A 122786-nucleotide genomic window follows, 5' to 3' on the forward strand; every position below is an offset into this window, starting at 1 on the left:
ATTATGTTTCATTAGAGTGGAAAATCTAGAAATTAGCCTTACCAATTTGGTAGTTAGTAACTCGTAATTTTCTGAATGTCCTGTCATAATTGCATGCCTAAATTATGTTAGCTGTATTTGGTAAAGTTGTCAAGCAAGTTGATTATTATTTTTTTAATTTGTTGTCTTTTGGGGTTGATGGGTAGGTAAAATATATGTACAGAGACATGAATGACTAATACAAAAATTTCATTTAAAAAATCCATAATACAAAATTTGTATTATTATTATTTTAGAGAGACAGAAAGAGAGAGAGAGAGAGAGAGAGAGAGAGAATGTGCATGTGTAAGTAGGGGAGGGGCTGAAAGAAAAGGAGAGAGAATCTTAAGCAGGCCTCATGCTTAGCATAGAGCCCACCTGGGGTTTGATCCCACGACCTTGGGATCATGACCTGAGTTGAAATCAAGGGTTGGACGCTTAACCAACTGAGCCACTCAGGCACCCCTGAATTTTATGTTACTTAAAGCCCATTTATATTTATGGAAAATCCAACATCTTATCAATGTTGCAGTTCAAGCTGGGAATGAACAACTTGGGTGCGGATAAACGATCTAGAGCATTCATTAATTTCTAAGAATCACCTTGAGTCATTGAGGCCAAAGGGAAAAATAGGCAGCAAACTACACTTAAGAACCCAATAAAAATTGAGCACCTGAGTGGCTCAGTCAGTTAAGCCTCTGACCCTTGATTGTGGCTTAGGTCGTGGGCTTGTGAGTTTGAGCCCCACATAAGGCTTCATGCTGAGAGTGAGGACCCTCCTTGAGATTCTCTCTTTCTCTCTCTCTGCCCCTCCCCACTCTCTCTCTGAATAAATAAACTTTTTTTTTTTTTTTTTTTTTTTTAAGAATCCGATAAAAATCTTGAAGAATCCCATCATCTGTGTAATTTAAGAGTTTAACTATGACATGAATTTACTTCTGGCCCTTGGGTGAAATATTTGCCCTTCTGTAATTTCACAAATTATTACTAACAAATGTATAGATTTTTATAATGGCAAGGGACACAGCATCAGGATCATTTTGCTGATATTCCTCTGAGGCAGGAATCTGTCTACCACTTACCTGTGCGTTTGAAACACCTTCAATTGTGGAGCAATCACTACCCCCCAAGCATTTGTGCTTTATATTTCACAGAAACCGTCCTCCTGGTAATTTTGCCCTGTTACTGCTGCCTTCTGCTCTCTGTAGTTAGAATACAGTTAAACATTTTCCATATGATAGCTCTTCAGTTATGTCCACCCAAATCCTCATCCTTCTGGAATTTTCTCTCTGTGTCTCTGTTTTTCTCATTCACATCTAGGTTTCTCATGGGAGAGGAGATTTTGTCCCATTCCTCATCTCCTTGCCTTTTTCTGCCCTTAGGGTCTCCTAAGATCTGATTTAGGAGGCTGTGCACTCCCCCGGGGAAAGGCAAGAACACTATGAATTCTTCCTATTGTACTTAGCCATGTAGCAGGGAATCAAGGTTTACTTTATTTCTGGACAGTTATATCCACCAGACACAACCTTTGTCCCCAAACACCGCCTTCACTTTGCACAAACTTGTTGACCTCACACCTAAGTCAGCTTTTCTTGAACCCTCATTTGAACAAACAAACATTCATTCTGATCTGCGGATATCCTGTGCGGCGTCAGGAAGGGCCGGCTTGGGCAGTGCAAGCTCAGTTAGCCTGCCACCACGCTGGAGATTTGGTTTCCTTTTTTCCTCCGGAGTTTACGAAGTGAGACAAAAAAGCAATTCCTGCTAACCTCTTAGACAATGCATGGGGCTCTTGACTCTATTCCAGGAAGTCGGTTTCATCAAGGTAACAGATCACCGAGACCAGAAAGGAGGCTGGGGACGCCGACAGGGACGTGGCATTCAGGTAACCCCCCAGGGTGCGGGTGGGGAGCCGGGTCGGACGAGGAATGCGCAGTGCACACGAAGAGGAATGGCCAGCGGCCCTGCGCCCCGGCGTGGACGAGCGCGGGAGTTCAGGCTAGGGGAGGGTGTGTGTGTGTCACCACGTGCTAGAGAGGAGGGGACAGGGCCCGCCTCTTATCTGTCTGTAAAGGGCGCAGGGCCGATCTCGGAGTTTCAGAGCTGACTAGCCAGAGACAGTGTTGAGAGAGAAAGAGAGAAAGAAAGAGACTGAGACTCACGTGGACACACACAGAGACGCAGATACAGAAACAGACAGGCGAGGTGAGAGGTTAGCAGGCTAGTTTGCCAAGCCCAGAGAAGAGATCTGGGAGAGGGAGGGTCCCGTTTAGACGCAAAGCCCAGGACTTCGAAGGGGCTGTTTCCTGCAGCTCCTTGGGGACTGCCCGTCTCACCCCTTCCAAGTTTCCTCTACGGGAATTTAGCAGCAAGACAGGAAGAGGAGGTGGGGTTCTACCGTGCGAGTGGTTTTAGTTCTTCCTAAGCAATTGCTTGGTTTGGGGCTTTATATCCGGGAGGAGCGTGTCACCACACTATGCAAATCCTGGGACATTTGCAAACCCGGCTCCGGGGCAGTTGGCCCCACGCCCGGCCGGGCCTTCGAGGGCTCGGGCCACGCAGTGCTCCCGGGGCTGGCCGGCGGTGGCCCGCTGGCCTTTATCTCTGTCCCCCTTTGTCCTCTTTATCTTAGGCTCTCCAGGAGGCCCGGGGGCCCGCTGTGCCTATCGCTCCCCGCCCCCCGGCTGCACCGCCACTTCAATGCCCCGCAGGTCGCGGGCTGCGGCTCTTCCCAAGGCGGCGGAGGACCAGAGGCGCCCGCGCCACGGCTGACTCGGACCCGCGCCGACAACTGAACCGCGCGCGGGCTCTTGGGCACCCGCGCAGGTGCGCCCAGCGCGTCCCCGTGCGCTCCAGCCCGTTTCAGGCCCTCGAAAGGCAGCCCCGGCCAGGATGGCCCCGGGCCGGGCGGTGGCTGGGCTCCTGCTGCTGGCGGCCGCGGGCATCGGAGGGACGGCGGCGGGGCCCGGGCTCGCCTTCAGCGAGGATGTACTGAGCCTGTTCGGCGCGAATCGCAGCCTGTCGGCGGCGCAGCTCGCGCGCCTGCTGGAGCAGCTGGGAGCCGCCCCCGCGGAAGGTGTCGCGGAGCCCGGGCAGCTGCACTTCAATCAGGTACGGCCCTTCCAGTGTCCGCGGACACCCATGGATTTCCATTTGTGTAGGAACGCTATTTATTTGGGAAGAGCGAGGGAGGAAGACTTTCGGGGCATTTTTCAAGTGCGGGGCGGTATCTGATTGGCGGCACTTATTTTTCACCCCACTGGGCTTCTCGAACCAGGGTTAAAGGGCTGGTGTTGTTGAGGGAGCCAGAAATTGCAGTTTTACGCCTGATGAGCTGCGAGGTGAGACGCTTGTGGTCATAACATTTTATAGAAAAGTTTATGAAGTAGTCGAGGGCGGGAAGCACCTTTATGAGATGCTTTTTAGATTGGAACGGCGTACTTAAGTCTTCCCAGCAAAGATAGTGGCTCACCTGGCACCCTCATTAACAGTTGCTTGGTGCACCCTCATCTAACAGCTAAGAACTGCTGACGAGATACTTTGTAGTTGTCTTTCCTATGTAGGTTTCATGAGGCCTCCAGAGCTGACGGGTCTGTTGTACAGAGATAGGGAAACCAATGAGGGCTTGACCAAGATCGTATACCCAGTTGGTGCCGGAACCGGATTGAGTCTTAGTTTTCAGTCATTTGTCAGGTCAAGCGTTTGATTCTAATATTCGTTCAAAATAAAAAATATATATATTTCTTAGTACATATACAGTATTAGCTAGGTGTTTGGTAATGTCTTCGGTTTAAGGACAGCTATGAGCTACCTAGGAGAATTTTAAGATCATACCTATTAGTAAATTTCAAAAAGGATGCTGTTGTAGATTCCTAGTCGCTTCCATGATAAATATTCTATGATTATTTCTTAAAACCGTGAGGTAGGCAAAGGGTGCTTTTAGCATCCTCCCCAAACTCCTCCCCACTTCTAAAAATTCAGTTAACTCAGTGCCTTGATTTTTTCCCCTTCTGCTCTTGTTCCACTAACAACTGAGGATGAATAGCAGTGTGCAGTATTTTGCATAGTGTTTGTCACTTATGGGCAGTGTTAGTTTGTGTTACAAAAAGTTTTTGTGTTCTGAGATGTTTAGGAGATACTGCATACTATGTATTCTCCACTCTTGGGAGCTTAGCATTTTCCAATGTATCTAATCTTGGATGTCAGATAGGGAAACTTAAATCAAGTAAAATCCTTGCTAATACCACTATAGGTAGGTTTGCATTCTTTTTTATTAGATATATCTTTCCTCAATTAAAACATACAATATTCAAGAAGTAGAACTTTCTGGTGCCATGGGGTATCAGAGGGCGGCCTGCCTTTGACCATGAAGCGTTTTGTGGTCCGCTTACCTATGTTCTTTAGTAAACTGTATATAGTTCCATTTCTGGCATGACATTACATTTGGTTTGGTGTCTGAGACCTTACATGTTGGAGAAAACTGAAATGCCTCCATAGTATATAGATATTTCAGAAAATAAAGCAAACACCTTCCTCAGTACTTTTTGTCTAGTTGCAGTCTCTTCTTTTCAATTAGGGGAAACAGCTGACTAAAGTATTTCTAGGTAGGAGTAGGAGTGGTGGGTCATATGCTTAGAAAGAAGCTTCAGGATTTCACTTGCAGCTGCATATCTGTGGCCCACACATTGTTTTGATTTAAATTATCTCCTTATCTTGTAGTGTCTGGAGGTGTAGATGAATTATAAAGTGGCAAAAGACCCCTGAGCCATCTGTTGGCAAAGACACTGGAAAATATGCCTAGATTACTTAGGAAAATCAGTTAACTTTATTAGCAGTATGATCCCAGTTTATGAGTAAGTCGGATGCCTCAATAAGTAAATTATATGTATATTGACACCTTGTTTCTTGTTTCCATGTTTGCATATTTAACTACCTTCATTATGGCCTTCGTGGGCATCAAAAAGAGACATGAAGAAGCCCGTAATTACTTTGGAAACGAAGGGAAGCTGAGGAAGGTTTATCATGTAGTCAGGCCTAACACACATCAACTTGATGTTCTAAAAAGTCCTAAAGAAAACAATAGTCATCCGTTGAATGGTGACAGATGAAATGCCATTCCTGAGAATCTGTTAATCTGCTGGCATTCATATCCATTCTAGCAGGACACCATCCAGTCTGGAACAAAAGTTAGAGCCATTAATATCTCTGTCTTAAAGAATGTATCTTCAGTTTCCTCACCTACAATGAAGTAGAATAAATAATACATGAACCTGTTGTGAGAAGCTTGACTTTCTGACTTTGAAAAAGGCTGAGAAAATAGAATTTATTTTGATGAGCCAGGGATTTATTCAGTCTTCTAAGAGATTTATTTACAAATGGCATTGCTCTTGCGATGGGGGCTGTGATGTTTCTTAGGTAGGCTTTTCTCAAGTCATAGACTACTGTATGCTGGAGGTTGGTTAGACAATTTTGGAAGGTTTTCTGATATTTTTTCCCACATCCTTAAGTACTATTAAATTAAGTTGTTGCTTTGGGAGACCAAAGTGATCTGAGTTTACACTGGAGACAGTGGAACAATTGAGTTTCTCCTTCTGCTGCTTATGGTTACTGGGGGTATAAAGAGCAGGTGAAATAGGCAACCCAGACAGTGAGGGGAGGGACCTGGGACATGAATGAGTCTCTGGGGCTCCATGACTGGGTGTAAGTCTGATCTTTCTCGGGGAGTTCCTACAATAAACAAGGGCACCCCAAGGGGCGCCTGGGTGGTTTAGTCGGTTAAGTGTCCGACTCTTGATTTCGGTTCAGGTCATGATCTCACAGTTGGTGAGATCCAGCCCCATATCTGGCTCCATGCGGGGTGTGGAGCCTGCTTGGGATTTTCTCTCTCTTCTCTCTCTCTCTCTCTTCCTCTCCCTTCTACCCCTCCTCCACTCTCTCTCACTTTCTCTCTCAAAAAAAAAAAATACACAAAACTATCCCCCCCCAAAAAAGCAGGGGCACCCCAACTGAATGAATATCCTGGGTGATTTGATTTAGGGGATTTAAGAATGGCCTTAGTGGGACCTTTTCTTTGTTTCAGTGTTGACTCTCATTCTCCAGATGTTCTTTTCTTTTAATTTTCTCTTCAAAAAAACCTCACCTTCTAGATCTTAGCTGTAGATACTACCTAAACAGCATGATAAAAAGGAAGACTCTCATCCTCCAAATGATAACACTAAGCTTCAGGAAATGACTCTTTTCAGATAAATCAGTTACCCAGGGAGGGATAGTAGGAGTGTTGGAAACGAGGGAGTGGGTGTGGGACTTTGGCATGTGAGGTGAACTTGTTTCATCCATCACTCAACCTTATGTTTTACTTCTCTCTCTTAACTTTTTGTTTTTTTTCTCACAGAAAACTCCCACTTTTATTTTTCCTTTCACATTCCTACACCTAGTTGCCTGAACCTTGTTTGTTTTTGTATTTAAAAAAATATTTTTTAATGTTTTATTTATTTTTGAGGAAGAGAGAGAGACAGAGTACGAGCAGGGGAGGAGCAGAGAGAGAGGGAGACACAGAATCTGAAGCAGGCTGCAGGCTCCGAGCTGTTAGCACAGAGCCCCATGCGGGGCTCGAATTCATGAACTACGAGATCATAACCAGAGTGGAAATCAGACGCTTAACAGACTGAGCCATCCAGAAGCCCCTTGTTTTTTATTTTAGATGTTTATTTATTTATTTTGAGAGAGAGAGGGTGAGCTCCAGCATGCAAGTGGGGGTGGGGTGGGGGGGACAGAGAGTGAGGGGGAGAGAATCCCAAGCAGGCTTCATTCCTAGCAGTGGTTAGATTCTGCAAACTTCGAGATCATGACCTGAGATGAAATCAAGAGTCAGATGCTTAACCCACTGAACCACCCAGATTCACCCCCTGAACTTTGTTTTTAAACCTCTTCCAATTCGTATACAATCTTCTTAATGAAACACTTGGAGTATGCATCTCTCCTTTCAAAACTCAGCCATGAGCCTTCTCTTTGCTGGTGAAGTTTAAATCCTGAGCCTGGCATTCAAGGCCCTGTGCCTCTAGGTTGACCCTGAGATGTCATCCTACCTCTCCAGACCTGGCACTCACTTAACTAGTCACTCTTCCGTGAATTCACCTGAAACTTTTGCACCGCCACTTCCTAGATAATTATCTTCCTTGTACCCTTCCTGTTTCCAACTAGGAAGTCCTTCTTTTCCTTGAATTACCCTATCAAAATCATATGTTCTTAAAAGCCTAGCTGAACTCCTCCATAAAACCTCTCTGGGGCATCACAGCCAGCACTGATTCACTGATTTCTCTCTTTTTTGAATTCCTGAAATAGTTTTTTTTAATGCTAATTACATTTAACTCTTCATGTGTTTAACAGATGTCTTGAATGACTACTCTAATTAGGGTGGTCATTTTTAAAGTAGAAATCTGATCATATCACTCATCTTACTAAAACAATTAAATTCCTTCAAGATAAACTTCAAACACTTTAATGTGGCTCAAGCCCTTTTATGATCTGGTCCCTGTGTATTTCTTAAGGCTTGTGCTTTGCTGCTATTCTCATCTTAATGGATCTCCCTTAGTTCCTCGCTCTCCCTATATATCTGCTGATGCTTCAGGTATCGGTGTAGACGTTACTGCTTCTGAGAAGCCTTTCTTGATCTGCTCAAGCATTTAGTAGGAACCTTTCTATGATCCTATGTTAATCGGTGCCTATGCAATCATAATATATTCTATGTTGCAATTATATTATAATATGTAAATAACATCATGAGTTACAATACACACATGATTGTAAACAAATTGAAGGGAAGGACCTGACTCATCTCTAGGGGCTAGTGTAGTGCTTGGTACGTAACACATACGTATCACCTATTTTTTGAGTGAATGAGTGAAGATTGTTTAATATAGGTAAAATAGTTTGGGCTTTCCCATGACGTTACAGTTTATTGAGGGAGGTATGACATATGCATACATAACCACAATGCACCGCAGCATGACATGTGTAATTAAAGAATTGCAAACAAAAGTGTAACAGGATCAGCCTTGTGTTTTCAGAAAATCCTTCCGCATGAGAGTGTGGAATGTGTTGGGTCGGGCCAAGACAGAATAAAGGAGGAGACTGTGGTGGTTTGCAAGAGATGTAATGACTGTGTGGGCCTGGAGACAGTCGGGAGGTAGCATAAAGACCCTACGTCTTGCAGAAAAGCAGACGATAAAAGTGCCCCCAAATAAATATCTTCTACTTCAATCTTTTGCTTGTTGTGTCATTTAACTATTGTTAAATCTTTTCCTTCATTAGTTTCTGGCCTAATGATGCCAGAGGGAGAAGCAGTGAGGTAACTGTAGGCCTTTTATTTCAGTGGATGGCCTGGCTAGTGGTGTGTGGTGTGTGGTGTGTGTGTGTGTGTGTGTGTGTGTGTGTGTGTGTTCATGACATATGTATTGTATGCATAGTTTGTTCTATTGTACTTTTTCCTGGGGTGGGGGTCATGGTAGGTTAGATGAGGGAGGTTGTGGGAACCACTGACATGAATGGAGGAGAGAAAGAGCATCTGTTCTTTTGGCTTTTGTGTTCTGAGAAATGGCTGGGGTAAGTCTTCTAGGAATGCCTTCCAGCCTGTTCGTTCAGGTGAGAAATGAAGGGCGGGACAGAGGGCGAGGTTGCATTTAGGTCTCTGGTTGCTTTTCCTTTAAGACAATGTACCTATTCTGATCTATTACATCACTCTCATTTAAGTTGACAGAGTACAGTTAAATCATTGTTTCCTAGAGGTTTTGGGAAAACGAAGGACACTCGTAATTCATTTGACTGTGATGTCAAGAATTTAGTTTGCTTCTTTGCCAGGTATGATTGGAATCTGTCCAGGAAAATGCCCTTCATTCTTTCCATATTTAACTACTCTAAGAGTCACACGAACCCTTTTGTACAAAACATAAATAATTGTGTCTAGGAATTTATTTGTCTTGTACTATGTGCCATAACTCTTAGCCAGTTTATTTGTATTTTCACATTTCATACTCCCAACCCTACGATAATGGCACCACTATCTTCATTTTCCACGTGAGACAAACGTGGTACAGAAAGATTAAGTAACTCACCTGGTGTCACATGGGAAGTGGTAGAACCTCAGGCAATCCTCAACACTATGGGATAGTGGATTTTTTGAATTATGGTCTTGGAAATCATACTCTCTCTACCCTGGGCCACTATTACCTCAGATTTTGAATTGTGAGTAGAAGTTACTCATCATTGATCACTTATCAGCTTATCCATTGCTTAGTCACTTGAAGGGAACTGTGCCAAGAGTATAGAAACTACAGTGGTGATAATGAGTCCTTTTCCTCAGAGAGCTTATAATCTAAATAAAGAAGATGTGAAAGGTATACAAGGCAAACTGCGTAGTTAAGTAATCGCTAAGGCAAATATGGTGAGAGACATCACTAGGCTGTCTGTGGTTAACTGTCATATGAAGAGTGGTGATAGCATGTGCTACTAGTTTATTTTTCTTATTTTTAATTTTTGAGAGAGAGAGAGAGAGAGAGAGAGAGAATGGGCGGGGCAGGGGCAGAGAGAGAGGTGAGAGGGAATCTTAAGCAGGCCCCATGCCCCGTGTGAAGCCTGATGCAGGGCTCAATCCCACTATGTGAGATCACGACTTAAACTGAAATCAAGAGCCGGGTGCTTAGGTGACTGAGCCACCCAGGTGCCCCAGCATGTGCTACTAGTTTCAAAGGGTGAAGGGGGTGCCTGGGTGGCTCAGTTGGTTGAGTGACCGACTTTGGCTCAGGTCATGATCTCACCGTTGGTGAATTCAAGCCCTGCATTGGGCTCTGTGCTGACAGCTCAGAGCCTGGAGCCTGCTTCGGATTCTGTGTCTCCCTCCCTGTCTGCCCCTCCCCTGCTCACGCACTGTCTCTCAAAGAATAAACAATAACAAAAATTTAAAAAAAAAGAAAGGGTAAAGGATCATTTTGGGAAACGTTTCAGGGAGGAGTTACAAATCAGTAAATTCTCCTTTTGGATAAGTTTGCATATCTGGTTCAGTTTCTAAAATATTTGTTGATTGAACATCTGCTTGTATCAAATGTGTCTCGTACTATTAACCACAGGATGGACTTCCCTGTGGGCAACATGAATTCTTTTATAGAATGAAATTGTCCTTGATTCTTTATTATATGATGAATTTTTCTCAGAGAAAATATTTTGGCAGCAATAGTTTTCCTAATTCTGAGTTTTAAGTCTTCCCTCTGAAAGGCATATTAATCAACTTGTGTTTTCCTGTAGGGATAGACTCCGAGTAGCAGAGAAACACCTATGCCTCCTGTTAAAACTTTCAGTGCTGTTTTCACTTTTACTCTAGAAGGATTCTGGCAATGAATTTACTCTCTCTTCTGGCAGTTGAGAGGGTAGATCCTCCTTTAGGTGACTGTGAAGCAACTGCCTTGCTGGCTGCACAGCGCTGCAGAAAGTGGTTTGTGCCAAGGTGCTAGGAAGGAGTTGAAGCAATGAGGGAAGAGTAGGTGAGCAGAATGATTAACTCTGGCTGTAGGCAGGTCAATGCTGCAGTTAGCAGGAGAGGGCAGAGGTAAACTTTTTTCCTTACTGGGGATAGATCTTTATTCCTTGCTCACAGTAGAGTAGCTGGGTGGGGAGATTTGCAGTTTTTATGCTTCCCAGGATTCATGCCATATCCTGCTTCCTGATCATACCTATCTTGGGATATGCTGAGGTGCAGGGACTTCATTTCCCTGTCATAAAAACCCATTGCTGGGGCGCCTGGGTGGCTCAGTCAGTTAAGCATCTGACTTCAGCTCAGGTCATGATCTCACGGTTCCTGGGTTCGAACCCTGCATCTGGCTCTGTGCTGACAGCTCAGAGTCTGGAGCCTGCTTCAGATTCTGTGTCTCCCTCTGTCTCTGCCCCTCCCTCGCTCGTGTACTCTCTTTCTCTCTCAAAAATAAATAAACATAAAAAAAAACATTGTTTTTCAACTATGACTGTTTTAAGTTTTCTAAACTTAAGGGTTTTAAATTTAATGTACACTAAATTTCATGTACAGTTGAGTCCTCTATGTGATCAGTTTCTTGTGGTTGTAGTAGTAGAGATTGGGGGAGAAAAATAGGAATATAAATAGGAATGGAAAATAAGGCCTGAGGTTGAGAGGGATTGATATTCCTCAGGGAAAAGAGAAGCAGCCCTATATAAAGGCAGCTTATTGAGGTTGGTAATAAGAGTTTGTAAGTCACTTATATTCAGAGTGGCATTTCCTCAAGGGACTATCCATATTGCTAAGGGCAAACAGTTAATATTGGGGTCATTTACAATGCAATTTATTTAAAAAAAGAATGTTACTAAACTGTAGACCACCGAAGAAACTATAGTTTTCAGAAAGTTTTCCCATTCCCAACTCTAGATAACAGTAGGTTCCTGCTTGTAATTGAAGCTAATTAATTTATTCTCAAACTATTCCCAGTTGTCTATTTCAGGGGCAAATGAGTTTGCCGAGTCTTGAGATTTATAAAGAAATGAAACTATCATTGAATTACCTTTGTGATGGAGGGATTTGGGAGCATAGAAAATCTCCAGAATGGAGCCTTGTTTCAATTGGTTTCTGTCTCCTTCCAAAGATCCTCTGTTGTTTTTCTTGGCCTGGAGTTTAAGGAGAACAAAAACAAAAATCTGTGAATCTAGATCAAAGGTGTTAACCTGAAAAGTAGTATTATGCCTTGCAAGTCCAAGTATTTAATACCTTGACTTTTTTTATGACTAACTGAATGGCTAGAGAACAAAAAACAGGTGTGCCTTGATAAGGCCTCTAAGGCTTTAGTTCTATGAACCTAGCTCAAAAATAATCCAGAGTTGTCATCGATTTATTTGGTGAGCTTCTTAGATCTCTAACTATAGTAGAGAATACAACATAATGGTTAACAATTTGGCCTCTGGAATCAAACAGAACTGGGCTGAAATTCTAATTTGTCACTTATTACCTGGGGAATCACAGGAAAGTCCTTAACCTCCTTAATCCTTAGTTTTTACATCTGTGAACTGAAAAAAAAAAAAAATGAACTGTACTCACAGGATGGTTGTTTGAACTAAAATATAAAAACAATAATAACATTTATTGAGCAATTACTATATTTTAGGCACTTCTATCTTCAGCGCATTATATGTAGTAACTCAAATAAAATTCTTTTCCCATTACCTATGTTACTCCAAATAATGAATAACAAATAAAGAAATACATGTAGAACATTTAGCATCATGCTTGGCTCGAACATATGCTCAATGCATACTTTATAATACTGTGTTACTTGATATAGTGATAACCGTTCTTAACAAAATTGTCTTTCGCTGGAGGCCTGACCTAGTGTCGGTCAACTTACAGAGCAAAGCACTGCTATAAAAAGACAGTAAGGATTAATGAAATGAAAAGTTCAATGAGAAATACGCCAGTCCTAAAAGCTCAGTAGGAAGTATGTCAGTCCATTGACTTTGGTTTCAGTGTTAGTTTTCCATGACAGCTCTTACCTTGAGAAAGTCTTTGACTGTTTGCTTCTGCTTCCCTTTTATCAAACACTAGGGATAAATTCCAAAAAATGTAAGCCTTTGGTGTATAGGCTAAAGAAATAATATTGAGTGTTTCAATGTGTGTTGAAGTTATGAATATTTCTTCTCCAGAGTTCTGCTGAAGCTGTGTTGTATTGTTTTTATCCAGCATTTACATCATACTGAAATGTGAATGGTTGGGAGTGCATGGTGTATTTCTAGAAATTTGTCTAATTGTGGTTTTAAGTGTAGATTTACTTCAGGATCTCTGCATGGGTTTTATAAGCAGACAGAATCCAGGGTCCTTCACGTCTAGCTGGCCTTGTTAGTTGGAAAGCAGGTAAGAGAACAGGGGCTACTTTGGTCTCCCTGGGATAAGTTTGGCACGAGAGTTAGCTCAAACTTCGTATGAAAGGGAATGATAAAAAAGTAGGCTGATTCTGAGTTGGGTCACAGATCCTGCTTCATGCGGTTGTTGAACACGTGTGCTAGAAAACACACAGCCTCTTTTGTTAAAAAATGCATGCTATTGATGATACCAGGCAATTGAATTTATATATCAAATCATGATGCTCTACCATTTTCTTTAGGAGCAGAGATCTCAGAATTTAGGGATAGTCTTTGCTTACTTCACCTACACACCTTAATAAGAAAAGCTACACATTGGCTCTATTTAAAAAAAAAAATTTTTTTTAACGTTTATTTGTTATTGAGAGACAGAGACAGCGCACAAGCATGGGAGGGGCAGAGAGAGGAGGAGACACAGAATCTGAAACAGGCTCCAGACTCTGAGCTGTCAGCACAGAGCCCGACACGGGGCTTGAAGTCACAAACTGCGATATCATGACCTGAGCTGAAGTAGGACGCCCAACCGACTGAGCCACCCAGGCGCTCCGGCTCTATTCTTAATCGTGGGATGAATGCCAGTTAAAGAAATATTCTGGGTAGGACCTTCACTCTAGGAGAGGAAGTAGGTTGTGTTCTAATAGGAATGAGGTTAACATTTATGGAGTACTTATCATGTGCCAGGCACTGTGCTCGGTACTTCCTTATACGTCATCCCATTAACCCTCCTAATCTCACAGGATAAGAGTTCTAGGTATTCCCATGAGGAAAGCCAGTCTTAGCTAGGATAAATACGTCACTCAGAGTCAGAGCTCAGAAGTGGCAGAGTGAGGATTCTATTCCAGAGGCACTGGACTTCAAAACCTATGCTCTTTCCATTTTGTTCCTCGTGCTGAAGAATATCATCCCACGGACGAGCTGCTTGATTTTCCGAAATGTCAAGTGTCCCCTACTTTCATCTAGGTGCCTGGATGTCAAGGTAGAATTGATGCGAGCTTCTTGAAGTCACTGGGAACTGTACAATCGTTTGAAGCAGGAAGGTGTTCTCTGCTGATATTACTCTTGTTCAGAAAACAAGAAAAAAGTTATTATTATTTTTCCCCGCTGAAGTTGTCTCTGCAACAGTCAGGGCTAGCTCTAAAACCTGATGTTAATTCCTTCACAGCTATTTTTCAACCTTGCAATGTTATTTTCTGATTATTGGCATTTGACACTCAAAACAGTATTGGGGGAGAATTAAGACATACCAGTTTGCCCAGAAACTGAGACACAAATAAGTCATTTGGCAAAAGTCACCAAGTATCCAGATTTGTCTTGGAGAACAGACATTCCAAGTCTGAATGCCTGTTTCTCCTCCACTGTGCTGGTTTTGGGCAGATGCTATGTTACTGGGGCCCCTGTGCTGTGAATTCCCTGAATATCTCACGGTGTTTATGCACTGCTTTCTGTATATAATGGGCCAGTGGAAATATTTGAATTGCCATTCCGTTTTCTCACCTTCCAGTCACTCCACAGCACACTGTGGGCTCTGTCCCTAATGCTTTCATGAAATTACCCTGCAGGACATCACCCAGAACCTTCTTACTGCTAAATACAATGGGCGCTTCCCAGGTGAAACACACCCTTTCCTTGCCCGTGACTATGTGTGCTTTGATTTTCTCACCTCTCTTTCTGCTTCTTTTCAATTTCAGTGTTCTTTGCTCGTCTTTTAAGTATTGATGTTCCTCAGGGTTCTACCTCAAGTCCTCTTCCTTTTGATTTTACATACTCCCTCCACATAATGTCCATCTGTCCTCCGACTGAAGTTTTCACCTGTTCGTAGATGCTCCCTAAGGGGGTTGGCTGGGTCCAGATTTCTCTCTTGAGGTTTGGCCTGGCACATCCTGTTGCCGATTGATGTGCAGTCCTCTCCCGTCCCCAGCTCAGCAGGTCTAAACCTAATCCAGATGGAGCTCATCAACTCTATCCTTTCTCCATCACAGCCTCCTGGTAATTCCATTCTGCCAGTCTCAGTGATCAGCATCGCCGTCTGCTTGGTTGGTTGACTACGTTGAAAAATTGGATGTTATTCTTGAAACCCCTCCCCCCTTATTGCAAATGCACATAAGTCCTGTCACAGTAAGGTCAACATGGTTCTGACTCAATCTTTCTAAACTCCAGGGTTCTCTTTAGTCTGATAGGGATAATTTTACCTATTTTATGGGATTGTTGTGGAGATTAAATGAGTTATTGTATCTTGCCATTCTGTCATGTGCCTGGCATGCTGTAAGTGCTCAATACATGTCTGCCCTGTTTCTCTTGCTGCCACTGCATCCAGTCCTGCCCCGTGTCCCTTCCTATGCTCCACATTCCTGCCAGATTTCATCTCTAATATGCAAATTTGATCATTGCACCCTCCTTAAATGGCTTCTCATTACTGTTAGAATAAAATCTAATTCACCTGATATTCAAGACCCTGCAGTATATATTCCTACCCCTGTATTTCTCCAACCTTATTTCTCCTTTTTCCTTCACATCTCAACTTAGATAATTGCTTTCTCTTGGAAGCCTCTGACAATCCCAATACTTTCAGGTGGGTTAATTATCCTTTCTCCACACCCTAACACTTACCAGGCCATACTATAGTTATTTATATTTATATCTAAGCCCTGCAATAGTCTGTAAGACCTCGGAGTTTAGGGATCGGGTTCATTTCAATCACTTTCTCTCTTTCTGTAACTAGCATAGTATCCGGCATTTGGTAGGTATTCAGAAAATATTTGTTGAATGAATGAATAGCTCCAACATTTTAACACCAAATTTTATACTAACATACTAAAATAACTTTTTAAAAAAATTGTTATGTTTTATTTATTCTTGAGAGAGAGAGAGAGAGAGAGAGAGAGAGAGAGACTATGAGTGGGGGAGCAGCAGAGCAAGAGAGGGACACAGAATATGCTGCAGGCTCCAGGCTCTGAGCTGTCAGCACAGAGCCTGACGCGGGGCTCGAACTCACAGACCGTGAGATCATGACCTGAGCTGAAGTCTGATGCCCAACCAACTGAGCCACCAGGCGCCCCTAAAATAACTTCTTAAATCAACCTAAATGTCTCATTTGATTCGAGGCAAACTAGCAATTCCTTTATTTGGTGCAGACAAATTTTTAAAATAGTATAAAAGAAATAGTATGTTAAAGTGTAACCTGTATATCATCAGAGAAGGAAATAATAAAGCTTTATTTCTTCTAATTTCTGAATTTTGTCAAAAAAATTTTTTTTTCTCATTTAGACTTGGATTTTCTCCATGGCTTATAGTTATAGTTCTTAGGGCAAGTTGGAAAAGTTGGTGTTAGTATAGCTTATTTGTAGTATCAGGGCCACACTGAACTGATTCCGGAAAAGTTTCATGGCATAGCAGAGAAACTTGTGATTGGAAAATTTGGCTCTTTAGAGGTGAATAACTGGTAAATGACTTTCAGGTTATTGAGTTATATTTCTCAGAATTATACTCAGATACTATGTGCGAGTAGTTTCCAATGTTTTTCATCCATCCTCCCTTTCTTTAATCTGTCAAATATGTGATTGTTATAAATTGAGTGTCCAAAGCCTTATTAGGGGTTGAAGAAGATATAAAAGGACTACATCTATCCTTTCGAGATCTTCATGTGATCTTACTAAAGAGATATCCATTTTCATGAACAGATGATAATACAAAGAAGCACACTGTAAGTGCTAACCAAAAAATACCACGGGCATTAAGAGTCTGGTGAGCATGCAGTATTCATCAGCGGAGGTGGGGGCCAAAGGTCAGGACAGATAGGAGTTGGATACTTTGAAAGGATATGTATCAGAATTCTAGGTAGGGATCATGGGGCATGCAAAGTCCCAATACAAGTCTTGTTAAAACTTTTTATTTAGAATAAAGAGTTCGGGGCACCTGAGTGGCTCAGTCAGTTAAGTGTCTGCCTCCGGCTCAGGTCATGATTTCACGGTTTGTGGGTTCAAGCCCTGCATCAGACTCTGTGCTGACAGCTCGGAGCCCCTTGGGATCCTCTGTCTCCCTCTCTCTCTGCCCCTCCCCTGCTCATGCGCTCTCTCTCTTTCTCCTTCTCAAGAAATAAATAAAAACGTTAAAAAATAATAAAAATAAAATAAAATAAATCAGAATAGAGAGTTCCAGTATGCTTTTGGAGGATGGTAAAGGCAGTAGGAAGGTTGGAGACAGGTAATTGAAGTTCTTCCGTGTTAGGGCTTTAGATGCTTGGCAGAAGGAAAGTTTTTTATTTTTGTGTGGGGAGCTGTTTGAGTAGAAGAGTGACAGTGGCAGTGTTTCAATAGAAGCAATCTTATGGGGATGTAGGATAAATAGGGTGAGAGGTATATTAGGTAAGATCAATTAGAAGCTCCCAACTTGTCAATTAAGTGGTATCTGGAGGCCTATGTGTCAGTCTTATGTGCCAGACTCAAGTTTGTACTCTTTTGTACTCTTAAAAATTATTGAGAACACCAAAGACCTTCAGTATATGTGGTTTATATCTATTGATATATACCATTATAGAAATTAATGTTGAGAAGAATTTTAAATATTTAATATATTAAAAATAACATTAATAAGCCCATACTATATTAGCAGTTTTTAATGAAAACATAATTGTGTTTTTCATGACAAAAAATTAGTGAGAAGAATGGCATTGTTTTACATTTTTGTAAATCTCTTTAACATGTGGCTTAGAAGACAGGTATATTCTGATATATGCTCCTGTATTCAATTTGTTGTGACATATGTCACATAGCTTCTGGAATAGCCATTGTTCACTCATAAAAAAAATGAAAATGCAGTCTTGATATTATTATAAAAATAAGTTTTACCTTACACATTCTCTGAAAGGGTTTTGGTAATCTGTAGGGGTGCCTGGATGACGTCTGGAGACCTACTGTCCTAAAGATTTTTCATAATATTGGGGCTGGGGTGGATTAAGTCATTCCTTGTATGCAGAGGTGAGATGACTTTGAAGGATGAGCTCACCCTTGTGACATTTGCCCCAGTCCTGACTGGAGAGCAGTCATATCTTCTACACCTTATCTCTGAAGGGGCCAAATGGAAGGCCCTTGGTGAGCAGCAAGACCCAAAGACCTTTTGATCCTGGCAGCAAATGGGAGAAGGCTGTCCTCACAGGTGACGGAAAGTAGGGGGGTTCCTGCTAGCTGGAGGCAGGTCAGGGTCAGAAAGTCAAGAATCCACACTGAGTGTCTGTGCTCTGATACCATGCCAGCTTTCAGGGGCAAGGACGCCTTGAGAAACTGAATGTGGATGGGACAGGTCTGAGACATGTGTCAACAGCTATGGTAAAATCAGAAAAGTCTTTAAACCTCTTTTAAAAAGTGTATCGTAGCTTTTAAAGTTTCTTTTTCTCTAGTAAAATAAAAACATTCCAGCTTGTCTTAATTGTGTTTGGAGGAACCTAGAAAAAGAGATTGAAGAAACTCCCCATGATTTAACTTTATTTTTCTAATTGGAACAGGAATACACATACATTGTCTAAAACTTGGCAAATATAGAGAAGCAGAGAGGAAAAAATAAAAATCACCCATAATTTCATCACCGAGAGAGAAACACTGTTAATATTTTGAAGCATACATTTCCAGATTGGATTGAACCTTATTTATAGAATGATGTCATTCGATACATACCGTTTCACGATAATATTATTTCCCCGAACAATGTATCACAAAGCAAGCTATTTTCTTTAAATAATATACCTAAGGCCCTTTATGTCTCTTCTTTAGGAGCAGTTTTGAGTGAATGTGAACGCGTGTGCGCACATGTGTTTGTGTGTGTGTGTATGTGTGAATTCTGCGTGGAAATGCATCAGCACTCTAGTGGCTTCAGTTAGAGGTATGAGAAGAGTTGAGGGAACGATGGAAAAATGAATCGGGAAAACAGAGCTGGGATCGCTCAATTAGCCACCTTTTGAACCTAGAGATCACGTGTCTAGAATGTTCTTTGCGCAAACCTTAGAAAAAATCCCTTTTATCTTGGTAAAATTGTATTGAGAAGACGTTGAAGAGGAAATGAAGAGGGAAAAAGTTCAAGAGAATGTTGCTTAGTGTGACTCAGTGCCATATATATATTGAGCAATACCAAGGGGGTTTGGAAGAGGTACTCAACGCTCCTTGTGACTAAGGCTTGGTAGTTCCATTATTGCATCAGCAGCAACTCTGGAAGTGGTGTTTTCAGTCACTCTGACTTTGAACATGCCTGCTGCCAGGGTGGAGCATCGAAATCCCTGGTTCCATGACATTGTGCAGTTACCCCTGAAAGGATGAACAGGTACTGTTCACTTGTTTCATGGTCAGAAAGGGCCTCCCAGTTGTTAAACTCAAACCACCTTTTCAACATTTCAGTATTTAAGTTGTTCTTTTGGGAGCTTTGGCTAGTCGCCACTTGGAACCACTCTAATGTATACCGCACTTTCTGGGCTTGTTTGTTTTTTCATGATTTTCTTTAGGTTACTACTGTGAATTTAAAATGTTTTGCAGTTGTCTTTTTAAAAATACTGTGAAGACAAGTGAGGGGTTCGTGTATTCATTTACTCATCCATTCATTCCACAAGTTATTTACTGAGCCCTACTGTGTGCCAGGTGCACAATGTTTTTTATATATATATATATATAAAATAGCAAAATTGTTAGTTATATATATATATATATATATATATATATATATATATATATAATAGTAAAATTGTTAGTATTAGCATTCGTAAATACTGTGGTAAATGTGATCTCAAGGATTCCAGAGGTTTTGTTCCCATTAAATAATTATTTTGGATCTTCACCTTTTCCTCCTCTCAATACATTCCTAACAATCTATGGCCAGTCGTGCTGGTCTCACAGTCATATGGTTATGTGATGGTAGCTCAGGTGGATGAACCAACCTGGTGACTCCTCTGCTTGAGCTGCAAAAACATGGAATTGAAAATAGTGACACGGATGCAAAGCATTCAAAATGGCACACATCCAGGTGTTCCAGATTTGATGATCCTGTTACAAGAGTAGCTCATGGCAATGTAGCAACCATGGATATGTGGCTGAGGATATTGTACCAGGTTCTGGGCTGTCTGCTGTGTGAGTGTGCCCAACATTCTTGTTTGGGTGACCGGTAGAAGGGCTATTTGAGGGGCAAAGAATCACAGCCATCTTGCATTTCCTCCTTAATTCTCACCGTGGTGAGAAAACCTGGTTGATGTTTGATTGTTCGCGAGGTTTCTCCTTGGGTAGAACGCTAAATATGATCTAAGAGTAATTTAACTCTATGACTCATGTCACTTTAGGGGCAACAAATATACTCCTTGCCAGGGTCTAAATGGTTCTCTCTTTCATTATTTGTGTTCTTCTCATTCTCAGTGTTCAGCCAAAAAAATATAGGGTTATTGCAGCGAGAGTGTTGGCTTAGAAGTCAGAAAATGTAAGAAGACATTGGTTTGAATTCTGTCTTTAACATTTATGAGTTGTTTCATCTTGGACGGCTTACTTTTCTAAGATACCATTCTTTATCCCAGATTTCGCCTATAGCCTACTTTAGTAATTCATCTGGGAATTAAAAGAAATGGTATAGATTGAGCATATACCTTTCATGTGCTTCTCAGTACTCCTATAATAACTATTGCTTATAAAAATTCATTTGCCAACTAATCACATACTTACTTGTGTTACTGATTTCTGCCGATGGAAGTTTTTGTGGCTCATATCTTATCTCTCCAGCCAACAAACGCACTGACTTAGCACTTCAGACTCAGCACATGTATCTAGTCTTCCAAGAAGCCTTCCCAGACCTCTTTCCTCATAATACCTTGCATATATCTTTACTATTCCCCTTCCCAGGTTGTACTATAGCTATATCATTTGTATATATATGTTTTATCTACTGAATGATGAGCTTATTGAAGATGGAACCATGTCTTTTTCTCAGCATCCATCAGAACACCTGGCCCAGAGAAAATGTTATCGACCTGTATTTGGTGAATGAATATTCACCAGTGGCAGTGAGGGAAAAGTAGGATTGGCCTTGACGAGAGTAGAAGTGATGAAGATTTTGGATGGATTCTTATTCAGACTCTTACCTGTCACATCTCTTCCAAGAATGGGAGATGAGTCATTCACTTGGGGTTAAGGGAAGGAGGAGTTGTTTGGTCTTCATCTCAGCTACATACACGGCAAATTCCAGAAGGTAGCCGTAGAGAAGTAGAGGTAGAGGGTAGAGGGTACAGAAGTCACTAAAAGAAAAAGAGGTAGACAGGGTTCTTTTTCAGACTTGGATTCTTTTTTTTTTTTTTTTTTTAATTTTATTTTAGGAAGGGAGAGAGAGTGAGTGTGCATGCATGTGAGTTGGGAAGAGGGGCAGAGGGCGAGAGGGAGAGAGAGAATCCCAAGCAGGCTTTATGTTCAATGCAGAGCCTGATGCAGGGGCTCGATCCCACAACTCTGGGTCAAGACCTGAGCCAAAATCAATAGTTGGACGCTCAACTGACTGAGCCACACAGGCTCCTCAGACTTGGATTCTAATCCCCGTTCTACCTCGGGCTCCCTTGGGGCTTGGTAATGAAATTTAAAGTTTGTGTGGCTCAGTTACTTGACATCCTAAAAAACTGACTGGACTAGATGTTTCATTCTAACTTGGACTGTCATTGAGTCTAAATGAATCACAAAGTGCTCCCTCTTCCTACGTTTACCTTCATAAGAGAAAACATGGCACAACTAGCAGTGTCCTGATTGGGTTCGTGAACCGTTCAGCTTCCACAGAAGCACAGTTCATGGAAAAGCAGAATCTGAAATAATCTTTGGGGTGACTTTTGAATAGAATGATATTTCACTTTCAGTGTGGTGTGAAAGCCTTGGCATAGTGGGCACAGGATCAGATGTTCCTATTGTTCTTTATTGTTTAATCTGTGCCATTTGACGAGACAGCCAAGTAGAGAGAGCTGCCTATGTGTTGAGAAAAGGAAGAATGGAGATGGTTTAAGGAGTGGAAAAGCTTATCGTTTTGTTTTCCCATAGGTTCTGGACATAGCTTATTTCCTAGCTTTTTTTAATTTTATTTTTATTCTTTTCCTTTTTTTTTTCTTTTTTTTTTTTTAACGTTTATTTTATTTTTGAGACAGAGAGAGACAGAGCATGAACGGGGGAGGGCCAGAGAGAGAGGGAGACACAGAATCTGAAACAGGCTTCAGGCTCCGAGCTGTCAGCAGAGAGCCCGATGCGGGGCTGGAACTCACGGACCTCGAGATCATGACCTGAGCCGAAGTCGGACGCTTAACTGACTGAGCCACCCAGGTGCCCCTTCATTTCCTAGCTTTAAAAATGTCTTTTAGAATGATTACTTTATAGATCAATCAGTAGTCTTTCATTTGTAAGTGAAAAAAACCTTAATTTTAATTAGCTTAAGTCACAAAGGGAATTCATTGTCTCAGGTCACTGAAGAGTCAAGGGGCAGAACCAGCTTTAGGCACAGCTCTAACCAGGGATTAGCAACTGTGTTGGAAACTTGTCATCTCTATGCATTAGTTCACCTTCTTTCACATGCTGGAAACGTGGCCTAAGGGAACCCCGGGCTCATAGCAATCCTAGTCAAAAAAGATTTTTTTCAATAGCTCTACGAGACAGTGGACTGGTCTGGGTCACGTGTTCTCTGATCAGCCCCAACTACATCACATAGAAGGAGGCTCCCATGGCAGGGATTACTGCCATGGCAGGAGTTACTGGATGATGTGGATCTCAGGCAGGCAAAAACAACAGGCATTCACTACATTTTACTGGCCTAGAGGACTTCTTATGTTTTGGGCTTTTCTCGCTCTTTTTTGTTCTCTGGTTTCTCCTGCTGCTTTTGCACAAATTATATATGTGTTCCTAAACTCCAAAGCTTTTCTCTTCTTTCTGAACTCTGTCGATCCCCCCCCCCCCCACCCGTGCTCTTATCTCCTCACGGAAGACAGTCACGTCCTTATCTCTGGCCTCTACCTTTCTTGGAAAAAGCTCACTCATCATTTCCATCTGGTATTTCACAGGCCTTATAACTTAAAATGTCTCAAACCAAACTGGCCACCACCCTCCCAAATGTATTTCTTTTCCTACGTCCCCCAGTCACATCCGTGGCAACAGCCGCTGTCTACTTTCTCAAAGGCCTAACCTCAGAGTTGTTTTTGACTATTTCCTCTGCCTATCATTTCTCCCTTACGGGAACATTCCTAGCTCTTTATCATTGTGTCTCATGAATTTATCACTTTTTCTCAGGTTTTATAAACATTGGTGTGTGATTTATTTCTGCCACAATTATTAGATTTCTTAATGGAGGGTGTTAGGACTTACCTTTGTGTTATTTCTTTCTTGGTTGTCAAACTTCAACTTCCCCCACCTTCCTCTTCTCCCATCGGTATTATACCCAGACTTCTATGATTCTAGAAATTTTGTTAAATGAAGAAAATAATTTATGCAACATGTAGTACAATTACATGGTTATTATACTTGTAATATAGGACAACAGTAGTTGAAGCTATAAAAACAGATTGTATTCAAGAACTGTTGCAATAGGGGAGAAGGGACCTCAGTGTAGAACTGGGCTCATTTCCAAATACATCATGGACAAGTGGTGATTTATAACCAAGGAGCAAGGTGGGGTCAAGGAATGGAAAATTACTAAGAGGAAACATCAGGGATTTGGGGAGGAGAAGGATCCTACTTAATAGGATCCTTACTGAAGGCAGGCAGGAGTGATCAGATCCCAAGGATTTTAGCAGGATTCTTGCTAAAATGGGACAATGCAGACCCTGTGAGAATGGATGCAAGGCAGAGGCCTCAAAGGATTAGAGGAGCCTGACCAAAGTTTAGCCAAGTACAGGGCCTGTGTCATTATCTATGCTGTGTGATTTCAAATCTTGCCTAAGTCGTTGGCATTTATTATTAGCAAGTTTTAACTGTACAAAATGTTGGGGAGGAAGTGCCCTAATCATTCAACCCTGTCCCTGTCCCTCCCTGAATCAGCATTTCCACAAAGATGTGTCCTGCAAAAGATAAAAAAACAAAACAAAACAAAACAAAGAAACGAACAACCCCCCACCCGCCAAAAAAAAAAAAAAAAAAAAAACCCACAAAAAACACACCAACAAAAAGAAACCAAACCCAAAAATTTCTGTCTAGCCAGAATTGGTGAGGAAGAAGGAGTAGGGGAAATAGAAGAAGAAATGCATGGAACTATTTGGTTAAATGATTCTGGATATAATTTGAGATCTCGTTTATGATATGCATCTAAACCCCTTTACCTCTACATCTTCCTTACTTGGGTGCTTCATCTGAATAAGACCCGTTTGAGATCGCCTTCATGTGGCCAAGAGACCAAAGGAGTTAAAAAAAAATTGGAGAAAATGCTTTGAGAAAACAAGTCAACCCACTGAACATTAGGGTGGCAGGTGGTTGGAGTTTGCCTCTGATAGCACAAAGCTCAAAGGGCCGGCGAGCTTCCGGTGCTCCCCTTGACAATAGCGGTGTTGTAAAAACAAATAGATGCCAAGGAGGAAAGCTCAGTGCATAAATGTAAAGCAAGATGGCAAAAAAGCTCAGGAAGTTTTATCAAGACGGGTACTATTCAGGCTCATCATCCTGGATTGTTCTATGAAGAGCCCTGGTGCCTCCTGCTGCTTTCATAATTTATTCATTGTTTGTTTTGGAGGTGAAGGGGTGTGTTTGAGAGGATGTTTGACCTTCCTTAACGGTTCAACCAGTTCTGTTGTCACCTCACTGCTCTGGCATTGGGCTCTCATCCTGTTTATCCCTGCTCTGGGAAACACCGCCCTTTCTTAGACAACTGCTTTCTTTGTTTCAGGTTCAACTTTGTTAAATCAAAGCATTATGGAAATCTAGATTGTAAAGCCAAATAGGCGGTTGTGTAAAGTTATTTGCATCCCACTTGCCGGTAGATAGCTATTTTAAATAAATCCGGCCTGCCATTAATTCAGTTTTGCCACACTGCTAGGCTTCTGCTAGTACTCTGTCCTCGTTCTCATTATAAGGCAAGGCCTAGAGTTGTGTTTTTTTTTTTTTTTATTTAAGTTTTTCTTTAAATTTCCGTTAGTTAACATACAGTGTGAGATTAGTTTCAGGTTTACAATTTAGTGATTCAACCCTTCCATGCAACACTCAGTACTCATCACAACAGGTCCACTCCTTAATCCCCATCGCCCATTTCACCCCCCCCCCCCCCCCCCCCCCCCCCCGCCACCCCTCTGGTAACTATCAGCGTGTTGTCTCTAGTGAAGAGTGGTTCTTGGTTAGGCAAGTCCTAGAGTTTTGTTATCTCTCCACCTCCTCGTTTTTTCGGGGATTGAGTAGTTGCTACTGTCAAAGTGTGATTATCCGTGACCACCTGCCCCCCCCCCCCAAATTTCTACACAGACACTGCACAGACCAGCAAGACTTTAAGCTGTCTTACACTATTGTAGTCCTTCGGCTGCGCTATTGTTTTCTACCTGTATGTAGGAGAGTGTCTTTAATGATGCACGGTGGGCAATTAACGCATTTTTGAGGGTAGTGATTTTCAAACTGTTAACTGTCATTTACTGTAAAAAAGTGAATGCGACATTGTGATCCAGTGTATATATACATGGTTTGTATAATGTGTAACTGAAGCAAAAGTGTCACTAAATAATATCTTGTTATGAGTGATACACTCCATGGTTTCTATTATAGTTTTTGCCTGCTTACAAAATGCTGACTGTGACCTTGTAAGTGGATTTTCTGACCCACTAATGAGTCACAATTTGAGCCTGAAAAGAACTGCCTAATAGTCATCAATTTTTAGGAAGTCTAGGATGCTAATTCTGAGAAGACTTTGGAAATTATCTATGGGCGGCTTCCCTTTTCATCTTATTTCATACTTAGAGGAACTTGAAGTCCAAGTCGGTGAAGACTTCTTGTAGGAAAACAGTGCTGTCTTAGCTGCTATTTATGCTATTACCCACATTTAGTCCTGGAATCATGCAGTTTAACCACATGAAATCTAATTTTTGAGGCTAGGAACTTTACTCCTGGGTGGTTTCATGGTAACGAACAAAATATTCCCACTTTCCTTCCTCCTATGGAGCTATTTTCTCCCTCCATTAGTTTATTACCCCCCTAATCTCTGCCTAAGGGAAGACTGCTAACAGAACGTTGCATTGGTACCCCCTGTTCTAGGGATGGCACACAGCTATCATTGTCATGAAGCCAAACCCATTGTCATGGGTTGAACAAGGAACAGACTTAGGCACGTACTTAGGCAGTAAAAAAACAAAACAGAAGTCTGAATGTGCATTTTCTTTAAGGCAATTGCAGTTTTAGTTTTGACAGCTGCATACATCTTGGTATATTTGATGTTTTTTCATCATTTCTTAATACTTAGTAGTGATATCCTTATACTCACATCTTACATTTTTAGTGGCATTATTTCTATTGTGAAGGAAAGGGCTTCATGGTCAAACAATTCACATGAACTTTTGAGTTCTCAAATACCATTCATAGAGTGTTGATCAGTTTGGGCTGCCATAACAGACTACCATAAACTGGATAGTTTGAACAATAGAAGTTAGTTTTCTGGGGCTCTGGGTGGCTCAGTTGGTTAAGTGTCCGACTTTGGCTCAGGTCATGATCCCACTGTTTGTGGGTTCGAGCCCCACATCGGGTTCTGTGCTGACAGCTCAGAGCCTGGAGCCTGCTTCGGATTCTGTGTCTCTTTCTCTCTCTGACCTTCCCCCACTCGCACTCTGTGTGTCTTTCTTTCTCTCAAAAACAAATAAACATTAAAAAAATTAAAGAAAAAAAGAAGTTAGTTTTCTTACAGTTCTGGAGAGACGGCAAGTCCAAAACTGAGGTGTCAGAAGGGCCTCTGTCTGGTAAGGGCTCTGTCTTTGGATTGCAAATGGCTGCCTTCTGGCTGTCTACTCACATGGTGGAGAGAGGGCAAGCAAGTTCTCTGCTGTCTTTAAGACCACTAATCTAGCTGGACTAAGACACCACGCTCATGACCTCATCTAACCTTAATTATCTCCCAAAGGCCCCAACTTTCTTTCTTTCTTTCTTTCTTTCTTTCTTTCTTTCTTTCTTTCTTCCTTTTTTCTTTTCTTTTTCTTTCTTTCTTTCTTTCTTTTCTTTCTTTCTTTCTTTCTTTCTTTCTTTCTCTTTCTTTCTTTCTTTCTTTCTTTCTTTCTTTCTTTTTCTTTCTTTTTTCTTCCTTTCTTTTTTCTTTTTTCTTTCTTTCTTTCTTTCTTTCTTTCTTTCTTTCTTTCTTTCAAGTTTATTTATTTTTGAGAGACAGAGAGAGACACATTGTGAGCAGGGAAGGGGCAGAGAGAGAGAGAGAGAGAGAGAGAATCCAAAGCAGGCTCCAGGCTCTGAGCTGTCAGCACAGAGCCCAATGTGGGGCTCAAAAGCCCCAACTTTAAATATTATATTAAGAGTTAGGGCTTCAATATGTGAATTTTGGGAGAACAGAGTCTAGACTATAGTACAAAGCTAAGATCTTAGTTTGAATATTGGCTAAAGCATGTAAAGAACTTTTCTCAATTGTACTTATTAAAGATAGACTCTTCTGTTTGAGTGAATGGATATTTTTCACACTCTATAATTCTTACAACAATTATTAACAATAGTAACACATTTACTTTCTTTTATATTCCTGGTAATGCAAGTATGTGGACTATAGTTTACAATTAAAATATGCTCAAGAGTAAAGAGTAAGTAAAATGATACCTTTAAAAAGTTATTTTCATAAAGAATTTTTTTCCTAATGCAGATTTTATTCCTCATTGATAGTTAATGAATTTCTATGCAGCCTAGCACTATTTTTAAAACTTTATGTAGTATAGAACAGCTACCCACTATCAGTGAGAACAATACATATTTTAGCAAACTACCATATGCACTAAAGATATGCTTAAAACAACTTTTGTGTATTGCAATTATTATTGCTGTCTAGGAGCATGGATGAGTTTCTTAACTAAGAAACTGTAAAGGAGCCAGGTGTTTGTCTACAAGAAATGTTGCAGAGAGCTACCCCAGTCGCCTACACAAAATATCCATTCTATCTAAAGAAAAACAGAGAGGGGAGATTGAGAATATAGAATAGTTTTAAAGCTTTTCATTTGAAACCTGTTGGTCCACTTTTAATATTTTTGAAGTCCTTGGAAATTCCTAAACTAGTTCTTACCTTTTTGGCTGCTATAGGTAGACAAGAAGAGTTTCCCCCCCCCCCCCCCCCCCCTTGTTTTGCTATCTTTTTCTTGTTTCTAGGTTTAAAGAGTTGTGGGCTGTTTTAAAATTATAGGGCTTCTGTGTAAAGTTTGGGCTGTGTATCTAGATAAAATATCCTGGGTCTCCTTAGAGTATCTTTGCTTGCATGCTTTTACTATGCTAACACATATGTTTACTTTGTTTCTCCTGTTTCAGTGTCTATCAGCTGAAGAGATCTTTTCCCTTCATGGCTTTTCAAATACTACCCAGATAAGCAGCTCCAACTTCTCTGTCATCTGTCCAGCAGTCTTACAACAACTGAACTTTCATCCTTGTGAGGATCGGCCCAAACACAAAACAAAACCAAATATTTCGGAAGGTATGTTGGAAGTTTTTTTTTTTTTTTTCTTTCTTCTCCTGTTTGTTTGAAAAGCCTATAGGCTAGTTTGAAATTAAATCAACATGCTTCTTTCTCTGCTTTATTGCTTTTATTTAATCTACCTAGAAGCTGTTGGTAAAATGCTTATATTCTGAAAGTGTTTAGAATAAGAATAATTAGAACTCATTTAAGCTTCATAAGTTGTGCTCTTCTATTTGTGGAGTCAAAGTTATATTTGGTACCAATTAAAAACTTTATAAAACATTTGTGGAGTCAGAGTTATACTTGGTACCACTTAAAAACTTTGTAAAACTCAATTCTTGATTTTAAACAATAGATGCCTTATACTGTACTTGTTGGATTGTATGTTAACTGTTTGGCTCATAACTGATAAGGTGATTTCCCTTACCTTGTGCTTATCTTATTATTTAAAAGCTCATCAATTTATCTGTAATTTTCAGTAAAGGGATAAAGGAATATCCCATTTAGATTCAATATTAAGGTTACGAGTTATGACTGTTTTAATTTTCATTAACAAAAGAAAATGCCAGTGACTCTTCTTTAAGTGCCTATAATAGTATTGCCATATGTACTGCATTTCAAAGGAACAACCTGCTGCAAAGAAATTCTAAAATCCGAGAAAACAAGTGCATGCTTACTTTACAGTTCACCTACTTAACCATGTAGAAGAATTCTTTTCCAAATAAAATAAACTATTTCTTCCACGGGTCTGTTTTCCAGCTATGTGCAATTTCTTGGTACCCTCAAATCATTAACCTGACCCACATGGATATTTTAATTCTCATTTTTTTTTACATTGTTCATTCAATAAATGTTTTTATTTTAATTTTTTAATGTTTATTTATTTTTGAGAGACAGAGGGCGCGAGTGGGGTAGGGGCAGAGGCAGAGAGAGAGGGAGACACAGAATCCAAAGCAGGCTCCAGGTTCCGAGCTGTCAGCACAGAGCCCGATATGAGGCCCAAACCCACAAACTGTGAGATCATGGCCTGAGCTGAAGTCGGACACTTAACTGACTGAGCCACCCAGGTGCCCCAATAAATGTTTTTTGAGTGACATGCCAAGTGCTGTTCTGGGCATTGAGGATTCAGTAGCAAAGAAGAAAAATTTCCTGCCCTCTCAGGGCTTACAGTATAATGGAGAAGAGAAATAATAAACATTTATACAAACAAGCAAATAAGTAATGTAATTTCAGAGTGCTACATGCCATGAAGAAATTAAGTAGGTAAGGGATAGAAGGAGATAGTGAGTGAGTGTGATTTTCAATACATCAGAGAAGGCCTTTCTGATGAGATTACATTTGAGCAGGGTCCTGACTGAAGGTAATGAGAGGACCACGGCAAGATGTTCTCTGGGAAAAGAACATTCTTGGTCAAGGGAACAGTCCCCATAAGCTTGACAATGAGCTTGGCGTATGTAAGGAACTGCAAGAAAGCCTGTGTGTCTGGAGCATAGGAAGCAAGAGGGAGACTGGAAGGAAATGATGCCCTGGGCCGTGTAGAATGCAGTAAATTGACTGGGTTTTGCTTTGAATGTGGTATGAAGACACTCTAGGGTTATAAATGGGGGAGTGACATGATTTTGTTTGGATTTGTACAAAATTATCCTACCTGCGGTTTGAAGAATAAATTGTAATGTGGTATGAGTGGATGCAAGGGAATTAGTCAGGAGGCAGTTTCCCAGGGTTGGTGCTAAGGATGAAGGGGACTTGGGCTGAGATGGGAGAGGTAGAAGGGAGCAGTGATCAGATCCACGATGGATTTTGGAAACTGTGCTAAAATGGATTTGCTTCTGGATTAGATCGTGGGGGTTGGGAAAGATGAGTCAAGATTTGAACCACAGAAGCTGGAGAGATGTTTGTGCCATTTCCTAGGGTAGAGAAAACTGGGAGCAGCAGTTTCTTATGGAGGAAGCAAGTGGTGAGGATTGGGTATAATTTTTCACATGATCAGTGTGAGACACTGATGTAGACCATCAAGGAAAGTTGTACAGTAGTCAGTGACATGCACACATTGGGTGTTCAGACAACAGGTCAAGGCTAGAAATTTGTCACCTTAGAGGTGGCATTTGAAGCCACTGGTCTGAGTGAGCACATCTAACTTGAGTATAAAAGAATATAAAGAGAGAGAAGATAGAGAAGAAAAGGGACACCTCAACAAAGGAAGTACTGATTCCACTGATTTATTCCTTTGTGAATATGTATGTACTTTGATCTCTCTCTATCTTAGTAACAAGAGTGGTAACAATGGCAAAAATAATGATAATAGTCGACGGTTACGCAGTATTTACTATGTGGGTGAGTACTGTTCCAAATACTTGACCTATGTTAACTCATTTAATCTTCATTCAACTATACGATGTGGGAACTACTGCTCCCATTTTATAGCCAAGGAAACGTATGTGTGGAGAGTATAAAGTCATTTGCTCAAGAGTACACAACTTGCACGTGATAGAGCCTTTTTCAAACCCAGCTGTCTCAGCTTCATGATCCATGTTCTCTTTTATATTCTGTATTTACATTCATGTAAAGGCCCCAAATATACTTTATGAATATAATTAGCAATTTTGTGAATAACAATAATTTCACAGCGAATTGTTTAAGCAAATATTTTTTCTAGATTATATACTAAATAGGAATATGTTTGTATTTCTACAAGTTTGTCTGATATAATTTGCATTTTGTATTCAAAAGCAAATTCAGGAATGCTTTGTATATTAACTTTTAATAATAGCGTAACATAATAAAAACATAGATTCTGAAGCCAGTCCACCTGTACTCAAATCCCAGCTCTGTAACTTTCCAGCTATTTTGGGCACATGACTATGCCTTTCTGCCTCAGTTTTCTTATCTAAAACAGTACCTTTCTTATAGTGTTGCTATAAAGATTAAATAATATTTGTAAAGCACGTAGAATATAATATAGCATTTGCTTAGGCACTATATATATATATATATATATATATATATATATATATGTCTGTTAAATAAAATATATCCACCATGTACATAATTCTGGGTATAGGAGATGAAACTTCAGAAAAAGCAAGTCCTCTACTCTGCATGTTAGTGACTGCATTCAAAAGTGTTTTTAACCCTAATTCCCAGGTTTCCTCTATCTTAGGAACCAGGAGGTAGGAACAGGGAATTGGGAAGCAGGAAGTGAGGGGATTCCAGGGTCAACACTACAAAGTCATAAAATGGAAAATCAATAGTTCTAAGTTACAAGATTAGGCAGGCACCAAATATTTGGACAGAGGCCCAAGAAAGACAGAACTGGCTCTTAGGGTATACATAATCTTAGGAATTGAAATGGGGCTGGAGTGGGTGGGATGGGGTGGGAGAAGATAGAGAAAAATTTCTGGAGAATTAGGGTAACTGGTAGAGTACTCTAAGATGTTTAATTTGACACTATATTGCCTTTATTTGGTGCACTGTCTTGTTTTATTTTAGTGCAACTATGTGTGCTTCTGTGTTGAGCAATTTATTTAATATCTCTGTGCCTCAGACATCTCATCTATAAAATGGAAATAATTATACTACCTTCCTTCTAGAATTGTTGGGGGTATCAAATGAGTTAATATATGCAAGTGCCTAGAACAGTGCCTGGCACAGAGAAGGAAGTCTGTATTCATTCCTCGTATAAATTTGTTCATAGGTTCACTCCATTCCGTGCTCCTTGTGTAAGCCTATTCTTTTAAGTAACGAAATGCACTTGATTCTTGATGTAACTGTTTACTAATGTAGAGTCAATTCTGAGCTCATTCAAAAAATGAAAAACCAAAATAAAACTAATCCAAAGGAGTCGTGATATAAGGATTTTATACACATGTTTACACTGATGTTTCAGTGGGCAGATAAAATATTCTCATTTATCAGAGACCTCATATTTTGTGATTTTGAAATTGCCTTTCAGGTGCTTTTCTAAGCTCTTATTGATGAATACCATAAACTGATAGTAAATCAAATTCTTGAGGAGATAGATTAATTGTTTTAACAATAATTTAATGATCCAAAATTGGTGCATTTTTTTTATGGGGTCACAGGATGCTGTTTAATGCAAATAATAAGTAAGAACAATAGAATTTTACTTGCACATCCCTGGAGATCACATTGTCCAATTCTGTAGTAGAATCGGTAACATAAGTTAAGCTCCAGAAATGTTGAATGGCTTCCTCCAGGTAGGATATCTGAGCAAGGATGAGAGCACAGGGCTCCTCACTCCTAGTTCTTTATATAACAATGAGCTAAATGAACTGAAATTTATATGGTGGTCTACTAACTAATTTATCATTTTTTAAATTATAAGGACATGTACTGGAGGCTTACTATATATACTAGGGACAACATTAACTGGCTTATTTTATTTTTGTAAAAATTCTATGAAATAGGAGAATTAAATGAGTTAGAGTAGATGCAATTTTTAGAAGAATCTTAACAAATAGTGGTCTTTCAATAAATGTTAGCTATTGTTACTAATTTTCCTTGGAAATTTATCAAAATCTTTCAGAGTTCACTAAGAAGAGAGAGAAAGGATCCTCTTTGAATCAGATCATTAGAGGGAGTCCTTTGTATATATGGAGAGGTCCAAGTAATTTTCTTATAGTAATTTATTCTTTGGTGCCCCAGTTGAGTGGATGAATGGAATTTTTTTCTTCAATAATGTCCTGACAATACAAGAAGAGGAAGTTATGTAGTATGCTTAGAAGATGATGATTCATACTCCCCAACTTCCCCAAGTAATTCTGATAAATATATACAATAGTAACTAAGGTTGGAAAGATTAAATAGGCAAATTTTTTTTTTTTTTTTTTTTTTTTGGCAAGAGTTCTGGGCTGTATGTGAATGAATGTCATGAAATATGTATGTCATGAAATATGACATTCACTAGTTCATTCATTAAAGAATGTGTGCTGTTTTCTGGGCAATACTTTAGGCACTAAGGATGAAAAAACATAGCTCATCTCCTTGAAAATGTCTTCATTTGTATCGTGTAGACAAATATAAAAGTGATAAACTACTTTAGCACACAAGATATGGTATATGGCCCAATTATCTTTAATCAAAGAGCCATGGGGACAGCTGCCTGGAGGAGCTAGGAAAGTTTCATAGAAGAGGTTTTGCAGTTGGCTTAGAGAAACTTGTGTGAGTTTCTTAGGCAATGAAAGATAGAAGGATGTTTTCAGGTAAACAACCACAAGTAGAGGTAATTCCTTACTTGGAAAGCATTGTGTTAGCATAAAGGCCATGTTGAGAAGCATGTAAATAACACTGGAGAAGTTGTGGGGGAGTCAGTTTATGAACAGCAGTTTTGAATAGGGGCATGAGATGACCAGTTGTGTTTTAGGATGTAAGTCTGGAGGCCATGTCAAGTAGGGGGAGGAAGACCAGACAGAAGACTCATAATGCATCAGAAGAGGAAGTAAGAGAGGCTGAGGGCCTCAACTCAAGGCACTGGCAACGAGGATGGAGAAGCTGGAGTGAGAGAGGCCTCAAGAAAAATTGATGGAGTTTGGTCGCCAATCATCTATGAAATGGACTGGTTGGGGTGAGAAATTGAAATTGATCCTAACATTTGTGCTATCTGTGGAAATCACAGATTTCTTAGGGGAAGGTGATGTGTTTAGTATGTGTATGTGGTTTTTGCCTTAGTTTGGTACTCAAAAACTGTGCATTTTTATTTTAGTTTCAGCATGTGTCTTTCCTGTTTACCCAATGAGATTATAAATGTTTGTTGAATGAATGCATGCATACAGGCTTGTGAAAGGTAGAAGGCTATTTGTATTAAGGGGAACCACACATCAATATACCACGGCGGGAGATATGGGACGGAGAGCTTTCTCCACGTGGAAAGTCTAAGGAGAGTAGGTAGCTTGTGTTAGGTGATAAGGTAGTAAATGGGAATGAGGTGGGCCTTTGTAGTTCCGATGAGATGACTTTGCAGGGCCTGGTCAGGGGTCTGGAACCGATAGGAAAGCATCTGGAGAAGATAAAGTCATGGTCAGTGCTGTGATGAGTCTTGTGGTAACAGTAACATTTATTTTCTGTTCATTTCATTTGGTATGCCGAACAAACTAACTTGTATTGCTTTGTGTGTGTCTGTGCCTACACCATTTCCCAGTTCCACAAGCAGAAGATCCATGTTCCTTGTTGGCAGGAACCATGGTTTTGTCTATATCCTAGGCTCCATAAACATTTGCGAAGATTGTTTGTAGGTAGAATCGCTTGAACTAGAATAATGGTGAGCAATCTTGTATTTATGCAGCACAATGTAAAATTTTTACAGTTTTGTTCAGTTCCTTGGTCTTTTAAAAATTAGAATACCTTCACAGGAGTAAGGAAGCATATTGCTAAAATATGTTTCTGGTCCTGGGGCCAGACTCCCTGGGCTCAAAATTTGGCTTGCCATCTGCATGACTCAGGCAGCTCATTTGAACTCCATATGGTTTGGTTTCCTCAACTGTTTGAAGGAGGTAATAGGAGTACTTACCTCACAGGGTTTTGTGAGGATTAAATTAATTAATACCTGTCAAGTTTCTTGGCTTAGTACCTGGCAATGGTGAACACTCATAAGCATTAGGTGTTACTATGGTACTCTACTGAGGGTGTCGGTGAGAAAAGAGGTGTAACATTTAAAAATGCTTTCTCCGCATTTTATTTAAAAAAAATTTTTTTTTCAACGTTTATTTATTTTTGGGACAGAGAGAGACAGAGCATGAATGGGGGAGGGACAGAGAGAGAGGGAGACACAGAATCGGAAACAGGCTCCAGGCTCTGAGCCATCAGCCCAGAGCCCGACGCGGGGCTCGAACTCACGGACCGCGAGATCGTGACCTGGCTGAAGTCGGACGCTTAACCGACTGCGCCACCCAGGCGCCCCGTCTCCACATTTTAAAGAAGTGGCAATGCAGAGGCAGCTTTCTAACCTTTCATGTTGTCCTTTGTGCACAGCGTGTGAGGCATAGGCAAAGCCACGTGTCGCACAGTTCCAGGGGCCCATTTGTATGTCAGCCTACACTGCCATCCGTGACTGTCCTGGGGTCACACAGCGCTCTTCACCTGCACTGAGTGTGTCCTGAAACCAACCCCTCTAGGATAATCCGGAGGAAATTGAGGTCACATATGCCATTAGCTGATCACATTCGTTCATTTCATCGTAAGCAACATTTATTAAGCACCTACTGGGTACCAGGCCTTAGAGATAGAGGTCAAAGACGCGTCATCTCCTTCTGTCACCAGAGTCTTCACTTTATAAGATATTTTCACCTTACCCTGAGGTTGGCAGGGCCAGTTGTGCAATGCAGCTTCTCTCTGGCTCCCATGTGCTGCCCTCCTGAGTGCTCACTGCACTTGGCTGGAGGCCCCAGCTGGAGAGCCCAGGTGCTGTCTTTCCAAGGAGGTGCTCTCCACAGGCACCTGCAGACAAGTGATTATGACAAGCTCAGTGTCAGCAACTATGGTCACTTTGAAGCTAACCCATACCCACCCATTTCCACCCCTACCTTCCACCTATCACCTTGAACCTTTTCCCTGAAAGTCACACTGCCTCTATATTCCTCTGAAAGACTCCATTTTATTTTATTTTATTTTATTTTATTTTTTTAAAGATTCAATAGTTTTATTTATTTATTTATTGAGAGAGAGAGGGTGCAAGTGAGTCAGGGGCAGAGAGAGAGAGAGAGAGAGAGGGAGGGAGGGAGAATCCCATGAGGGGCAGAGAGAGAAAAGGAGAGGGAGAGAGAGAGAGAGAGGCAGGGGTCACCTATGGGGTGCTCACCCAATGCAGGGCTTGTGCTCACCTAAAGCAGGGCTTGAACTCAGGAACTGTGAGATCATGACCTGAGCTGAAGTCAGATGCTTAACTGACTGAGCCACCCAGGTGCTCTGAAAGGGTGAATTTTAAACCAGGCTTCAAGCTACAGATGAAAGTAGGTGACTTGGAGCCTGTGGGCCTCACACGGTTTGTCGTTATTCTAGATGTTGTCCTTGTCCAGATCCCACCGCCCCCCCCCCCCCCGCCCCTGCAAGCTATAACGTTCTTTGAGCCCATAAGGGTGCTTTAGGGCTGATGAAGGCTTAAGCACTGTAACTATGAATATTTATTATTCTATAGTAATGTTGACAGCTTTCTGTATAATTTTCATTGAGAAGATCTTGTTTTAAAGAAGATATCTGATTCGAGCTTTTGAAGAAACAAGTTGTTTCAAACTTAATGTACAGTAAGACTTCATTTTTGGCCCCTTTGCTTTGATTAATTGCTACTCTTTTCCTCTCATCTACAGTTTGGGGATATGGATTCCTGTCAGTGACCATTATTAATCTGGCATCTCTCCTCGGATTGGTTTTGACTCCATTGATAAAGAAATCTTATTTCCCTAAGATTTTGACATTTTTTGTGGGTCTGGCTATTGGGACTCTATTTTCAAATGCCATTTTCCAGCTTATTCCAGAGGTAAGGATGTTGGCTCTTTGTGAATAATTGTTTCTTTTAAATGTTTCAGCACTTTGTACATTTTAAGGCTCCATAATTCTCACGGCATTTTATGGTCTGGTTGATAGTGTTGGATGAGACAAAGCTGAATCACAGCAGAAGAAAAAGCTTGTCTCAAGCTACAGGAGATGTCAGTGTTGGAGATAAAATTAATATTCTAGGAGGCTAGCCACCAGGACGTGCCCAGACAGCATTGGGACACCTCTGAGGGCCTTAAAAAATTTTTTGTCTTGCATTTGGCAGCTTTAATTTTTCCACATACTTTTATTATTTATTGATTTTTCTAAAGAGCATGCAATGTCAAACTTACTGAAGATATACCACAAAATGTCCTTATATATTTACTATAACTTTTACTTAAGTTTGTGTTTCTCGTCTGTTAGGAACACCTCGATTCTTTATAGTTTGAAACTCCAGCTCTTGCCCTGTGTCCTTTAGACAGTGGATTATTTCATTCTCGTGTGTGTGTGTGTGTGTGTGTGTGTGTGTGTGTGTGTGAAAATCTTTCTTGGGCTCAGCCCTTGAGTTCTTTATCTCTTTAGGACCTACCAGGACCCTCTAGGTTTAAAAAGGTCTCTCTTGGGAAAACAGTAATCCAAGTGGCTTTGCCATGTTTGCTTTAAAAATTTGAGTCTGGATATGATGGACAAATACATTACTTTTAAGAGAAAATGGATTATCAATGTCTCATTTTTTTATTACCCAGATCTAATATTATCTATAAAGTTGAGAATCAGTGCTTCTTCTTTACTACTAAAAATTCCTCTCTCCAGGCAAATATTTCTGAAGGATATAGCCAAGAAACTAGAAGATATTCTGGGTCTTTAATTAACAGAACTTTGGTTATAAGACCACTGTGTGATCTCTTACAGTTTGGTTACTTAAATTTCAGAGTTTTTGTTTTGTAATTTTTGTGGGTATTTCCCAATATTACCTCATCTGAAGATGGACTTAGAACTTTGGTAAAAATTGTATACTGAAAAATTTTGGTATTATTTTCTAAAAATCAAGTTAAAGTACTTGGTTTTACCTGAACTTTTTTCTCTCTTAGGCTTTTGGATTCAATCCCAAAAGTGACAACTATGTTGAGAAGGCGGTTGCTGTGTTTGGTGGCTTTTACGTACTTTTCTTTTTTGAAAGAGTGCTTAAGATGTTATTAAAGGCATATGGTCAGGTAAATGGACTTTATTTAAAATATATGATGTTTGACCCCCTACATCTACTTATTAGCTGTATAGGCATATAAAGGCAGGAATTTTATCCTTATAATTCTATGAACTACTCAGTTTTTAGGCTGGTGAATGTGAGGAGAAAGAAAAGAGTCCATATATTAATAAGGGTAAGAGAAACACTTGATTCATACTGTGGAATTTGGAATGAGTACCAACAATTAAATGTCAAAAAATGTGCACAATTTGTATTCATTCATGTTTATCAAAATAAGGAGGCTGTACCCTAACATGAACAAACAGAAAAAACAAAATCTAATAAATGAAGATACATTTATAAATCTAAAAAGATTACATATTGAATAGTCATACAGATTTTCTCTTACAAATAAAAAGCACTAGACTCCCTGCTTTCTTGGATGTGTGAGGTACCATGTTTCCTTCTTATAACCTCTTCTTCCTTTAAAAATTGTTTCATGTAGAATGATCATACCCACTTTTCAAATGATGATTTTGGTCCTTCTCGTGAGAAAACTCATCAACCTAAAACGTTACCTGCAATCAATGGTGTCACATGTTATGCAAATCCAGCTGTCACAGAACCTAACGGACACATCCATTTTGATAATGTCAGTGTGGTATCTCTCCAGGTATGGCGTTTTCACTTTACTATATTGCATCCTTTATACAATGTGAAGACTTCTGTGAATGCAGCCAAGTCAATATTTAGACACTGAAGTGCGTCTCACTTACTCTTGTATATGTGGAAGTAAGTGGAATGTGAGTCTGTATTCTTTTTCCGATTTTCCTCCCTATATTTACTCTAAACAAGTGAGTTAAGCAAGAAATTGTGGGTTACTGGATCTGAGACTTCACTATTCCCTAAGATCATTTAACTGTATGTATGAGTAACTTGGATTTAGTGCTATGTAGCAAACTTAATCAGAGCATTTCTCTTATTTTGCAATTCTTTCAAGATCCAAAACCAAAGAATCCCTTTGAGTAATTTTGAAACTGCAAGAAACAAAATTTGTAAGCTATTAAAGTCATGTTCATTAATTAATTGATTTAGGATTTGTATCTCCATCTTCTAAATAATGTTAATAGGAATCATTTCTTGAGTGAGTATTATGTGCCAGGTAATATGCTAGGCACTTAATTGTTTTGTCTCATTTACTTTTTATAGCAATTATTCAAAGTAGGGTTTATTTTCTACGTATTAGAACTGTTTCAGTTTCAAATGATGGGAATCAAACACAAATTATGCATGCAGAAAGGAGAGTTTATTGGAAAGACAGTGGGCTGTCTAATGGAACAGCCAGGCTATAGGAAGAGTGAGAACCTAGGAACCATTAGGACTGTTAGAACTCCTTTGCCCTCTCCTCCTTCCTGTATCTTAGAGCCATTCTTTCACTGTGCGGTGACTCCTTCCATAGGTGGGAAACACAACCATCAGCAACTCCTGAGATTTATGTCTTATAATTTCAGCCACTAGAAGGAAATTTAACCTGACTCTTTCAGTTCTAAATACAAAATTCCTGGCAAGTGTCTCCTTGGTCCGGCTTGCATTAGATGTCCACTTCTAGACTAATAGAGTTGGACCCCTTGTATGACTGCCAGGGCGTATGGATGGAGTAGAGGAGTGTTTAGGAAAAAGGGGTGCTCGGGTAACAGTGTCATTTGTGTTCATAATAATTCTCATTTGACAGATGAAGAAAATGGGACTTTAGATGTTGAATAACTTCTGCAGGGTCACTCAGCTAGTAAATAGTAGATCCAGAAGCTACAAAGTTAAACATAATGTAGAAAAGAAACATTGAATCAAGGAAAGTCTGCTAGGAAAAAATTAAGTAGAAAAAAGATATCTGGAAGAGGTTATTATGGCAAATGACCTGAGTTTCCTTCTGGAAAGAAAACATGATCCATCATATACTTTGCCCCACCTGATTAAGGAAAATCTCAAGTGTGTTTGAAGAGGCAGTTTTGTGTTAGCACTAAACTAAGAGAGGAAATTATTTCATGCAATGTAATGAATGATGTTTTCAGCCAAGATTTTGCAAAGAATATGAAATGTTCAAGTAGATAATTTCTCACAATAATTATAGCTAACTTTTATTAATGCTCAGGGACTCTGCCTAGAATTTTAAGTGAATGGCCTCCTTGGACCCTCATCATAGTCTAGGAGATAGGAAGTGTCATAATTCAGAGATTGTAGCTTAGAAAGGTTAAATAACCACCCCAAGGACACACAGTTCCTGCGTGGCAAAGCCTGGATCAGGATTGAGGCCATCTGATGTTGAAGCCTGCACTTTTGCTGGATTGCCTTCCTCAGGTCACAAATTCTCTACTAGAATCAAGATGATGACATTAACTCTTGACTTGATAAATATTAATTTTCTTAGAGGAAGAAGATAATTTGACCCTAGGCTGTTGCTTTCTGAGGGCAAATAAATTGAACTGCTCGAAAGTTTGATTTTAGTTTTAAAGTTTTTGGGATCCTGATTTATGATTTACTATGGTCAGAAGACATGTTTGTATAAATATTAGCACCCTGACAAAAATGGGATCCTACACATGATCCTGTTTCACATAATTTAGAAATATCAGTTGAAAAGTTATTCTTACTCTATTTCTGGTAGTGCTAGTACACAGGCTTTCATTCATTTACTCAATAAACATTTATTGAGTACCTGCTCACTGTCCTGGGCCCTGGGGACTCAGAAGCAAATGAATTCTTGTGAAGCCATAGTTTATTTAGTAGACAATATAGAAAAGAGTAGAACAAGAAAATTTCATGTAGCAATACTTTGGTGAAAATATAATATGGTGATGTGGGGTGACACGTGGGGGCTTCTTTGATCAACAAAGGTCCCTCCACAGATCAGCAGAGAATTGGATAATGAGAAAGAAGAACCAGCTATGCCAATATCTGAGAAAAAACTGTTCTAAAATCTTTGAGAGTGATCAAATGGGTTATATACAAGGGAACTGGAATTGAAATGGTATTGGACTTCTGATACCAATTCTGGAGACCAGTGGCACGATTCCTTTAGTATTCTGAACAGAAACAACTGTGGAATTGTAAACCAAGGTAAACTACCAATCTAGTGAGAGGGTGTAATGAAGCTAGGATTCTGGAAATATACTTCCAGGAATTAGAAGCCCAACTCCAGTCAGAGAAGATGTGTTCCAGGATGACAGCCATGCACCAGGCTTTGAGATGAGCCATACAAATAGTCCTGACACTAATTTCTTATGGGGACTATTTTCTGGCCATCTGGTTGAAGGTATAGTCTTAAATGAAGATAGACTTAAGTACTGAGTAATGTCTATTATTTTCAATTTTCTTTTTTAAAAATGTTTATTTATTTATTTTGAGAGAGAGAGAGAGAGTGCCAGCATGGGTAGAGGCAGAGAGAGGTGGGGGAGGAGAGAGAGAATCCCAGGCAGACTCTGCACTGACAGCTCAATTCCATGAACCATGAGATCCTGACCTGAGCCGAAATCAAGAGTCAGTCGCTTAACCGCTTGAGCCACCTAGGAGCCCCATTATTTTCAGTTTTCTTTTTATATTGCATTAAAAAAAATCCCGTAGGGGAAAACCAGTAGCAACCTCTTTGACCTCAGCCACAGCACTTTCTTACTAGACATGTCTCCGGAGGAAAGGGAACAAAAGCAAAAATGAGTTATTGGGACTTTATCAAGATTAAAATCTTCTGCACAGGGAAGGAAACAATCAACAAAATTAAAAGGCAACTGACAGAATGGGAGAAGGTATTTGCAAGTGACATGTTGGATAAAGTGTTACTATCCAAAATCTATGGAGAACTTATCAAACTCAACACTCAAAAAACAAATAATCCAGTGAAGAAATGGGCAGAACACATGAACAGACACTTTTCCAAAGAAGTCATAGAGATGGCTAACAGACACATGAAAAGATATTCAGCATCACTCAGCATCAGGGAAATATAAATCAAACCACAATGAGATACCACCTCATACCTGTCAGAATGGCTAAAACTAACAAGTCAGGAAACAACAGATGCTGGCAAAGATGTGGAGAAAGGTCAATACTTTTACATTGTTGGTGGGAATGCAAACTGGTGCAGCCACTCTGGAAAACAGTCTGGAGGTTCCTCAAAAAATTAAAAATAGAACCAGCAATTGCGCTACTAGGTATTTATCCAAAGGATACAAAAATGGTGATTTGAAGGGGCACATGCACTCCAGTCTTTGGCAGCACTATCAACAATAGCCAAATTATAGAAAGACCCTAAATGCCCATCAACTGATGAATGGATAAAGAAGAAGTGTGTGTGTGTGTGTGTGTGTTTGTGTGTGTGTGTGTATGCGTGTATGTAAACGGAATATTACTTGGTGATCAAAAAGAATGCAATCTTGCCATTTGTGACAACATGGATAGAACTAGAGTGTATTATGCTAGTGAAATAGGTCAGTCAGAGAAAGACAAATATCTTATGATTTCATTCATATGTGGAATTTAAGAAACAGAACAGATGAACATAGGGAAAGAGAAGGAAAAATAAGATAAAGACGGAGAAGTAGGTAAATCATAAGAGACTCTTTTACATAGAGAACAAACTGAGGGTTGCTGGAGGGGAGGTGAGTGGGGAGATGGGCTAGATGGGTGATGGGCATTCAGGAGGGCACTTGTGATGACCACTGGGTGCCATATGTAAGTGATGAATCACTAAATTCTGTTCTTGAAACCAATACTACACTATATGTTAAGTAACTTGGATTTAAATAAATAAAAATAAAATAAAATTGCTTTTAAAACACACACACAACAGGTGCCTGGGTGGCTCAGTCGGTTAAGTGTCTGACTTTGACTCAAGTCATGGTCTCGTGGTTCACGAATTCAAGCCCCGCATCGAGCTCTGTGCTGACAGTTCAGAGCCTGGAACCTGCTTTGGAGTCTGTGTCTCTTTCTCTCTCTGCCCCTCCCTGGCTGGTGCTCTCTCTCTCTCTCTCCTTCTAAAATAAATAAAAACATTAAAAAAATAAAATAAATAAAACACACACACACAAAATTGAAAGCAGTAGAATTTTAGAAATACCCAAAGAGCTAAGATATTGCTTTAAGAGATAATAGAGTAATATATATGATAGTGATTTTAATAATAAAATTAAAATATTTTCTAATTTGGGGCACCTGGGTGGCTCAATCAGTTAAGCAGCCGACTTCAGCTCAGGTCACGATGTCACGGTTCATGGGTTTGAGCCCCACGTCAAGCTCTGTGCTGACACCTCAGAGCCTGAAGCCTGCTTTCGATCCTGTGTCTCCCTCTCTCTCTGCCCTTCCCCCACTCACCCTTTGTTTCTGTCTCTCTCTTAAAAATAAACAAACGTTAAAAACATTTTTTTAAACATTTTCTAACTTTTTAAAATGTTTATTTATTTTTGAGAGAGAGGAAGTGGGGAAGGGGCAGAGACGAGAGAGAAAATCCAAGCAGGCTCTCAGCACAGAGCCTGATGCAGGGCTGGATCCTACGATGGTGAGATCAGGACCCGAGCTGATATCAAGAGTTGGATGCTTAACCAACTGAGCCACCCAGGTGCCCCTCTAATTTTTATATGATAAAAAGGATTTAACCTATACGACCCCATTGGAATAACAGGACATGGAAAATTCATGGTTCATTTCTGAGTCCAAGTATTTATTGCCTTAAGAATTTTGTTGATGATTCTTGTTGCTATTGCGTCAATGAAGTTTTTTTTTTTTCCAAATTGAAAATAATAAGAAACTAAGAGTGAGTTAAGAAAGGTAGTCTAATTTGACATTCTATCAATAGAAAGTAAATTATATGAGAATCTAGATAATAGTGTGATTCTAGATTTTGCTAGAATATAGGAAGACAAAAGCATTGTTACAGAATAATTAAAATGCATGTCTTAGAGACGTCTTTATAAATATCCATCCCAACAATTCTGGTCCATCATAGAATACTCAGCTATGCAATTTAGTTGCCTTTGGTATTTTGTCTGTGTTCAGTCATATAAAAACCAGAGCTTTACACATTAAAAAAAAATGTATTGGCATGAAAGTATATTTATTACAGTAAGAGGATACAGTTTATTAGCTTGATTATAACTTTATCTTTAAAATTTTTTAACATTTATTCATTTTTGAGAGGCAGAGAGAGACAGAGTGTGAGTGGGGGAGGGGCAGAGAGAGAGAGGGAGACACAGAATCTGAGGCAGGCTCCAGTCTCTGAGCTGTCAGCACAGAGTCCGACGCGGGGCTCGACCCCAGGAACCGTGAGATCATGACCTGAACTGAAGTTGGACGCTTAACCGACTGAGCCACCCCGGCTCCCCAGTAACTTTTAAATATTTAGACAAATTAGTAAGACTTCCTTAGTACCCTTGCTTCAGATCCTGTAAATGTTAGGCACCATAATCCATGTAATGCACAGGTGTATGTGTGTGTGCCTTATTCAGTTATTGCCACTAGGTGATGTTTCACAGCTCTCCCAGTGACACTTGCTGCTTTCTTCTTTTCTCTTTCTATTATATAACCCTGTGAAATCATGTAAGTATCTGTACAGCCAGATGAGTCTTTTCCCTGGGAATCTATAGCTTTAGAAGGACTGTATTTGTTAGGTGTTGACTTCCTAGAAATGTCAGGTGCTCTGGAGAGTGTTAGCTTTTTCTGGGCCACTAGAGGGACCATGTGACTTATTTCTCCTGTAGTCTGTAATCAGTCTTTTTCCTAAAGGAAACCTTTTGTGCTTTCATTGGGGAATTGATGCCAATAAAGACAAAGGGATGAGTCACCTTTTTTTCCCCTAATAAAAGAACAATTATTATCAGCCATTTTTAGAAGTTAACTATGGTGAATTTTATGTTTAAAATTGAGGTGCAAAAGGGGTACCTGGGTGGCTCAGTCGGTTAAGCATCTGACTCTTGATTTCAGCTCAGGTCATGATTCGTGAGTGTGAGCCCCACATTGGGCTCTGTGCTGGTAGTGCAGAGCCTGCTTGGGATTCTCTCTCCCTCTCTCTGTTCCTCTCCACTTACACTGTCTCTGTCACTCTCTTTCTGTAAATAAATAAATAAATAAATAAATAAATAAATAAATAAATACTTTAAAAAACTGAGGTGCAATGAAGTAGAATTTAGCTGCAAAATGTGGTGATGTTAGAGGCACTTACTTTGTCAATAACTGACATGAAGCGATAATCTCCAAATTGAGAGATTACATTTTTGAGGTGCTTGGGTCTTCCTGTGAGTCCAGTAGATGTTAAATACACTTAATTCATTCATCAAGTATTTACTGAGTGCCTAATATGTGCTTGGCACTATTCTAAGTACTGAGTATACATCAATAGGATAGAATAAACTTTCTGCCCTTTCATAACCTAACTGAAATATACCAGAATGTGGAAAGCATTCTTCTTTTTAAAAGTAAACTCCAGGGGCGCCTGGGTGGCTCAGTCGGTTGAGCGTCCGACTTCAGCTCAGGTCACGATCTCACGGTTCGTGAGTTCGAGCCCCGCGTCAGGCTCTGGGCTGACAGCTGAGAGCCTGGAGCCTGCTTCTGATTCTGTGTCTCCCTCTCTCTCTGCCCCTCCCCCATTCATGCTCTGTCTCTCTGTGTCTCAAAAATAAATAAAGATTAAAAAAAAAAGTAAACTCCACACTGTACGTGGGGCTCGAACTCACAACCCCAAGATCAAGAGTTGTGTGCTCTACTGACTGAGCCAGCCAGCACCCCTACATTCTTTTTTTTAAAGTATGAGATAGAAAAAAAAAAAAAACTGATGAGAAGCCCTGTGTATATGTGTGGGGCTTATATAGGTCTTTTCTCTTGGGTGCTTGGTTTTTCCCCATTCCTGCCCAGAGGTGGGAAGGCAGGTGTGCATTCCTGGCTGTCCATGTTGGGAGTCGTGTGGGAACTGAAGGGGACTGGGCACAGGGCCTGACTTCATACCCCTGTCTTCAGCACCACACTTCATTTCAGCTTTCAGTTTTCTTTGGGTCCTTAAAGGAAAGGTCTCTCTGCTTCAATTTTCTCAAAGTCTGAGTCTCTAGTCATCATTTGGGGTGGTTGCCTTGATGCATGGTCTTGGGAGCAAAGATCTGGGGTTCTGATTGCTCCCTTAATAAACTTACAGTGAATTCTCTTCTTTTCCCTTTTAATGTTTATTTATTTGAGAGACAGAAAGAGAGAGAGAGTATCCCAAGCAGGTTCTATGCTGTCAGCACAGAGCCTGGCTCAGGGCTCTATCCCATGAACCGTGAGATCATGACCTGAGCTGAAATTCAGAGCTGGGCGCTTAACCAACTTAACCACCCAGGTGCCCCTGAATTCTCTTATTTTTAGTTCCACTCTTCTTCCATCACCTTGAGAAGTACTTGGTGCCTCCATTCCCTAAAGTTCTCTGAGATTCTTGGCCCCACATCACCTTGTTTTTTGTTGACTCTTTTCTTGTATGAAGTCAGTTAGAATGATCCTCCACTTTTCATCTTCCAAAAGAAATATCTCAATGTTGTCATATCATCTGCCATGCTTTCTGTCCTGTGACATTATGACCCTTTTGTTTCTTTATTTTAAGGAGTCTCAGGAGGGACTACAGATAAATATATATATATCCATTCTGCTATATTTCACTCAAAGCCTACTGATTGTTTAAAATCACAATATTTGAAGTCATACAGAGAAATATAGGTACCATATGTTTTCACTCTTATGTGGATCCTCAGAAACTTAACAGAAGACCATGGGGGACGGGAAGGAATTAAAAAAAAAGTTAGAGAGAGAGGGAGCCAAACCATAAGAGACTCTTAAAAACTGAGAACAAACTGAGGGCTGATGGGGGGTGGGAGGGAGGGGAAAGTGGGTGATGGGCATTGAGGAGGGCACCTGTTGGGATGAGCACTGGGTGTTGTATGGAAATCAATTTGACAATAAATTTCATATTAAAAATATAAAATCACAATATTTGGAAAACAGAAAACGGTTTCTTTCCTATATGTGGTTATATCAGGCACTAGCTAAAACTGAAAACTGTGTAAGTAATAAGATTATGTAAGAAGTTATTTTCATATTTCTTGATTGACTGGTATTTATGGAAAAGCAGATGATGTCCCTGGACAGTAGTGAAGAGGAGTTCTGGGTAGGGATCCAACATCAGGAAAATTTGCTCTCACTGGATCTCAACACTTCCTTGCCCTGCAGGCCATTTTATCGGGCTCTAGTCTTTGGGCTAGAAAGTCACAAAACTTGATACCTGATTCCTCTCTGAATTTAGCCCACTTCTCTAATACTAACTACATTTTTATTCATTTCTAGTGAACCTTTTCAAATTTTTAAGAATATCTGTTCTAAAATCTTCTCATTACTCTGCAAAATACCCACTCCTACCTTTGCTTCTTTAGTGAGATGGAGATCGTTATTTGGAATCTGTGAACTTGGCTGTCTCATGTCATCTCTTATGTCCTGAAAACTGCTCTGTCTCCTTATCTGCTCTCCACCTTCATATTTGTGTCAGGACTTGTATCCTTTCTCTGTCTTTTTTTTTTTTTTCTTTAAGTTTTTTTTTTTTTAAGTTTATTTTGAGAGAGAGAGGGAGGGAGAGAGAGAATTCCAAGCAGGCTCTGGGCTGTCAGCACAGAGCCTGACATGGGGCTCAGTCTCACGAACCATGAGATCATGACCTGAGCCGAAATCAAGAGTCAGATGTGGACGCTTAACCGACCAGGCCACCCACCCAGACATCCCTCCTTTCTCTTTTTTAAAGCAAGTTCCTCCAAATGTGATCATCTTTCCCATGGCTTTTTCCTGTTTCCATTTATCTTTCCTGAATCTCTACTTCTCCCCATGTCTACAAACATGGGTTCAGGTCTTTTTACCTTATTCTTTCTTCCTGACTCTGCTACTCCCCAAGTTTTCAACCCTCCCTCTTCCTACACTGTCCAGCCTCTTGAAAAACTAATACTGAAGACTCTGTGTCAGATACTTTCTTAAGTACTTTACGTATATTAATTCATTTATTCCTTATAGAAACAACCCTATGAGGTCCGTACAATTATTATCTCCATGTTAACAATGTGGGAACTGATGTACAGAGACGTTAAGTAACTTAACCTAAGTCACACAGGTATTAGGTTAGGATTAAACCCAGACACCCTGATCATAGGCCCATCTGTTAACCCTTACCCTGTGCTACTCTGCCCATTATTTTCACTTGCTAACTAGTCTTTATGTGTGCCTTCCTCTTTTTAATCATTTCCTCAAATATTTAATCATGTCTGATTTAAAAAAAATTACTACCTGTTCTCTGAAATTTCTTATTGGGTGATACAAGTGATTTCTCTAAGTGGCACACTATATTCTTTTTTTTATAAATGTTTATTTTTAGGGAGAGAGAGAGAGAGCGAGAGCAGGGGTGGTGCAGAGAGAGGGAGAGAGAGAGAGAATTCCAAGCAGGCTCCTCTCTGTCAGCGCAGAGCTTGATGCGGGGCTCGAACTCATGAACTGTGAGATCATGACCTGAGCCGAAATCCAGAGTTAAACGCTTGACCGACTAAGCCACTCGGGGGACCCCACACGCCATATTCTTAACATGTATTCTCATTCTTTTTGAGACATACCTGTAGTTTAGCACATACTTGAGTACTTCTTGTTGGCTGGATGCTAGGAATATAAAGGCAGGTTCTTCACCGAAAGCCGTTCCTTCCCTCTTGGAATTGCTTCTTAGGTGGCTTCTGTGATGCTGTAATAACCTTCACCTGTCACGTTAGCTACTACTTCCCTGGTGTTGTCTCTGAATCTCCTTTCCCTTGCAGGGCAACTGGATGTGGAGGAGGAAGCAAGGGTTGTGGCGTTACACAGGGCCTATGTTCACGTCTCAGCAGTAAAATGTTAGTTGTATGATTTGGGGAAAATCAATTAATGTCTCAGAGCCTTTGTTTGCTCTTCTGTTAAATGATGAGCAAAAATCCTTAAGCTAATGATTTTTTTTTTTTTTTTTTTTGCAAAATTAAATAATTTGTTGCGGGTTACTTATGTAATGGTGTGTCTGATACATTGTATGCATATGATAAATACATATTTCTCTTCTTCCATTTGCCAGTTTTTATCTTTCTTTAGTTTTTAATCATAGCGATCTCATCAAATCCTATCAACTGAATCTTCATTCCTCCGGGAATAACTTCTAAATCTATATGCTTAATTATTTACACAACATCCTTTACAAGAGGGCTTTTTGTACTAAGCCACAAAGGCTTTTGAATCTCTTTGTATTTTTCCACTGGGAAATGCAGTAAAACAGAGAGTAACACATTGAGAGGATAAAATACAAAATTTCACGGTTTCTTATCTCCTTTATTTACCTTTTCTACAATTTGAGTACTTTTCCTAAAAACTAAAGTTTGATTTTTAAAACTTGAAGGCCATCTGGTAATAAAGACAACCTTCCGAATGTAAATGCTTGCGAGTCTGACATTGACTTTCTGTTAAATAGACTAAAAGAATTTGAAACATTTACTCTGACTTAATGAAACAAAACTTTAAAGTCTAATTTAATTTTCCATTTGAATGATATTATCAGTTTTTGTGCCCCAGATTCTCTATCAGAGTTGTTCAGCTATGCATTTCTAAGTGCATTTCTGTCACACTCTGACACATTCAGTTCAGTTGAAAGGACATTCCTAAAGATGTTCCTAAGGGAAATCCTTAAGGAGGGACTTAGGGTTATCTGCTATGACTCCTTAAATTAACCAATCATTTGGGCAACTAGGACGTCCCTGACTTCATGCAGGGAGGCTGGCGTTACCACTGACGCATTATATCTTAACGAAAGAACTTTGGTACTACCAACTACTAGACAGCTGGGAGAATCCAATAGTTAATGTATATGAAAGTGCTTTTCAAGGTAGTCAAATCTGTACTACTCTGTCTATTTGCTTAAGGACAGACAGTTGCTTAAGGCTTTCAGTCAGGGACTGCTACGATATCCAAATGAAAAGGGAAGATATTAGCTAATCTCCTGATAAACATTATATGGTTACTATTTTTGTGGCGTTTAAAATTTTAATCAATTGATATATACTATCAGGTCCATGCAAACACAATTAAAGTTTTATGAAATTTGACTCTTGTGTATAACTTGTAGACTTTTAGGGCATTCTTTCCCCTCTGTATATATGTACATACACATCCTATTTAATTTCTGTTGAACGAATAAATATCTGAGAGTAAAAAAGAAAAGAGAAAAGATATTCAAAGACAAGACTTACCATGAAAAATCTTTTCAGTCTCCCTAGAAATTGACATAGATATGTTGACTAATTCCTATCCTATTATTCCTATCCAAAGAATCTTTTAAAATATCCTCAAAGGATCCTACTCAGAGTAGACAGAAGCTTTTTATGAGTTATCAGGATAAGATGCCAAAAATGTTTTGGTTTTGAACTTGATTTATAAAACGCAGAGTAAGATAAAAAACAATTCTGGGGGCGCCTGGGTGGCGCAGTCGGTTAAGCGTCCGACTTCAGCCAGGTCACGATCTCGCGGTCCGGGAGTTCGAGCCCCGCGTCAGGCTCTGGGCTGATGGCTCAGAGCCTGGAGCCTGTTTCCGATTCTGTGTCTCCCTCTCTCTCTGCCCCTACCCCGTTCATGCTCTGTCTCTCTCTGTCCCAAAAATAAATAAACATTGAAAAAAAAAACAAAACAAAACAAAAAAAAACCAATTCTGTTTGATGTTGGTGGGGAAGAGGGAAAGACAAATATGATAAAAGTTCCAGTAGTATTGGTCAGTCTTGGCAAGAATTGGGTTTTCTAGGCTTGAAAGACCAAAAATGAGCATATGAGCCATCTGAAGGAAACTGCCCCTATGAGCTCTAATGTCATGTAGGAGTTTTTCATAGAGTATGTAATCTTTTGTATCTGGCTTCTTTTGCTCAATAGCATTTTTGTGAAGTTCATTTATATTGTTGCTTGAATAGTGGTTCATTCGTTTTCACTGCTTTATAGTATTCTATCATATGCATACATGAATTGTATCAGTATCATCATGAATTTAACCTTACCATATCTATTCATGCTCTTATATTTTTATTATGTATCTATATATCCACAAGTAATGTATTTCTCATTTTTAAAACTGAGAAAAATAGTATTTTGGACATTTCATTGTGCAACTTCCTTTTTTTTGCCCAGATTTTAGTACTTCTATTTCTACTTCATTCATTTTAACTGCGTGATGTTACCTCTCCTTGTTGATCCATTTCCTCTAACGTTGCCTTTTTCTCTTTTAGCTTTTTGCTATAACAACAATGCTGCAATGTACATTCTTATCCATGTCTCATTGTGCCTGGGTGTAGAGTTTGTCTAGGGCTGAGGTGCATGCTAGTGGCATTTTGTGTAGAACAATTCTTTGTGTTAAAGCACCCTGTGCATTGAAGGATATTAAACATTTAAGGCTTTCGGGGTGCTATTTGTCAGACATAGCACTCTAGTCCTTAATGACAACAGAAAAATAGTCCCCATTACCTTCACACTTCTAAATGCCCTTGGATGACATTCTGATTCAGAGTCATTGACCAGGAGCTTTCTTCAACTGCAACTTTGTGAGACAAGAAAATGATTTAAAAATGACTATTTTCTCTCATCTTTTGAGGATGGTACAGAGTATCATTCTACATACACAGAAGAGAAAATAATTTATTAGGCATGATGGATACCTTAAGGCATTAAGACTTGATTGTTTTGCAGAACCTCTGTGAGAAAGATTGGGGTATATAGCTAAACTCAGAAGAAATGGGTCATAGGGTATGCTCACAGATAATTTTACTGAATAGCAATAAATTGCTCGCCAAACTATTATGCTTTTTACATTCTTGTCAACAGCAGAAGAGAGTTCACATTTTCTTTAGCAATACTTAAAAAAATTTATTGCTGGAGCACCTGGGTGGCTCAGTAGGTTGAGCATCTGACTCTTGATTTCAGCTCAGGTCATGATCCCAGGGTCGTGGGATTGAGCCCCACAATGGGCTCTGTGCTGATTGTGGAGCCTGTTTGAGATTTTCCCTTTCTACCTCTCTCTTTGTCTCACTCTGCTCTTCTTCCCTACTCATGCAGCCTCCCTCTAAAAATTAACTAAGTAAAAAAATTTATTGCCAATTTTAATGAGTTTAAAACGATGTCTTTTTGTGATTTTGTGATTTGCCTTTGTATATTTCTGATTACTGGTGAAGTCGAGTGTCTCTTTATCTGTTTATTGATCATAAGCTTACTTTTGTGTTTCCTGTTCATCTATTTCCCATACTTTTAGTTGAGTTTTTTTTATTGATTTATATTAAAGAAAAAATTATTCTGATGCTTGTTAAAATGGTGAAGAGAACTTTAGTCTAGACTAGGGTCGACTCTGCAGAGGACAGGGATTGGACTCAACCTGGAATACAGCAAAGGCAGCTGAGGATTTGTAACCAACAAGCAGAGTGAAAGGGTCAGTGGATAGGAAATTGTTAAGAAGAGACATCACGGGTAGGGGAGTCCTTATAAAACTGACTTAACAGGATTCCTGCTACAACTGGACCCTGCAAGAACACACACAAAAGCCTAAGATTGAGGCCTCGTTGAGAAGAGGGCTCAGAGGAGCCTGACCAAAGCTTGATCAGAGAGTCTTTGTCATTTGTAGGAGTTTTACATATATTCCAGATCCTAATCTTCTTTGAGTAAATGGGCTACAAATATATTCTTGAAGTCTGTGATTTCTTTTTTCACTTAGTTTATATTTTGTTTTTAGAAAGTTTTAATTTTAATGCCAATATATTAATACTTTCTTCAGGCTTTCTACACTGAGTTTTGTTTGAGAAACTTTCCCTTTGTCAAAGTAAAGAAGATATGTTTCCATACTTTAAAAAAAGTTTATTTATTTATTTTGAGAGAGAGACTGTGAGAGAGCATGCAAGGGAGAGTCAGAGGGAGAAAGAGAGAGAGAGAGAGAGAGAGAATCCTAAATAAGATCCATGCTGTTTGCACAGAATTTGACATGGGGCTGGATCTCAGGAACTGTGAGATCATGATCTGAACAGAAATCCAGAGATAGATGCTTAACCAACTGAGCCACCCAGGTGTCCCTTCCCATACTATTTACTAAAAGTTTTAAGTTTAATTTGTCATGTGGAATTTATTTTTGTATATAAGAAAAAAATTTACTTTTTTTTCTGTATAGATAGGCATTTATCTTAGCTTCTTTTATTGAATAGATCATTTTTATCTCTGCTATATATGATGTTTCTATTTATCAACATGTCTGTATGCGGGTTTTCTATTCTTTTTTGTTTATCTGTATATTGAAAAAGTTCCTGGCCTAATACCACATTACCTTAATTGTTATAGTTTTTAGTAAGCGTTGAATTTTCTAAAATAAGACTCTGCACCCAATTTTTTTTCATTGAAAATTATCTTTGTTCTTCCATATCAATATGGTTTTTTTGGATTTTTATTGACATTGCATTGAACTGAGAGATCAATTGAGGGACACCTGACATCTTTATAATATTTCAGATTTTTCTTATTTTGTGATTTTCAGATATATTTATTCCTAATTATTTCGTAGCTTTGCAGGTATTCTAAGTGGTATCTTTTTCCTACTATATTTTCTTTTTATTTTTTAAAGATTTTTATTTTATTGTTATTTTTTAATGTTTATTTATTTTGAGAGAGCGAGACAGACAGCGCAAGTGGGGGAGGGTCAGAAAGAGAAGGAGAGAGAGAATCCCAAGCAGGCTCTGTGCTGCCCGTGCAGAGCCTGAAGTGGGGCTCAATTCCATGAACCATGAGATCATGACCTGAGCTGAAATCAGGAGTTGGACAATTAACTGACTGAGCCACCCAGCAGCCCCTAGATATTTTTATTTTTAAGTAATCTCCACACCCAACGTGGGGCTCAAACTTAACAACTCCAAAATCAAAAGTCTCATGTTCTACCAACTGATCCAGCCAGGTGTTCCTCTACTATGCTTTCTAATTGGCTATTGCTTGTATGCAGAAGTGACAGATTTTGAAAAGTAACTGTATCCTGTAGCATTGCTGAATTCTCTTACTATTTTTTGAGTTTTATTTGCTTACTTTTTTTGATTTTGTATGTAAACATTGAAGAGCAAATAAGCACAATTTTTTCCTTCTTTTCTAATTGTCCAAAAAACTCTTATTTTTCTTGCCTCATTACATTGGTAAGGATTCATGAGATAATGCTGAGTAGAAATTGTGATGGTTAGTATTATGTCTTTTTTCTTTTTAATTTTTTGACAATGGTGTCTTTTTTTTAATAATTTTTTTTTCTTTTTAACGTTTATTTATTTTTGAGACAGAGAGAGACAGAGCATGAACGGGGGAGGGTCAGAGAGAGAGGGAGACACAGAATCGGAAACAGGCTCCAGGCTCTGAGCCATCAGCCCAGAGCCTGACGCGGGGCTCGAACTCACGGACCGCGAGATCGTGACCTGGCTGAAGTCGGACGCTTAACCGACTGCGCCACCCAGGCGCCCCTTATGTCTTGTTTTTGAGTTTGATGGGAATGTTTTTAAATTCAGTAGGTTGCTTGCTTTAGTTTATTTTTTTAATAGATATTTTCAATTAGATTAAGAAAGTTCCTTCATATTCATAATTTACTAAATGTTGTTCTCAGCGTTAGATTTTATGGGATTTTTTTTCTTTTTCTATACTATAACCAAATATGGATTATCTATAATAGTGAATTTTTTTTTTTTTTTTTTTTTTTTTTTTGCTTTTAGAATTGCGGACTGTTCAATCAGGGTGAAAGACTAAATGAATAAATAAGTTATTTTTTCTCACAAAGATTGTGTCATTTCTAGACTACAGTGTTGTTCATTAGAGGTAATTGGTTAGTAACTTTAAAAACTGCTTCATCAAAGAACTTGAGTCAGATGGATTTGAGTTTAAATTTGGATTCTGACAACTAATCAGGTTCCTTTACTTTTCTAAAACTTACTTCCTCTGTAGATTGAAAAAATGTCTACCAGTCATGATTATTACTAGGATTAAATGAAATATTTTAGAAGTAATAAATAAGCCTAGGTATGCAGTAAATATTAAATCGTATTACTACTACTACCATGCTATCAAACATCACCATATTCCTGAGAAGCAATGGCGGGTTAAGTGAGGATAACAGTGGACAGGATTGTGTATGGACTCAAAGCCACAAAGTCCACTCTTTCAATGGCAGAATCGAGCCGCTCTTGACAGGGGATTTGGTAGACAGTTGTGGCATCACATGTCAGGTTTATAAGCACATGTCAACTGAAAAGAGGAGAGCATTTTATGCATATTATCTCTTGTGAAGGTATGGTGGAAAACATTTTAAAGGTTTAAAAATGGATGACGTATTTCAATGCGGGGACCAATTTATAGCTAAGAGTTGTATTAATGAAGGTTTCTAGAATAATGGAGGAGAACAGAGCTTTCATGGCAGTTTGCAGAGAACAAAACCACATAGCAAGTTTGAATAAAGGATCTGATGGCAGTTGAATTGAATTGTAATGTTGATTTGCTTACTTTTCAAAAAAAATATCCTAATGTCAAAGTTCATTAGGTGGACCACTTTGGTGGTCTGTTAGGTGCACTTTGGTGGACAGAGTCCTGTACACGAGGCAATGCTATCTACAGGAACATTAAAGAGAAAAAGTGGAAGAAAATGGCCAGGGTCTGGGGGTGGGGGGGCGGATGGGGTGGTGCTATGTTTCCAACTGTGAATAGAGGAAACCCTGTGGGTCCCCGGTATATAGTAGATTCTACTTGATATGATGTGTCTTTGTTTACATTGCCCAAGCACAGGGTAATGAATGAAAATAATAGATCAGCTTACACAATAATGAGTTTATTTGAAGATGGAAAACTGGTGTGGGGTGGGAGAGAAAATTTTGGAAGAGTTTTTAAGAAAGAGGAGATTGGGTAGATCTGGCCTGATGGCTGAAACTGTGAGGAGAAAAGACAGAGGAATATTAAAAGTGTGTGCTAGATAACTCTTTCCTCAGTGTTTCGGAAAAGGCTTTGGTATGTATTTGGTAATACATACATTTTCAATGCTTCTGAAGCCAGATATAGCTACTCTTGGAGGTATTATCCTGCAATGGGCTGTAAGGAGAGGAAAAGCTAGACTTGATAAGTAGAGAAAAAGACTAGGAGAATGAGCTATTTCAATGAAGGGAAAAACAAGATTTGGGAAATCCAAGGGAGATTTCATACAAGGAGGAAATTAGAATGGACAGGTAAAGCTTGAAGATGCAGAATAGAATGGAAGTCACGGTAAGAATGTCTGTTGGAGCAAATTCCTAGAAAAGAAACAAAGAGGGACTTCGTAAACAGATGGAGCTGTTAATCATGAAAAGGAGAGTTCTAAGATGGAATTCAATGTTGGAGCGATTTATATTCTGTTAGAATTCTATTCCAAGATGGAGTGGAAGGTGGAGAACGTGTCTGTGGTTAGAGGAGAAGGAGTATGTGTCAGATGGCTTCCATCTCAGGCAAAGGGGAAGTAGCAGTGAACGAGCGTGGGGTTGGGGAACAATGGAAAGGGTTTGGATTGGACTCTGTTGATATGGGGGAGGTGACTAGAGATCATAACAGATTGCTGGGCAGAAAGGCAGAATTCTCAGCCCTGAGCTTGTGTCTTTACTTTCAGGGTTGAACATATTGAACTTTATAGCCCAGGGCCCACAGATGTAGGCACCACTCTGCACAGATGTGAGACAGAGAGAGTAATAGTCCATCTGGGTAGAGTTCCAGACTGTTGCAGACAGAGAGAATGGCATGCCTGCTACCTTTAGAGGATGGAAAGTGCAAGGAACCAGGCCGTCACATATGGAAGTAGCTTGCTCCTATGCTGAAGTTCCAGAAACATGATTTTGCATTCTCTTTCCTGGAAAGCTGTTTCTGCACAGTTTCTTTTCTCTAGTCTCTAAAACATAGTCAGTGTCAAGTACATGTCAGATTTCTATTACTTGTCACTCCTGAAAAATTGACAGCAGTGATGGTGATGGTGGTAGTTGGTGTGTGACAACGGTGGTACGTGCAGGGAATATACTCAGTACTTAACAAACAGTATTCATGCACAACCTTGATTGGTAGGCGGGATTATGTCCATTTCACAGATGAGGAAACTGAGTTTCAGAGAGGTCAGGATTAATTTGAACTTAGAGCAGTCATATGCAGAGTCCTTTTAACACAGCTAAGTTACTTCCCGATTTGCATGCTTCTCATCAGCTAAAATGAATACTTTCTTTTTTCAATATATGAAACTTATTGTCAAATTGGTTTCCATACAACACCCAGTGCTCAACCCAAAAGGTGCCCTCCTCAATACCCATCACCCACCCTCCCTTCCCTCCCACGCCCCATCAACCCTCAGTTTGTTCTCAGTTTTTAAGAGTCTCTTATGCTTTGGCTCTCTCCCACTCTAACCTCCTTTTTTTTTTTTTTTCCTTTCCCTCCCCCATGGGTTTCTGTTAAGTTTCTCAGGATCCACATAAGAGTGAAAACATATGGTATCTGTCTTTCTCTGTATAGCTTATTTCATTTAGCATCACACTGTCCAGTTCCATCCACGTTGTTACCAAGGGCCATATTTCGTTCTTTCTCATTGCCCTGTAGTACTCCATTGTGTATATAAACCACAATTTCTTTATCCATTCATCAGTTGATGGACATTTAGGCTCTTTCCATAATTTGGCTATTGTTGAGAGTGCTGCTATAAACATTGGGGTACAAGTGCCCCTATGCATCAGTACTCCTGTATCCCTTGGGTAAATTCCTAGCAGTGCTATTGCTGGGTCATAGGATAGGTTTATTTTTAATTTTCTGAGGAACCTCCACACTGCTTTCCAGAGTGGCTGCACCAATTTGCATTCCCACCAACAGTGCAAGAGGGTTCCGTTTCTCCACATCCTCTCCAGCATCTATAGTCTCCTGATTTGTTCCTTTTGGCCACTCTGACTGGTGTGAAGTGATATCTGAGTGTCGTTTTGATTTGTATTTCCCTGATGAGGAGCGACGTTGAGCATCTTTTCATGTGCCTGTTGGCCATCCGGATGTCTTCTTTAGAGAAGTGTCTATTCATGTTTTCTGCCCATAAAATGAATACTTTTAATGAAATCCAAACATCACAAAAATGTGAGAAATCGAAATCACAAAAATGTGAGAAAAAAATTCTTGCCTACTTGACAAGCAAGCATCTATCATGTACTGGGTACTCCTTAAAGGTACTTATAGACATGTGAAAAAAAATTGTAGGGGCGCCTGGGTGGCTCAGTTGGTTAAGCGGCTCAGGTCATGATCTCACGGCTCATGAGTTCAAGCCCTGCGTCGGGCTATGTGCTGACAGCTCAGAGCCTGGAGCCTGCTTCATGTTCTATGTCTCCCTCGCTCTCTGTTCCTCCCCAGCTCATGCTGTCTCTGAAAAATAAATAGACATTAAAAAAAATTGTACTGTAGTGTGATGAGTACTGTAGTAGAGGTACGCACAGTTGCCAAGAAAGATGTGGCACACATTAAGGTGGGTGGCAATCCAAGTGAAGTCGGCATGGGTACTCTCCTGAGAAGGTGATGCTTGTACCCATCTTTTTTTTTAGAGTTTATTTTATTTTGAGAGACAAAATGAGAGAGAGAGCATGCACGAGGGAGGGGCAGAGAGAGAGAGGGAGAGAGAATCACAAGCAGGCTCTGTGCTGGTCAGTGTAGAGCCTGACTCAGGGTTCAATCTCATGAACCATGGGATCATGACCTGAGCTGAAATCAAGGGTCAGATGCTTAATTGACTGAGCCACCCAGGCGCCCCGATGCTTGTACCCAACTCAAAGGGTGGGTGGGAGGCTGCTAGGTAAATAAGATTTGGTGAAATGGTAACCGAGATGCAGAGGATACTTCCAATTATTATTTTTAAACATTTGGCCATTTAAAATTTTGAAAAATTTAGGGAAATGTGCCTATAGAGTATTCTTAATCCTTCCCCTCAGGAAGCTTTTTGATGAAGCACATTAACTTTTGCAACAGAAGAATATACATGCCCACCAATTATTATGTACAATATAAAGGGGTTCGTGAACCCATTGAAGTGCTTCTAGAACCTCCTAGATAATCCCTCTGATGTAGAGGGATACTTGAAAGAAGAAAAGAAATGCCTAGGGGTAAAAGTAGGTAGCACTGAATAGTGGGTACTTTACAGCTCTTATTATGTTGGATTCTTACAACAGGCCTGTGAAATGGGTATTAAGTTAATTTACAGATGAGTAACTTAAGACTCTTAAGTCACTCACTCAAGTTCACCCAGATGATAAATGGCGAAGCTATGATGAAATCCCCTTCTGGGGTCCTGATTCCCAATTCCATATTCCTTTCGGTACACATGACACTAACTTCCTAAGGGCTCGGGGAACATTGCTATAATCAGTTCCAATTTCTAACAATGAATTTACAAGTGAATTTCTGAAATACAACTTGTAGTGAGTTGAGGATTGCCTGCACAGTGAAACCTCCTTAATTTTGACTCTACCAATCTGTCGTAGCTGATGAATTAATGACTTGTTATATTTTGTTTATACGCTGGGCTACATGCTGGGCTGTAGAGTATCTTGGTAGTGTCTGTAAGAATTGTTTTGAATAATTCTTATAAGGCAAGGTGCTCCTAAGGTTTTTAAGTGACCTAAAGAAATAATAACTGAGTTGTGATTAGGTAATTAATACGCTACATTAATTTTATCCCTACAATGTGGCAGGTTTTCTTCAGGACCTCTACCCACCCCCCACCACGCTTGCTGTGGGAGCCATTTGCTGGTGTGAGTTGTAGAAAGCAATAAAAGTGTATTTATCTAAACATGTTCTGTACTAAATTGCTTTCACTAATCAAGCAGGACTTATCCCTATTTAGAAGAATTAGTGAGGTTTTACTCAATTAAGCTTGATGTCAAGTTAATTTTCCCCCTATTAGTATAATGAAAAATTTCTGTGTTGCTCTGTCATGCATGCTGATTGGTAAAAAAAAAAAAAAAAAAAAAAAAAAAAGGAGAATGGATGTCAACACATTTTTCTTTTGATGAAGGAGGAAGAAATTTAAGAGGTTCAAGTAAATTATTCTGGACATCAGAAAGTTGCTTAATTCTATTGTAAAGAAAGCCCAGTTGCAAACCAGCATAAGCAATGGAAGAATTTAAATACACGTTCTATTCCTGGTGTGTCTTTAACATCAGTTTTTTCCAAAATTTTTAAAGATTGCATTATAAAGGATGTTCAATGTCATAAATACCGGACTTGCCAAAATAGGCCTCTGTCTTTTCTTTGACTTCTGCTATCATTTGAAAGTACTTATAAAGTGCTGTATTCTTTACATGCTCCATCTTGCAGTTTGGGAATAATGGATCAAGACCTGGTAAGTAATTTTTACTCAGTAGATTGCATGATGGAAAATATGTCAAAGCTTGAGTTGTTTTATTGTAATAAATGGAATTTATGTCCCAGGGAGAAGTGCTTGGGGAGATAGAATTTATTCTATATTCGGTTATTCCGGGTTATATTTACTCCATATATTTTAAAATAAAGATCCTAAATTAGAAAGATCACAAAGTGAAAGCATCTTGCAAATGACGTGTGGACTTGCCAAGATGTTTTTTTTTTTTTTAATTTTTTTTTAACGTTTATTTATTTTTGAGACAGAGAGAGACAGAGCATGAACGGGGGAGGGTCAGAGAGAGGGAGACACAGAATCTGAAACAGGCTCCAGGCTCTGAGCCATCAGCACAGAGCCCGATGCGGGGCTCGAACTCACGGACTGCGAGATCATGACCTGAGCTGAAGTCGGCCGCCTAACCGACTGAGCCACCCAGGCGCCCCGCCAAGATGTTTTTTGAGTTTGATAGTACTATACTATATAGTAGAGTATTAGCAGATTGTCATACACACACACACACACACACACACACACACACACACACACACACTCATCTGTAGATATTTATCTGTCTCTCTATTCATATATATTCATTTTTATGTCTCAGGCACGTGTCCAGATCAAGAATACCACTTTTAAAACTATTAATACTTCACTGATAATATTAGTCAATAAAAAAAATAATTGAGGGTGTCTGAAGACCAAATTAGATGCTCACTTTTAAAAAAAATTTTTTTTAAGTTTATTTATTTTGAGAGAGACAGAGACAGCATGAGTGGGGGAAGGGCAGCTAGAGAGGGAGAGAGAGGATCCCAAGCAGCCTCCATGCTGGAGCCTTATGTGCTGGCCCACAAAAGCCGTGAGATCATGACCTGAGCCAAAACTGAGTCGGATGCTTAACCGACTGAGCCACCCAGGCCCTCTGTAAGAAATGTACCAACAAATTAGAGTCAGAGCATTGATTGGGTGGTGAAATTTGATTTTACAAGATGCCTGCTTTTTAGGTAGGGAATTTCAGACCTTTTCTGAGGCTCTCATTCCAATTAAGTTAATAACTCATTTATTTTCGTAAAGTAGTGACTTTCTCCTGTTTTGACCTTTGCTTGCCATATTAGTCAGTGGACCAATCTATTCAGATGTATTATAAATTTTGAGTTCTTATAAGTAGAAAAGAGAGAGCCCAATGTGTGAGCCCAGTTATTTTTTAAATGGTTGGGAAATTATTGCTTTTTATTTTTGTTATCAGGCATCAGAGTATTAACAGTAAAAAAGAACAAACTATTTCATTGAATCTTCTACTTAGGAATATTGAATTGCTTAATGAAAAAAACCTTATTGGGAAGGGGACAAAACATAAGAGTCTCTTAAATATGGAGAACAAACAGAGGGTTGCTGGAGGGGTTGTGGGAGGGAAGATGGGCTAAATGGGTAAGGGGCATTAACGAATCTACCCCTGAAATCATTGTTACACTGTATGCTAACCAACTTGGATGTCAATTAAAATATAAATAAATTATAAAAAAAAGAAAATGACTTTTTTTTAACCTTTAGAGCAACTTAGTGAAAGTAGATTATAGTCAAAAAAAGTTGAGTAGCTGAGAAAGCACCAATAAAGATTATCTTTGCAGGTTCAGTAAACCTTGCAGGTCTCTGGTCTGATACTTTCTAGTTCATCTGCTTTACTTAGTAGGTAATAAGGTACCTATCAGAAAAACTGAAGTGAGTTTTCACTAATAGTTTTCTAGGCTGCAAGACAAACACCTAAATCTAGAGATTGTTTTACCTTTTTTTTTTCTTTAAAAATGTTTATTTATTTATTTTGAGAGAGAGAGAGAGAGAGAGAGAGAGAGAGAGTCCCCAGCAGGCTCCATGTTGTCCATATGGAGCCTAATGCCAGGCTCAATCTCCTGAGCCATGAGGTCATGACCTGAGCCAGAACCAAGAGTCAGATGCTTAACCAACTGAGCCACTCAGGTGCCCCAGAGACCCAGGGATTGTTTTACTTTTGGGAAGTAAAATGGCAAAAATCCATTACTGGGAGGAAACAGTCCACATCTTCTCTGGATTCTTTGTAGTTTTGGTGACTTTGATAAAAATTTCAGAGTCATGTAACTTGTATATTAAAACAATAATGGCAATCTTAAATTGGGACTTCTTTTGTGATAACATTTCATGTTCTGATTGACGTTCTAGTCTATAAGTCAAATCAGTGAAGCTACATTAAAAGGCAAGAGGCTGACATTCATTTATTCATTCTGTCATTCACTCACTTGTCATGTATCCTGTGATCACCTGCCCAGTGCCAGGCTCTGTTCTATGTTTTTGGAAATACGTTGTGGCAAATTAGAATATGTTCCTGCTTTCTGGCACTCTTTTTGTTCCAATGGGACTCACAGCTCAGTGTCCTAGGGTTGCATATGATATTGAGGAAATTAAAAGTTGGTGATGTGATGATGTCTGAGTGGCTACTTTAGTTTGTGTGGTGAGGGACATATTTAAGCTAAAATTTGAATGATAAGAAGCAACTATCCATGCAAAGATGAGGGAGAAGAAGGTCATGGCTGAGGAAACCACCAGTCCTAGGTCTGCAGGGTGGGAAAGAGTTTTGTGGGTTTTAGGAATAGAAAGAAGGTCAGAGTAGCTGGGGGCACAGCAGATGCTGGTATAAAATGATATTGGAGAAAAATCGAGATGTAAATCTTTCTACAAAGTGTTACTGTGTTCTAATATTTAAATACATCCATAACCTCAAATGAGCCTCTGGTCCTAAAATTACATTTTGTTAAATGTAACAAACTCAGGAAGGGGCAGTCAAGAAAGCAACTGTATTTTTCCATCCATAATGTGGTCTGTAAACAACAGATTATATGGATTTGAAAGTCCAAGGATGGTGTCTTTTCCCCTCTATGACTGGAAGTATTTTCGGTGTGTATCAGGTGTTGGCAAACCTCAGAACATCAGCTTGGTGTATTTTACTCAAAACCAGAGATTCTGGAATCACGGTACCTAACAGGATAGAGGCTGGTGGCAGCAATAAACTAATCCATTCCTGTAATAAGAAATTACTGAACTCAGAATTTCTTGTTTGAAAAACTCAGTTCTTTTGAGCAGTCTCTGGCTTTTATTGCATGGGCCTAGGAGGCAAATACTGTGGGTTCAAGTCCTGGCTTTTCCATTTTTAGCTGTGTGGTTTTTTTGGTCAGTGCCTTATCTCTAGTATCCTTGTTACTTCACCTGTGATTAGGGTGTTAGAAGCACTCATCCCATGGCATTCAGGACAGTGCCTTGAAAACAGTAAGCACTCAACAAGTGTTAGTTGTGTTTGTTGCCACTATTCTTATTTTTATGCCCCTTTCTCCAACAATCTTCTGAAAGTGTGTTGTCTCCTAAAGTTAGATGCAGGGTGGCTGCTGATAAAATTCTTCTGCCCTTTAATGGTCACTGGGATGGGGGTGGGAGCACTCTGAGATCTGTCCATTACAATGTAATTTCCACATTCCACTTCTCTACTCGCTTTAGCAAAAACAAGGCCCATTTCCCCATCTTTTTTTTTTTTAAAGAAAACATTTATTAAGCACCTACTAATGTTAAACTCTGGGCTGAAATGAAAACAAATCCTTGTCTTCCAGGAGCTTTTGGTCTAGCTCCACAACTTTCATTCACAAAGAAATGGCAAGGAAAAAACAAACAAACAAACAACAAAGGACAACAAAAACACTTCTGCACTTTTAGAGTTTTTTAATATAGATGAACCAATTTGGAATTGATTAACGAACATTCTTCTATGCACACCCTTCTCACGCTGTACGTAAGTGCCTGTATGTTTGCTCTTTGGAGAGATTGGAATAGATGCTTCATGTGACAGTGATTTGTGAGCCTGTCATGAGAGAAAATGTACTTTACTATTATTATGCCTTCATTTCTTCAGACAACAAACATTCAGAGTGCCTGCAGTACTAAATGTTGGATGAATAGGGGCGAACAAGAAAGAGAACAAAATTCCACGTCTCCTAGAGATCATGGTGTGCTTGTTTGGCATAGGCATTTAAATCCTGTCTCTGCTCCTCTCTAGAGGTAGGACTGAGCATAGTTATTTAACCTCTTTGTACCTTAGTTTTCTCACCTGTAAAATGGGAATAGGAACCACATAGGGCTGTGGGGAAGATTAAATAACTTATACTATTGATGTTATCATTCTTACTGTTCTGTGCTAATGATTATGTCCTGTGCCTTCCATGCTCAATTCTCCACTATAAAACTTCCTAAACTGGGGAACAAATCTTCAGAGGGTCATAGTGACATCGTTAAGAGGAACGAGGTCCTGGTGCCCTTATCTCCTGTACATTTCTACTCCTCACTTTCCAAATATGAAGTAGAAATGGGCTCTGATGTCTATACCGAAATATAGACCAGCCTGCTGGCTGCCCCCTCACGGAGAACAGCTTTTTATTTCTTAAATTTTTTTTTTAATGTTTATTTTTGAGAGAGACAGAGACAGAATGAGAGTGTGTTAGGGGCAAAGAGAGGGAGACACAGAATCCGAAGCAGGCTCCAGGCTCTGAGCTGTTAGCACAGAGCCCGACGTGGGGCTCGAACCCACGAGCTGATGACCTGAGCCGAAGTTGGACGCTCAACTGACTGAGCCACCCTGGTGTCTCAGGGTTTTTATTTCTAACTCTCTGTTGCTCATTTTGATCTATCCCAGCAGATTGTTTATTTCTTAACACCTCCCCTAGTGTCCTAGTTCCCTGCTTGATCACAGTGACTGCAGTTAGTCCTTGCTCTTGTCCCTTCTGTCATCTCTCCTTGCCTCTTTTCATGTTTCCCAAGCTTCTTGCTCTAAGGGGCTTGCATTTCTAAATCTCCTCTGCCAATCAGAGAGCACTCCTTCAGCTGTCGAAGGTTGGTTAATCAATAATTTGTAGTACATTGGGTGGGATCTTCTACATTTCAGTTCTTTATTTTTTTTAATGTTTATTTCTGAGACAGAGACAGAGCATGAGTGGGGGAGGGCCAGAGAGAGAGGGAGACACAGAATCCGAAACAGGCTCCAGGCTCTGAGCTGTCAGCACAGAGCCTGACGCAGGGCTCAAACCCACAAACTGTGAGATCATGACCTGAGGTGAAGTCGGTCGCTCAACCGACTGAGCCACCCAGGCGCCCCAACATTTCAATTCTTTTGACATAACTCATGTCAAATGGTAGTTACACAACAGGCAGTTGCCACATGGGGCTGGTTCCTCTACCACACCCCATCCTAACCCTCTGTCCTTGTCTGAACTATTCTGGAAGCTTTGATGCTGAGCAATGTAGATATTCATGTATTTTGGGAACACTACTTTTCAAGAGCCTAGCAACATTCTCCAGCTTACATTAAAACTTAACCAGTTTCCTGGTGCCTCCTGACTCCCTTTAAGACTTCTCAGTAACAGTGAGAGTTGTGCTGGCCCGGGTACACATTATGCAGGCTTTTTATAAGAAATGATATCCTGCTTCCCGAACGTGCCAGAGCGTTAATGCTATCTCTATCTGTAGTAGCAGTAGGCAGCCTTTTAGAGTGGTGTAAATAGTCCATTAGGATAACTGCAAATACTTAATTAGTGTATACTTTCAATTCCATTGGCAAAATAGTAGCATATTTCTTGAAAACCTGTCAGATTTCTCCTAAATTATTTTTGTCTAAGAGTAAAATGATATGGTCCCAAACTGAACATGAAAGGCAATTATTTCAACTCCTAAAGACCAAAACAACTTTACTCACATTCCCCTGAAGGGATGGAGGGAAGGGAAACAATTTTCAAGGTTTCTGGAAATTGTTATTTTCCTGTTAATGGCTATTTTCATTAGCAAGGAGAGTTTTGGAAATAGTTATGAGATTTTCCTAAAACCAAATGACTAAAGACTGAGCACATTTGAATTATATTTTGTGAAACACATTAAAGATAAAATTGATTTCTTCTTTCCAATATGAAGTTTCATTTTGGTTATAGTGATCTGAGACTGACTTTTCTGGGATGGAGGAAGGACAAAGGAACCACCAACTATAAAATACATTAAGACTACTAGAAAATACAGTCTTAAAGTAAAGCCCACTAAAGTGTGATATTGTATGGCACTAACTCTTTATGATATATTTATATCTATTTAATCCTTTTTGTAAATTTTCCCATTAAAATATATTTCGTGGTTTATGTAGAGTCTGTGAGCAGTCAGTGTAGAAAGAGCATTAGACTTTTTATATCAGTCATGTTCTTTCCAGAAAGAGGTGGCACATTCAAATAAGGATAAATAATAAGTATGAAAGGGACACTTTACAAAACTCTGAGCAAGGTATATGTGAACCACAAAGGACAATGCAGTAAAAGTGGGACTTGGAATCATGGAGCTATGAGTAATCTTACCAATTATGAATAATGAAAGGGAAAAGGGAAGGAAGAAGTTGGTAGAACCTAAGAGGTAGTCATGTACAGAAAAACACTGTGTGTGGAACAGTGATCTTTACTGAGGTACGTAACCAGCTCAAGTTACCCTTCAAGGAAGGAGCCCATGGAATAAGTGCCTTGGTCTCCCTCTCCTCTTTCCCTCCCATTTTATGTTAGAGCTCTCTGTTTGGAACCAGCTAGAAGCCAGGCACATGGGAGCCCTTTGATGCAGTTGGTACTGGTCTCATAGAACAAAGAACTGGAAAAAGAAGGGTAGAAAGTGGGTCTGGAGTGGGAATTGAAAGATATCTGGTATACTCCACCCCTTTTTTTTCTCTCAGCCTCCACTCTTGCCCTTCATCTGGGTGAAAAATGCATGTACCCAGCACAGAGACTGCATAAATCCCCATCAACTACTGTGTGCTGTATCATCCTTCTGTGATAACAATTCAATATGCAATCTAGAACTAAAATGTTGGCCACCGCCAGTATTCTTCATATAAAATACCAGGGGAGGGAGATGGGGGGAGAGATGCAATTAAGGAATATGAATTTAAGTTACAGCTGATTCTGACTTCTGTAGATGGTTATAAGGCCTAGGTCGGTAATTATAGCTGCCTCCTTCCACTAAACCTTCTGTATTTACCTCACTGTCTGGCATCACCTTGACTGATGAGGTCCTTTTCCAACTGAAGTGACCCAGATCTTCATTCCTGCAAGATCTGAGTCCTGGGTGGTCTTGTCCTTACTGGGTTGTTTCTGTTCTTCCTTGACCAGGATCACTGGAAAAGGAGTATTAAGAAGTGCCCCATTGAATTTCCTGAGTTCCAAACATTATTCTTATCTTTATTTTGTAGCAGAAACTCGGGTTTTCCTGATCACGGTGTGTCATCATCTTAGGCAACATAGTGACTTCCTCATCTACCTATTGGTTTAGGGATACAAAGAACTTTAAATTTCCTGGAGTTAATCTCTACTTCCAATGAATCAGAAAATGATGACCATGTTTCCTGGTGGAAGAATTATTCCCTTGGACATGAGGACCTTCAAACTCACCAAGTCCAAGGTGTTGGGGACAGGAAGCAAGAATTCTTCAGGTGGGTTATTAGGTGTAAACATGCAGTGGGCCACCTTAAGGTTCCTGGATCTGTGCATCCTCTATAGTGGTGATAGCCCCATATATTCGGCTGCTAGTGTCAGCCATGTATCTACAGCCTATGGGCAGAACTCCAATCTCTCAGGGTTTTTCTCTTAGCTTACAATCTAGCTGAACCCTCAGCAGGTCATTCCATATTTCTTTCTGGCTGGTTTCTTCGATGAAGAGACAAGTGATATGACTTGTGAATTCTAAGGATTGAGCCCATTGTCTCATTTCTTTTGCTACAAAATGATTTGGAGACCATTTATAAAGGTTATCTTGGCTATTTATCAGGTGTACCATAAGTCCATGAATGATGGTGCTAGCAGAAACCCTGAAAGCAAGGAAGGCATATTATATATGCCTATATTTGTGAGTCCAAAGAGTACCCCCTGTATGATGAGGAATCATCGATGCAATCATCCTGCCTCTGTGTACAGCCAGCTGGGCTTTCCTGCCCCATTGGGCAATGATGCCTTTTTTGAGGGGTTCAGCATTAATCTTGGTTTTTGACAGGTTGGACATTCTTCAGTGTTGGCAAGCCAGATCACTTTGGCTAGAGGAAGAGAATGCTGAGCTGTGAATAGTCTCCATTCCCACTATTCTGACCCTTTTGTTTATGGGCCCATTAAACAAACATTGAGATGGCTGATGAAAGATACCAAGTGAAGTTTACAGTTAGATTTTTTTTTTAGAGTTTACTGATTTATTTTGAGAGAGAAAGAGAGAGTGTGGGGAGGAGAGGGGTAGAGAGAGAGGGAGAGAGAGAGAATCCCAAGCAGGCTCCACACTGTCAGGGCTAAGCCCAATGTGGGGCTCAACCTCATGAACCGTGAGATCATAACCTAAACCGAAACCAAGAGTCAGATGCTTAAACGACTGAGCCACCCAGGAGCCCCTACAGTCAGATCTTCTTATTCACTTTGTTATCGAGACTACCTTTATGATAGCCCCTTATGAGATTTAATGGAATAGAATTATCTTCACACTCTGCGCCTTTTACAAGAGGTCCATCTGTATGTTTCTGTCCAGATCTCCTGTCTACCAATTTCTAATTTTGGTTTTTGGAAGTTTCTGGCCACCTAGCCAACTTTTTAGCCCCCACTCACTAGTTAGTGTAGATCTATGTCTCAGTCATTTCTTCTATGTGAAGTTTAACACTACACTCAAAAGTTCTGCCCATGTGAAGAATTCTCCTTTATCACTGTATTTTAAGTTTATTGTGAGTAAAATTGTATAGCTGGCTGGTGCTGCAGCACTTACAGATCTCTCCATAGTTAACTGGCTTTAGGGAACTCCCCATGAAGCCTATTGTTGTTGAAGGAAAAGAAATGAAGCATAAGGTTCAGATACCACGGAGTTCTAAGTCACCTGCCATTGCAATTTGTTTGTATCTTCAAGACTGGTGTGGGGCTGTTCTTATATATACAATTTAATAATGGAATGCTGATGTGAACAGCTGATTTTATGACTTACTGGCCCAGATAACACCCAGTTCAGAGAGCAGTTACTAAAATCTGCAGAGAGTTGTGGCCTTCATTTGAGGATCATGGACAGCCTTAGATGACCAAACAAATGGGTATCAGAAAAATAAATACCCTAAGTTCTCCCTCCTTTCTCCCACTGAACTCTCTCTAGAGCTACCCAATGGTCAATCTCAAATGAAAACCAGAGGACGAAGAGCCTGTAGAGATGGCTCATTCAGGACAGAGCAGGGTGAGAAGGTAGAGAGTTATTCTGGAAGGGCAGATAAGAGCTGTTTATTACAGGCCTGGAGTTTGAATCTTGGTTGTTCCTTTCTGGATTATGAATTCCAACAAGACAGAAATTCTCTGATTTATATTTCTGTCCACAGTTCTTAGCACAGTTCTCAGCACAGTTCTTGCCTGCTATAAAGTAGGTGCTCAGTAAATAATTAAGTAGCCCAACAGCTCCTGTGTTGTGTGGCTTTGACTAAGTCATTTGTATTCTTGATTGTCATTTTCATTATCTTTAAGAGTACCAGTGTCTGTTCTGTTTCCCTCATGAGGATGTTGTAAAGGTCAAAAAAACAAAGACATTAACATATGGGTGCTTTGTAAACTGTTTTAGGTTCATAGCAAAATTGAGAAGAAAGTACAGAGATTTTTCATGTACCCTCTGCCTCCACACATGCATAGCCTCCCATATTATCAACATCCCCCACCAGGTCAGTACATTTATTACAACTTATGGACCTGCACTGACACATCATGATCATCCAAAGTCCATAGTCTGCAGTTCACTCTTGGTGTGGTACATTCTGTGAGTTTGGACAAATGTGTGATGACATATATCCATCAATGTGGTATCATGTAGAGTATTTTCACTGCCCTGGCAACCACTGATCTTTTTACTGTCTACATAGTTTTGCCTTTTCCACACTGTCATATTGTTGTAATCATACAACAAGCAGCTTTTTCAGATTGGCTTCTTTCACTTAGTAATATGCATTTAAAATTCCTCATGTCTTTTCACAGCTTAATACTTCTATTTTCTTGATCTATTTGTCTGTTCTTTCACCATTATCACACTGTTTTGATTACTGTAGCTATATTAGTAAGTCTTGAAGTCATGTAATGTGATTCCTCCAACTTTGTTCCATTCCTTCAAAGTTGTATTGGCTATTCTAGGTCTTTGGCCTTTCCGTATAAACTTTAGAATCACAAAATACCCACAAAATAACTTGCTTGGATTTTGATTGGGGTGGCATTGAATCTTTAGGTCACATTGGGAAGAACTGACATCTTGACAATAACGAATCTTCCAATCCACAAACATAGAATATCTCTCCATTTAGTTTTTCTTTGATATCTTTTATCATAGTTTTGTGCTTTTCTTCATATAGACTGTGTACATATTTTGTTAGACCTATGCCTATTTCATTTTGGGGGTGGTGCCAGTAAATGGTTTTGTGATTTTAAATTCAAACTCCACTTACTCATTGCTGGTATGTAGGAAATAACTGGCTTTTGTACATTAGTCTTGTTGTACAACCTTTCTATAATTGCTTATTAGTTCTTGGACCTTTTTCGTCTATTCTTTTGGATTTTCCATGTAAACAGTCATGTCATTTGCCAACAAGAGAGTTTTATTTATTTCTTCCCAGTATGTGTATGCTTTTTATTTCCTTTTCTTGTCTTATTGCGTTAACTAAGACCCAAGTAACTTTCTACAGGACACAAAGCTATGAGGTAGCCATGCCCATTTGATGCCAAGACACAGATCTTTTAATCTTTAAGCTAGCTTGCATTCAGTGCTCCTTTCCTTAAATATCAACCCTCCCCCTTCTTTACAGCTTCTTAAAACAATATTGTATCATTTTTATTTATATTACGTTAACTTTTGTTTCATGGGCACAGAGTTTATATATTTCTTTGCATATAAGTTTCATCTATGGTTTGTTGTCATTTATACTTCCTTTTGCCATCTTCATTATACTTTTTAGTAAGTTGTTCCTTTCCTCTTGGTTTGGTTTTATTTTTACCAGAGCGCTTCCTCTGAAAAATTCTTTCAGCATGGGATTTAGAATTTGGAATTTAACTTTTACCTGCAATAGTTGTTTACTTTTACCTTCTTATCAATGAAACATATAGACAATAGACTGTAAGAACGTTTTTATTAATCATGGTTCATCTTGACTCTCCCAATGAAGAATGAGGTCTGACTGTGCTCATGCTGGACTTTGCAGCCATTAATCCAACAAAAAAAGTTTCATTTTAGTGGGACAGCACATGCTTTTTTCAATGCAGATGAAATCTGGCAGGCAGCCTGTTTTTCCAGCTTTACCTTGTTTGCTGATGATAATTCCTGAATAATGACAAGTTCACTTTTCCCTCTTGCTAGTTCTCATCCTGTGGCTTGAATGTTTTCTTTTCCAAGTATTAAAATGATATACAATAAGTGCAAAAAAAATCCAGGACACCCATAAGAGATAACAAGAAAAAGAACCCTCAAGGATTATCCATAATGGTGCTGTCTCCCAAGGATAACTGTGATTACCAATTTTGTAAATATCCTTCCAAATATGTTTGCACTTAGACCATCATGGAATTACAATAAGATGCATTTTACTTATTTATTTAATTTATTTTGACAAAATATTTAACAAAAATATTATATTTATTTAAATTTTTATTTATTTTAATAAAAGACTGGCCATGCTGAGATATATATTTACCTCAACACTGTGTTTTGGACATTTTTACATGTGGAAAGACATTCATCATCCCCACTACTCTGCATAATACTTCACTGCACACATAAGATGTATTAATATGATTCATATCCTACTGAAAGATAACTAAGTCCTTTTTTCTTTCCTCATTTTTCTCCTCCTTACCCCCTTGTTCTTCTCTACTTCCTCCTTTTATTCTTTTTCTCCATCCTTCATATCTTCCTCTTCCTTCTATTTGTCTTCCTCCTCTTCCCTCCTCATGCCACACCCCCGCGTCTTCTTCTTTTTCTCCCCCCTTGTGCCCTCCTCCTCTTTTTGATGGTCCTTCTCTTTGCTTAAATGTAAAGGGTTCTGCAATAAGTCTACTTGATTTTTTCATTTTGATTTTTTAGTACTTTTTTTCCCTTTTTGTTTCTTCCCCAATATACTTATGTTGGGATTGTAGTCTCTCCTCTGCTTTTAAAACTTTGGTCCGTGATATTCTTTCTCCCTCAGTTCTGATTAGTGTGCACTTTGCTTTCACTTTTATTTCCATTAATAACTAAGATGAGAGATGTTGAGAACCTTACTGATGATTCCACAGTAATTCTTGTCAAAGCCAAGCTAGGACTTGGTTCTCCTGGGCTTTAGACCTAAGATCTTTCCACTAGATTGAGTTGCCTCATCATGGGTGAACTTAGAAATAGCCTCAGATTTATTGTTTAAGTCACACAAGGAAGCAAGCAAGCAAGCAAGCGAACAATGAAAACAGTAAACAAAAATAAAAGAGAGAGAAGAATACTCAGTATCTTAACCAGAAGAACTTGAATTTAGTGTTTCCTCTGCTCAGTAACTTAGTACTTGGTGAATTAAAAATAAGCTCTTTGTGAATGTATGCCTACTTATGTTTGTTCCAAAATTATTAAAAATGTATGACTGTTAGCCTACCCAACAGTGTCATTTGAAACCTAAGTTTATAGAGCTAGAAGGAAGCATAATAAACACAGTAATATCTGTACTTAGAGGTAAGAGAATCATGCCTGATATATTAATTTAATTTCTTTTTCTGAATTAAAGGAGTTTGTATACAGACTTTGTACATAATATCAGGTAGTCATAATTTGGTCTTTTATTCTTTTCCTTAAATCCTCACAAGTAAATAAAGAAATATAAATATTTGATTAGGTAAACCAAGTTGGAAGATGAAAACAAGTGGTCTTATCAAGTGTCTCTTGGCACTAAATTTTTGTAAAGCCAAGGTCTCTTCCTCAATGGTTTTTCTCATGACCACTTCTGTTTCTTTGGCAATTATTGCTTCCTGTTCTGGGGCATTTCTTACCCAAGTCACCCATATGACCTATACTAAATTGTGATTGTTTAGTATGTTGTCCATTTAAGATACATTGACTATTAAAGTAAGTAAACAAGGAGGCCATTAGACTGAGGTGGCTCTAATGCCTTGGCAGCCTATGTAATCAAACCAAAATCTAAGCCTGTAAATGTCTCAAGGTTATGAAATCGAAACCTAAAGACAATTGGTCACAAAAAGTCAATGGGTCTTTAAGTTATAGCCAATCAGTACTTTTCTTGCATTGCTTCTGCCTTGTCTCTGTAACAGTCTCTTCCTTGCGCTCTTGTCCATGGAGCACTCCTAACCACACCTGGTTTGACAATGCCCAATTCGAATCAATTTTCGCTCAAATTCTTTGAGTTTTAAATTTACCTCAGTTTATCTTTTAACATTGTAAAGTAAAAAGACCACATTTGAAGACCAGATGGAATTCTTTTTATGCCGCTGAGATTTACCTTTAAAACAAAGGGAGACTGAGCACTTATTCCAACATTGCTTCAAGTGTTTAGAAGAGTTTTTTGGGAGGTGGCTCTGTTGGTTAAGTGTCTGACTTCGGCTCAGGTCATGATCTCAGGTCCATGGGTTCGAGCCCTGCATTGGGCTCTGTGCTGACTGCTCAGAGCCTGGAGCCTGCTTCAGATTCTGTGTCTCCTTCTCTCTCTGCCCCTCCCCTGCTTGCACTCTGTCTGCCTCTCTCAAAAATAAATAAACATTAAAAAATAATAGAAAAATGAGTTTTTTGAGAGAAGGGGGTATTCTTCTTGTGAATTGCCTTCAGAACCTATTTTGGACAAGAAGTGGTCCCCTCTCCACCCTCCCACAAATTTGAAGTAGTAAAACAGTTACTAAAATAGTCCACGTATTTCCCTTGCATCCTTGGATAAGTTCAGCAACATTTCTGTATTTTTAGTTTCTTCAACTCTAAAATGATGATAATAGTAGTCCTTAATTCACAGAGCTGTTCCAAAGGAATTAAATATCTCAAGTGCTTAGAGCAGGGCCTGGCACATGATAAATACTTTATGCCTTTACTGTGTCTATTCCTACTACGATCACGGCTCAGGCTACTTCTACAACCACTGCTGCTACCAGTAACAACCCCCGCCCCCCCGCCCTTGCCCTTTGCATGTTCATTTAAGAACATAGTGGCTCCAAATGACTTTTGGCTGTGTGTACAAACAAAAACATTCCCCAAAGATGAAAATTTGCCACTAACAACATGGTGAAAGGATGTAAATTGCAAGATCTAAAGTCAGCTCTGAAAGAGCCAGTCCCCAAAGTGTTTTGAGCAATGAAGTGGCATCGAAACAAATCTAAAACCTTGCAGATGATGGCTCTGAAGGCAGCTCCTCTCAGCCGGACGTATAATGAATGTTTTTTACAAAGTCAATCATATGCTTTACATCACGTTTCTCTAATACAAATGCGCTTCTTGAAGATAGAAGTTGCATTTTCCACTTGTGTGCCCTTCCCATAGCATCCAGGACACCGCTCAATAAATGTGTTGATTAGCTGTTGAGGTAGAGTTGAGGGGAGGAGAATTAGGAATAAAATCCTCTCCAGTTAATTGCAAATTGCATCCCTACTTAAAAGTAAATTTGCATTTTAGTTTCTTTTTCTACCGTTTCTGGAAAATGGCTCGAGTTGGTGTTTGGCATCTGGTTTTATGCAACTTTGTAAATTTTATGGAAATCTAAATTCTTTCAAAGGTTTTGTTGTAGGCTTTTCTGTTTTTATTCTTGTTTCAAAACGGACAGAGGTGTTAGTGCAAAGGCACGCCTGTTCCAATCACATTTCCTGAGATGTTAAAAGAATCGTTGAAATTTAGACATAGTAGGGAATGCATTATTACAGTTTAATCACCCAACATACACTACCTGGAACACAGCAGAAACTTAATAAGTCATTGAAAAGTAAATGAATCATGTAGTATGTTATCTTCATTTCACAGTTGAAGAAACTGAGGCCCAGATAACCTGCTCAGATAATGTAGGACAGATTACCATAAATGTTCTTTGATGTCATTGTGCTTTAAATGTGGGTTTCACATTTACATTGTAGCATGGAAAAAGACTTTACATTTGGTCTGTGAAAAACTTCCTTTATTTTAAAGTATGCAAATGAATCAAATTCTTCAGTTAGTATCTGTTGCATTTTAGGAAGGCAATAGTAAGAACTGTTTGTACAAATCAAAAGGATTTTTTAAGGGGAAACCAAAGTAAAATGTCTTTTGGGTAGCTCATTCAAGGACTGTCAGTCTATTCATTTCCTTTCTCCCTATGGTAAGTTTTTGTTGTTAAAAATGATTAGGAGTTCTTAGCCACCATGAAAGACTTTCTGTTGGAACCATTTGTCTTTCTCAATACATAACACATCTCCTACTCCTTTCTGTGTAACTCTCAGACTTTCAAGAAATGTAGCTTAATTTGTTGGTTGATTTTCTGTTATTTTACAGGATGGAAAAACAGAATCGAGTTCATGTACCTGTTTGAAGGGACCCAAACTGTCAAAAATAGGGACAATTGCCTGGATGGTAACCCTCAGTGATGCCCTCCACAATTTCATCGATGGCCTGGCGATTGGGGCTTCCTGTACCTTGTCTCTTCTTCAGGGACTCAGTACCTCTATAGCAATTCTGTGTGAAGAATTTCCTCATGAGTTAGGTAAGGGGCTCTGATCATACTGTAAAAGTTGGTTACTTCTCGATTTCAGTGGAGTGAGACATTTTATTTTATTTAAAACATTTTTTTAGCATTTATTTATTTTTGAGAGAGAGAGAGTGCACGTGCGTGAGTTGGGGAGGGGCAGAGAGAGAGGGAGACACAGAATCCGAAGCAGGCTTCAGGCTCTGAGCTGTCAGCACAGAGCCCGAGGCAGGGCTCGAACCCATGATCATGACCTGAGCTGAAGTTGGACGTTTTACCGACTAAGCAACCCAGGCGCCCCTGGAGTGAGACATTTTAGGCGACACACTTAAAAATCCCACTGATGCATCTAAATGAAGGAGCCCTTGTTGGATATCGATGCTTATCTTCTCTCATCCAAAAATAGCAAAAACTATTTGGTATTTTCTTCTTTTTCTAGGGGACTTTGTGATCCTACTCAGTGCAGGAATGAGCACTCGGCAAGCCTTGTTATTCAATTTCCTTTCTGCATGCTCCTGCTATGTTGGGCTGGCTTTTGGCATTTTGGTGGGCAACAATTTTGCTCCAAATATTATATTTGCTCTTGCTGGAGGCATGTTCCTCTATATTTCTCTGGCGGATATGGTAAGAAATTAAAATTTTTTATCTTGTTTTAATTTAAAATTTAGAAATAAGCATCTGGGTTGTGAGTTGACTAAGGGTGACCTTCTACTTTCCACAGTGTGGAAAATCTGTCATTTAAAACATTCCTGGCTCAACAGATCATTCTTCTTGTACTAATAGTAACTTGAAAGTGATTCTCATTGATCGTTTGATCTATGATCTAATTGATAAAAGATGAAATGATTTACTTTTGCCGTAGTAGAGGTATTGGCCCAGGTTTTTTGCCTTGTGGTAGGTAAGCCTTGTACTCTATTATAGTATGTCCCCATTGGACCTTCTCCCCCTCTTTTGTGAGGATGTCACATTTTTTATTGTTTAAAAAATTTTTTTAATGTTTATTTTTGAGAGAGAGAGAAAGAGAGAGAGACAGAGTGCAAGCAGGGGAGAGGCATTGAAAGAGAGGGAGACACAGAGTCCAAAGTAGGCTCGAGGCTCTGAGCTGTCAGCACAGGGCCCAATGAGAGGCTCAAACCCATGAACCGTGAGATCATGACCTGAGCTGAAGTTAGATGCTTAACCGACTGAGCCACACAGGCACCCCAGGACATCACATTTGGAAGGGAATAACTTGTTAGAATGAATAGCATTTTGTTATTTCAGAGTTTTAAACAGTGGGAGTCTTTTGGATTAAACTAAAACTGGTAAATTGAAATTGGACAATATTTACATGGGTTGGTATATATTTGTATCTGTGTTTATGCTGTGTCTGTGTCTTTATTTATGTGTGTGTGTGTGTGTGTGTGTGTGTGTGTGTGTGTAAAAGAGAGAATACCAATGATCCTGTGCCCTGTACATTTTCAAATGTATCATGGACAGCTTTCTAGAAAATGAGAATGTGCTATATATATGCAATTCAAGGAGCATTTCCTTTGCGTTTGGAACTGAATATGTATCACACACATAATTTAATAATTTAGTTTCCTTCATCTGCATTCTCAGCTCCACATGATAAGCCTCTCGCTCTGCTCACCGTTCTGTGCAGGCCCTGATCAGAGCAAGAACGTCATCCCTCAGAACCATCACTGCATTATATTGTTCTTCACACAATTTGTGTCTCATACTGTATTTGTGCCAGGCCATCACTTTTCTGTTCTTTGTTAGAAGAGCAGAATATCAGAATTGTTCCATTCAAGGAAAGGATACTTATATGTGACGTTGTATGTCCTACAACAGTTTGCTTTTTTCAGAATAGTTTCACAGCTTTCACTCATTTTATCCTGGTAAAACAACTTTCTTAAATCAGGCACATGGATTGATTGGGTTCTGGAGGCCTCCTGGATGCTTTGGTACAATGCACCATGGTGTGTGTGTGTGTGTGTGTGTGTGCGTGTGTGTACGTGCGTGTGTGTGTACGTGCGTGTGTATGTATGTGTGTATATATATATATACACACACATATACGTGTGTGTGTGTGTGTATATATATATATATATATATATATAAATATATAATTTTGGAATACATTTTGAAAAGCTGGCATTTACAGATCTATTGGAACCTTTTCAGTAGAGTTTATCTGCTGAGAAAGGGTAGATTCTAAGAACAGAAGCTAGAGTTTTAATTGCGCTCACTGTAATGAGATTGTTATAGCCTTTAATCCTAGAACAGTACATAATTTATTTGAAAACGTTATGATTTTGTGAGGGGTAGAGCAAGCAGAAAGACACAAATTAAAGAGAACAGAATTAAATGTATAGCGATTCCTAAAGATTTATTTAATCAGCCACTATTGATTGATATTTCTGTGCCTGGCCTGGAATTTGCAAGGTGCTGGGGACACTGGAGTGAGCAACAAGAGGCACACTCCCTGCATCTGTGGGGCATTCTGTCTTTAAAGAGAGGAAACCAGAAATTCAATGAATAAAATCATACACATGACTGAATAATTACAAATAAAAAAAATCCGTGAGCTAAGGAGAAAAGCAGTGCATGTGGCGAGAGATGAAGTTAGGGGACTCTAATGTAAGTTAGGAGGAGCTAAGGGAAGCCTTGCTGGAAAGTATGATTTGAAGCTGGAACCTGAAGGATGGAGCTTATTGAGAAATTAGAGGGGGAAGAGGTCAGATAGCGGTTTGGGTGGGAGTGATGAGTTTGAGGATAGAAAAAGTTTGGATGCATTTGAGATCCTGAAAGAATGGTGTGAATGGAGCATAGAGAGTAAGGCGGGAGAGAGGCGGACAAAGAGAAACACAAGGCATAAAATGAGGCAAATCCTGTCCCACTGATTAACTCAGGTGGGGAGCACTACTTCTATACTTTTATTCTTGTTGATGTCTGATAGGGCTAGATATCCCTTTTATGCTATCAATGCTATGCTATAGCTACTGCCCCAACCCCGCAGAAATCTCTAGGCGGCTGTTTTATGTTTTACCACCAGATGGCGACAGTTATCTAACAATGTATCTTTCTCTTAGTTTCCAGAGATGAACGACATGCTGAGAGAAAAGGTAACTGGAAGAAAAACCGATTTTACTTACTTCATGATTCAGAATGCTGGAATGTTAACTGGATTCACAGCCATTCTTCTCATTACTTTGTATGCAGGAGAAATTGAATTGGAGTAATAGGAAATGAAAGATGCTGTTGTCAAGGAAGGCATTTAATAAATAAAAACATCTCCAAAGGGATTTTGAAGCTGATCCTATTTAGTTAAAAGATAATTTTGTTTTCAACTGTAGGTCAGGAAAACTGATTATTGTTTTCAGATCTGTGAAATAGGCCATTATTTGTTGTTAAAGATGCTTCAAAGGGTTTTCGGTTCCAGTCTGAAAAGGCAGGTACACGAGATCTTTGGTCAGTACCCACTTCTTCATGTTTTATGCATTTGACAATCATTTAGACATGAAGATCCAGAGAGAGAAACACAGGCTAGGTTGTATAAGCCTTTAAACCTCTGTGGCAGGCTCAAAAGCTCAAGCGGTTTCAGAGTGGTTTTCTTTCAGTTAATTTGTCCTAGTGCTTTCACAGGCAAGTACATTAAAATGTGGAAGAGAAGCAACATGCATGCAACACAGATCTAAATGATTCCAAGGCCTTAATGAACCCAGGAAAGAAAGATTGCTCATAGCTTTTTTTTCTGTTTTATATCTCAGTTAGGGACTTGTAGGCTCGTTTTAAAAAATTATCCTAAAATAATATGAGTTATGCAATCAGTAAAGTTTTGTTAGCCCTACTAAGTTCAGACTTTATCTGACACCTCGTCTCCAAGTGGAAGCTCTCCCTGCTCCCACACAAATGCAGAATTGCTTTTTTTATGGCTCAGGTGTAATTGCACCGCAACCCAGGGCAGAAAGCATGGGGCTGGGGACCACTCAGCTACAGCGTATCATGTATTTGCATCGTGAAGGGAAAGACTATGTTGGTTTATAGAAAGAAACTGAATGTAAGTTTAAGCAATTTTCTTTTAAAATTCAACATAACTGTTTAGCAGAGTGTATTTTAAATAGATGCAAAATAATAGCTGGACTGCTGTATGTCAAGGACTGATTAACTAGAAAACCACATTCCTTCTGGGCAATTGACATTTTTCCTCTATGGCATACCTTGAAAAAAAATTCCCCACACCGTGGTTATTTTTGTGCCTTTTGGAGGTGAGACGGCCTGCTTGCTCATTTAGCAGATGGAGAAAGTTGGTCTGCAGTTGAACATCCTAACCCCAATTCACACTCCCAAGTCACTTCAGGAAAGATGACTGACAGTGAGGAAAGTGATTGATAAAAGCCAACAATGATCTCAGGAATTAACATTTTCCCACAGACCATGCGATGGTGTCACCTAGCAATAATGCAGAGTAGATGAATATTTAACATGTATGTTAATGTAGATTTCTCTTTATAACTGACAATTAAAAAAATGTTTGTTTGACCAAATAGTAAACACCTTTGAAGCCATGCATTGTGTCGTTTGTTATTCATTTTAATATATATCTTTTTTTGAGTGACTTCCCTGTACCTGGTGTTACGGGGGAGAGAGAGAAATAGGAAATTGGTGATGTGTTTATTGCAAAGATATTCAGCAAATAAATACGGAAAGATTAATCAGTAAACATAGAATCTGTTTTTATCATTTAATCTGTTTACATTCAGTCTTAAGAATAATCGTTACCTTTTAAAATTTTTTTTTTAACTTTATTTATTTTTGAGACAGAGAGAGACAGAGCATGAACGGGGGAGGGGCAGAGAGAGAGGGAGACACAGAATCGGAAACAGGCTCCAGGCTCCGAGCCATCAGCCCAGAGCCCGACGCGGGGCTCGAAGACACGGACCGCGAGATCGTGACCTGAGCTGAAGTCGGCCGTTTAACCGACTGAGCCACCCAGGCGCCCCAATCGTTACCTTTTTAAAGCACAGACTGTATGTCTGGGTTAAGAAGCTATTTACAACATGATATTAAAACAAGATAGTTTAACAAACTCTCATTTGTTGCATGTGGGTTATCGGGGTGCTTTATATTACACTTTCCGTGTGTTGATCTTTTGGCCGTTTTCCTCAACTGTGAGGAGAACAGAGGCAATAGGGCAGGAAGGCCCAAAAAGCAAAAAGAAAATTGCTGCTTACTTGAGGTTATGGTTGCATGTAGAAGGTAGGATATATAGAAAGCCGTGAGTAAATTTAAATCCCAGGTAACAATTCAAAAAATCAGTTAACATATCTTATGCTGAGGCATTCATTATACTCCTTGAATATTCTATAATTTTTAAACCTTAAAGATGCTACTATGGCACACCAAAGATGATTTCAACGCATTATATTTGGGGTTATGTACTTTGACTTTTGCGTAACTGAACTTTTAAAAATGCCTACCAATAGCTGGCATTTTTTGAGTACCGAATCAGACCCTGTCTTAGTACTTCCAGGCTACCAGACTGGGGGGGGGGCGGTTATAAACAGCAGAAATGTATCTCTCACCGTCCTGGCCCCTGGAAGTCCAGGTCCAAGGCACCCTCAGGTTTGGTGTCCTCACATGGTGGAAGGGTAAAGGAACTCTCTGGAGCCTTTTGTTTAGAGTACTAATCTCATTCATGAGGTGCTCCACCCTGATGACCTAAGCATCTCTCAGAGCCCCCGCCTCCTACTATCCTCATCTTTAGGGGTTAGGATTTCAACATATAAATATTTGGGGGACACGGTAGACCCCTATTACCATGCCGACGTGGAGAAACAACCCACCCGAAGAACCCGAGTCTCACAACAGGTTATTCTCATGCTCACAGGTCTGCCGGTGATGTTCAGCTGGTCCAGCCCAGGCTCTGCTGGACGGCTCAACTTCAGACTGGGGGTCGTCTAGGTTGGGCCCCCGTGGCAGGAGGTGCTGCAGTCATGTGGCAGAGGGCACAGACGTGCCGTTCTGGTACAGGAGACTGGAGAAGTACAAACGGTTTCAATTTGCTTTAAGTGCTCTCCAGAGACTGTTACTTTACCTGGTAGAAAACAGCTTATATCAATACTAATTCACCCAAAGCTCCCAGAATTACTTTTTTGAGAATATTATTCCTTCTAGGAGAATATTATTTTCTTTCCCTTCAGTGTTATTATGTGTAAATGTGTGGATGCAACACTGCTTTACCCCAAGTCAAGATAATTTGTTTTTCTTCAGTTTGTGAGTCGAATCCTGCCACGCTCATTTCTACGGGCAGCTGCTTAGCATAGCCAACACGAGAGTCCAGTTATGTAACAGTCCCTGAAAGGCATTTTATAATGATCTGGAGATGCTTAGTAAACCCCACCACGCCTAAAAGTTTCTGCGACTGGAGCTCAAATTTTTAAAAAATGAATTAATTGACAAGAACAAAGACAACACGATGGGTTTACCAGGCAATTAGCGTAGGTGTATTAACAGAGCTAATTACTGACGGCCTGTGCCAGGGGGAGAATCGCCAGTCTGCTCTCCATGCTCTGATTGGCATCGCCTTCCTTTGGGTCTCCCCTTGGTCTTCTTCAGTGGGCTACCGTGATTTCCAGACTCCGTGTTTATTTAAGGTTCATTACAGGACAAAAGGTTCTTAACCCTGCAATAAATCAGGTCCCTAACACTGATGTTGCTATAGCTGCTTTCTCACTGATGCTCTGCCTTCCCCAGCTGTGTGTGTGTTGCAATAACTGTGCTAAATTGCATTTCCCTTAGCTGCCTCTCTGTGCTGAACACACACAAGGCATTCTCTCCTGGCCATTTCACTTCCTACATGGGAGGCTCCCCACTTCTGTATATCTCATACAGAAAATTTTTACTAGTAAAAATTTCAGGTGAGCTACAGCAGCAGGATGAACTAAAAACCCCGAATACCCATCCATTAATTCTTTTTTTTTATTGTAAATTTTTTTTAATGTTTATTTATTTTTGAGACAGAGAGAGAGCATGAACAGGAGAGGGGCAGAGAGAGGAGGGAGACACAGAATCGGAAGCAGGCTCCAGGCTCTGAGCCATCAGCACAGAGCCCGACGCGGGGCTCGAACTCACGAACCGTGAGATCATGACTTGAGCCGAAGTCGGACGCTTAACCGACCGAGCCACCCAGGCGCCCCCCATTCATTAATTCTTAAGAGGGACATTTCCCTCTATATTTTAATGTTTCCAAATGCCATGCCGCTGTGGCTGGCAACCAGGTGGCATTGTTGAGATAGAGTTGAGTGAAAATGAAAATCATCTGTTGGGATCTGGTAAGGCCACAAAAATGCCAGAACCGTAAATAATAATAGGCGTCTTACACATGTCAGATTTACTTTCCTTTCTATAGAAGAAGGCAGAAGAAGCAGTGCGGGGCTAACGTGGCAGTTCCCTGGTCGTTGGCAATCCAATCTGTCATCTGTGGCTTCTGACTTCAAGATGACTTCATGTTCTAAGATATTTGCTAGAGAAATCCAGTCTTAAATTCTAAAGTCCACATAGCAGGAGGAAGAACAGGTAGAAAACCAAAAAAATTCACACCTAGCTCTTCATTCCCCGTAAACGAGCTTTCTCAGAACATACAATTTCTACTCACATTCACTGGTCAGAATTAGTCACTGGGCACATTAGCTTACAGGAGAAGCTGGGAAACATTGCTTTTAGCTGGATACACTATAACCAATAAGATCAGGGTTCTGTTAGCAAGAAGAAGCAAAGAAGGATATTGGGTAGACTAGAGACCATCTCAGGTATAGACAGGTTTGTGTCTTGGAGAACTTAATATTCTAGATGGTTCTGACACAGCCAGTTTGGGGAAATCGTTCTTTTAGGGATTCTCATGACTTCTTTCAGATTAATTCCCTGTCACCCTGACCATTTTCTGGCCCACCTGATGCGTCTTACCTTTTTTTTTTATTAAATTTTTTTTTTAATGTTTTTATTTATTTTGAGACAGAGAGAGACAGAGGATGAGCAGGGGAGGGGCAGAGAGAGAGAGACACAGAATCCGAAGAAGGCTCCAGGCTCTGAACTGTCAGCACAGAGCCCAATGCGGGGCTCGAACTCACGAACCATGAGATCATGACCTAAGCCAAAGTTGGACGCTCAACTGACTGAGCCACCCAGGTGCCCCTGATGGGTCTTACCTTACAAACAGTAGTGTTCATACACATTTGTACTTCCCTTCATAGTTCCTCTGTCTCAGTCTATTGTGAGTACTATTTATTTACCTTGAAGACATCCTAGGTCTTGTACAGGATGGTCTAAATTCTAAGGAAACTGAAACAAAACTCTTTTAATATGGACTTTGATATTTAAAACCCTTGATTACCAGACCAATTAAGCCTGATTACCAGGCTTATATCCAAAACTATGCAACTAAATACTATTAGCAAATTTGGGCAAAAATTAAATAAAAAAATCATTTATGTATTCTCTCCTCCACCCAGGTCCTCACAGCTATTTAACATAAGCAAATTTGGAACAAAAATGTTATCTGTTACTTGATTTTGTAGATAATTAGATGGGCCACTGGAGACCTCAAATCTCAAGGTCGTTTAGCTTGGATGTGCACAGCAAGATTACCAAACAACAGTGTTAATGGTAGGGTTTGCACGTGTTAAACTTCATATGATGGCTTAATTCCTACTGCAGTGACTGTGCACATTATCCCCCCAACTGTATAGAACAATCTGGTAAAAATTCCAGTAAGGCAACCGGTAGGTAATTTATGACCATATTTGTGGTCACCAAAGGGATGTTGAGCAGGGTCATGAAAAAGAAAAATAAAGATGTAAAGTTATGAATTACAGGGGAAAGTCTCCTGTAGGAAGAATTCAAGTCAGAAATGGCTCCTTCCCTCAAAGCGCTGAGGACGTGTAGAAAACCTGTGTCTTTCTGTATTTTGTGGCAAGCTGCACCAGCAGGCCCCGCAGAATGCTGGGCATGAGCTAGCTGCAGTCAGGATGAACCCGGGGGACTGGTGTGTGACACCCCCCAGGAAACAGAGAGGCTGAGAGTTTGCTGGCAAGTGGCTTTGGAGGCCATGTGAGGAGAGTTGCTGCTGCATTCAGCTAGACCTTCAGTCCTACAGGGTTTTGGACAAAAGACACATGAATATTCCCTTGACCTAGTGTGAACCACGTGGTAGGTAAGAGATCCTTTTGATCTGGAACAGTTTAAGGTCATGAGTAAGAGGGGTACCATCCAGAGAACAGAGAAGGTTAGTACTGGGTGGGCTTCCAGAAAACCGAGACTTTGGTGGGACAGCTGGAGAACTAGAACATGTCTTTGGGGAGGAGCCCCTCTGAAGAATCCTAAAAGCACCAACAAGAGAAAGGGTTAACCTTAAGTACCTGTCAGTCCTGATGGCACGAAGCCACACGTTTTGTACCCACCAAATAAGAACTTTCTATGCCTCTTTTTCTCTTCTCCATCCAAACACTTAACTTGGTAGGGGCCAGAAGCCACAGTGAGTGGACAGGGGGAGTAAGAGAGGTAAAAGACAATGGTTTCTTCCTACGTGTCTTATCTCTGAATAAAGATGGAAGTACTGACTCATATATTGTACTAGATTCTTTCCATAATTGACCTGAGACTGCATGATTGTAGGACTTGATGCCCAGGTCCTGTGTCATAACAGTCATTTTGCCAGCCCCGGTTTCACTCAGGGGTAGAAGGGCTGTCCAGACCCCAAGCCCCAGGTTCCAGCAGGTGGGGAATAAAATCAAAGTTGTTTTTGATTCGCCCTGTGAGAATAGCATGTCAATATAATGATTACATAAGCACTGGAAAAATTAGTACTCACAACAACCCTGGGAAATGGATTCTATTTTTTTTTAGTTTATTTATTTATTTATTTGTTTAATTTATTTTTAGTTAATTAATTAATTAATTTAGAGACAGAAAGAAAGAGAGGAGAGAGAGAGAGAGAGAGAGAGAGAGAGAGAATCCCAAGGAAGCTCCTCACTGTCAGTACAGCCCCTAATGCAGGGCTTGAACTCACAAACCTCGAGATCATGGCCCGAGCTGAAATTGAGAGTTGGGTGCTTAACTGACTGAGCCACCCAGATGGCCCTGAAATGATTTCTGTTTTTAACACCAGGTCAGGCTGGAGCTGAGAGCTTGCAGAGGGACCACATGATCTGGGTACATGGTTGGGCAGAGCCTGAACGAAGTCCTCCCACATTCAATGCGGACCCCATGCAGCAGCTGCAAAGAACAGAAGAGCCCCCTCCCCCTGCAGTAGCCCCCCGGGGTTTTCTACTGAGAGAGCTCAGCATGGTGCTTAGTGTACAGAGAGGCGTGTAAGGAATTCTGTCCACTAGGGCAGCGCATGTATTGAAGGGTGAATCTGGAGCTGAGGGGTAATAAATTGGTAAGTGGCAGAGGGAGTATCACCAAAATGACATTACTCTGTATGATGGCCCTTTGTGCATTTGTTGTTGGGGATGGAAACTGTACAGAAAGGAGATCCACACTCCACACTCTGTATCCTGCTCTTTGTCCCAGGGGACTGACTTGTATGGCCATCAAAGGGCTTCATCCATGGGGAACTTCAACAGGAGATTGGAGGGGGAGAGGAGCATGAGGATAGGCTGTCAGTTTCCTTGAGTCTCTTCCCACTGGGTTCCCTTGGGTTGTCCGTGGTGTGTAACCGAGGGGCAGATCCTCTCTAGACAGTCTTCTCCACAGCAGGGCTTTTTACATTATCCACAGTGAAGGGCCAATTTGCTTTTCTTATTTCCATTTTGTCATAGGTTGGTACTTCTGTAAATCGGATGCAAAAGAATTACCAGAAAAATGAAATCAAATTTAAAATAGAGACTTAGATAATCCAAACCATTTTTATTCTTAGATACTGGTGACATACAAGTATTCTATCAAATTGCCATTGGAATTTGTAAATGCTTACCCTCAATTTCTGCTTCATCTAACAGCTACTGGGCAAGAACAATCTGTGGATCTCTCTCCTTTGCTTCTGGCAAGCACTCTCCCTGTACGCTTGGTCTGGGGATAGTAATAGCTCAGCTGCTGTAAGCCCCAGATCCACACAGCAGGCTGCCCTTCCCCTCGGTCCCACTTGCATATTTGCAACTGGACTCTTTGTAAATAAATGAACCCACTTCACCTTACCCTGGGTTCAGTGGGCCATTTGTTTCCTTTGTGATTATGAATGATCAGTAGTAAATGTCTTAGCCTGCAAGAGGAGGCCACTCTGTGAATTAGGGGGAGAGAGTAAGACACTGAAGTAGGTAAAATAGGAGTAGAGTTAGTGCAATTTGGAAGCAAACTGAAAATTCAGTTTCAGGCTAAAGATGATTAGAAGACATGCATTAATGTTCTTAGGTTAACAGGGGGGAATTGGGTGAGACTAATTTGTATGACGGACTATGCAAACAGAGAAGAATATCCAGGATGTTTTGAGAGATTCGGTATGAAGTGGACGTACCACACTTCTGGCAGATGAATATCTTTTGAATAGATGAAAAAATCCCAACTACCTGTGTGACAGTGTTTCTTAACTGTAAGCATCACTTCTTTTTAAATAAAGATAGATTTCTAGGTGGGGAAGAGTGAATGAATACATTTCTATAAATACTTACTGAACAAGCAGTTTGTGCCTTATGAGAATCTTTCCCATGTAGATGTATTATATTCCTTCATCGAAAATGTACTGTGAATTATTATGAAGCATATCTGAGTGAGGAAACCAGAGAATCCAGCCTATGACCACAGATGGGGGGCTCCTCCTATTTGCCGCAGAAACCTGTAATGGGATTCATTATATTTATTAGCTTTAACGTTGCAATTCTTTTTTTTTTTTTCATGTTTATTTTTGAAGGAGAGAGAGACAGAGTGCAAGTGAAGGAGCGGCAGAGAGTGAGAGAGAGACACAGAATCCGAAGCAGGCTCCAGGCTCTGAGCTGTCAGCACAGAGCCCATCCAGGGGCTTGAACTCACAAACCGTGAGATCATGACCTGAGCCAAAGTCGGGACGCTTAACGGACTGAGGCATCCAGACAGCCCTAATGTTGCGATTCTTGTCATTTAAAAAGGGATTGTCAATGAACTTGGAAACATTGATTTTAGAAATCTTAGAAACTGGAAAGTACTTCCAATGCATCTTTCTTCACCTTTGCTTTTTGTCTTTCAATAAAAAAGTCTTAATGTACAAAAAGAGAAACTTCAGAAAACTATGTGAGCATTTTATAAATGCACGTGAGAGCAATCAGCTGCATTGTCATAGTGATCCCTTGCTGTGTTAAGGTGGAAGAAGTTGACAATATTTTATTTTATTTTATTTTATTTTATTTTATTTTATTTTATTTTTATTTTAATGTTTACATTTATTTTTGAGACAGAGAGAGAGACAGAGCATGAACAAACCGACTGAGCCACCCAGGCGCCCCAACAACATTTTAGAATAGTGAATACTAGGGATAAGATTGTATACGATAGGGGTAGAGTTGCCCTAAAGTCTTGTATTCGCAAAACCAGTGAAAGTGGTATTAAAATCAACACAGTTAGAGCAATAGACTTCTATTGACGTTGCCGTCAGCTCTTCTGGTCACGGCTTCACTCCTCGTCATAGAAATTATTGTTGCTCCCTCCCCAGGGGCTCTGAAGGGTCTTTCACCCACAGCACCTACCCCACCTCTGTGCCAGGAGCTAGACAAGTGGCCCCGGCTGGGTCAATCGTAATCTTTCCACACGACTTCCCACAGCTGGGGTGAAGATTCGGAGCTCTCACCTTGACATGACTCCAGAGCCACTGGTGGTTACATCCCCAGCATGCAGAGAAACTTGGCAGACTGAGGCTGATGCCCAGAGAGGAGGAGAGCTGGGGACTAGGGTGGAAGGAGAGTTATTCCCTCCTCAGTGGTTCTAGCCTCTGACATCCTCATTCTTCTGCAATTCCTTCAATTCTGTGAGTTATCCAAGTCTAATGTCTATCGAGTCTAATGTTCTCTATTCTAATATCTCCATATATCTTTTTTTTTCTTTTGCTTTAGGTAATTTGAGTTTCTCTCACCTTCTTAAAAACTTTTAAAAGAATATAGCAGTTAATATTTATACATCAAGCACAATTTCTAGCTTTTCTAGCTCTTGCATTTAGCGTACCCTAAGTACTTTTGGGACCTTCCATTGTCAAGGTTTGAGGTTGACTTCCTATTTGGGGCAGAGTATAGCAAATCTCCATTATGTTCCACCAGCGGTAAACCGAGGTCTTTCAAAACGTGCAGATAATATCCACTTTATTTTTTAGTTCACTTTGGAACACAGAAACATTGTGGGTGTTTTACCTTTTGTGGTTAGCTCTGTTAGTGCATCAAAAGTGATGACTTTTCCTCAGTAGTGACTCAAGGAGAAGGTAGCATTCAATGACACCGAAACTCTGGAACTAAGGGGCCCTCAGTCTGTAATCTAAACAGGCTGAGGTTCAGAACAGATAATGGTGTTGAAGTCATATTCTATGTATAGAACTATGATTTTTAATACCAGGAGCAGGATAACAGAGGGAATAACTCATATGCCTTGACAAGCCATGCAAAATCAGACTTTTTAGGTAACTCCAAGGAAGATGTTTTATGTAGGATATGAATCTAGGCCATACTTCATACACCATGTGTTCACAGAAAAATGTAGTTTCTTAGCAACCATCACCTGGTTGTCAAGTTCTTACTTGATTTTTATAGACACTTGGCTTTTTTAGGCACATGCCTCTCTAATACTTAAACATAATACCCAGGTTAATATTGGAATAATTAACATTTCACTTTCCTCCAAAAGATACTTTAAAAACTAACCATTCAAACTTTACCTCTTTTTTTCAAAGTTAAACTACCGCAGGGAATCATTGCAGGGAATAAGAAAAAAAAATCTGAGTTTGTTCTCCTGTTAATGAATGAACTCATTCATTTGTTTAATAAAACATATATCTGATATCTACTGATGCTAGGTCCAGAGGATACAAAGATGAGAGCTCATGTCTGCTCTCAGGAGGATCATGGGGATGCAGTCACATAAAACAACAACAACAACAACACACACACACACACACACAAACACACACACAATGATAACACTTTTCAAGGTATTATGATAGTAGACACGGGCAGTCAGATAAGCAGACACATAGACAAATAATAATTAAGCACAGTGGGGAATTCTTAGGCTGGACTTAGAGTCAGATAAGCAATGATTCACAGAGGAGGTAATATTTGACTATTTGACCAGCTTTCGTGAGTAATGCTTAATTCCTTTCTGAACAGGCTTTCTCTCCCAATCCATGGCTGGAACCCAGAATTTCACTCTGTGACTTAACTTGAGATGGAAGGCTTTTGCAATCAATGATATCAAATGATACATTTGGTTTCACCAGAGTAATACTTTTTGGTATCATGACACTGGTATCATTTATCCTGTATCTACCTGATGGATATCCATTGGTACCAAATGTATATATTTTGATACTTAAAAAAATTTTTTTCTTAACGTTTATTTATTTTTGAGGGACAGAGAGAGATAGAGCATGAGCAGAGGAGGGGCTGAGAGAGAGGGAGACACAGAATTCAAAGCAGGCTCCAGGCTCCGAGCTGTCAGCACAGAGCCCAATGTGGGGCTCGAACTCACCAACCATAAGATCATGACCTGAGCCGAAGTCGAGCACTTAACTGAGGGAGCCACCCAGGTGCCCATATGTTTTGGTATATTTGCACTGCAGAGTGTAAATATGTTGGAGGTAAGGTGTTCCAGATAAGATGATGGTATCCATTGATACTGAATGTATATTTTTTAGTATCATTTACCCTGTAGACTGTAAATACATTTGAGGTGAAGTGCTCCAGATAAGATGAATACTACTAACACTTTAATGAAAAAGTAAATGTAAACATTAAATTAATATTAACTAAAAACAGCAGGCTACTTAGCAGTATACACTCTATAATCCCAATTTTTGTTTATGTACATATATATGTATAATATACACAGATAAGAAATATATTTTCTAATGCATCAGCAGGGGGTATCTCTGTGGGATTATGAATCGTTTTAAATGGGTCCTTTGTAAAATATTAAATTTTTTCAGTTTCCTTCAATAAACATGTATATAACAGTGTTTTAGAAGAAGAAATCTCAGTTGTTGTAAATTTGAATCATTCAAAATTTGTCCTTGTTAATGCTTTCTTAAATTTCCCCAGTGAACATTTAGTCTAAAAAAGCTAATAAATGCAATCAGCAAAAAAAGAGAAATGCTCCCAACTTAGATGATGGGAAAATTTACGGGTCCGTACATATTACATGTGTAACATCTTGCTATGCTCTTTCTCCTTGTCTATCAGTTGAGGCAGTAATCGCATTCTCTGGAGCATTTTGCCTTCACATCTCTGCAATTCCAACCCCTTCACCAGAGATTGGTTAGGCGTAGGCATATGAAACAGCTCTGACCACTGAGATAAGACAGGACGTGTACTGAGAACTTTCTTAAAAGGCATGAGGAAGAGATATGCTCTATTTCTTTGGGACGTCGTATCTAGATGTTGTATCTGGAGCGGCTGTTTTTCTACTGTTATAGGTCGAATTGTGTCTCTGTCGCCTCCACTCCCCCCAAAAAAGATATGTTGGAGTCCTAACCCCCAGCACTTTAGAATGTGACCCTATTTGGAAATAGGCTAAAATTGCAGATATACATAATTGCAGATATAATTAGTTACAGCGAGGACATATTGGAGTAGCGTAGGCTCCTAATCTAGTATGCCTGATGTTCTTACCAAAAGGGAAAGTGTGGATACAGATATACACACAGGAAGAATGCCATGAAAAAATGAAGGCAGAGAGATTGGGGTGACGCTTCTATGAGCCAAGGAATGCCAGAGATCATCAGCAAACCTCCAGAATCTAGGGGAGGGGCATGGAACAGATTTTGCCCTTACAGCCCTGAGAAGGAACTAACCTATGCATACCTTGATCTTGGACTTCTAGCTCAAGAACTGTCAGAAAATACATTTCTGCTGTTTAAGCTATCCTGTCTGTGGTACTCTGTTATCGCGGCCTCAGCAAACTAATGCAGGGGCCCTGAGAGGAAATAACATGAAAGTGAAGGTGAGTGCTGTAGAGGTGAAGTAGAAAGTGCAATGTCGTCCAATGTGCTATCCTTGGCAGCTGAATTAACAAACTTACACCTTGCAGTTCCACTTCCTTGGGACTTCTTGATGTGTGCGATATCACTTTTCCTAGTTGTGCAAATCCTTTTGAGTTGCTTTCAATTACTAGCAATTAAAGGAAGTTAACTGATTCATCCCTCTCTGGTGTTCTCTTTTGCAACCCAAATTTTGATGTCCAACACTGCCTCCTGTCCACCTTCTCCACAAGCTCCCCGAGATGTCTCTCCATATGCCTGACTCAGGAGGAATCATGCCATATTTGCCTTGTGTGGCTTTTGATTATTTCACTTAATATAATGTCCTTCAGGTTCATTCATGTTGTCACATATTGCAGAATTTCCTTCATTTTTTAGGGCTGAATAATATTCCACTGTATCTATGTACCACATTTTCTTTGTGTATTCACTCACCAATGGACATTTTGGTTGTTTCCATATTTGGGTACTGTAAATCATGCTGCTATGTACATGAGAATGCTAATATCTTTTCAAGATCCTTATTTCAAGTCTTTGGAATAAATACCCAGAAATGGGATCGCTGGATCATATACTAGCCCTATTTTTAATTTTTTTTTAGGAACCTCCATACTGTTTTCCATAGTGGCTACACCATTTTGCATTCCCACCAACAATGTACATAGGCCCCAATTTCTGTACATCCCTGCCAACACTTGTATTTTGTCTCCACCTATCTAAAGGTATCTTCTCTAGAGTTATCTAAAACAGTCGGAATCACAGAATTGAAGAGTAGAGCCATGGCTGTCAGGTACAAGGGGAAGGAGGTAATAGGCAGTGGGTAATCAATGGGCACAAAGTTTCAGTTAAGCGAGAGGAGTAAGTTCTAGAGATCTGTGATAAAACATTGTGCCAATAGTTAACAATATTACATTGCACACTTAAAATCTTGTTAAGAGGGTAGAACTCATGGTTAGTGTTCTTACCATAAAATAAAATAAAAATCCAGGAGGAAAGAGGGATAAATCATTTTTCCCCCCTGAGATTGCCCTGCTTCTGAAAAACCCAGAAGGAAGGGTGGTATCTTTCTCTTCCCACCAGTAGGAGTCAAGTGTAGCCATGACCACTGCTCCTCCATTTAGACAGCAGCATTTAATGAGGAGAGCCCAAACAGACCTGCCTCTCGAATTTTTCATTGTTATACATTCTTTACTTAATGCTTTAGGGAGTGCCCAATTGTTGCAAGGTAGAAAGAAAAGCAATTTCAAGCCTATGCTCTAGCTCCTCAGTTTTTAGAGTTGGCTTTTGGGCCAGACTCTCTAGGACTGAAGAAAAGTAGCTATTTTCATACACTGCTCTGGTGGAGAGAAGCTTTGGAAAGCTGCGTGGTTGGACATAATCTCCAAGAGGAAAAGAGAGAAGAAAGTGCCTAGAAAATCAAAGAAGTCTTTGAGACGGGCTGTTGCTTCTGAATGCCGGCCAGTTGGAACTCCCCTCCCTGTACAGCCCAGTTAGCTGCCAACGTTAGCGGTCTCTGCACAGGTACAAGGGGCACAGGACGACGACCGTGCAGCAGCCCCTCTGCCTTTTGCTGACGGGATGGATTCCTATGACTTCTTCATCTTCACATGGCTTCCCCAGGTCCTTAACTTGCTCAGCTGACTCACACCTCCACAGGGAAATGGGACATGGGTTTTGAGGAAGAAGATACTCAATAAGCTATCCAGCCCCTGGTTTCCACGTGGAACTCCTTGTTAGCTGTCCAGCTTCCATTTGGTGCAGAGTAGGAGTGGGGTGGGCGGGTGGTACCAGGAGCCTCTCTTAGTGTAGCCCTGCTTCATCGTTACCCCAGAACAAGAAGGTGGTGGTGGCTGACTTTGGGCTGGCACGGCTCATGGTATAAGAGAAGACACGGCCCAGAGACCTGTGAAGCCTCAAGAAGCCAGACCGCAAAAAGCAATACATGGTGTTGGGCCACCCCTCCTGGATGGTACCTGAGATGATCAACGGTGAGTGGGGTGGCCCCACCCGGGCAGGGCTGCGGCCCCCAGTGCCTAGCCGCCTCCGACCCCTCAGCTTCCCCTTTGGGTCCTCGTTTCCTTGCCACTGTAACAGATCACCACCCACTTGGCTTAAAAAAAAACAAAAAAACAAATTATCACACAGTCCTGGAAGTGGGAAGACCAGTCGGTGTTGGCGGCCTGAAGCCAGGTGTCACCTGGGCTGGGTTCCTTCTGGAGGCTCAAAGGGAGATCCCGTTTCCTTTCCAGCTTCTAAAGGCTGCCTCAGTCCATGGCTGGAGGCCCCTTCCTCTGTCAAAGGCCAGGACCCTGGCACCTTCCCGGACATCCGTGTCCATTGTCAAGTCTCCTTTCGTCCCTGCCCCCCTCATAAGGACTTTTGTGGTTGTATCAAAGGTATTCTCCCCATCTCCAGATCCTTAACTCAATCACACCAGCAAGTCCCATGCAAGTGACATCTTCACAGGCCCCAGGGATCAGATGGCGGACACCCTGCCCCGCCCGGGTCCTCTCTCCCACTCCATTCCTTTTTTTGTCAGGCCTGTAACACAGTGGCCCACGTATGCCCACACCCTGTGCAGGTAACATGCAAACAGAGTCAAGGCAGGCAGAGCCAGGGGCATCTCAGTGCCAGCACTGACCAGTTGACGTGGCCCCCTACATCCCACTGTGATATCTTAACCTGCAAGCCTGACAAAACTTTGGATTTTTTACCCTGGGATGTTGGTATGGACTTTCATCTTATTTACTCGTTCATTGAAAACATGGTGGTAGATTGATATGCAGAGAAAGGTATTTTTGAAGGTGGTATTTTCCTGCAGAAGAGTAAACAGTGGGAAGTGTCTTCCTTGAATACTTTGTTTATCGGAGCTGAAATGAGTGATTTGTGAGGTATCCACACGGGACTTGTGAAGATAAAAACTTTCTTAAAAAGGACTCAGAGGGTGCGAAGAAACTAGATCATCCTTCAACCCGGTTTTAAAATACAGAACTTGCTATTGCTATTTCAAGATCAGTATAAAAATAGATAATATTGAGCGGAGAACATTTTATTAAATACAACACTTGTATTTTTTTTTAGCGCCGATCTATTGTCAATCAATCAATAAATATTAGCCATTAACTGCTTCTGCTATTTTAAATTACAAGCTACACTATTTCTTTCATATATCATTTACACACACCACTTACTAAGTAGTACTTCTGTTAAAAGTAATTTTCCCTTTGAAATTTCTCTTATGTATATAATTATAAAAATGAGGTTTGGGGATAACTATAGAAATATTTTTTGTATTAAAAATTTACTATGAACTTATTTTCAGCTGCTTTTGTACACTAGATTTTTTTCCTTCTATCACCAAAAACATCTGTTTTTAGTTTATTAATTTTTAAAATTATTTTCTTTCTTTAAAAAATAACATAGAAATAGCAGACTTACTGAAGGGGAAAGGATTTTGGAACCAAAGAAGCCAGACTTTTAGTCCTAACTCTGTTATGTATTTGTTATGTGAACTTGGTCATACATCTCTGAACCTCAGTTTCCTTATCTGTAAAACAAGGATAACAATTTCTATTTCACAGGGTTAAATGGACCATCCATGAAATATCTCTGGTGAGTGGTGGACACTTGACTCATTATTTTATAAGCTGCTTTATTCTCTAACACTTAGGTATAGTGAATTGTTTCTATTTCACAGTAACAAGGCCACAGAGCTGTTATCATTTATTAAAAAAATTGTCATTGAAGGTATTTTTAGGGTTCTACCATCATGTTAGATTTGCTTTCTTTGAAAGTATTATATGGGTAGCAGGAACTTTAAAAGAGCAATCCTTAAATGCCATTTTCACTTAAAATGTTGGAGTTTTGCAATAGGTTCTTAAGATCAATAGAATTCCTGCGTTGATTCAGATGGATTCAGCAAATGACTTAATTGGCATCTTGACCTTACCTGACAGAGAACTTTGCTTTGGTTCTTTGATGATTTCCATTACTTTGTAGTTTGTGGTGGTTTTCAGACACACGTTACTCAAAATGTTACAGATTTTTTCCTTTCCTATATAGCCTCTGAAGGGAGGAAATATGATTCTATGTTACAATAATAATAATATAGCACCTGATGCTCTTCAAAGTTTTTCTTTATTATATTATTTCATTATCATATTAACTCTATACAGAACACAAGACCAAGAATATTCAGATGAGGAAACTAAACCCCAAAGAAATAGTGATTTGTCTGAAATTATAAGCAGAATCTAGAATCCAGTGTCAATATCACCTTTTTAAGATTATTTTTCCTGCATAAGGTAGAGTTGGTTCTTTTTTTTTTTTAATTTTTTTTAACCTTTATTTATTTTTGAGACAGAGAGAGACAGAGCATGAATGGGGGAGGGGCAGAGGGAGACACAGAATCAGAAGCAGGCTCCAGGCTCCGAGCCATCAGCCCAGAGCCAGACACGGGGCACGAACCCACGGACCGCGAGATCGTGACCTGAGCTGAAGTCGGAAGCTTAACCGACTGAGCCACCCAGGCGCCCCAGGTAGAGTTGGTTCTTAAGCTTTTTTGGATCCTGGAGTTATTTGAGTTTCTGATGAACATGAGGTGTCTCTCTCCACATGACAGTGGAAATAAACATACGCGCACAGATTGTACTTCATCTCCCCTCCCCGATTCAGGTAGTTCATAAACCTCTGGTTTTAATAGTCCACTTATGGCTCACATTGCATGGAACCTGCTAAGGCAGCCTGGTTTTGCTGATTTATGATACTGCGTTACATGTAAGTGTGCGGGGATGTGAGTACCTGAGACCCACAGCACAAAACATTCCCCCAATAATGTGCTCTGTTAGCTTTCACCACAGAGGAAGGATAAAGGTTGGTTAATTCATTCATCCTGTGTTCTACGGAAAATGGGTAATCTACAAAATGTTAGCATCTTTTCCTAAGAAAAAGGAATGTTTCACTCAGAAAGGCTTGGGAAATGCTGCCTATTACAGTCGTCTCATGGAGATTCACTTGAGTTTGTCAAAGGCCCTGGCAGTCTTTCAGTAAAGAAACCAGTGTAACTCTTTGACCCTGCCTCTCCCCATGTTATCAAACTTCATAGCCTTCCCCCCTTCCCACCTCCCCCCACCCTTTTTGGAGAGCTCTTATACCCAGTAAAGAACAATTTTTCTTCTTGCTTATTCGAAAGAATTTTCCTGCCAAACTGGACCCAGGGATAGAAAAACTATGTGTGTGTGAATGTGTCAGGATGCATCTAAACCAGCTTCAAGAAGGGAGAAGAGGCAATTATGTTAGACCTTCTGGAAATGCACAATCATCAAGAAATCACACTTAATGGAAAAACAACCTGGTCCCTATTCCTGTGTTTATTTTTTCCTTCTTAACCATTTCATGACATTTGCCACAGAGTGAAGGAATAGCTTTGGTGTAGTTTACTCTCACAACCTAAATAAATGGTCCAGAAAAATGAAAGGAATTTAGGCCTACATCTTCTGTTCATTGCTTATTTTTCCTTTTGAATTTTATTTTGCTTCTCTTACTGTGGGAATAGTTGCTGAAGAGTTTTAAGTGTGAAATACTTTTGTGAGTCAAGTTTGTTTCCTCCTGAGGGGAGAAAAAATTACCAGTACCAGTTTGGACTTATTTGTAATGGTCATTAGCCATTTTCATCAACCAGAAATACAAGCTTTTAAAAAGTGGAGTGGTTAGATTTGAAAGCAGGTTGGCTGGGGTCTCTTGGGAAGTGCCTACTGTGAGTAGTCACTGGAAGAAGATACACAAAGAAGCCTCTGGCATAAGGGAAGCCCCATTCCATGTTAGGAAGCAGTTTTCAGACATTTTTCTTTTTTTTACAGTAGGACTAATTATTTACATGAAATCTTATTTGGAAGCGAGATATGAAAGAAGAGACAATAAGACTGTTGAAGTGTGGGGACTTGTTGCCTTCTTCTTGTCCTCATTTTTTTCTCCCAAGATTATCTCTGGGAAAGCTGACAGCTTCAGGTTTGACATCATATCCTTGATAAATTTGTCAGTTTAATATATTAAGTGGGAGACTTAAAAATACGTTTAAACTTTCATAATTGTAATTGAGACTCTAGAATGGGAGTTGGCAATTTTTTCTTTCGATAAACAGCCAGATAGTAAGGATTTTATGCTTAGTGGGCCAGGGTGTAACATTAAAAATATTGTGTAGATAATTATATAACATGAAAGCAAATGGGTTTCCACAAAATATTTTGGAAAAATTTAAAATATAATAATAATGGTTATTGGGCACAAGTTTTTATAATATAGGTTGGCTAATGGGAAGAATTGAATTTTTGAAAATAACATTTTGCTTAATTGGAGTTCAAGTTAGCAAATCAGTTGCAAGTGTTCATCTGTAAAAACATTTCTTAGCTTGTGGATGTACAAAAAGAGGCAACGAGTGAGATTTAGTCTGTGGGCCATAGGTTGTCGATTCCTTCTTGAGAATAAACTTCGACTAGAAAATAGCAATTAGGAGATTTCAGTTAGCCATTAAAGTGCTTTTATTTTACAGTGACACCAATGAAACACTTTCTCACCGCTATCATATTGGCAATGCTTTTTCTCTTTGAAGGTGAAATTACAATATCCAGTGTTGTGGATCGTCAGAAAAAGATAATTTCACATTTCCTCAGTGGGAGTCTTATCTAGGATAAAATCTGTCAAAATGTGTCAAAAAACCTAAAAAAGTGCACATTCACTTTGTTTGATCTGGTGATTTAACTTCTAGGGATTCAATCCAATGAGGATTATATTGAAGAATTTATGGGCAAGGTTATTCATCATGGTACTGCTTATCATAGCGAAAATTTGGGTGCGTCTTAAATGCTCAGCAATAAGAGGATCAGTGAAATAAATTATTGTAGAGCTATAAAAGAGATTATTAGGCAACCACTAGAAATTACATTGTGGAACTTTATTGACATGGAAAGATTGTTTTCAAAAAGTAAGCTATGGACATTATGCATAGTATGATCCCATTATCGAATGGAAAATATGTGAAGCATACATGCAAAACAAAATGAAAGACTCCATGCCAAAACATTAATAGCACTTATTTGTGAGATAAGAATATAGATCATTATTAGTAGTAGCACAATAATCAGTACTATTTCTTGGGTGCTTAGCAACCGCAGCCACTCTGGGAAATGCCTCACATGCATAATCTCTTGTAATCTTTAAATCAATGGTATGAAACAGGAATGCTTATATCCTCTAATATCATGGGGATGCTGAGGCTTGGAGAAGTTAAGTAGCTTCCCCAATTGACACAGTTGGAAATGACGGGTCTGGGTTTTGTTCTCAGAGGCGTCTGATCCTGGAATTTGTACTACTGTCTCACGTGCCATACTGACTCTCTTATTTTCTTCATGCTAATTTCTATTTCTAATCTTGCTCTAAAATATCAGTGCTGTTTTTACAAAAGTTGAAGATGAGAACATTGGGTGCAATTACACTAAAACCACCGAACTGCCATGTGGAACATTTAATTGTTTCTTGTTCCTTTACTGCTGATTCTGGGCATTTCCATCTACCTGTCTGTTCCATTGGCTCAGGGCTTCCATGAAGATTTGGAGGACAGAAGTCATTACTCTAGCTACCGTAAACAATGGGTACTCCAGCTGCTTCTAAGTCTACAACCGAGCCAAGAAAAATTTGTTTTTTCCAAGATGAAGAATAATCTTCCATACTCTAAAGGTAAATTCCTTTGCTCCAAGAGACCATCTGACTCTAACAGCTTTTTAAAAATTTTTTTTTTTTTCAACGTTTATTTATTTTTGGGACAGAGAGAGACAGAGTATGAACGGGGGAGGGGCAGAGAGAGAGGGAGACACAGAATCGGAAACAGGCTCCAGGCTCTGAGCCATCAGCCCAGAGCCTGATGCGGGGCTCGAACTCACGGACCGCGAGATCGTGACCTGGCTGAAGTCGGACGCTCAACTGACTGCGCCACCCAGGCGCCCCTCTAACAGCTTTTTAGAATCAGTGCAAGAAGTGGGAGTAGTTGTCACCTGGTGACCAAGAAACTTCCTCTCACTTCCTCACTATTCCCCGCCTCCTCACCACATTCCCTCAAAAGCAAATAGGAACAGCATTAGTCCAGGAGGGCAGTGTTAACTTATTCAAATTAACATCTTAAGTGCTTACTTAATAATGTGTCTATCAGGCATAAATTATCACCTGGATTCAAACTTCATGATTTTTTTTTTCTGTATGCTAGGCCACAGGTGTTATAAAAATGATAACTATTAAACTCCGACATTTTCCATTCACTGAACAAGATGAACTGTTCTTTCCTGCTAAATTGCTCTTTAAGATAATGAGTCCTGTCACCAAAGGTCTGTGATCATCTTGCCACTTTGGTTTGTGTGATTACTGGGTTACAGAGCACAGTCAACATGATCAATTTTTTTTTCTGACCTGTTTTGTCACATCTTTTGTTCCCAGCTCCTTGAAAATAGGATGATGGGTAAATTTATCCTTCTTAGGAGTTATGCAGAACCATAGCTTTATTTACTGAATGCAAGATGCAGGGGAAATGGCCTATTGTGAAATGATGCCAGATCACAGATAGACAGGTAGGGCCATGTAAAGCTACTGCAGGAGATACATGAAGAATTTTGAAACACCGGTAAATTAAAAGTGATGATAAGTATAAGTCTAGATATTGAATTGAACTTATAGTAGTCATTATTCACTCTGAATCATTTTAGAGTAGGCAAAAATCAAGTCGTACAGTAAAGAATAATAAATAGTAAGTATAGTAATTGAAGGTGGGGTGGAGGATACAGGGAGCTAATATATAAGTATAGCTCTGATGTCTTTTTACTTCCCATTCAGTTAACAATTAGTAGTTCTTTAAAATAAATTTCTTTAAAAAATAATTTCTGTTTGGGGAACAATTAGTCTGATTTTGGGGACTTTGCTCTCTTATGTTGTGCACAGTCTCAGAGGGGGAAAAGGAAATTAATTCTGGCGGACAAGATGGCTGCAGAAGCTCTAAGAATCATGACCTCATATCACAGTATTTGAAGGAATGTGGCCCTTTCTTGTATTCCTTTCTCCAGAGCTCTTTGACACTTCCCTTCAGGTTCATTGACCTACACTGAGGCCAATCACTATAAAGGGGAGTGGAATTACTGTGTTTGGCTTTTAGGCCAATCATGATTCACCCCCAAGGTCTAGAGAGTTCAACTTCCCTTGTGACCAAAGGCTTCTTGAAGAAGGATGGACACAGTTTGGCTCCTATTGGCACAAAGGAGAGTGAATGGTTGCTGGGTAGGCAAGCTATGGTTTTTGTCAAAGTTGTTTTTGGCCAGTTAATATTACCAATTCTGGTAAAAAAATTTTTTTTGACTCTTATATCTTCTAAAAATTCTTCTCAACTCGCAGTATTCTAATTCTTTTTCACATTATTAATTTTCTTATCAAGCTCATTATTTATAGACAACAAGTCAAATATTTTAAAAACATATGACTCAATATATAATGTTTTATTGTAATGATATTTTTTAACATGGATTTTATTAAGGTGTCTTTTTAGAATCACTACCTAAAATTTCAAGATCTAAGAAATGAAGTAGGGGAAGGGAAAAAATTATAGTTTATTGCAGGAACAGAAAGTTATTGTACACACACAAACTTATCTATTTCTTTGGGCTGTGCTAATGGGAGCATTTAAACCCCTACAACTTTACATTGTTTGTTTGTTTGTTTGGTAGTTGGATTATCTGAGATGAAGGATAATGTTATGGGCTGAACTGTATTCACCCCAATTTTATATATTGAAACTAACCCCCCCCCCTCTTTTTTTTGGATTTGTCTGTGGTTTATTGATTATAATACCCAAGACATAGGCATTAAAAGAAAAAAATGCATAAATTGGACATCATCAGAATTAAAAACTTTTATGCAAACTACACTATCAAGAAAGTGAAAAGGGGTGCCTGGATGGGTCAGTCAGTTAAGCATCCTACTCTTGATTTTGGTTCAGGATGATCTCATGGTCATGAGATTAAGCTCTGTGTCAGGCTCTGTGCTGACAGCATAGAACCTGCTTGGGATTCTCTCTCTCCCTCTCTCTCTGCCCCTCCCCTACTCTTTCTTTCTCTCTCTCAAAATAAATAAATAGAAATTGAAAAAAAAAGTGAAAAGAGAGCCCACAGAATGGGAGAAAATATTCACAAAATATTTGATAATGGATTAATATTGCAACTATATAAAGAACACCTACAACTCAACAACAACAAAAAAATCAATTAGGGGGGCCTGGGTGGCTCAGTTGGTTAAGCTTCTGACTTTGGCTCAGGTCATGATCTCACAGTTAGTGGGTTTGAGCCCCGCATGGGGCTCTGTGCTGACAGCTCAGAGCCTGGAGTTTGCTTTGGATTCTGTGTCTCCCTCTCTATCTGCCCCTCCCCCACTTGCACTCTGTCTCTCTCTGTCTCTTGAAAATAAATAAATGTTAAAAAAATAAAAAAAAAACAATTAAAAAATGGACAAAGGACTTGAATGTTATTCAACCCAATGAAGACATACAAATGGACTATAGGACATGAAGAGGTAGTCAACATCATTAGTCATCAAGGCAATGCAAATCAAAACCACCATGAAGTACCATTTCACACTCACAAGAATGAATATAATCTCTAAAAATGGAAAATAAGTTTGGTGATCTTGTGGAGAAATTGGAACTCACACATTGCTGGTGGGATTGTAAAATGTTGCAGCCTTTGTGGAAAACAGTTTGCTGTTCTTCAACAAGTTACATGTAGATTGACCATAAGATCCAGCATTCAACTTTTAGGTATAGAGCCAAAGAACTAGGGACAAGGGGCTCAGATGCTTATAAGATATCTTAAAATAAAAATAATATATGTCTAAGTCTCATGAAGTGGGCTTTGATATATCGTTCCTCCCCTTCGTACTAACTTTAAATTTCTTTCTTTCTTTTTTTTACATTTCTTTTAATGTTTACAGAGCCCACTGTGGGGCTCAAACTCATGAACTGTGAGATCATGACATGAGCCAAAGTTGGATGCTTAACTGACTGAGCCTCCCAGGCACCCCTAAATTTCAAAAAGATGGTACCAGGCATATAATGGATACTATGGAAAAGATGCAGAAGAATCAGTCGTTCCTGGTGAAAACACGTAGTGTCTGTGAAATTACAATGCAGCTATAAGTCTAGGTTTTTTCCCTGAATGCCAGCTATACCTCTCTCTCACAGCTTACTTGAGTCACTGCCCAGAACCAATGGATGAATGGGAAATGCAGCAAGATGTGAAGCAGAGTGTTAATTAGTAGCAATGAATGAAAACTCATGATTTGTGAAGAAATCAAAAGCAGAACTGACTGTAGGAATTCCTGTGATTCATATAAAACATCCTGACTTTCTGAGCTATAAAATCCTTTCTTGGTTAATTTGAGTTTTATTTCTCTTGCCATTAGTAAATTATATATAATATGCCATATGGTCTGGAACTAAAATTAATTCAGCTTCAAGAATTTTGTATCATTCTTTGGTATAAATATCTGAGACCTTGAGTGGAAGGAAAAATTCTTCCTCTATCCTTCAAGGTCTTCCAGCTGGACTAAGAACTAAATTGACATGAGAAAGATTAACAGGAAAAACTCAGAGTTTTATTAAGTGCATACAGAGGCCCAATAATGAAATTGAATAATAAATTGATCAAGGCAGGCAGTTTTTAATACTTTTTAGACAAAGGAGACAAAGACAAAGAGAATAAATCTGGAAGGAATTGACAGCACAAAAGAAACTTAACGTTGGAAGCTTCAATTAGTAAGGAATTGTAAACAAAATTTGGGCTGGGGTATTACACTAGTAAAAAGTAACACGAGTTGTTTGTTATATATCCTTATATCCTTCTTGGCTCTAAATTTTCCATCTCTGGTGATTGGGACATCTCTTTTCCTCCTGGTACAGGGAGTGTACCTATCACATGGATTTATTTCCTGCTGTCCAGAGGACAGAGGAGGATCTCAGTGTCCTTCTGCACAAGCTGTCTTTTAAGTAACTTTTATTTAAAATAATCAATATGGGGGTTCCTGGGGGGCTCAGTCAGTTAAGCATCTGACTCTTGATTTTGGCTCAGGTCATGATCTCAAGGTTGTGAGATTGAACCCTGTGTTGGGTTCTGCCCTGGGCACGGAGCCTGCTTAACATTCTCCTGTTCCCTCTTCCTCTGTCCCCACTGTCTCATTTTCTCTCTCTCTCTCAAAAATAAAATAAAACAAAATAAAATAAATCAGCATGCCAAAGTGGACCATCTTGGAGCATCCTGCCCTTGGCCCATACAATCTCAAAAGTTCGAGATTGAGAATGTTTTCCTTTGAGTTGCATTTAGCATAGTAATGGTAGGAATAAACTTAGAAAGTATGTCAGCTTAAATCATACCATAGAGACTTTTATACCGTAGAATAAAGGAGGGGGTTGGAAACAGTGAGGTATTTAAAAAATATATATATACCTCACTATCTTATAAAGGGAAACACCAATATATTCAGCTATTAACTCTCCAAAATTCACATCTAGCAGGCAGGGGTAATAATCATGACTCAGCACTTCTAAGAAAGAATGAGAAATACTCAAACTGACTTTTGTCAAGATTAACTGGAGAAATTTCTTAACTGAGTTGGAAAGCTTTTCATGATGGCTAATTCAGACTTCTTGATTTGACTCTTAAACTCCTGCTTCCCCTGGGTATTTAGGCCACAATGCCTGACTAGTCTCACCTTACAACATCAAGATGCCCCCTGGGGCTGCTGGCAGCCACATCACCATGCTCAAGTCCATTTCCTCCCTGGCTCCTAGACCACACACAGTTCTCAGCCTGTGCCTCTACGGAAACCTCCAAAACCCTTTATCTTCTTCTAGTTGAGCTTGTTTCCTGTTTTCCTGAGAAAAACAACAGAGAACTTCCATAAGGTGCCACGACCACTTCTACACAGCTGTATGCATCTTCTTTCTCTTCTGATGTTATAGATGTTAACAAAGAAAAAAAATTCTAATGCCTCCCCTTGTCTATTCAGACTGCTCAACAATTCTTCCCTCCTGTTCTTTGTAATCAAATTGGTCCTTTCTACCTGAATATTCTAAGACTGTAAATATACTTTTAAAAAAAGTTTATTTATTTTGAGAGAGAGAGGCCAGAAGCAGGGGAGGGGCAGAGAGAGAGAAAGAGAGAGAGAGAGAGAGACAGATAGAGAGAGAGAGAATCTCAAACAGGCCCCAGTCTGTCAGTGCAGAGTCCAATGTGGGGTTTGAACACACAAACCTCAAGATCATGACCTGAGCCGAAACCAAGAGTGGGCCATTGAACCAACTGAGCCACCCAGGTGCCCCAACTGTAAATTTGCTTTAAAGTGTCATATATATTAAAAAAAAAAAAAAAGGAAAAAAGAAAAGAAAGGAAGGAAAATGAAGTCACTTCTGATGACCTCTCATTTCCTTCCATTTTCATACCATTTCTCACCTCCTATTTAGAGCTAGGGTTTTGAAATGAAATTTTGATATTGGTTCTCTCCAATTCTTCCTCTATTCTGTCTGGAATTCAATAAAATCGGGATTTTGATCCCACCAGTACATGTAGCTGCCCTTGTGAAGACCATCATTCACCTCCATGTTGCTAAATAAAATTGTCAATTTCCAACTCTCATGATGCTGACTTCGAAGCATTTGTCATCTTGTTCATTCCCACTCTTTGAAATGTGCTCATCACTAGGCTTTAAGGACACTCCACTTATCTGTCTTTTCCGATTACCTCCCTGGCCACTCCTCAGTCTCTTTGAAGATTCCTGCTCAGACCCTGATATTCAAATATTGAGGTACTCCAGTATTTAGACATTAAGCTTCTCTTTTCTTTAAAAAAATTTTTTTTTTAACATTTATTCATTTTTGAGAGACAGAGGGAAATAGTGTGTGAGAGGAGGAGGGGCAGAGAAAGAGGGAGACACAGAATCTGAAGCAGGCTCCAGGCTCTGAGCTGTCAGCACAGAACCCAATGCAGGACCCAAACCCAAGGACCACAAGATGATGACCTGAACTGAAGTTGGGTGCTCAACACACTGAGCCACATAGGTGCCCCCCAGCTTCTCTTTTCTATTTACACTCACTTCTTAGTGACTCACAGACTGCTGATTCACAGTTTTTTGTCTCCAGACCAGATATCTCTCCTGAATTTCAGACTCACAGACCCAACTGCCTCTACTGGACAATGCTACCTAGGTATCTAACGGATGATTTAATATTAATGTCCCCAAACCTGCTTCTCCTACTCTTCCACATCCATCTTTCCAATTTCTTGGATAAAAAGTCATGACTCTTCTCTTTCTTGATCCCACATCTGATTCTTCCACAAATTCTTTTGGCTCAGCCTTTAAATTTTTTTCTAGAATCTTACCATTTCTCACGACCATCACAACTGCCAGTCTAGTCTTATCCAACATTGTTTCACAATGAAGTACTGGAATACCTTCTACCTGGTATCCCTTTTTCTGTTCTTGTGTCTCTGGTAGTCTCAATTCAGATGCTGGAATGACCTTTTTATTTATTCAAAAAATTTTTTATTAAATGTCCATTCGTTTTTGAGAGAGAAAATGAGAGCGTGTGCAAGCAGGGTAGAGGCAGAGAGAAACAGGGAGACAGAGGATCTGAAGTGGGCTCCGTGCTGACAGCTGAGAGTGTGATGCGGGGCTCGAACTCATGAACTGCAAGATCATGACCTAAGCTGAAGTCACAGGCTCAACTGACTGAGCCATCCAGGCACGCCCAGAATGGTCCTTTTAGATGTTAGTCAGTTCATGTAATTCTCTGTGCAAAATTTTCTTATAGTTTCTTCCCATCTCATTTGGAATAAAAGTCAAAGGTCATGTTATGTGCCTCCCATGCTGGAATTATTATGTGTCACCTCATCTATTTTCTCCCTCATTCACTTCCTTCTAGCACAGTAGACTCAGATGTTCCTCTGACAGGCCAAGTATGTTTCTGCCTCCGGCTTTTGCAGTTGGTGTTTCCCCTGCTTTGAACATTCTTTTCCCCAATATTTGTAAGGCTTGCTCCCTCATCATGTTCAGATTTTTATTTAAATGTCATTTTTAAAGGTCTTCTCATATCAGTTATTAAAACTTCTGCCACCTCGGGGCACCTGGGTGGCTCAGTTGGTTAAGTGCCCAACTCTTGATTTCGGCTCAGGTCATGATCCCAAGGTCATGGGATCGAGCCTAGCGTTGAGCTCAGCACTGAAGGTGGAGCCTGTTTAAGATTCTCTCTCTTTCCCTCTGCCCTTCTCCCGTGCTCATGCTCTTTCTGTCTCTAAAAACAAAACAAAACAAAACAAAACAACCCAAAAACAAAAAAACTGCAACCATCTTATGCCTTGCTTTATATTTTTCCATGGCACTTTTAACCACCTGACCTGGGAGCTATTTTACTTAATTGTTTGTTGCCTGTCTCTCTTCTAAAATGTAAGCTCTGTCATGGTAGGGGTTTTGACTTCTTTGAACACAGCACATAGAGCAGTGCCTGGCACTTAATAGGTGCTTAGTAAATATTTGAATATATGAATGTATGAATAAAATTGGATGGTCATCTAAGTGTGACTTGTACAATTTTCCAGGAGATATGAACTAAGTTAGTGTTGCAGAGCATTAGGTTTCTGTTTTTTAACATATGAATTCTATCTTATAAAAGTAAAAGGTATTCTTCACATTGATTAGATAGACATTATTATAACTGGTGAGCCAATATAGGGAATTAAATAAAATTAGTCAAGCCAAAGGTTACACTTTTCATTGTTCATTTATAACTCTTTTTCCAAAATAGATTTTTGTTCCCTGTCACTTCAGTGGTTTTGAATGCTTCCCTATATTTTTTGGCTCAAAAATGGATTATCTCTGTAGGTCATCTGTAGAAAAGTGGAATTTGTCACATTTATAAATGATCTTTTGAATGCCAACACAGATAACAGAGTAGAGGAAAGTTAGCTAAAGTTAGGTTTTTGAGTAATTCTCCAGGTCTGAGTGGTTTCAAACTGTAGGGTGCATAGGAACCCCCTGGGGCTGGTCGTTCAATACAACTTCCCTGGCTCCACTCCAGACTTGCTCTTCTAGAATTTCTGACAACAGGCCGTGGGAATCTGCACAATGCCCCCAGGGATTCTGATGTAGGAGCTCCTGGACTTGGCTTTGAGATACGCAGCTTTGATCATTCAAAAGATGTCTAGTGTCTTTCCTAGAAATCAAGCAAAGGTTCATGGTAAGAAGAAAAGTATCATAAATTTCATACCTGTGGAGACCAATTATCTTGCTATGAATGGTGGCTTGTCTGCAAACTGTCCCCAATCCCCAAGGTGCCATCTTACATATGTGCTGTGGTGTACAAGGGGAAAGCAGTAATTTCAACTAAGCTCTGCTTGATCAATAGTAACCTATCACCTTTACTGAAAAAATAATTCTGAGGAAATGTCACATAACTGTAGGTGGTTAGAATCACCTCCTGGCCGTGTTTGCTGACTTATCATGATCTACTCCACAAATGACTGCATTTTTTTGGTCCTAGGGTTTTGTCTCCTTGCTCTTTCTTTGTCCTAAGGGAATCAGGTGATGAAAGGGGTCAGAGTATGACACACTGTTACCATGGAGACCAGAAGCTACTCAGCTCCTGTGTGGGTTGTTTCACCACCCACCCCCCCCTTTCCAACCAGCTGTTATTTCACCAGAGTAAAAGGTTTTTACCAAGTGGATATACGAGCCTTTGAAACCTTTTCCTTTAGCTGTAGCTTCAGCGAGAGAGGAACGCCACAGATCACTTTTCATTATTTTGAGACAAAGTGCCAAGAAAATGTTGGGTTTGGGGTGGTGAAATTTCCTGTCATCATGGTGTTTGGTTTCTGGACTTGTAGTTATTTTGTTTTAAGCTTTTGGTTAGCATATTATAATCATGAGTGGGAAGACGTGGAGTGCTTTTAAGCACTCACCTCCTGCTATGAGAGAAGGAAATGGCTATGTTCATAATTGCAAATTATTTGATAAAATTCTATCCACCCCTTTGAGGACTTACTATATCCAGGCACCCTTCTAAGTACTTAACATGTATTATTTCATTTAACCCTACCTCAGACTATGAGGTGAATTTTATTATGTCCATTTTATAGGTGAGGAAGCTGAAACACACGGAGTTTAAGGGACTTGTGCATGCAGACTTTCTAGTGAGGAAACCAGGAGAAGAGTAAGGGACACAGAGGATCCACACTTGGACTAGGATCACTGCTCCAGAGAAGCTACTGCTGAATCCATTGTGTGTATTGTGATAGCGCTGCTCTATAACTGTAACCAAGGTCATGTTCGTGTTAGATATGAGTATGTAAGTCACAAGGCTAAATCGATAGTTATTCCAGCAAGGTGAAAAATATCCTGGACTTCTGGTATAGCTGACACCCTGGTGCCTGGACCACAGCCTCTGGGCCCAGCTCTCGTTTCAGTGGTAGTTGTGGTGGGCAGGTCTGCTGTAGCTTAGTCTCACCTCAACCCAGCCAACTACCACCTGGAACCCAGTTATGGGTCTTTCTGTGCTTTATCCTAGGGTCTTCTCTGACTCTAGGGGCTTCTTATGTTGTGCACAAGAGCATCCAGATATTGCAGGAGAGTTCATGTGCTTAGGGACAACTCTTAGACAACGGGGGTGGAGGTGGGAGATTAGTGCATAAATGCTCCAGCCTCCTATTGACAGCTGGGTAATTCCACAAGGCATTGTATATGCTTCTCCAAGGTCCTGGTAGAGACAAGAATCCATCCTTGAGGAATCCATCTGTGACCTCGAAAAGACAACTTACAATAATTTTTCTGTCTCCTGTCTCACTCTCTCCACTTACTTGCTCCTGTTTCCTGGGATCAGTTCCTAAATAAACTATGCACAGCCAAGTCTTTGTCTCAGGTTCTGATTTCTGGAAGGAACCCAAACAAAGAAACAGAGTCATTTATCAGTGTTCAAAATTGTGATGATTATGCTGTAGGGAGAGTATAGAACCAAAGTACGATCAAGTCCATGTGCTCAAGTCACACTTGTGTGTGGGTTTGGATTCTGGCTCTGTCACTATATACTTCATAACACTGTCAATCAGATATTTTGAGCCTCAGTAACCTCAAATGAAAAACTGGGAAAAAAACTACTACCTTGTAGAATTGTTGTGAGCTTGCTCAGAACCCTGACAGACCAGTTTTGGTGTGGCTGTTACCCTGTCCCTCCTGTGGACTCCCACCCCTCATGACCAGGTATTAGGTGATGCTAAGCTGGGAAGGAGGGAGAGCGTGAGATAGTCATGAAGATGTGCATGTGACAAATAAGCACTCAGAACACGCATTTTGTTTTTTTGGAAGAATAAGGAGAACTAAATGCTGGCTAGTGATCTCTGTTTATAAAATATGGCAGAGGATTTGTGAGTCTATGTTGTCTCAACATTCTTATAAGGAATTTTATAAAAAGTATCTGCTTTATTCCATTCTTCTTAGACAAAAGAACTCTGAGTCTCCTGTAACATACAGAGAACTCTAGAGACTCCCAAAATGCCAAGAGCTTCTATGTAAATTACACCTCCATTTATTAAAATGCTTCTACTTTATTAAACTTTCTGTCTCTTGCTGTTAAAGAGATGTTACAGTGAATGGGAACAAAAGTGGGTGAGTGTGAAATGGATCTAAAGTTGCCATGGAAACAGGTGGTAAAACCAATCAGTGAAGAGATATGTGTTCATCCAGGAAGTCTTCAAATTGCCCCCAAAGGCCATCTGACTATAAGTGAGCTGCATAACCATAGCTGATGCCCTGTGCCCACTGTGCAGCCCTAAATCTAGGTAAGGGTAAGACAAAGCTTATCTTTCACAGACAGCTATATGACTCTGAAGATAATAGAAGTCATCTATGCGTCGATTCCCTCCTCTGCCTTTGCAAATAACAGGAGACGTAGTGAGGAAGGCAATAATAATGACTTACATGTGAATTGCTCTTTCCGTATTTCCAAGGGGTTTTGTGTTCACTGACCCATTTGATTCTATAAGACAGGCAGTCTTGGCCATACGACACCAGTATCACAAAGAGCACAGAGGCACAGACAAATTTGTTTAAGGTCATACAAATAGTAAGTAATTAAAATGGAACTAGATTCCTGAACTCTTGTTTGTGCAACTTGTTTTTTTTTTTTCTGCTAAGACATAGCCCAGAGATATATTGGAAGAGAATAGAAGACTTGGGTGTCAGTTCCTCTGCCACTGGGAAGAAATCCTAACGGTGCTGTTGGGAGCTCAGGTTGGAGTGCTAAACATGGGTCCTCTTCCTCTCCTTTCTGTCCTCCATTTCTGCCCTTATCCAAACCTCAATGTTTTTTTTCCCCCTGCAGCAGTTTTTCCTCCATAAAAGTTTTCTGAAGTTAAATTATAGCCACATATATATCCTTCTCAGAGTAACTCAGGTGGTAGTGAAATATTGTGATTTATAAGAAATATATATTTGTCATTCAGATGACCAAATCATCCAAGGTTTCTGGCTTAAAAGTTCCCCAAACTCTTGGAATTTCTTGAGTGATACAAATAACAGAAACATAGTATTGGGTCTTGGGCCCTCAGTTTCTGAAAGTGCATAGAGCCATAAAGGTAAAATGGGTATTAAAGGAGTTAAAACCAAAGCAAACCACCACTGCTTTATATAGGTAATATGCTTTCTTACTTTAGTCTTTCTCCATACTTAGGGTAGGTGAACTGTTATCACAAATACACTCTCAAATGAGTAATGGCTTAAGCACAATAAAAGAATATTCCTGACTCATGTCATAGGCCTCAAAGGGTCGATAGGTCAGAGATGCTGTTCTCCACTTATCCTTAGGCTTGAGGCTAATGGAAATCCTACCTTCTTCAAGGAGTGGCTTCCAAGTTCATCCTGAGGGTGTTTCTATTTCAGTAAGCCAGAAGAGGAGAGGCTTAGCTTGTTTTTATGGGCCAGGCGTGGATCACAGGCATTCATATTCAGTGGCTTCACCTAATTGGAGGGGAGTGGGAAATCCAGTCTGGGTGCCTAGGAAGAAGGGACTATGGACTCTGGAGCATAGCTTCCAATCTGGGATAACTTTCCCCTTCATCACCCCAATAACCTATGTTTCACTGTAAATAGAGTGTTACATGGAGATACCAATAAAAGCAAAGAAAAGCAAACTTATGAATACTTTCTTTATTCCCAAACAGAAGTTTATCTTTGGAGGTATCAACCAGTAATCTTAGGTCTCTTTTACTCCCCTCTTCCCTTCAGCTGCAAAATGTTCTTGGGGGAAAAAATAAACTGTCCCAGAGACTCTACCTAAAGGCAAACAAAAGAAGGGGGAGATACTGGCTCACCAAGGAAGGTTTGTAATATTCAAGATTTTCAGACTTGAGTGGACAGTACATCTCATCTCAAGTTTGTTTGCATTTTCATTTCCCTGGTGACTGGTTCTAAGGGAGAAAGCCTGAGGCTTTTGCAATTGAAGGGGAGGAGGACCAGAACAGTTAAGGGGCTCTGGGAAAGGAGACATTCTCAGGGCTTGGTTTTGAGTGGGGACTTATGAATCGTCCCGTAGGGGGTGTGACTTGTCAGGTTCCTTTGAAATCACTGATGCCACATAGTCCAACACTTCTTTGTACTTCCTTATTAGGTTGATGGCACCACTGCATCTTTTGCCCACCATGCTGGGTTTTGTTTTAATTTTTACTTCTGTCTCACAAGTGAACTCCCTTCCTTCCTTTCTTCCTTCCTTCCTTCCTTCCTTCCTTCCTTCCTTCCTTCCTTCATCTTTCTTCTTTCTTTCTTTCTTTCTTTCTTTCTTTCTTTCTTTCTTTCCTTATTGTTATATAAATTAACCCATTTATTGTAGGCTAGCAATGTTTCAAATGGTGGAGCTTCTACTGCCCTTTCAATTCCTTCAGCCTTCGGATGGCAGATTTTCCTGTGACAGCAGAAGTGATGTTATAGGCTCAGGCACCACCAGCTACACCCTAGTGTCAGACCCCCACAGCTCATCTTTTCATTTTGCCACAGAAGGAGAAAGTGTGCTCTGTATGCTGGGTTATTTCAGTTTTCTTCGCCATTTTTTTTCTGAAGGAGGAACCATAGTGGGTCTTGTATTTACCTACAATTCCTACTTTCTTGGTGCATTTAGCCATGTCACTGGAAACCAGTTCTGAGCCCAGAGAGACAAATGACTCCTTTAAAAGCAGCTCTTGGTTTCCTCTTCTCATTACGTGCCTTTCAGAAATGCCTCTTACAACCTTCTGCAGAGTGTCGTGTGTATAATTTCCTTATATTAGGAAACCATAAACTGGAAGGTAAATAACAAATATAACCAGTATAAGACCACAAACACAGGTAATGTGTAAAAATTGTGATAAAATATATGTGCTTGGAGAAATGTTAACAAATCATTAGCTGTAAAGCATATTATTTCTTTTATATTTACAACAAGGTATGAAGCAGATCCTATCCCATTTTTTAATACTTTTTTAATACAAGGGAAAATTGGGACATAGAAATTATTTAGTCGTCTTTCCAAGGTCAAATGGCTAGGTTATATAAAGGATTTGAACTCAGCTTTCACTCCAAATCCTGTGGATTTAATCATTATACAAGATTATTTCAACCTGGGGATTCATACACTAAAATATTTTCCATTTGCTTTTAGCTACTACTTGAAAGTATAAAATAGGGAGATGTGTACTTGATGGAAATGATTGAAAATGATTATCTTCAAAGTAACTTCTTAAGTTCACATCTGTGCATCGTATTGGACAAGGTGTTAGGAAAAAATCCTGCCTCTAGAAGCTTATGCTTGAAAACACCAATACTTGTCAGAGCTGTGTTTTAATTGTATGTCAGTGTTAACATTTGATTGCTGGCTTATCCTTTGAGATTCACTTTGGATACTACCACTTGCAAGAATCTTTTCCTAGGTATTCTCAGAAGAAAATTTCTTCCTTTTTTTATACTCTAAATATTTTGTCAATATTTTACGTATGCCATGGAGTTCTTACACACGACTCTTTCTCTCACACAAGGGTTTTTGGGAAGCAGGGCCATATATTGTACATATTTTTACCCTTCATGGTGCCCTTGCCTGGAGTTTTATACATGATAATTATACTATAAATGTTTGTTGAAATGAGACTGAATATCTTCCTTTAGCTGAAATATGACCCCTTTTTTAGTTTTACCTTTTAATGGAGAAAATTATATCCTGAATTTAGGTTTTCTTCAACCTATCTTTCTCCAAGGAGTCTTAGGAAAGAAACACTTGAACATAAAAGTGGTATATAGGAGAGAATTCGATTGATTGGATAATTTAATCTTTCCAGGTTTTTCCAAGTTCGCCCCAAAACTTGTGTCATCAAATTTTTTTGGCTTTGATAGTAGATGGGACTGGATGTTTATTAAAATCATAACTTCTAATGCTTAGATTTTACTCGTGTAGGAGATACACAGCTATGTAGACACTGATTCTAGTGTCATTAAAAGCAGTGCATTATCACATTGTAAAAATTGAATTATGTTTTGTGAAAAATAAGTAGACTCCCAGGCCCAGAAGAGAGAGTGTTCATTCACTGGATTCATGTATTTGCTTCTCTAAGACCATGTTAGAAAGAAGATGATCGAATTCCATTTCAAAGAATTTGAGGGTTAAAGATTTTACATCTTGTAAGCAATGACAAGAATATTGATCTTCTTAATACTAATGTGCTAAAAATAAGGAAAAACTTCTCCTTGCTCTAGAATTAGAATTAATGTTTCTTTGTTCATTCATTCATTAAATTTTTTTTTCTTTATTTATTCCCTGACTTTTGCTTCAAGGGAGCTTTGAATTTCTAAGGTAGTTTCTCTTCCAAACTGGTTAGAATCAATTCAATGCTTTAAGAAATAATTGGTCTCTATTACATGGATCTTTTGATTATTTCCCCGAAGTCTTTCTTTTGAAGAGGGAATGACAATGATATTCCTTCCACACAAAGAAATCATATTCATTGGTGTGCAGTTACATTGGTGAGTAACTGTAATGACATACACTCTCCATAAAACTATAATAAATGTCTCACTCAAGTTATCACATTGTAAGTAGGACAAATGTAAATTTGGAGAATTTATAAAAATGCAAATATTTATTATTTTGTAATTAAAATGTTTATTTTTGTGGGGCGCCTGGGTGGCTCAGTCGGTTAAGCGTCCGACTTCAGCTCGGGTCACGATCTCGCGGTCCGTGAGTTCGAGCCCCATGTCAGGCTCTGGGCTGATGGCTCAGAGCCTGGAGACTGCTTCCGATTCTGTGTCTCCCTCTCTCTCTGCCCCTCCCCCATTCATGCTCTGTCTCTCTCTGTCCCCAAAATAAATAAACATTAAAAAAAATTTTAAATGTTTATTTTTGAGACAGAAAGACAGAGCATGAACAGGGGAGGGTCAGAGAGAGAGGGAGACACAGAATCGGAAACAGGCCCCAGGCTCTGAGCTGTCAGCACAGAGCCTGACGTGGGGCTCAGACTCACAGACCATGAGATCATGACCTGAGCCGAAGTCGGACGCCCAACCAACTGAACCACCCAGGCACCCCAATATTTTATAATTAAAATGGATAATAATGTGGTATGTTTTCTAAAAAGTGCTTGTGCCCATCTTAGAGGAATCTTGAATCCTTTAAGTTTTCATGTTTCTAAGGTGCCTTTTACATTTCAAATATAAGGCTTCATTTTGTTGACCTATCGATTGGTCATCCTCATTACTGGGCGTGTTGGCAGAGTTAGAAGTGTTCTGCACTGTGATGATGCACTGTTGTTTGCTGTCTTCTGGCAAACACCAAAAAAGAAGGAAGCATAAAGTGGATCAAAGTATCTTTGATAGAAGCTTCTAGCAGGGCCAATTGGGGATGAGACAGTATGTCATTTTTCTGAGTATGTACAACTTCAAGTGACTTATTGAAAATTACATACTTATACCTAAGTTCTTACAAGGGAGTGTGGGGAGAGGTTTTTAACAGTAGGTCAAGGAGAGAAAAGGATTTTATGGGTCTCTGGGAGAACTAGACAGGAATAAGAAATCACTTAATTAGCATTTAATCCACATGTATTCTGACGCCTGAAAACAGTGTTCTGTTTTAGAATGAAATGTGTCCCCGTTTACCTTCCACACGTTTGAAAAGATAAAGCATTACATTTTTAGAGAATAGGTTGATTGATTTCCTGTTGGCTTCCCCTCCCTCATCTTCCATGTCCCTGGGGTGGCCCTCTCCTTAGGGTGATAGGAAAGCCTGGGAAGGGAGCACAAGTTCAGCAGTGAACTTACTTACTGATTGCTCTCAATCCTTGCTCAAAGTGCCTCTGGGCTTCCCGAGCATCTGGTAATTCCTTCCAAGAAGTCTGGATTAGACCAGACGTGACACTGAAAGTGTGAATTTACATGACTTAACCCCACTGATTCTTTGTTTGTTTCTTTGTTTTTTTTTTTTTTTTTTGTTTTTTTTTTTTGAGAGAGAGAGAGAGAGTATGCACGCACGAGAGAAAGCAGGGGAGGGAGGGTCAGAGAGAGAGAGAGAGAGAGAGAGAAAGAATCACAAGCAGGCTCAGCTGTCAGCACAAAGCCTAATGTGGGGCTTGAACTCACAAACCGTGAGATCATGACCTGAGCCGAAACCAAGAGTTGGATGTTCAACCGACTGAGCCTCCCAGGCGCCCCAACCCCACTGATTCTGATGGCAGTCAGCAGGAGAGGCTAGAGGGCCAAAGAGCTTCTTTCTCTTTATTTTTTTTATTTAAAAATTAAAAAAATATATATTTATTTTTGAGACAGAGACAGAGCATGAGCAGAGAAAAGGCAAAGAAAGAGGGAAACACAGAATCTGAAGCAGGCTCCAAGCTCTGAGTTGTCAGGACAGAGCCTGATGTGGGGCTTGAACCCACAAACCATGAGATCATGACCTGAGCTGAAGTCACACACTTAACCAACTGAGCCACCAAGGCACCCCTAGCTTCTTCCTCTTTAATTGACAGGCTCAAGTTGTCACTTGTAAGTACAGTGAGTCATGAGACCATGACCTGAGCTGAGATCAAGAGTTGGATGCTTAACTGACTGAGCCACCCAGGCGTCCCAAAACTCCATACTTCTTAGAATGAAGGTAGAGAGTTTTGTTTCATATTTTTGTTTGTACTCCACTAATTTTATTTTTTTTATTTGTTTATTTATTTTCTTTTCAAATTTTTATTTAAATTCTAGTTAGTTAACATAGAGTGTAATATAAGTTTCAGGATCAGAATTCAGTGATTCATCACTTATATGCAATACCCAATGCTCATCATAACAAGTGTCCTTCTCAATACCTATCACCCATCTAGCTCACCCCCCACTCACTTCCCTTTGTCAACTGTCAGTTGGTAAAATGTTTTTAAAAATGCATTTCATGTCTACCATATTAAATATTTAGAATATTTAAAAAATTATTATTATTATTTTTGAGAGAGGGAGAGAGAGAATGAATGGGGGGAGAGGGGCAGAGGGAGATAGAGAGAGAGAATCCTAAGCAGTCTCCATGCTCAGTACAAAGCCCCGCCCCCCCCCGCCCCCAGGGTTTGATCTCACAAACCATGAGATCATGACCTGAGCCAAAATCAAGAGTTGGAAGCTTCACCAAACACCCCACCCAGGCGCCCATTAAGTATTTAGAATCTAATTCAGTTATTCCCTGCTCTTCAAAAGTTTGCATTATGCCACTTCGCTTTTATGAAAGACCTACATTAGTACCTGTTTTCACTGAAAAAAATCCAAAGAGGATTTCTCCTTTTACAAAGAAAGGTGAAAAGTGAAAAATAGCCTTCGGTGTTATATTTGCAGCGAGCGGTTATAGAGGCAGCCCTCACCCAGAGCAGCAAGAGTGGCCCCACCTAGCCCCTTCCCCAGGAACTGCACTCAGTATCTCAGCTTTAAGCTGCCATAGCTTTGAACTGTGTCGTGAGCATCTGTGCTTTATTTCAATTTATTTTGTGCATCCTTTAGCAAAATGTGTCTTATCAGAAAATCCTAAGATAATTTATTTTTGGGGTCTGAGGATGCTTGAATATTTTTTTCATATAAATTAATGGTAATTGCTTCTGTGCCTAATGCCATTTCAGCTTATGAAAATTTTCATAGGAATTCTCTCCTTTCAGATAGTGGGGGAAACTTGTATGAAATATGTTTTTGCCTCAAAGATGTAATAATTTTGAATAGAATCTGAATAATTCTAAAATGACTTGCACACTAGTAAAAGCAAATTGAAAGGTTCTAAGAAAATGAAAATCAAAAGATGGCTATTATACTCTATATTATGTATTGACTCATGTAGTTTTTCTTGTTTTCCTTTTATGTCTACTATTGAATATAGGTAAATCACTTTATTTTGTTTTACTATTTTCAAATCACAAAGCTAATAATATTTGACATGGAGAAGAATAGGTTATGATATATTATTTCTATCTTGGTGACACTTACATTTATTTTTATATAAAGTTATTCTTAAAATGATGTAGTAAGAAGCACTTCCAGAAAATTGGACCAAAAATGGATCTCCAAAAATGCATTCCTCCGTAAAAGCAACAGAGCAAACTCTTTCTTTGCCTGATAAACAAGAACAGTGCAAAAATTATCAAGATCGACTTTTCCAGAACTCTGAAAGTTAACTAAAAGCTTGCCACAATCTAAAGAGGATTTATTCAAGTATTTTTTCAATAGAAGCTTGGTAAGAACCGTGAACTTGGTGGATTTAAAATTTTCCCTGTCCCATCACTGTCTAACTTTCTCTAAGATTGGAAGGTTGCTGGTTTTCAACAACTCCAGAGAGTTAACTATGTAACGTGTCTTTAGCTTGCTTGCTGCTAATGACAGCATTACCAATGGATAGGTGAAGAACACCAAGCTGGGGTGGAAAGAAACAGATGCAGACACCCTCTAAGGATTCCTCCCAATTTTCTCCTTTCTAAGAAGAAGGTGACACGATTTTAACTGGGAGAAACCACTATTGCAAAGGAACAGTGCCAGGACAGAAATGTAGTCCTTAACACTAGAGGCTTTCCATTCTGAGGGGGTATCTTTCCCCTCTCCATTAAGTAAAGACCCTGGGCTCACACCCTCCTTGGAGGAATCCATCATTAGCTGAGCTCTCCAACACTGCTCCCTTCCAGGCAGAAAATAAGACACTTTAAGTCTGACATTGTTTAAAAACACCATGAAGTTAAAAAAAAAGAAGTATACTAGATAAACAGATACATGAACCAAACGAAGAATTTGGAATAAGCAAATAAAATCTCAGAGAAATGAGGATTGTGGCAGACGGTGAAGGTTGGCTCATTCAATGTTCTTGCCAACCAGCTTTTGCTTTGTCTTCATCTACTATAAGAGTGTGGGAATTCAAAACCTACCATCAAGATGGCCTTGCAGAACTTTGGCTGGATATGTGACACAATGGTAGATCATGAGATATAAGAAGTCTGTTAAGGATTTCTGGGAAACTCTTTGTTTGCCTATAAATGTATTGCTTATTTTCTTCTTCCTTGTTTTTGCCCTCCCTTCTTCTTACTACCAGCTGCAAGATGGCTGGAGGGCATTCACCACATACCTTCCATAAGGGAAAGATAAGGGGAGGAGAGACTTTGCCCCTAACACTTTGAACTGCCAGCAACCACTTCTGAATCTTTTGCTCTTTGAGAAAGGTAAGCTGTTTAATTTGTTTAAGACACTATTACTTAGATTTTCTGTTACTTAAATGTATAAGTAATGCAGATAGGAAATTGGACATAGGAAAAAAATTAGTCGTGAGATAATTCATTGGTAATATTTAGTATGAAAAAATACAGCTTAAATAAAGAACTTAATGGATACAATGGAAATAAACTAAAGAGCTAGAAGAGGAGGTCCAAGAACTTTCTCAAGAAGCATCAGAAAGAGATAAAGATACGGACCATATGACAAAAATTTAAGAATTATGGAAAATAAGGTATTTCAGATGGCAAGACAAGCAAAAAATAGAGAGAAAAAACAATTGAAAACATAATGAGTAAGATTTATTTAATCTAACAAAACATGTTCCTGCAATGAATTGACAGATTTCATGTGGTGTGAAAAAAAATAGGTAAATGATAACTTATACATCTGCATATTATGATGCCATGTAAGAACATCTAAGTGTAAAAGAAAAATTCCAATAGCTTCCAGAGATTAAAAGCTGATTGCCTCAATCTAACAGGAATTTCATTGTTATCAGTTTGTGCAATTGCAATGTTGGACAATGGAACACTATTTTTAGAATACTGAATAAAAAGATATTTGAATCTAGAATTTTTTCCAGCTGTATTATCATTTAAATGTGTGGAAAAAAAAAGCCTCATGTGCACAATGCTTCAAAAGACTCACCACATAATGACCCTTTTTGAAAACACTCTAGGACAAGAGTCAGAAACCATGGACCATAGGCCCAAACTGGTCCACCACATATTTTTGTAAATAACGTTTTATTGGAACACAGTTCTGCTCCTTCTTGTATGTAGTATCTGTGGCTTCTTTTCAGCTATGATGGCAGAATTGAGTGGTTGCAAGAGTCTGTATAATCCGCAAGCCAAAGCTATTTGCTCTCTGGTCCTTTGCTGAAAAAGGTTTGTCAACTCTTGCTCTAGGACAAAGTACTCAAGCAAGGAGAGAAACAAATCTAGGCTGCTTCAAAATAGAGAAGTTAGGATGAGTAACTAACTTGGTTGGGTTCATTGTTTAAATAACAAAGGATGGAAGCAAGCCAAAATAGATCCCAAACAATCCAGAACTGAAGTGTTTTATCTGATGATCACACTGTTGTGGAAAGGCCAGAGAAGGCAAGTTGATGTTAAAGTATTTGGCTTGTTCAGGCAGCACTGTAGCAAAAGCGTCCTCAGGTTTGTGTTCCACGATGGCATCACACCTAAGGAGGCATCATTTACATTATAGGTACATCTAGAGAGATCATTAAGACTTGAATTCCGGCCCTCATATTCCTACCTTTCTTGCTGAAGGGTAGAGTGGGGGTGAGGCCAGAAGTATATGAGTTGCCACACTGTGATGCCTGAGATATTGAGAGGGCAGCACCTGTGGGCATACAGCTAGTGGGGATGCTGCCTGGCAGGCTCTAGAAAATCCTCTTGACTAATTAAAAATGATTTTTTTCTTTGAGGAAGTGTTGTCTTTCCTTAACTCATACAAATTTGCCTCTGAGCTAGCAGTTGGTGTTTTAAAAGGGAAAAATCTAGCTATGAATAGGCTTAAAAATAATAGGAGAAAGTAAATGGATATATGCTATAAATAAATTAGTGATACCCACCAGAAGCATGGAAATAGACCAGCAGAAGAATAGTCTATCCATCCAATGGAAGATAGAAAATGAGGGGGAACCAGAAAGTATGGTAAATAGAAATGCAAAATAGTCTGTAAGAAATACATCCAAATGTAACTATAATTACAATAAATATAAATGCAAAAAACTGATCCAAAGACACAGATACTCAGATCAGATTTTAAAATGGCAATTGTTAGGCAAGAGAATCAAATGACTGTATCTCCATGGAAACACAGACATGACATGGTAGTTGTCAAGTGATCATTATTACTGTGCTTTGTCTGTATTGAGTTAATTATTCAGAATCAAAGCAATATCTGATATCCTGGAGTCAGAGGTAGACATCCTAAGGTTTTACTTTCTAATTAATTATCTGTTCCAGCAGTGACTCTGCTTAGTAAAGTCTTAACATGACTTAGTGATCAGAAAGAAAACTTTTAGGATAATTCTCAAGAGAACCTTTTACATGGAAAAACTTTTGCCTTACTAAAAATAAAACTTAATGAAACAATACCAAATATCATAATTTTGACAATTTTGGTTAACTTACTCAGAACCAAATTTGTCAGAAAAGAACGGTCAGCTGTGATAAAAAGGGTGATTAAAATGTGTACAGCGTCACAAAGAAATTCACAGTCTCACATATTTTGCATAAAAGTTTACTAGGTCATTATGAAGAACAGAAAAACTGTAATTCAATGAGCTTTTTTATTACACGACTACTTGTTTAAAATACTGGTAGGTTTCTTCTGTAAACTTGACCTTTTTGTTTAACCTTGG

At 39.7% G+C, this 122786-nt stretch overlaps 1 protein-coding gene and 1 long non-coding RNA gene across 4 annotated transcripts; one reads left to right on the plus strand and one right to left on the minus strand.

Moving 5' to 3' along the window:
• Positions 1–1661: 1661 nt before the first annotated feature.
• Positions 1662–80933, plus strand: SLC39A8 (solute carrier family 39 member 8). 3 transcript variants are annotated; one of them, XM_045471747.1, is made up of 9 exons: positions 1662–1903; positions 2651–3129; positions 28371–28533; positions 36834–37003; positions 38094–38216; positions 38694–38861; positions 76191–76398; positions 76820–77004; positions 79458–80933. In XM_045471747.1, the coding sequence occupies exons 2-9, from the start codon at positions 2911–2913 to the stop codon at positions 79605–79607; spliced, it is 1386 nt and encodes a 461-aa protein (XP_045327703.1). In that variant the 5' UTR covers positions 1662–1903; positions 2651–2910; the 3' UTR covers positions 79608–80933. The 3 variants fall into 3 exon arrangements, with proteins under 3 accessions (XP_045327703.1, XP_045327706.1, XP_045327714.1); XM_045471750.1 differs by lacking the exon at positions 1662–1903 and adding an exon at positions 2083–2223; XM_045471758.1 differs by lacking the exon at positions 1662–1903 and adding an exon at positions 2301–2404.
• LOC123594798 lies at positions 6770–12415 on the minus strand. The gene is made up of 3 exons (XR_006710887.1): positions 11780–12415; positions 11577–11679; positions 6770–6867 (listed from the first exon to the last, which is right to left on the minus strand). It is a non-coding gene; the product is annotated as an uncharacterized LOC123594798 (long non-coding RNA).
• Positions 80934–122786: the final 41853 nt, after the last annotated feature.

Source organism: Leopardus geoffroyi, chromosome B1 (genome assembly GCF_018350155.1).
Source record: "Leopardus geoffroyi isolate Oge1 chromosome B1, O.geoffroyi_Oge1_pat1.0, whole genome shotgun sequence".
Classification (NCBI taxonomy): Eukaryota; Metazoa; Chordata; class Mammalia; order Carnivora; family Felidae; genus Leopardus; species Leopardus geoffroyi.

Excerpts from the sequence above, each read along its gene's own strand:
- SLC39A8 (XM_045471747.1), top strand. The coding sequence starts at position 2,911 with ATGGCCCCGGGCCGGGCGGTGGCTGGGCTCCTGCTGCTGGCGGCCGCG. Across the intron at positions 28,534-36,833 it reads AAAACCAAATATTTCGGAAG|TTTGGGGATATGGATTCCTG; the intron begins GTATGTTGGAAG and ends TCTCATCTACAG. Across the intron at positions 38,217-38,693 it reads TATTAAAGGCATATGGTCAG|AATGATCATACCCACTTTTC; the intron begins GTAAATGGACTT and ends TGTTTCATGTAG.